The sequence below is a fragment of the Lacerta agilis genome, chromosome 16 (assembly GCF_009819535.1).
Source record: "Lacerta agilis isolate rLacAgi1 chromosome 16, rLacAgi1.pri, whole genome shotgun sequence".
Lineage (NCBI taxonomy): Eukaryota > Metazoa > Chordata > Lepidosauria > Squamata > Lacertidae > Lacerta > Lacerta agilis.
Window position 1 is genome coordinate 28811033 of NC_046327.1, and position 144179 is coordinate 28955211.

Below are 144179 nucleotides of genomic sequence, written 5' to 3' on the forward strand. Positions count from 1 at the left end.
TGAAAGGATGTTCAGATCCGCAGTGAGTAGCACAGAAGCATGACACACTAATTTTATGCTTTCCATCAGTCTGCAAAGAGAACTATTATTAAACAAAACTGAATCTGCTTGTGAAACTTTTGCAGCTTTCCTCTTGATTTCCAGAAGCGCAGTTTGAGGTTGGAAATTTGAGGGATTTATTGTGGAGGAAAAAGTCACTATGGAAATTCAGGAAACTTGCATTTCAAAGCTGTTTTTCACACACAGAGAGACGAGCATTTATAGCCAGGATGGGGAGTGTTTGGTCCTCCAGATGTTGTTGGACTCCAGCATCATCCAAGCAGAGAACACACCTGTCTCCATGGATGTAACCAAAGCCATAAAAATCAGGAATATGTTGCTATCCAGCATAGATCCTTATGGATTCTCATGATATTTATTAGGGATCACCTGCAAAGCCACACTCAGAACACAGGCCACATGTTTCCACAGATGTGATTTGTTATTGTGGTTTGGGGCTGATTCACTGTAAAAATCATAGCGTGATGAACCCAAAACTCAGGTTCATATTTTTGTGACATGAAATGGACCACATTTGTGGCTTTTTATGCTTCACTCAATTGAGACAGGTATGGGCTGTGTTTTGATGATGGTTTGGTGAGGATCTGATGTAAAAATCATGCCAATGTAAGATCCATATGTAGAGATAGTGAGACTGAGTTGGCCAGAATCCCAAATGAACCCCATGTTGGGCAGAGCAATACAAACCATCAGATTTTGCCCACCCTTGGCAGAGAAGGGCCCACACCAATGGAAAATTCCAATTTTCATGGAAACCCATCCCATCTTCCTGTGGGAAGATTTTACGGTGGGTAGATTTGTCTACTGGATATGGAATAACTGTTTGGTTCAAAATTGGGAAAGGAGTACGACAAGGCTGTATATTGTCTCCCTGCTTATTTAACTTATATGCAGAATTCATCATGCGAAAGGCTGGACTGGATGAATCCCAAACCGGAATTAAGATTGCCGGAAAAAATATCAACAACCTCCGATATGCTGATGATACAACCTTGATGGCAGAAAGTGAGGAGGAATTAAAGAACCGTTTAATGAGGGTGAAAGAGGAGAGCGCAAAATATGGTCTGAAGCTCAACATCAAAAAAACTAAGATCATGGCCACTGGTCCCATCACCTCCTGGCAAATAGAAGGGGAAGAAATGGAGGCAGTGAGAGATTTCACTTTCTTGGGCTCCATGATCACTGCAGATGGTGACAGCAGTCATGAAATTAAAAGACGGCTGCTTCTTGGGAGGAAAGCAATGACAAACCTAGACAGCATCTTAAAAAGCAGAGACATCACCTTGCCGACAAAGGTCCGTATAGTTAAAGCTATGGTTTTCCCAGTTGTAATGTACGGAAGTGAGAGCTGGACCATAAAGAAGGCTGATCACCGAAGAATTGATGCTTTTGAATTATGGTGCTGGAGGAGACTCTTGAGAGTTCCATGGACTGCAAGAAGAACAAACCTATCCATTCTTAAAGAAATCAGCCCTGAGTGCTCACTAGAAGGACAGATCCTGAAGTTGAGGCTCCAGTACTTTGGCCACCTCATGAGAAGAGAAGACTCCCTAGAAAAGACCCTGATGTTGGGAAAAATGGAGGTCACAAGGAGAAGGGGACGACAGAGGATGAGATGGTTGGACAGTGTTCCCGAAGCTACTAACATGAGTTTGGCCAAACTGCGAGAGGCAGTGAAGGATAGGGGTGCCTGGCGTGCTCTGGTGCATGGGGTCACGAAGAGTCGGACACGACTGAATGACTGAAGAACAACAACAAGATTTGTCCACCAGCAATAACCCAGATTTTTTTTTAACTTGCATTAGACATTTATGTAGTAATGTAAAATATAAACTCAGGACAAATTTATAGGTTCGAACATTTGCTAGAAAAAATATTTAGCTTATCATACGGTAATATATACGATATCATAATATATATGATAATATACAGGTTATCATAATATATATGATAATATACAGAATGCAATGTACAACCATAAAGCAGGCTTTAAATCTAATAAAACAGAAAATATAAATGTATTAAGATTCCAGCTGACTGAATGAGGTTCAGGATTTTGGCATGTAACTGGGCTAATAGCAACCATTCAAAATACTCTAGGCACATATTGAATAAAGATGTTAGATAAGCTGTGAACACTATGAAGAAGCAGTAGGTTTAATATTAATAATAATAATTTTTATTACATTATTGTTTTATTTGTACCCTTCCCATCTGACTGGGTTTCCTATCAGTGCCAATTTGTTTACTTATTTATATGGGCATAATATAACCTCCCAATCAACTATAATGGTGCAACTGGAAGAAATAGATACACAAGCATCACTTGCTAGGGAAGAAATGGTGTAAATAAAAAACAAAACACCCCTCCCCCAAATAAATTTATTTTACACACTCATAGTGTGCCAGGCGGCACTCACTCCCACAAATAGTAAAAGTAATAATGAATCAAACAAAAAGGCTAGTCGGGGAAGATGGGCCCTGAGTATTGCTACTGTGTTGGTGTGGCCTTTAAGGAAACAGGTCTGAGCATGCTCAGAACAGATGTATTGCCTCCTGGATCCACCATAAAAATAGACTTGGAAATATGACTGGATTGCCATCATGACAACAAAAGAGAGAGGGAAAGTGCACAACTAGGACTAAGAGCCAGTAATTCCATTAATATACTATCACATTTTCTTGCCTGGAGACAGATGGGTGGGACCTCCTGGCCATAGCAAGACCTTTGGGGTGAGATTGGCTGAGTGGTGCTGAGAACTGATTGGCCAGAGAATGGGAGACTGACAGAAATGTCTCCCTGAGTGTCTTTAAATTCAAATAGATAATGTAAGGACGCGTGGGACAGGAAAAAGTTTGGCTTTCAAATTTTGTGGGCAAGTTAAAAAAAACCACCCCAAATTGCTTGACATTTCACTTGGTAGGGCTGAGCCCTGGTTGCTCTAATGCCAGCGTGTCCAAAGTCTGTTTGGGGGGCCTAATCCGGCCCGCTGGTCAGTTTAATCCGGCCCCTATGGCAGTTTATTTCCTGAGGTAAAATCCTAAAAAAACAAACACCTCAACAACTTCAATCCTAAAAGAAGCTCAACAACTTAACAACTTTGGTTGGCCCTTTGGTCGGCCCTTGTGGCCCTTCACTTCATCAAATATGGCCCTCTTTGAAAAAAGTTTAGACACCACTGCTCTAATGGACACGTCTCCGCTGACTTTAATCAGGGAGCTGGAGAAATGGAAGGGTGGAAACAACTGAACAAACTAAAATATTGGACTTCAGCAATTCCACATTTCAAAGGCATCCTCTCAGTTAACCATGTATACATATAAATTGGGGGAGGGGGTTTCAGTCGCACAGCGCTCCAGTTCTGTGCATACTGCACATGCCTTTAAATCTGCACAACCACCTAAGAGTGCACTGAAATGCGCTTCGGAGTTTCCCAAGCAACAGCTGTTGGGTGTACAGTATAATGGGGGCACTTCCAGACTCTTGCTTTTCTCACTTGGGGTTCAGTCACACACGGGCAAATTCAGGTTGCACAACGTAACACCATGCTGCAGGTATTCAAAAACTAACCAAAGCTTTTTTAAAACACACACACACACACTACATGCAAAATAAATTTATCAGAATTATAAATCTGCGTAGGAGATTTCGTTTTTTAAAGGTTTCTTTCTTTTATACTTTTTGTCCTCAAAAGGTACAGCCTAGGGGACTCGGCTCATTTACAATTCAGGCTCCTGCTCCTCATTGCATGGACAGGCGGACAGCACCCCTCCTCCCAACCCCAGGTGACACCTGGATGAATAATGACTCAAGACAACGTGTTATGGGATTAAAATTTTGGCCACAACTTTATTAAAACTTCAGATATAGGGAGACCTTGGGCATTTATCCCTCCCAGTCCCTGGCTGGCGATCTGGGGAACTTCAGGGTTATCCAGAATGTGTGGGGATTGGGCTGGCTCTGGAGAATGTCTGTTCAAGCAGAGAGCCCGCCCCGCATTTCACATCCGTCGCTAGGGAGAGCAATGACAACCAATTGGCATCTGGCCAATGCCTCCCCTCAAAACAACCCCTCTAACAGGGAACCCTGGGATCCTCACCACAGGGGGGGGGCGTGGGTCACTGCTTCACCCCCCCCCCCATTTAGGGAAGATAGGCTAAAGGATTCCGCCCAATGCCTGAAACCAGCAAAGTTGTGACGTGCTACAGGGAAGGCAAAACCTGCCAATGCAGAAAAATTCTTTTCCGGCCCTTCAACAGTGACCACAAAGTAGCAGTGTCCGTGTACCTGTGAAGAAGAGGTTAACCTGCAAAAGAAGGCTTCACTGAGGGAGGGCAGGGTGGGAGAAGGTCTGAAGCTGACTGAGAACTCCCAGGTAAGTTCCACCCACTGCTGTGTGGGCAGGTCGATCCCTCCCCTTACCTGGTCACCTCTCTCCTGGCAACGCCTCCACAACTGGGTTTGGGTAACTGGCAGAAGTAGGTGGCCACCTCCAGGTGTCCAGCCGGGGGGGGGGGGCGGGAATCCAGGCTGTACTGCCAGGAGCCGCATGGGATCGTGGGGGCTGCATGCAACCATTTGATGTGGGGAGCGGTCATTTTCATAGCCACTGTGAGTCATTAGCATAGTGAAGAATCACTAGTGGCCGAGGTAGTTCCTGAAGAACAGAAGGTCTGAGATAAGTGGGCTTATCTTTTGCCCCACTTTTTCCAGGCAGAGGTCCACACTTTTAATACTCTGTGTCTGAGTGTTTTTATTTTTTATTTTGCTCTGAGCTTCCCCACAAAAAGCCACACTTTGAAGCTGAGTCAGAGCAAACATCAGTCTGGGTTTTCTGTGTACAGTCGTACCTCTTGTTACGAATGCTTCAGGATGTGTACAATACGGGTTACGAATGCGCCGATCCCGGAAATAACGGAACACGTTACTTCCGGGTTTGGCGGTTTGCACATGCGCAGACGTGTCAAATGACATCACACGCATGCCCAGAAGTGCCAAATCGTGTTGCGCACATGCGCAGACACGACGCTTCAGGTTACGCATGTCACGGGTTACGAACGGGGCTCCAGAACGGATCCCGTTCGTAACCAGAGGTACCACTGTATTGACATTTGCTCCAATTGAGCTTTAAAGAGTGAGTTTTCACAGGTGAAGCTCTGGAGTCATTAAAAAAAGGGCTTTCAAACACAGTGCTTTAAATTGCCTAGAACCATGCCTGGAAAAGTAAGTGTGGATAAACCCAGTGTAGCGCAGTCCTTTAGCATCCAGCACAGATGGGGAACATCTGGATCTTGCTGGTGCTAGCCAAACAAAACCTCTACGCAGATGCTGATTTGTATACAACACAAATATTCCCTTTCTTATATTTGTGTATTTTGCCCCCTTGCATCACGCTGCTAGTATTTGTTTCCTAATCTGGCACTCTTCTCACAAATGTTTTATGGTTTTAAAAACAGGGCAAATAGACATTTATACTGATTTTCGAAGTGTTACTTCTTTATTTTCCTCAGTTTTCAAGCAAAGTATGTTTGCACCACAATTAATTGATTCTGTTGGCCTTCAGAGCAATGATTTTTAAACTCCCTGCCAAATTCTTATTTGACAGTGCAGAAAGCAGACACTATCACATATACCAGTCCTTTGTTTTCTGTTCCCTGCAATATATATATCTGTGTGTGTGTGTCCAACAAGTTTTTTTGGGAAAACAAAAATAATGTAAAACTAGATTTTTCTTGGGATATACTCTCTCTCCACTGATGTATACTATAATTAATGTAATAAATATCATGTTTATTTAATAGCATTTATTGTCAGCTAACATGGAGGCCTATTGTCAGGAAACAAGGCATTTTCTAAACATTTTAAGTAAGTAAGTAAGTAAGTAAGTAAATAAATAAATTGAAAACTTTCTGTTGATTTCATGTACACCACTAATGTGGTGACTACTAAGAGCGAGATGAAATACGGAAGGAAAAGAGAGATGCTGAAAAGGAAGGAAGGGAAGCAGAAGAAGCAGGAAAGCAGGGGGAGGCACTGGAAAGTTACCAGGAGAGGCAAGGAGGTGGAAGGGAGTGTTGAGTCAGAAGGCAGGTGGCACTGGGATGGGTGGGTGGGGAACACAGTCTTTTTGCAGGAAGAGGAGGAGGTAGGTATGTGTCAGGCGTGAGCTGACAGTAAATCACACTGTGCAAATTGGAGTTAACTCTTTATTCGCAAAAACACAACCTGCTCAGACTTACTGGAGTGTCATGCCTAATGAGCACAGCAATCCACCTCTGGTAGGTCTCGCCCCCCCTAAAGTAGTTGCTGAGACTTAAGGTCCCCACCTCCCCACAACTGCTAAGTCCCCTCCCCTCCAGAGTTTTTCCCCCCAAGCAATCAGAGACTGTGTCTGTGAGCAGTCATTCTCTCCTTCACGGTTTTCATGGCTTTTCTGGTTCTGGCAGACCGGGGGGATGGGGGACGGGGACACCCATGTTGCAGCTGGAGGGGGGGACACCCACGACTCTTCGCCAGCCTGGCTCATCTCTGCCTCTTGGCCTCCATCCTCCAACTCTCCTGCAACAGATTCTTCTAAGCCCTGTTACCTCTTCAGCTTCTGACATCTTCTCTCCCCGGTCTTTTCCCTCTTCTCCCTGTAACCACCCATCATTGTTCCACCACCACTCCCCAGGCTCAGAGCCTTCTTCTCTTGAGGGTTCCACAGCTGGTTCCTTCCACCATCCATCTGCATCCAACCAGTCCATGACAGTATGGGGCGGAGGATGGAAGATGCACATGTAAGGGTAGCGAAAGTGCAGCCAAGACGCTCAAATCATATATTTGACTGACACCCTTCTTTGGAAATTAAACCAATGTTCAGACTTTAACATTAAAAAACTTTACTTGCAGAAACTTACAGTAATAGATGAATTAAAATATAGTATTTACAGTCACATGCTTGTCCAAGCATGGGCCTACAGTCTCTACTAAGAACTTCCAAACAACTGTATTTTCCTCCCTTCCCAGAGCTCAGCACTTAGCCTTCTGTATCTCAATTAAGCCATGCCTTGCAGCTCCTATGAGAGATTTCCATTACCTTTTCCCGCAGCTTTGCTGTCTCTCCCTTTGAAGCAGAGAAGAGTCACTCCAACGCTCTATTCAACTTAGCAGTGTTCACAGTGGAGTCTGAAACACAGTCATCTTGCTTCAAATAAAAATGGAATCTCTCCTTCACTAGACACCTCCCATGTGACCAACATTAGCCAATCGCATGAGAACAACTAGAAAACTCTCTTGAATTCAGTTACCAACCAATCAAATTTAAACACACAGGAATGCATACAAGCATTTACAATTTCAGTGAATTAAACTACAGTGGTACCTCGACTTACGAATTTAATCCGTTCCGAATGCACATTCGTAGGTCGAAAAATTCGTAAGTCGAAAAAGGCGATTTCCCCATAGGAATGCATTGGAAACGAAAAATTCGGAAAAATTCGTAAGCCGAGTAAACCGCATCTAAAATTCGTAAGTCGAGTAAACCCCATCTAAAACCGCCAACGGATGTCCTTCGGATGTCGAAAAATTCGTAGGCGTGCAGGCACTTTTTTCATTTGTAAGTCGAAAAATTCGTATGTCGAGTAATTCGTAAGTCGAGGTACCACTGTATTATACTTGACAGCACAGGCGGGGACTGTATGAAAAGAGGATGATGCATGAAGAAAGGGACAACTTTCAAGTCACCCAAAGGAAGAGGAAGAAAAAGGAGGAAGGCAAGGAAAGCACTGCGTTAAGGAAGAGAAGGAGAAGCAGAGAAAGCCAGGAGAGGGCAGAGGGGGACATCTAGTAGAGAACAGCTTTACAGTCTGAAGGTTGGCACAATCTCCCAAACCTGTATTTGATACAATGTATGTGGAGGGATGATTTCCAGAGCCCATGGGTAAAAACATTACAACTGAAAATCGTGGCAATGGGCATCTCCCCTTTTAAACTACTGGAGCAGGATATAGTTCCTGCTAAAAGAACAGCAACAGGTAGATTAGAGGAGATGGACTTGCAGCAGAAAATGGTGTTGGGCAATGGTACCTGTTCACCTCTAAACCTTGGTTTACTACCCCCCCCTAAAACTCCCAAATTATTTGAATTCCTTAACTTCCTCAGCTCATAGATATGCCTTTATAAAGGCAAGATTTAACACCTTCCCATCCGACGTGTTGGGAAATAGATTCTCCAATGGACAAATATCGCTCTTATGTGACTGTAATTGCAGAGAACCAGAATCGTTGTATCACATAATCTTTGTGCTCTTCACTCATCGTCCAGGAGTAAGTTTCTCGCTCCATATTTAAAGGGAATTGCCTATGACTCGAACGAAGCCAAACTGAGATACCTACTGAATGATGAAGACCCTCCAAGATCACTTACGGTTGCCAGATTTCTGATCACCATCCTATCCCAAAAGAAGAAAAACGGACTTCTGGGCGGATTGGACATTCCTTTTAAATCATGACTCAGGATGTAATTATGTGTTACCTTAATTGATGTTTTTATAATTTTATAAATAGGGGGTGATGTTTTATGTTGTAAATTTATTGCTTAGTCTGTTACTTTAAAGTCCTTTCGAAGTTCTAAGTAGAAAGGCTAAGTATATATATGTTGTTTGAAAAATCGTGCGCCATGGGCCAATGGCCGTAATAATAAATATCTATCCATCTATCTTACAGTCTTAAGGGAGATCGATGGGGCAGCAGGAGGGAGCACATTATTGGAAACCACAGCTGAAGCCTGGTGGGCCATTGCCTCAGAGGCTGATCTAGCAAAGACAGCAGTTGCCGATGAAGAAAGGAGAAAAGGCTGCGAGCCACCCAGAGGAAGCCCAAAAGAGGCCTCATTTTCATGATCAAGATCCCTCTTTTGATTTTTTGCCACAGAGTTTTCTTGGGAAACACGCCTGGGAACCTTGGCCCAAGCATCTGATTATTCTCCAATTTAGACATGCTTTGCGATAAGGACCCAGCCTACTGATGCTTTTTGCAATTCATCATTGTGATATATGGCAAAGCAATTTCTATCCCCCTGCGTATTAAATGCATATTTAAAAGTCCCTGCTATTTGTTAAGGAATGAGATAAATAACCGGCCAGAAGAAGGAAAATGAGTAGGAGTTAGCGTCCAAACTGGATGCCATCTTAATTCATGTTCAAAAGAAACACAGGGAAATAGCCTGCATGTCACTTATGATTGGACAAAACTGGTCTGAATAGGCAGTGATTGACCAGGACCTTGGGGTCATAGAGGTTAGCTCATTGAAGATGTTGACCCAATGTGCGGCAGCTGTGAAAAAGGCAAATTCCCATGTCAGGGATCATTCGGAAAGGAATTGAAAATAAAACTGCTGTTGTCGTAATGTAGTTACATACACAAATTGATGGTGTGACTGCATTTGGAATACTACATACAGTTCTGGTAGTAAAGGTAAAGGTAAAGGGACCCCTGACCATTAGGTCCAATTGTGTCCGACTCTGGGGTTGCGGCGCTCATCTTGCTTTACTGGCCGAGGGAGCTGGTGTACAGCTTCTGGCTCAAGTGGCCAGCATGACTAAGCCACTTCTAGCGAACCAGAGCAGCGCACGGAAACACCGTTTACCTTCCCGCCGGAGCGGTACCTATTTATCTACTTGCACTGTGTGCTTTCGAACTGCCAGGTTGACAGGAGCAGGGACCGAGCAATGGGAGCTCACCCCGTTGTGGGGATTCGAGCCACCAACCTTCTGATCGGCAAGCCCTAGGCTCAGTGGTTTAACCCATAGCGCCACCTGCGTCACCTCTTAAAGGATATCGTGGAACTGGAAAAGGTTCAGAAGAGGGCAACCAAAATGATCAAGCAGATCAAACAAGTACATTATGCAGGTGTGGAGGGTCTGGGACTTTTTAGTATACAAAAGAGGTAAGAGGTGACCTGATATAGTTTTATAAAGTTGTGCATGGCATGGAGAAAGTAGACAAAAAAAAATTCTCTCTCTCTCATAACACTTGAACTTGTAGACGTGCAATGAAACTGCATGTTGTAAGATTCAGGACAGATAAAAGAAAACATTTTGAAGAAATTAAACTATGAAACATGCTCCCCAAGTAGGCAGTGGTTGCCATCAACTTAGATGGCTTTAAAGGGAGATTAGGGATGCAAGTGGCACTGTGGTCTAAACCACTGAGCCTCTTGGGTTTGCCGATCAGAAGGTCAGCCGTTCGAATCCCCGTGACGGGGTGAGCTCCCATTGCTCAGTCCCAGCTCCTGCCAACCTAGCAGTTCGAAAGCATGCCAGTGCAAGTAGATAAATAGGTACCACTGTGGCGGGAAGGTAAACGGTGTTTATGTGCACTCTGGTTTCCGTCACGGTGTCCTGTTGCGCCAGAAGTGGTTTAGTTATGTTGGCCACATGACCCGGAAAGCTCTATGTGGACAAACACTGGCCCCCTCGGCCTGAAAGCAAGATGAGCACCGCAACCCCATAGTCGCCTTTGACTGGACTTAACCGCCCAGGGGTCCTTTACCTTTCCTTTTACATTTAAAGGGAGATTAGACAAATTCATGGAAAAGGTGGCTATTGATGGCTACACACATGGAGGCGGTAACATTTCTGAATACCAGTTGCTGGAAAGCACAGGTCAGCTGGGTGGACCCTGTAAGAACAGGATGAGGAGTGAGTGAGATCTACTAGTGAACACATTGGAGTGAGGTTTGTTGTTGTTAGCATCTGTCCATCTCAAGAGACAATGGAGTGGCCCCCAGATGTGAAGTCAAACCGCTGGAGATTCACAGTGCCTGCTGTGCCTGCAGAAACCGGCAACTTGCAATTGCTGCCTCTCACATTGTTTTTGCTGCCTTCGCTTCCTGAAGGAATTGGCAGCAAACCTGAGCAGTGTATATGGAGGTCCTGAGCTGCCCTGAAGATATGATTCGCCTTCTTGGCAGAGCAATATGTTTGGCACCAGCTTGGCCGCAGGAGTTGCCAGAAGGAGATGTACAAGAAGAAGGAGCAGCAGCAGCATAACGGGGTGTGGGGTGTGGGGTGGGGGTGGGGAGGACACAGGGGACAGTTGCCCAAGTGCAAAATTGTTAGGGGTGCAAAATTTCAACACCCAGTGCTGCCTCAATACAGCTGCGTGCTTCTGTTGTTGGGCTCTGCTGAAAATGACTTCACATGTGCATGAATAGGCCATGTCTGAAGCAGCACAGGAAGACAGGCTTGACACCATTTTGACTCTCAAAACTGACCAAATGTTTACCAAATGGGTCTCTGCAAGGAAGGAGGGGGTGAGTGATTGCCATCTCAAAGGAATGGCCTGGCTACCCAGGAAAACAATCAGATAAGACATTATCATATAAATTGACAAGCAGGAGAAAAACAAACTTCTCAGATTTCTGTTGAAATTTGTTGGAGACTGCCCTTTTGGTGATGTAGGCATAAGGTATCTGGGGGGGTGGTGGTCTTGGGCTACACCCCTTCTGTGATGTATGTGTGAGGTTTCTGGGGGTGGGGCTGGACTACAGGGGGGATTTTTGAAATGTCTTTGTAAGTGGTTGCACGCATGGCTCTCCTGTGTGTGGGGAGGTCAACCCTGTTGCAACAGAAAATAAAGATTAATCTTACTAACTGCTTTGCTTCTAAATATTCTCTGGTTGGCCTCTGTTATTTACTCCTACCGATCGAGAACCTGCAAAGGATTCTACAATGGCTCTTGTGTACCCCATAAGAGAATAAGAGCCAATTTTGTTTATTTCACTAGCAAGATGGTAAGATTTCCAGCAGAGTAGGAAATAAATTTATAAAAGTAGTTACAATAGATGGGGTGAATCAAGGAAACACAGGGGGAAGAGGAGATAAAAGGAACCATGGAAGGAGAGTATAGGAAGTCGGCTAAGGAATGCTTTGTGGGGTTGGTTTTTTTTGTTTTTGTCTATTTTTGGAAATTTTAAATTGCAACCTCTTTTTTATTTCAGAAACAACTTCTCCATGCAAACCAGGAAGTGACCTCTCCAGACAATGGAACAACTCTTCTTTTCTTAAACTTGTGGCTGCAATCTCGTGGGTGACATGGATGCCATTAGGTAGTTAAATGTGCATGTGTACTCTGTCTGTTCCCCTCCCTCATCCCCACCCTCTGTGTGGTCCCGGATGCTGACAACCCATGCTACGTCACTGAGGAGTGAGGTTTGCTGCTCACATACTTTCTCCTTGTATTTGTGAAGGTGATTTCAGTCTAGATCTAGACACTTGGTTAAAATAAGCAGCCAGTTGCAATGGCAATAGCAATAGCGCTGCTCTTGGGAGGATGTGAATGGGCTGAGGCAAAACAACACTGACTTGGGGGAGTGGGTCCTCTGCTATCAACCCGAAGTGCCCCTGTCCTTGATTCTGCCACCTCATCCCAACTCACTCACATTCTGCCAGGAGCTTCTGCCAGGAGAACACCTCTGTCTCCATCTGCCTTCCTGCCCCTGCACACTGCTGGTAGGAACACCACCTGTAATCCCCCCTTGCACAATGAAGGGCCAAGAAATTGTTTCCTTTTGGGGGAGGGGGGCTGCCAGATCTCACCTCAGACAGCAAGGGTCCCACCCAGTCCACCTACTTTGGCTGGGTGGGTTTTTGTAATTCAACACACGATCACCTGCTCATTCCCTTTTAAAACGGAGCATTTCTCCCTATTCTTTCTAGGGAAGCAGTTTGTTTTCAAGGCACTTGAGGAAGCACCTTGAATACAAACTTCTTTCTCTGAAGAGGGCAAAATGCTCTGGTCTTAGGGGCAGGTTCCCCTCTGCAGAGACTTCAAAGGGGCTCTTTGTAAGTGACAATCAGCTGTCTGCAGTTGCTGGGGGCCGGTTTGAAGGTGCAGAGAAGATAACATGGAACCTTTTTGAAGGCTCCACGCTCCCAGCGTCAATTGGAGCATCTTCAGTGGAGGTTACTGTAACCAGTAATCAGCTGATCAGTGGTTACAGCAACCTCCTTTGTACTCTGACAAGTGTCAATCAGCTTCTCCTCTGCCCGTCAAGCTGTGTTCATAGCTCACTTAATCTTTTTTATTGAGATGTCTTAGCCCACAAATAACACTTGTTCTGAAGTTAAAGTATCGGAAGGCAGGTTGGTTTATGTGGAATTTGATAGATTTGCTTGAACAGAACTGAGGATAGCAAATATTCCATTTCCCCCCCAGGAGAGAAATAGAATTATTAATTCCTTCTGCCCTGCGTCTCCTGACGAGGTGTTCATCCACAATGTCACTCCATTCATAATAATTTTGTTGTGCCTGCTGAGCATAAATTCTGTTTGGCTGGACAAACTTTTATTGTGTTTATCTCCTGAGTTGATTAAAAACTGTAGGAGACTTTTATTGTTCTGGGCAAACTTGAAAATTGTCTCCAGATCATCAATTTCCCTAGCCGGGGAATCTAGCCATTTCAATTTATCTTTCTTTTTATGGTGCCAGGGATGCATAATAGGCATTTTCAAATGTCTGTTCACACATAGGATATTGCAAAATACTTATGTGTGCTGCCCACAGCTGCAACAGATTCATGGAAACTGCCTCCTGCGGATCCAGGCCCAGCTGCATTGACTACAGATTGGGTTTCTAGGCTCAACAAACCTGGCTTGGACCAATACCTTGAGGACCACCCCTCCCGATTTAAACTCGATCACACAGCCAATCCCTGTAGAGAATGGGGTTAAGTCACCATCCATCAGCTGGTGTACAACAATAAGATGTAGGGAACCCAAGCACGCAGCCAGTCCCTGCAGAAGGCAGCGTTGTTAGACATATGCTTGGCATTTTGCTGGCAAAGACTACGGTTCCCAAGTGCCTGACAGGTAAGTGGGCCCTGTAAAAGTTGGCCCATGTGGATGGGAATGGCCGCTAGGCCAAAAGATCCACAAATTGGTGGAAGAGAAGTCTCACAATAGCTATCACTGGAACCTACATGTTTAGAAGCACTGTATCTCTGAGGAACAGATGGTGGGCAGAAAGAGAGCAGAACTGTTGCCTTCATGCTCTCTGTGTGGGCTTCTCAGAAGGCTGTGACTGGACAGGGATGATCCAAAATTTTATCTAACCCAGCAAGGTAGGCAATTATTCTCTTATGTGAAGGACATTGACGAGTCATTGATCAACCTTCGATAGGCTTTTGTATCATAAATAAATACAGCATGCATGAATGCTCAATTGGAGCTTTTTGCCGCAGATTGACATATCTGACAGTCTGTTATTCACACAGAATCATAACCCAAGAATTAATGCAAACCATATTTCTCAAAACAAAAAACAAAACAAAAAAAGAACCTGGAAGCAAAAGTCCTTTGCATAGTTTCCCATCCAGCATAAATTATGGAAAGTTATATGACATACCCATCTTTGGTGTTCACAAAAACCGACAGCGTTGGAATAGCCGGGCTGCAATTCTCAGACCGCAGCTTTACCTCAGAGCAGGCCCACTTGAAACAAATGGTTTCTGATGAGAGGAGATGATGTGGGTGTTTCTCCCTTGTGATTATCTTCATGTTACTTAAGGTCGCTTCTGCAGTTGTGTGCCCTTCACCCTCCTTTTGCTATAAGGTTTCCATTGGAGAGCTCAGCCAATCAGCTACTATGTAGTGAACACGCTGACTTCGTGGTTTATAGACAATTTCTTTGCCCTCACTCTCAATCAGCATTTTCCACTTCCCAGTGTGCTTTATCATATTTCCAACACTGTTTGCAACCGTTAGGGGGGATTTTTACCAACCCTGAAAGCCTGGAACTATCTTCCTGAGGCAGGCACACTAAGTAGGGGCCCCAGCCCCCCCCCCCACAATTTTCAATAAAAGGGCCACCCCCCTCAAAGTTTTGTGACCACACGACACGTCAGCAACAAGAGGTGAAGCAATTTAAAAGGGCCAGATGCTCTGGTACCCCCTCCCCTCCTGCCTTTTAGAGATGCCTGGCTCTTTGACTGGTATCATGAAGCAAACTGGTATATGGCTTGAATTGTGGCAGTAGATGACTGAAACCAAAGCCCTTCTTTTCAGACCTTTGAAGTGGTGGCAATGGTGTTGAATAAATCATATTTCTTTGTCCTCTGCACCTGCTGACTTACATCCAGGATGGCTGTTCCAGATGGCCTCCAAATGGGATCAACTGGTTTGGTGAACCACTGCAACACTTTTCGAGGCTAAATGCTGTGTCCCTGAAGGATTCCTGAAGGTTTTTTTTTTTTTTTATAAGAATTTATTAACATTTTTCTTATTACAACACAAACCCATACCCACACCAACATTTATGCACATACAAATCCTGTACACACCCAAAACAAATACAAACACTGCCAAGTTTCTTCTTCTTCTTCATTAAACTTCTCTTCAGAAAAAAAAAGAAATTTCTTGTTCCAACTCTTGACCAGACTTCCCCTGCCTTTTCACCTTTGGTTTATCCCCTTAATCTATTTATTTTAACCACTTCTTTTTTTAAAAAAAAACAAAATTTAAACATGATTTTATATATAACATATAGTAGTCATTTTACTCCGCCTTATCTATGATTCATCTTATATTAGTTTTCTTACTAATACCCCATTATTATTATACAACATCGTAAATCCTCATGGATAATTCTTATCTTATTCCTTACTTATTCTTCTATCCTATAATCTGCTGCTAGTAACATAGAACCTCTGACATCTCCTTTACTTATTTAAAAACGAACAGTCTAAATACGCCACCGGTCTTCACTCCTGATTCGAATTACCGTATCCAACCGTTTTATATTCAACTTAAATGCATCACCCCACTCCCCGTCTATCCATTGTCTTTCTCCTGATGGTGCCAGAGTCCAATTTCCAGTTGCCTTCTTTCCCCGAATAGCCACAGAACCAGGCGCAGTTCCAAACGCTCCTTGCAACGAACTTCAGGGTGTCCAACTCCCCTTTTCCCGGCTGCTCTGTTACTCCAAACCGTGCCATTTCTTCTTGAGAATTTCTTAATTCTTTGTCCCATGCCCTCGAGCTCACACCTCGGGGGCTGGATATAACAAAACTTGTCGCCGTCTTGGGGCTGCCACCCCCAAAAACGAAATCTTTTCTCCAGAGTAGCCCTGTCATTTCTCTCCATCTTCCTGTCAACCCTCTCAGCTCATTGCAGAGGTTTTCTTCCAAAGTGTCAAAATACTCAAAAGCCTCCTCTGTGGGAAATTCATCTTTTTTCAAGCCCCCACACAAGGCTTTCACCTTCCGACAAAGAATCTCCAGCCTCAACTCAAGTAGCCTTTGTTCATCCATCAGAGTGGAGTTCAAAACAAGTTTACAGACAAAGCCCAGCATAGTAAAGGAGGGGGTAGGGGTGAGTGTCATGTTACAGTTCCTATCTCCATGTCCTTCCTTTTGTGAAGGTTGTTTTCCACCTCGGTTGGAACTTTTCGTCGCCATTTTTTGAAGCCAGGACGCAAAGATCGAAACTTTAAAACGGAGATATCTTTCGCTCCTTTACTCCCCAAAGGGGGATTGTAACAGTGTCACTCTTCAAAATTTAAATACTTTGTAATCCATTCATTAGCAACAGTCACTCAAACTGGTTAGCTTCTTCTAACCAAAGGGAGAGAGGCAGGCTGCCTTTCTTCTTCCCCCCGGATCGCTCAAAACGCATATTGTTTAGTCCAATCTGGTACTTACGACCACCGGGTTCTTCGGAGCTATACATCGCAGGTAGAACTCGACGCTCATCTCGGGATTTATCGCCGCAATGTCACCCCGGTTGGGGCATATCCCCTATAGCCCGGCTCCGTGGTCCCTTCACCCCCACTCCCCCTTTACAGGGGGTGCGGGGGAAGGGTTCGGAGCCACAACGGGCTCAGCCGGGGAGCCCAGGGTGCGGGACGCTCTTCCCGCACCCCAACCGGAGCCCCGCTATGCGGTTGCGGGGCTCCTAACCCCCGGGGTGGACCGGGCGCCTCGCAGCCAAAGCAGCCCCGACCACCCGCTATGGCGCCGCCGCCGGAAGTCCCGGATTCCTGAAGGTTAATGATTGAAGGGTGGGGGCTTTAATAGAGTAGCAATGGGTCTCAGTGCCTGCCAAAGTGGACAGAAGTTGCTTGTGAAAAAATGCCCCCCTTGCTGAAGAGAGGAGGTGGGGTCTAGTAACACACCATGATTGTTCATTGGAGGTCTAGGTCTGGGTCTGGTCAATGCCTGGATGTATGACTGCTTGGGAATCTCAGGTATGTCACCTTGGCCTACATGATGTAATAAGAAGGTGGGATATAAATTTAAGGAAACAAGCTCAAACCTCCAGGTTGGATTTGCCCTCTGTTTTGAATATTATTCGGGGCGCGGGTGGTGCTGTGGTCTAAACCACAATGCCTAGGGCTTGCCGATCAGAAGGTTGGTGGTTTGAATCCCCGTGATGGGGTGAGTTCCCATTGCTCGGTCCCTGCTCCTGCCAACCTAGCAGTTTGAAAGCATGTCAAAGTGCAAGTAGATAAATAGGTACCACTCCGGCAGGAAGGTAAACGGCATTTCCATGCGCTGCTCTGGTTCACCAGAAGCGTCTTAGTCATGCTGGCCACATGACCTGGAAGCTGTCTTTGGACAAACGCTGGCTCCCTCGGCCTATAGAGCGAGATGAGTGCCGCAACCTCAGAGTCGTCTGCGGCTGGACTTAACAGTCAGGGGTCCCTTTACCCTTTACCTTTGAATATTATTCAATTATCACCGTTTCCTGAACCATCCGGCTCTTCTTTCCATTACAGACATGGATTACTTTTAATACGTGAGCTAGAGTAACCTGACCAAATCCATGTGACTCAGAAGAGATTGGGCCAGCATGACCAAGGCCTTAAATGCCTGACATTTGGTGAACTTCTTCCATAAAAATGAAACTCGTTAATTTGAACAGGTGAAGAATCTTGTTGGGCATGATTATATGTCAAAATTACCATATTCCCCAGGAAGTTATTTTAGGAATTAAGTAAAACTTGGGGTTAATTAAAGGCAGAATGAAAAGTACAGCTGTTTGGAACGGGCTGTAATCATTCTTCCACTTGAGTACAAAGTTTGTTCTGCAGCTAAGTAAGTCCCAACTTGTCCCAGAAGAGGTGGCATGTGCAGAGCCAACCAGCCAGAAGTTTCAAACTAGTTTATAGCTAGTTTTCTAGGAAGAACCCTGGTTTTCTAAGAAGTGCAGTAGTCCTGCTGTCATGTTCTTCTCCACAAATCAGGTCTTACATGGCGAATTAAAAGCCAGTTTACTCTGCATTAGACTAACCGCCCAAATTAAACTGATTTTTCATCTTGATTTCTTTGGAAGCACCGTTCAGAGGTCCTTCCAAGTAGAACAGTTTCTTTGCAAAAACCAAGGGCTTTGGTGCACACGCAGAGCATTCCCTCACATTAAAGAGATCCGGTTCATTCTGAATGTCATGACCACACTGGAGCAGTGGAAGGTTCTTTGAGCAGGGCTACTGGAGAAGGGCCCTGCCAAAGTCAAGGTCAAGTTTAAAAAACAAAAACAGTCATCAACCCCCCAAATCTCAAAGCCACACAATCTTCTCTGGCCAATTAGCTCTCTGCACCATTCAGCCGATCCCAATCCAAAAGTACTACTATGGCAATTACCGTAGGTTACTCCCATCTGACTCCAGCCATTAAACCATGTGAAATTGTTATTTCGCTGCGTAACCAGCCCCGGTTGTGTAGGTTCCCACTCCCTCCTGTTGTCATGAGGGTAATCCAGGAACGCCCACCACCAGCCTCTAGTATAATCATACGTCTGTTCTGAGCATGTTCAGAACTGTTTCCTTGAAGTCCACATCTATAAAGCTAGGAATATATGGTCTCCATCTTCCTGAATCTAACCATGTCTACTCAGAGGTAAGTCCTACTGAACTCAGTGGGGCTTACACTCAGGTTAGTCTTTGCACATATAGGACTCCGCTAGACAGCTGCAAATAAAACGTTTTAAATGTGTTGTAAAGTGCGATATACAAATGTCACACCAGACGGCGACACTGAGCTATGCCAAATTCAATGTGTTTTTCAAAACGTTTTTTTAAAGAAGCATTTTCACAGCATTCTTTAATATGTGTGTAGATTCCACCATTGTTGCACTATCCAACACAGTAAATAACTGTTGTTTAATTAATGTATATGGCAGGTACACCGTTATAGCACAGTCCTCAACATGTCTATTTGGAGGTTAATCCCATTGAATGAATGGGTCTTGCTCCCAGCTAAGTGGGTTTAGGGCTGCAGCCTTACTCTTTGTATGTTTACTCAAAAGTAAGTCCCAACATCAGGTGTGGTTTGGACAGCACAACAACCCTTCAATGCTTTTGCAGACTTAGTCTATCTATGTACATTTTCTCCTGGTTGTATCCATAATTCTTCCCCGATCCAGAATCAGGGAGGGCAGACTTTTTATCATTATTATTCTTTATTTATCAGTACTGAGTTTATATCCATCCCATCTAGCCTCCAAGGATCTCAAGCTGGTATTCTTGGATATCCCTTTCCCCATATTATCCTCAAAATAACCCTGTGACATAGGTTAGTCAGATAAACAGTGACTAGCTCAATGCGAGCGCCATAGCTGAGTGGTGATTTTAAACATTATTGCCTAGACCCCAGGCCACTTAATATCACTCCACCTGAGAGCTGGTTTAACCTCCAGATGAATGGGGCTTCTACCTAGGGCAGCAACATTTTAAGGGTGGCAAAATTTGAAGGCCAGTAAAATTTGAAAGGCGCTTATAATATTTTGCACCTTTGAGGGCTGCTGCCCCCATCACCACTCCTCTGGGCTGTGTTTTGCTCCTGCCTGATGCACCCGCCCCAGTTTCCCCTTCTCGGGGTCACCCCAATGGCTCGCCGCCTCCCTACTGTCAAGAAAAGAGGAGACAAGCTCAGATGGTGTTGGGAAGCTGCAGCCACTGGGTTGTCCAAGCAGAGGAGGCAGCAACTGAAGAAGAGGGGAGGGCATGGAAAGAGCAGACAGGATCCAAACCCTGCCATTACCCACACCTTTCCCTCCAGGTAAACTGGCCCATTTAAGCCTCCCTTCACCCACTTTCAAAGGGCTGTAGGAAAATGGGGAGTGATGGTGTTATGTGTGGGATGTGACCTAGAGCTGTTGCCTTCTGAGGTGGCATGGACTTCCTTCCACCTTAATCTTGAAGTGGGCCTCAGCTTCCCTGAAGGATGTGGGGCGAGCAGAAAGTGTGGTCCCTCTGCAAATGTGCAGAGTGTTATATGACGAGTGAAGGATCAGAGTTTACTAGGGCGCAGAATACTTTTGTACTGGCACTGTTCCACCTTATTTCACATTCTGGGGGATCATAATCTTTTCCTATAGGTCTGGAAATGTATGGGGGACCTAGTCAACAGTTCTGCTGTGCACCTTTAATACTAACCAGTTTTGGCTGCGATCCTTTACATACTTATTAGGGAGCAACCGCCGTAGAGTTCAGTGGGAATTACTTCAGTTAAGTTGGGTCCAAAGTACTTGTGCAGCTGATCGGCTTTAGAATTGCATAATTGTAGAGTTGGAAGGGACAACCCCCCTGCAATACAGAAATCTAAACAAAAGCATCCTTGACAGATGACCACCCAACCTCTGCTTTAAAATATCCAATGAAGGAGAGTCCACCACCTTCCGAATAGAAAGGTGCAAAGTACTCATGCAACTGAAATGCTTGCATCCACAGTATGTTTGTGAGGGTGGAAGACGGGGAAAGAGCAAGAGCAAATAGCCATGGCTCTTGAACTCATTGGCCATGCCACCAGGATTACCTAGCAACTCTGCCAGGTACCCTGGGCACCAACCACCACTGCGTTGGGGCTCCATGACTTTTGACTCTGAGCAGAGAGCACGGCACACATTATGTCAGGTAGGACAGCATCATGTTCCCTTCGGGATAGGGCTGTCATTGGTTGATTGCAAGAGGACTCAGTCATGGCCACTTGCAAAGATTCCTCGAAACTTGCTTTTGAATTAACGTTGGTATCTGGCATTTTGGGTGGGCTTTAGCAAAATCATCCAGACTTAATTCAGCATTTGGCAGGAGTGCACAAAGGGTTGCAGGAGCCTCGCTCCCCCCCCCATACCTACTGGACCTTGGCTTTACAATGCTTTTATGGACAATACATTAAAGGGGAATAGGAATAAATATATGTCAACGTTTTTCAAATGTTGAGAGAGCCTTTCCCGTACCAAGGAACCCCTTTGTGCCTGCCACAGAATTTCAGAGATTTCTGGAGCACTCAGTTCTTGCAAAGCACTATCTAGGCCTGCTGAGCCTCACCATGTTTCAAGGTATCTGAAGAAGTGTGCATGCACACGAAAGCTCATACCAAGAACAAACTCAGTTGGTCTCTAAGGTGCTACTGGAAAGAATTTTCTATTTTGTTTCGACTATGGCAGACCAACACGGCTACCCACCTGTAACTGAATCAAGGAAGCTTGTTGGTCATTATTGATCTAACTCAATAATTCAGTGGTTGCACAGAGTACTGTTCAAAAATGATTGGCACATGCAATTTTTTCAAGTACGAATGTTTGCTTGCTCGTAAGATATTGACTACAAAAGCCCCACAATTCAGCCAAATTTATTTAATGAATATGTGTTTCAAAACAAAAATATAAAGGCACACGCTGTAATTCTTTTAAACCACACTTTGCAGAATTAAGGCACCTTGATGAAATGTTGTCACTCCCTTTACAAAGATTATTGCATGGTTGACAAGTATGGGAGAAGAAGCAAAGAAACGAGTGATAAAAAACGACAATTTACAAACAACGCCCACATCAATAATGGAAATTGGCAGGGGTTCCTTTATGCAAAGGCTTCCGGACCAAGTACCAGTTGATATGTATCTTCCTGAACAAGAAGAAATTGTTGCATGCATTTCATTGATTGTTTTAGAATTCAACAATTCAAAGCAGGCTTTTTAAAGGCTAATGTTTCACAAACCTTACAATTGTCTCCTGTACTTAAAATGCTACAGTGGAGATATATTCCTTTTAATTTTTTAAATTCATGTGGGTTACTTAGTACAATGGCTCATGAATAGGACCTGTTGAATACACCAGGGATCACTATTTCCACAGGAATACACATTCCACGAAGCAGAGGACTTCAGCAAGAGAGTCAAATTCACAAACCAGACAAGCCAAAGTTCTTAAATATAAATCGTTTAAGTCCCGCTGAAGTCAACAGCATATCTTTTTCCGAATTCAAATCTATCGAATCATCCTACTGCAGGTCAATCTTGCTGCTTCTCATGTTTAGTTTCAACCAGAGGGAAATGGCGTCAACTATAAGCATGCCTAAAAGCTAATTCGGTTAACATCCCTGGAATGAAGGGCCACTTCATATTCTGTACTCAGCTACAGGAAGTACAATATGTAAATGAATGTTGCATCAGTTGGGATACGGGGAACGTACATATAAACAACTATTTTCTTCAGTAAAATACACACAAGGCTGCAATGCTAACCCCACTTGCCTATGAATAAGCTCCATTGAATTCTGTAAATCAGGAAAGGCTCTGCCTCCCATTTCTATACATTTGAACAAAAAATGTGTTGTTGTTTTTTCAAATTCAATCTGCCCTTATCAACGAATGGAAGGTGCATGTATTTTATACTTTGGTATCGGTATGTGAGTACAATATTTAAAACAAAAGAGCATCTCTTGCTTCTAATCAAATCAGCCTGACTCATAAACAGATTCTGCGTGCTGGTTTCGGGCTGGTTCCTATATGTACAAAAAAAAACGATAGTACAAAAGAATATACAAAAGGTAGAACCCACATTCAACATCCCCACATGTACACAGCTGAAAATATGGGGAGTTTAAATTCATACAATGTCCACCACCTTTTGCACCTCTAACAGGTGAACGGTAGCGCCGGTGTTTAAGCATGTTGTCTGCTGCTTAATGCGGGCATCTCTGAACGGAAGCTAATGTGTTGAATGAATGAATTTATTTTTACGGTCATGGACCAAATTACGCTAATGTGTTTACTGTAAGTTTATTTTCATTTGGGACCTTAGATAGCCAGTACGGTAATCGATCCAAGAACACTCCTGAACGCTCGCGTTTTGAGAGAGTCACCTTTGGAGAGTGCAGGAGAGAGAATCTCTCAGCTTCGCTAGCAAATGTTTTACGCAGTGATGAAAGCGAAGATCCTATGTCATTGCTTAAAGTTTATTATGATTTCTAAGGTAACGTCTGTGTCATAATAGTATTTAATAACATGAATCGCATGGTTTTTGCTGATCTAAAGGTGATACATTTACATAGCTTACACTCTTGGATTTTCTCACTTTAAAGCTTATTTACTTGCAGGCGGAATGCATTTAAATTATAGAGTTCGGATTCATGGAAATGGGTACATTTTGAGTTGATCCCTGCTCATTGGGATCGTACCAGCTAATGCATCTTTTAGGAAGTGCTTCCCCCCCCCCCCATATGCACTCCCGTCTGCTTTTATGGGGTAGAGGATGCTATGCCCAATTGTTAATGGGAACAAGTGATTTGGTTAGTTTTCCCTTATGATTTTTTCTTTTTGCTTTTCTTCAGAGCTTCAGTTCTCTTTCTGTACAGTCTGCTTTTTCGCAGGTCTGACGAGCCTTGTTCTTCTCCGTGGTGAGCCTGTGGACCAAAAAAGAGAACAAATGTTATTAAGGTAAACTAATGCCCCATTCCTATACGTTGTTGTTGTTGTAGCTGCTGCTGCAGCTGCTATTTTTAAAATTTGCATGCAGCCCTTCATCTGAAGATCCCAAGGGAGTTCACAACAGGAAAATACAAAAGGAGAACACAAAACACACATTAAAACAAAAGCAAAAACAAACCATCGCAAACCACCCAAAAGACACAATTGATTGCACACAATATAAATGCCTAAAGGATTAAGAAATAAATACTGCAGTGTTATGTTCCTCCTCATACCTTGTGTTCTTCTGGATGTTTGTACTTTTCTAACAGGTGCTTCTAAAAAGAAGAAACAGAAAACAGTGTTGCAATCTTGCATTATTTATTGTAGAGGTTTGAAACAGTGCGGTAAGGTATCTTCCGAAATGTCAAAAATTTAAAGCTGACGAATTCTTTTTCAGTTTAAGACACTGGATGAATAATAAATGCTTTTTACTACACAATATATTTCACATGATCTATAGATTACTTGCTGCTCTGATGGCAGATATTATTGAGTGATCAGAGTACTTTCCAAAACATATTAGCATCTGCACACAGAAAAAAAACCGGCATGTCAGGCAGAAGAGCTCTAGCCTAGTTTTGTCCCTGATATGCTACATTTCTATGTGTAGGGTCCCCCTCCCTCCGCCAAGGAACACTCAGTGATTTTGAGCCCCTCCTTTAATTCAAACGTAGTACCACCCAAACATAGATTTACCACCTCAGTGATATCTAGGCCACTGTGTGCAATTATAGATACAGACTGAGATCCAATAAAAACTACTCTAAACATAGTAAAGCACTCCAACATGTCCAGGTGGATTTTTCACTTTTCAAAAAAATTGAAAACAAAATAGGTCTCTGCCTTCTGGCACGAGGGGCTGCTGAAACACACACACACACACACACACACACACACACACACACCATAGTGCATGGCACTGTTGACCAGAGCTTTGGGTTCTCTATCCACAGTCCTAGAAAGCGGTGATACAGAGCTATGAGCCAAACAACGTTAAACACCTGTAAATCCCTCCGAATGGAAGAGACTGAGGCAATGGCATGAGTCCATAATTTGGAGGAAGAAAATAAGATATAATGAAGTGGAAGCCAGTGCTTTTAAGTTACTGCAGGCAGAAGCGTGAGTACATGCAGGTTCGCACTGTAGCAGCCAAGCACTGTAGGGGCAGGATGCTACAGTTTAACAGGCTGATAATAGAAATAAAAATTTATCAATGGCGATGCTGTCAAAAATACCAACTGCCCACTTGTATTGCTGAGCTCTTTCTTTCTTTCTTTCTTTCTTTCTTTCTCTTTCTTTCTTTGTTTGTTTTCTTTCTTTCTTTTCTCTCTCTTTCTCTCTTTCTCTCTCTTTCCCGTCCTTCCTTCCTTCCTTCCTTCCTTCCTTCCTTCCTTCCTTCCTTCCTTCCCTCCTTCCTTCCTTCCTTCTTTCTTTTAAAAATAACATTACAGTACTGTGAAATTTTCCACATTCCCCCCCCCCCCCACATCCCTTCTGGGTACCAGCTCCAATTTTTCTAGTTGGCTTGGGCTAATGAAACACCTGCATATTTTTGAACAGGCATTCTGCATAAGTTTCAATTAAGACCTGGCTCAAAAAAATAAATAAAATCTTTATTAGCAATTTTGTTGTTGTTCAGTCGTTCAGTCGTGTCCGACTCTTCGTGACCCCATAGACCAGAGCACGCCAGGCACCCCTATCCTCCACTGCCTCCCGCAGTTTGGCCAAACTATTAGCAATTAGTATTCTGTTTAATCATGCAATATGTCTTGAACAAATCCTTGACATGACATATTCAGCGAGCACAACTTAATATACATAGTAGATGACAGGTATATTGTCGTCTTGTTGGAAGATTAAAAGGAACGGAACTATGAGAAACGCTTAACATCCCTTTATGGGGGTTAGAATAATTGAAACAGATTTTGTTTGTTTGTTAATGACTAATAAATTATTCAAGTAAGTTGTAAATATACAGAACACTGCAACTTTAAACTGGTGAACAGAACAAAGTCATTTCATGCCAATAGGCTACGTAAACAACTGGGTTAGAAAGTATAGGGTGGAAATAAACAATTCCGTATTCTCTAGGTCTGGTCCTGATTTCCATGCAAGTAATTCACTCACAACAATTGTTTGGATAAGAGGATGGTTCCATATTGCTGCATAACTAACCTTCCAGATGAATTTTCTTTATTTCTGTCTCGATAATCTGTGGCTCTGTCTCAATTACTTTAGTAACCTTGGTGTACTCAGATCCAGCTACAACAGGCATTAAAAACAATTGCCAGTTAAGAGTGGGTATATTTTTTAAAAAACAAAACAAAACAGGGAAGTGGTCCATATTTGAAATGTTACATCTGAAGAGGCTGTGGATGGGTGCAACATGAGCAAATGAGCAAATTCCGAAATATTTTCTTAGAAGTGACAAATCCTCTGTTCTATTCCAAGCATTGCCTCAACACCTGGCATGTTTCCCCAAATGTGCAACGAGCACGCACTGTTGTTAGTTTACACTGCAATCATCTTAACGGTGTGGTTCACAACTTGCAAAGGGCTTGTTGTGTTTCCGTAGGCAAGGGAAGAATTTTTGTTCCAGTTTGAACTGGGGAGAAACAGCTCCGGTTGATGTCCAGAATGTCTGTGGAGCCATCGCCATCATGATCGCATCATGCAAATCATGTGTTTGTTTATATCTGTGTATGGGAGTGGGGTGGGTGGGGTCTAGGCATGTCTCAAAGAATTATATGGATCTCTCACGGCAGTCAAAGGAAAAGAAGGGCTGGAAGAAACGAAGCAAAGTGAAAAAAATAAAAATAAAAACAAAGACAAATAAACGAATCAAGGATTTGGTTTATAGTAGCCACTTCACAATTGCAAGAAGAACAGGAAAAAAGAATTCAGTGGATCACTTTTTTGATATTTCAGGTTTTACGCCAGAGATTCTAGAAGAAGAAGAAGAATAATTTGGATTTGATATCCCACTTTATCACTACCTGAAGGAGTCTCAAAGTGGCTAACATTCTCCTTTCCCTTCTTCCCCCACAACAAACACTCTGTGAGGTGAGTGGGGCTGAGAGACTTCAAAGAAGTGTGACTAGCTCAAGGTCACCCAGCAGCTGCATGTGGAGGAGTGGAGATGCGAACCCAGTTCACCAGATTATGAGTCTAGCGCTCTTAATCACTACACCACACTGGCTCTTTTTGCATAGTCTGTGGCTCACTACTTGACCATCTGACCCAGGACTCTATTCTCTCAGAGGCTTCCCAGGTCCCAGGCAGGGACCATTTCTCAGCCCTGTTACTGGAGATGGTTTTAAATTGAAATTCTGCAGAGTGTGTCTGAGATCTTCATCATCCATCACATGCACTCTCCCACTGAGCTAATTGTACTCACGATTTATCACTTGGAATATTGGGGGGGGGGGGGAACGGCAAAGAATAGAGATTAGAAACAATGGATTGCACTGTTGTTGTTGTTTTAAAAAAATATAGCATAAGTTTGAATAAGCCATATCAACACCATGAAAACTGGATTATTAGGCAATTCTTATGTTACAATTTGAAGGCTACCGCCTTCAAATGCCTGCTTGCTGTTAGATCCACATCCTGCAACCTACAGCTACTTATCCTTTATAAAAAAAATTTAAAGGGAGGTTCCAGTCTTCCAGATGCTACTCTTCTCAATCGCACAATTGTGAAACCACTGTCTATTGGAGTCACCTTGTGCTTTGTGGAATGCCATAAAAATGGATGCTTTTCAGTATTTCTTTTCTCTACAGTTAGGTCCCTTAGATAAAATAAATATGTCAGCACCTGTTCTTATAGTTTTATTAAACTAAACCTATAACCCTAATCCCACTTCCCTGAGAGTGAGCCCCATTGAATTCAATGGGACTTTCACAGTTGGATTTTTGTGCTGCAAGATGACATTTGCGAAATGCTTTTTCTGAGTTCTTTAGGCAATTTCATGCAGGAAAGGCTTTCCTGATTTACTCCACTATATAAGGATTTCAAACTCTGATCCAATGAAGAGCCAGCTGGACTCTAATTCTGTGAGATAACCATAGCAGAAGCTGATGTGGTCTCACTTTAACTTGAGCAAGAATAAAAATTTATAGTTTGGATTTGGGGGTCAGGGTTACTGTTAACTTTGTCCAAATACTTGAATTCTTTTTTCCCTTCACTTCCTAAATATCCCACAACAAGGAAAACCATTCAATTGATGAATACAGATTAATAACATAAGCATTCGATTTTTTAAAAGTTGCCCGTCAGTTTCTCCTGGTTATTTCTTGGTGATCAGTAGATTATTAAGGAGAATAGAGAGGATCAGAATGTCATTTTTGGCAATACAGTGCACCCGACTAATACTGTATGGCAGTTTTGTTATGCTCAGACGCTATTGGCTAGCTGGCAACCATATGGTGGTGAAATCCTCATCCTACAAATGCACACACCCAGGATTGGGCACAAAACAGCATGCGGTGAGTTGAACATCCATTGAAAGGTGTTACTTGTATCTCTCAAACACATGGGATTGTCACAGCACCAAATTGGTTGCCTCTGTAGTGTAATACACATGTTTTTAGGATGCTACTTCTAGGAATCACTGCCCAGTTCTGCTGCAGTCATTCCTCATTTGAACCAAACCACTGTACCATATAGCCATTTTGCATGACATTTGTATGCCATATCTGGTAATAGTACCTGCTACTTCCACAGTTGCACTGAGAACTGCTTTTTTGGCTAGCATTAAGTTGGCCAATGGTGGCAGTCAAGATGGCGCTGCACATTATTGCATTAGGTGTTCAGACTGTGAATTTTGCACCTTTTTATTATTAACTGAAATGAGTTTGCATCAACATGCTCATCAGTACAAAGAAGAGTGCACTGTACTCTTGAAGATAATTACCAAGCTTTATTGCATAGAACCAAAAGTCATTTCGAAAGAAGGATGCTATACATGCCTTTGACAGTTAAATAGTGAGCAATGAATATTCATTTTAAAATGAGCAATGCAAAAAGATTTGGACTTTTCTCACGTGTTGCACTTACTTTGGAAGAATATCTTAAAATTCAAAAGTCATCACAGAATATTTATAATGCAAATAAATCTTCATTGCTCATTTGGAACTTTTTAAAGACTGAACAGATTCGCACAAATAAAGCTTTGTTGTACTCCAACATGTGTGGAGGTAAGCTGATTGCTCAAAGTTCAAAATTTCATGCATTAGGCTTGGTTTTTCTTCCATAAATTTTGCTTAATTGAACCAGTCTTTAAAAAGTTTAAAAGATCAGTTTGCCAGCTCTTGGCACTCATTACGATGAGGTTAGTTGTCTCACACTCACTAACCTCCCTTGAGGAGTCTTTTGATTTCTTCATCTTCAAGTAAATGACCATCACCTTCAATGAATTTGGTCACCTTGGTCACCTCTGACAGAATACATGTTTATGGCATGATGCGGAACATTGAGAAATTGGTAGTTGCAGCACATTTAACGAGCTTACTTTATAATCACACAATTATCAATTGCAGTGAAAAGTCTCATGCCAAACATCTGATTGTTTTCATTAAAAGAAATAAATGGTTGCAGTGTGGTGTTCCTGGTCTATAATATACAGTATATTGGCTGTTTCACTTGAACAAGAATTAAAATATTAATGTAGTACATATTGAATTCAAGACAGATTACAACTAAGATATGCCTCCCGTTGAAACCAGATAGGAGACTAGAAAGTCAATTTTGAATATTGCCAATTCCAGATGGATTTTGCTAATTTCTAAATGCTTCAGACATTTGCAAATGAATGCTGAAAATCTTGTTTAGGTGACTGTCAACATTAAATGGATGTGTATCTGAGTTTTCAGACATTCGCAAAATTCATTTATTTAGACATTTGAAATCCTGTTAATCATATTTAGAAACTGAAATCCTGTTAATTTTGTGCATACCATTCCCATGATCAAATGTTAAGACCTAGTCATTTCCAGACTCTGCCTTGTATAAGCGCTATTCATGTTGTGGAGCTGCTATAATGAGCATTATTATCCTTAGAAAACAAACCCTTGAGTTTGCCAAGATCACAATCCACACTTCCCTTTTGAAAAAGAATACTAACCTTCTTCCAGCAATTTCTTAAGAGTCTCCTCAGTATCTGCCCCACCTCCTGTAGTGATTCGGGTGTATTTCAGTTCAGGACCTGAAGTGAAAAAGATCCAGTTAGGTCCATGTGAGGGGGGAAAACCCCTCCCAAATTTTCGTTGTTGTGCTGTAGGTAACCATATCTTCCTGTTCAAAGTAATGATCTCAGAAAGTAATAAAAAAAGTCATTGTGGAATAAGGTCTCAATAGAAGCTTAGGTGCGTTCAGCGTAACTTACAGGAGGGTGGCATGTTTGGTGGACGGTTTGACAGACACATAGCTTACAACAAAGAGAGCAGCGCAGCTTTTGAAAGTGCAGGGAAATGTGTTGCAAGAAGCGCTACAATTATCCGACCGATACACACAACCACATTCTTCTCAGAGGCTGATTTTTCACACAGCTTTCCTGAATTTGGTGACGTGGTTTGAGTGTGCCATGCAGAGGGAGCTTGGGGGCAAGGTGCTGTCAGTATGCTGAAGAGAGACTCAGCTCTATTTTTCAATAACATTTGGATCAGGAGAGGCCGTGCAGGCCCTGAACTGATGCCTGGATGCAATGGTAGGATGGATGAGGCCAGGGTCGGATTTAGGTTTGAGCTACTGAAGGTAATGGGGCCCTTTATATGTCCAGCTGTCCTTTGTCAACAACAAATTGTCACTGTTTTTTGTGTTGAATATATGCTATATGGTAATTTATGGACCTAATAGTTTTCTAAAGCCATTTGCACATAACAAAGTATGTATTTTATCAAAGAAATGGTTGAACTTATCTAATATTCTGGAAATGTACATCCAGTTTTTTCCTTTAATTTTTTTTTTGGGAGGGGCCAAGAGAGTGGCGCACTAAGCTATAGCTTGTTTAGCTTATACATAAATCTGGCACTGGATGAGGCTGCTGCTGCCAGGGGTAAGATCCTGTCAGCATATTACACCTTTGCTCAGAGAACTGCACTGATTAGTTGAGTTACTACCATGCCAAGTTCAAAGTGTTACCATCAGTGCTTTTTTTCTGGAGGTACGCAACGGTACTCAGTACAGCGACCTTTTGGGAGGGAAGGAGGCAGGAGCACTTCAGGATCCTGTCAGAGCATCGCACCCAGCAGCTGCATGTGGAGGAGCGGAGACGCGAACCCGGTTCACCAGATTACAAGCCTACCGCTCTTAACCACTACACCACACTGGCTCTCAAGGGAAGCAGAAGGCTGTCTCCATCCCAAAGCCGAGCAGGGCAGGCCTGCTCACCAGGGCGGCAGTGCCCTGGTAGTTGGGTAGGTGGGCAAGGGAGCATCAAGCAGCTAACCCACCCACGCCACCCAGCCTTGGCATTAGGCCATGCCCCCACATGCTGGTCCCTCCCCCTGCTTGTTGGTGAGTGCCGGCACTTTTTGCCTAGAAAAAAAGCACTGGTCCTTAACAGCTTGGGACCAATTTACTTGCAGGATAGCGTTACCCTATACATGCTCATTGGACCTCTTCATTCTGTGGAAATGGCACTGTTAAAGGTGCCACGGAATACTTGTTCTGCAAATAGTACGAAATCAAGCTTTTAGTGAAGCGCTGCCTACAGCCAAGGACTGTCACTGAACACTCTCTGATACCTGCTTTAAACATATATAAGTTGGATGTGCTTGCACCTGTTTTTAGTTTATTGTTGTTTTTAATTACTTTTTGAAAGTTTTTACCGTAAATATCAGTTTTCAACTATCTGTTTTAAAAAACTGTATTTTTTTAAATTTTAAGCTACTTTAAGGTTTTATGACAAACAAGTGGTATATAATTTTTGTTATGCATACAAACAAACAAACAAAAAACAAATATGCAGCAAACAGCTAACAAATAAGAGGAACATGAGATGGCAATGATGGAAGATGGCAATGAATGTTAAGGTGGGAATGGAATTCCTTGACTGAGGGCTGTTTCTTCCTCCTCCTCAGGTCTTTTCTCAAGAACTTAGATTATATTCTATGAAAAGGTTTGTTCTGCTTCTGGTAACCACATCAAATGGCCCAGAATCAGAAGTGGACTCCACCAGGAAACCTTTAAAACTGTGCACATTCTTTTCATTATAAAGCTTTTGTTTTCAAAACTGGGAGTATTTTTGACGCTTCGTTTTTTTTTACCTTGTATGATTCTTTCTTCGGTCACTTCTTTTTCAGTCACTTCCACAGGATAACCATCAATTATTTTCGTGTATTTTTTAATTTTAGGCTCTATAAAGATGTTTTAAAAAGTTAGAGACGGTCAATTCACTGGATTATTTCGATTTCTCCCCATTGTCTCTTGTTATGCAGCCATTGGGGCAAGAGGGTCAATGTTAGAAATGGTTAGATTCAAAGTTCTCACTCGGGGCCTTGCAGAAGAGTGCAAAGAAAGTCATTTACATTCCCAAGCATGCCCATGTCAAATATTCACCATCTCAAGCTACGAACATAATGTATTATTTAAAAATAAAAATAAAAATAGTTGAGCCTTTGGGTAGACTGGCAGGTAGTTTTCAATTTTGTTGTTGTTCACCGCTAGGATGACAAAACACCAAGTTTCTTGAGGCTCAGTCACGATTCTCAGAAACATGCTACTTATGTTAGAATACGAAGGAATCAAAAGAGCTGGCAAAAGAGTTTTTCCACATTTCATCTCATGAGTACAATTCAGAGGGCAGGTGTGCAAAAATAGAAAGAGACAGCAAAAATTCAGCGCACAAAATGAAAGAGAGAGAGAGAGAGAGAGAGAGAGAGAGAGAGAGAGAGAGAGAGAGAGAGAATACATTCCAAGAAGAAGGGAAAGAGAGGCAAAGGGTTTAATAATAAAATCGTATAGTTGCAATACGTCATTATAACACATGCTAAGAACAAATCCAGCAGTTTAAGAGAACTGGGAACTGCCTCTTCGAAACCATTCTGGTTAGTAATGTGCAGTCCATGAGAAAAATTCACCTCCATGAATAACTTTAGTGACTGTCTCGCCTTCCCTGACCAGCTTAAATTCTGGGTCCCCTTCAATCACTTTGGTGAGCCTTGTAATAGTGGGCCCTGAAAAGCATTATTTCAAAACGGGAAGGTGTGTTATAAATACGACATACAAAGCGAACAATGCTTAATGAAAATGCCTCTGACAAAAATAACTCCTAATCGTTTGTGTCAGAGCCAATCCTAAAGCTACTGGGACTAGGATATAATTCTTCAGAATTATATGCCCCTAAACATTTTGTGAATCTAAGTTTGGCCTCATTGAGGGGCAGTCTCAATGAGTATATGAGTAGGAAAATGAGAGTACCCCTAAACATTTTTTAAAAGAAAAAAAAACACCACTGCTTATATCACTTTCACAGTCATAGCTCCCCCCCAAATACTGGGAACTGTAGTTTGTTAAGGGTGCTGAGGGTTGTTGGGAGACCCCTATTCCGCTCACCGTGTTACAATTTCCCCCTTTCCAAGGAACTATGTGAAAATTCTCCAAATAACTCTCAACACCCTTAACTATGTACAGTTTCTACAGTTAACCACCTACACCTTTAACTGTCTAGATTTCTTTAGGGGAAGCCATGACTGGTACATATGAGGCCACTGTTGTAGACTGGGTTGGGATTCCAGAGCATGAATATGTAAAGGTAAAAAAAAAAGTAAAGGACCCCTGAACAGTTAAGTCCAGTTAAAGGCGACTATGGGGTTGCGGCACTCATCTCGCTTTCAGGCCGAGGGAGCTGGCGTTTGTCCACAGACAGCTTTCCGGGTCATGTGGCCAGCATGACTAAACTGCTTCTGGTGCAACGGAACACCGTGACAGAAGCTAGAGTGCACGGAAACGCCATTTACCTTCCCACCACAGCGGTACCTATTTATCTACGTGCACTGGCATGCTTTCGAACTGCTAGGTTGGCAGGAGCTGGGACAGAGCAACGGGAGCTCACCCTGTCACGTGGATTTGAACCGCTGACCTTCTGATTGGCAAGCCCAAGAGGCTCAGTGGTTTAGACCACAGCGCCACCCGCATCCCAAAATATGTAGAATGTTTGATCCTGGTGTAAATTGATCTACATTAAATGCAACTGTGTAATCCAACGTGTCATGGATTAAGTAGGCCTGCAAAAATAGGAATATGTGGGAGATATCTGTTCACAATAGCTGTGCAGGCGGGTTCAAGGTTTTGACATTTCCAATTCCCATCTGCTGCTTTTGTGCCTCTGCTCTTTTGCGGCTATAATATTTTGGCTGCAAACTCAACAGAAGCATATTGGCCACTTGATGATGTCATAGAATCATAGAGTGTACAGCTGGAAGGGACCACAAGGGTCATCTATTCCAACCCCCTGCACTTCAGGAATCATTGCCCACTATGGAGCTCGAACCCACGACTCTGAGGTTTAGAGTCTCGTGCTCTCTTGACTGAGCCATCCCAGAAGTATTACCGTACATTAAAAGTGGCAGCAGCCATTTAAAGAACATTAATAGGAAGTAGGGAATGAAGCATTTTCCTCTTCGAGGTCAAATGAAGTACAAAGGTTCTGTTTTCCAAATTGCTCTTGGAAGCTTTGCTTGGTCCTTGGCTCGCTGGCTGTGTGATTTTTCTGCCCTACAAATATTTTTTTTGGGGGGGGGGAGGCTTGATGCTTTGCTTCATAGCTGGATGTTATGGAAAGTCTATTAGTCGTCCTCTTTCATGATACGTTACCTTCAATCTCTTTTCGAACTGTGGTGCCACCAACTACTTTTATTTCTGTGATAATGATAAGAAACATTTCAAGAGAATCAGATGGTTGCAGTTTTAAAAACACTTTTACGTTCTACTAGGCTTCATAATCTAAACATAAGAAAACATATGACCAACTCCGATAAAAAGCTAAGGGCATAATCTAATCACATTTAAGTACCAGGACCTGTTGAGTTAAACACATGCTCAACTTTTCCAGTGAATTCGGTGATGCTTAAAAGTGCCTAACTTTGCTTGAATCGTATCCACCGTTGGCTTATTTGCTTATTCATGCTAGTTGTAAAATCTCTTCTGTGTTTCCACACATTGTTTCTAAAATACATGTTGAAATACAGAGCCAGAGCAGAACAACAGCTGAAACCAGTTTTGTCCCATTATAACCGCAGCCTTTCCTTTCGGCTGTCAGGAACAAAATAGAAGTAAAGTTGAGGGAAAACATGGCACCCCAGAAACATCACCAACATTCACAGCCATGTAGCATTTCGTATTGGATTGGATTTACTTTCCCTCTTCGAGTTGCCAGTTGGATGAGGAGAACATCATGCACACAACACAAATTAAATGGGAAGGTCGAACAGCAGCACGTACACATTCGACACTGGTGTGGACAAGCCCTGAGTCTTTTCTTTTGAATGAATGATTGGGATATGGCTTCCTGAAACATTTCCCGGCCCAAGTATCTTCTGGTCTCTCCACACATTTGGGAGGCCCTGTGGAGAATGCTTCTGTGTTCTTTTGTGGCTGCCAATGTTGCAATTGTTGGCGTATAAAGAAAAGCTGGAATTGGCTTCTAAAGAGGACTGTTCTTGAGTCATCGGAGGTGGGATTGTGAGCAACGTTGAGAAGCCTGCCCAACACAAATCATACCCTGGGGCGAAGCCAGCGGTAGGATGACGAGTCTGGCAGCCAGCGACAAGTTGGCTGCATAGAAGGCATGATTAGCACTCACTATTTTCTCTGCTTATTTAATCTCCACTCGGGGAGCTGAGTTTCTAACCCATAAGCCTGGCATTACTGAACGTTAGTCATTGGCCTTGGCATAACTCAATGTGAGTCACTGCTTTTGGCTTCCTTCTAGAATCCTGGGATCTGCATTTAAGGGTTGTAACATTCGTGGATCTTTGAGGGGTCTCCTAACAGTTCTCAGCCCCCTTAACTAGCTACAGTTTCCAGCATTCTTGGAGAAAAGCCATGGCTGTTAAAGTGGTATCAGAGTGCTTTAAATACATGGCATGGATGCGAGCATGTGATGAAACAGACTTACGCTTTCAAGCCACAAACACAGTCATTGAAGAACTTAAAGTAGAACGATAATAAAGAACATGCATTTTCGGTTAAGTTATACCTCTATATGACCCAGTCTATGCTTGCGGCAACGTGTTATTAAGCCCACTCTGTATTCCCCTTTTAGAACACAAAATGAGCATGGACTTGGTTGCCTAAGTAACCCTGATCTTATTAAGTTTCCCCTGCATTCTTTCATCGCCAGTCTTTTAAAGTCACACATTGAATTCAAGGTTAGAGCATTTAAAACATTTTTTTTCCAGTGTTCTTCTAAGGTAAAAATTGGAAGTGGATTTGTTGGGAATTGCGGCTTGGGAAGTCCAATCCATTGTCATGATCATTTGTTATTTGTACTGACAAATTTAAAAAAACCCACGCGATCCACTTGCAAAAGGAGCAGCAGGAAGTTCTCCAATAGATACCATCAGGTAAAGGGAGTGTAGCGTTTGTTGCCTCCACCTCAAAAATCAAAACAGATTGTTTTCAAATGGGCAGTGGAAGTTCTTCTGAATTGATCTGTTTTAATTGGCCTCTTTCCGATTTGGATAGGGAAAGGGCCACCCAGCACTATTTTTTTCATTAGATTAACTTTTGGTGGCATCTCTTGCTTTTACCTCACAATTTCAACACGTTGTGGGCTTTTTTCCTTTCAACAAACTCAAAGTTTTTGAGGTGCTCCTCGTGAGTTTTATTTGGCTATATCTGCTATTATTCATATTACTCCATCTAACCAACCACTTTTACCTTTTCGGATGCTGGGTTCAAAGCTGCTCTCAATTACTTTAATCTCGGGGTCAACAACTTTAATAATTCGGGTGGCTGAAAGTAAAAGAGGGCAAAAAACTGGTGGAGTTAGAAACAGCTACCCTTCACAATTCTTTTTATTGGTATTGGGGAACCTACTGGGATTGAATGAGTTTTATGGAAGATCGGCAAAATAGGAATGTGATGCCCTTGAGAGGTGCAGACGGTGCATGCTTTTTGTTCCAGTGAACAAAAAACAATCTTCTTCAGAGTTAAACTAAACATGTGGGGAGGGGAGGGGGACAAGCATGCTATTTCTTCTTCCTGCCACTGTTCTGATCACTCTCCACCCATTGGAGGGAGAATTTCTGAAGCAGGGAGCTTCCTGTACTTGTGGATGTTCCCCGTGAACGAACTCTGAAAAAGAATCTGTGAAGAGAGTTCCTGACACATATACAATGGTACTCCCGTTAACAAGACAACTGACGGCATTAGTAAACCTGTGGCCACCAAAGTCCTTTTTAAATAATAATTTTAAAAGGTGATAGCTCAGTTCTTAGAGCATGAGACTCTTGATCTCAGGGTCGTGGGCTCGAGCCTCACATTCGGCAATTTTTTTCTGCATTGCAGCGGGTTGGACTAGATGAGCCTCATGATCCCTTCCAACTCTAAAATTCTGTGATGAAGCTCTTTGCTAACAGCTACCTCCTTTGGCCACCTCATGAGAAGAGAAGACTCCCTAGAAAAGACCCTGATGTTGGGAAAGATGGAGGGCACAAGGAGAAGGGGATGACAGAGGATGAGATGGTTGGACAGTGTTCTCGAAGCGACTGGCATGAGTTTGGCCAAACTGCGGGAGGCAGTGAAGGATAGGCGTGCCTGGCGTGCTCTGGTCCATGGGGTCACGAAGAGTCGGACACGACTGAACGACTGAACAACAAAAACCTCCTTTCTGACTGAAAGACAACTCCGTTCTCTCTCTCTCTCTCTCTCTCTATATATATATATATACACACACACACATGTCCTTTTTAGACTGAAAGCAATAATCTAAGCTATATTTTCCAGAATTATTTGTGCTTCTTTCACCAGCACAATATCTATATATTTGGGTGATACAAATGCAGGGCATGATCCTGCCAAATTTCAGTACTTCCAAGTCCCATGTATTCTGACTGCCTTTGCTTTTCCATATTTAAAGTCCAGTTGCACCTTTTAGGAAACGATTTTGCTGAAGGAGTGAGAGCACTCTTAGCAACATTCCTTCAGCTGAAATCTCTGGTTTGCATCTCGCAGCAGCAGCAGCAGCAACAACAACAACAACTCTTCTTCAAGTCATGAACATCCATGAATGGACAGTTAACATTAATGGACATTCATGAACAGAGAGTTATCTTCACTATGAACTGAATGGAAAATCTAGGCTTCAAAATGGGTGATCATCTGTTAATGAATGAGTTTTATGGACATTTGTTTTAGTGTCCACTCTGTGCCACACATGCAGTTGTTGTTGTTTAGTTGTTTAGTCGTGTCCGACTCTTCGTGACCCCACGGACCAGAGCACGCCAGGCACTATTGCCCCCCAATTTCCTTACCATTATTTGACAGTTCTAGTTATCCAAAATGGACATTCAAATCCCTCCATCTCATCAAACATTTGCGACTGTTCATGTCACCTTAAAAAAAACTTGACACCAAATCCTACATATATTATGGAAAATAGAAACATCGCCTCCCCACCCCACCCTCCCCCCATCCCACCCACCTCTTTCCCCCTTCCCTCCCTAATGTCTCAACAACCAAAATTGATCTGTAAAAATGTTACATGGAAAAATATGAGAGACGTTGCCCAAGAAAATCTTTAATAATAATAATAAAATTAATAATACTTACTGTAAAATGTCATTGGAATCTCTTTGAATGTGCTGCCTCGGACATACTGTGGGGGGAGGGGAAGAGAAAGATGAGTTAAACCTAGTGGTACCTAAAGGGAAGTGGAAAACAATACTTCGCATTTTACAAGGAAGAAATGACCATCACACCAGCAGCACATGGGGTCATGTTCACATGGCGAGAATGTCATCCGAAGCATGCAACACAGAGGAGCAGAGATCCTTGGAAGTTAATCTAAGACTCCGATTAAAAAAAAAAAATAATCCCATTTTTGGCCAAGAACTAAATGTTCCCAAAAAACACGGTTGCCAAAACTCCCCTCTAGTAAACATCTAGTAAAACTCAGCCTGTAGCCTGAACTCGTCATCAAAACGGAGCCTGCATCCTGATGTTTTCTACCTCCACAGCTGGGGGCAGTATCCCTCTGAACAGCAGCAGCTGCAGGGACTCACAAGTTGGGAGAGAGCAGTTGTGCTCTGGTTCTGCTTGAAGGCTTCCCACACACATCTGGTCTGAGAGCAGGATACTGGCTCAGGATGCCATTGGCCTGATTCAGTAGGGCTGTTCTTACATTCTTACCACATTGTGCATTTTCTTGCAACAGCAGTCGATAAGGTGGAGTAAAGGAGGTGAAACCAGGGGTGAACGAAGGCTAACCAACATGCGTGGCGCCGCTATGTACGACGCTCGCACTGCGTCACCACGTACGATGCATGCACGGCGTCACTATGTAGGGCGCATGTGCAGCGTTGCTACGCATGATGCATGCGCTGTACGTAGTGACGCCACACATGCGCCATACATAGCGGTTGCTGCCAGCGCCGTATGGACGGTGGCTGGATCCTCCACATGCGGCTGTAGCGGCGGTGGAGGAATCCCACCGCCGTCCGTATGGCGCTCAAGTGGCGCCAGTGGCAATCCGCTATATACAGCGCATGTGTAGCGTCGCTATGAACAGTGCATGCGTTGTACATAGCGGTTTGCCACCTGTGCTGCTCGAGCGTTGAATGGATGGTGGCAGGATCCTCTGCTTGCAGCTGCAGCTGCGAACGGAAGATCCTCCATATGTGGCTGCGGTGGTGCAATGGCTGCTTGCACCACCGCGCCCGGGGGCAGCATAGCTGTCAATTTTTCCCTTTTCTTGTGAGGAATCCTATTCGGAATAAGGGAATTTCCCTTTAAAAAAGGGAAAAGTTGACAGCTATGGGGGCGGTGGGGTGAGCACCCCACGGGGTGCCTTCTTGTCACCCCCGCAGACATGGCACCCAGGGCTCACCGCCCCCCCTTGCGACACCACTGAGTGAAACACGCTATTGCAGTGGCACCAGGGCGCAGACTAAGCTCTATGAAATGGGAGGAGGAGACTCTCAATATTGAGCTATTCTTTGCTGCAGCTGCTGCTCTGAGTTTATTGTGACATAAATTTCAACCCACAGCTGTCACTGAAAGCTCCACTTTCCTGAGCATCTTTTACCATGGGTGCCTGGGGCTATGGGTGCCCTGAAGTGTGCATGGCCCTGGCACAGAAATTTGTGGGTGCCTGGTCACTTCTTAGGGAATTTTGTGGGTGCTCGGACACCCAGGGCCCCAGGGAGTTGGCACCTATGGTGCACAACTGTCAGGCGGCAGAGGAACCAACCTCCACGGCAGGTTGCCAGGAATGGATAAGACAAGGAAAAGTCCTTACCACCTGTTTTTTATTCAATATTTACAGAGAGAGGCTTGAGAATGCAGCCCCTTGGAAAAATGGTGTTGTCCCGAGTAAATCTCCATCCCTCTTTTCACCCACTCCCTAATTCGTCAACAGCACCAACCCCTTTACGGTTGTTGCTTAGGGCCACCTGTCTCCAAGCTCTTTGCTCTCCTACTTTTAAGTTGGTCTTAAATGCTTTTTAGTGATAAAGTGTCAGCCAGCTGCTCTGGCTCTGCCTCCTCCTCCTCTACCATTATTTCCCAACTTTTCCCCTCATCTTCCCCCCCCTGGTTTTTCCCCTTTAAAAAAACAGGTGCGTCTTGTGGTCCCGAGCGCCTTATGGACCGAAAAATACGGTATTTTCTGGCCCAATGGACAAAAATCAGTGGAAATAAACCCACCAGTGTGATTCAGATTTGCCTCTATGTGTATCACAAATCACAATCTATGGAACATACCTTGAGCTGGATGTACTTAATCAATTTTTTCAGAATTGTGAGGAGCTGATCATTTCCAACAGGTACATCTACATTTTTGTTTATAAAGAAGAAAATAAAAAAGTATGGTGGGATAATGATAACTTTAACACAGAGAGAAAATCCAAAGCAATACTCTGGTTTGTTCAAAATGGAAAGTCAGCAAAATGTTTCGGCTATGCCCTATATATCAATAACTTGAATTGGAAAACGGGAGAAAAGGATTGTAAAGTTTTCAAATGCACCACATTTCCTCAGAGTAATTATAAACATAAATATTGCGTTTCTCAGAGAGCTAAATGCTTCATTTGTTTCTTTTCTATATCTATATACCGTATATACCGTCTAAATTACAATCTCTGGGTAATTTTTAAGTAAAAATTAAAGCCATAAAATGCAACATGAAACAGAACTCGAAAGCAAAAGAAAGCCAGCTCTGAACAAGAACTAAAATATAATTAGCAGCAGAGAATTATATCAGTACAATAGTGTGAAAACTGCTAAAATATTTAAGAACAGAAAAGCTCTTCGTGTGCTAAAAATACCATAGCATAGGTGACAGCAAAGCTTTTCTGGGGCACCAAACAGAGATAGGAGACGAGTATAATGTTCATTCATCTACCGTCAGGTGAGATTTGTGTGGATGGCTGAATCAACCTACCGAATGGTCAGATGCTACAGAAAACCTGCATGAATGGTCTAAGGAACACGGGTGAATACATTACAATAATCCACAACTCACCTGCAGGATACAGGAGCTTGTCAATGACATGAATCACACCATTGGTCGCCATAAGGTCAGATTCCTTTGCTTTTAAATCATTCACCAGAAGAGTGTCATTCACCTAAGGATTAAATAATAAAGGTAAACAACAAAAAGAGAGAATACATTTCCAAACAGTTGAAATAAATATTATTATAATGTCTAGTATCTTATATAGTGGAATACACATGGTAAGACAATGTTAGAAAATCCTCTTCTGGCAAAATGCTTTAGGGACTGCAAGAGAATCCAAAAGAGTTTTGACAAAATCAGAGAAATTTCTTGGCAGGTTTCGCACATCTCTCGGAATACTGTCTCCGTCCTTCAACTTAAATTACAGGTTTAATAATTCTTATTGAAAGGTTACTCTCAGTACTCACCACTTTCAAGTACAATTTGCCGCCTTGGATAGTTTTCAGGATGTTGGTCACACGAGGTTCAAATCCACTCCCAATGAAAACTCCTCGAGTCAAGTGATAAAGCAGAATATTCCTGAGAGCATTTTGGTCCCCTGTGGAAGAAAATCAGTGATGGACGTAAGTACGGTTGGATCAATGATTCACCAAGCCTTTCCACTGGCAAGTAAAGTTTCCTGCAGGGGAGCTGTTTGTTTTTATTTTATTTTTTGTGCTACAGAGAATCTGTTTACCTTTTAACCCCTTATCCCTGAACAAATGCCCTAAATTCAAGATCTGGTTTCTTTTCACATCCACAAGGAAAATCAGAGAGTTGAGCTGGGATCAAGAACCTCTGACAAGATCAAGGACACTTTCACCCTTGAAAAAGTAAAAATAAAATACACAGTAACAAGGTTGTTGCCTCTAGTAGTGTTCAGAGTTTCATAGAAAGCATAGTAGACTGTGAATAATCCAAGAGATTATCAACTAGGGCTGGATTTTAGTGTATTATTGATTTGTTTATTTCAACAGTTTGTGTATATCTTATTCACAGGCCCCTGAAATTCAACACGGGTATCATTCAGGAGTAGGTATGGTGATGAAGTTCATTGAATGTTCATGCGCAAACCTGGCAGAGGGCCTTCTCGGTAGTGGCACCTGCCCTGTGGAACACCCTCCCATCAGATGTTAGTGTAATTTGACTTTTAGAAGACATCTGAAAGCAGCCCTGATCTTTTACCGTGTTTGTTAATCTTCTGTTGGGAGCCTCCCAGAGAGGCTGCGGAAACCCAGCCAGATGGGCGGGGTATAAATAATAAATTATTATTATTATTATTATTATTATTATTATTATTATTATTATTATTATCATCATCATCATCATCATCATCAACATCATCTCCTGCCATGCATGTGATCACTCACAAGCAGTCTTCAATATGAATCTTTTGATAAACTTTTCACCACCACCCCTTTCTCATCACTGTTCTCGATCTCCAAGCTTAAAGTCGTAAATTTGCCTGCCTCACTGTGATTGTTTTTTTGATTCCCTTCCAATTCAGCATGATTGCATGTGTATTGGAATCGTCTGCTGTGTACTCTGCCTGGTTTTTCAAAATGCAGATTCTGTCTACTCCTGCTGCGACTGTCAGAAGCGTGTATTGCCAAAAGGAGAAAAGGAGAGAAATAATTCCTTTTATTTCACGCGAAGACGTCATTATGCCGTGCATTTGATTCATTTACAACAAAGAACACCCTTTTCTCCCATTACTTCTCAGTTAATCATTTAATCTTATGCGGAATGAAAATGGTTTTGTATTAGTTTGAATGCTTATAATTCTCAGAAAACACCCACTTGTTAATTGAATACATTTTGTTTGTAGGAAGCGGATGTTTTTCAAAGAAAAGTCAAGGATCTTTAAAGGCTTAAATTCTGGTCTATGAACGCAATAAAGATTTGTATTGTATTGTATTGTAAAGGCTTAATAGTATCAAAATGTCCAAACAGGAGCTTTGTTGTTTTATTCTGCAATAGACAACCGCAGCTACTATAGAATTTGGTAGAATAAAGAGGTGTCTTCCCTTTTTCAGTCCTAGAGACTTCAGAAAGCTAAAGTGGCCAAGAGAAATCACACAGCATCTCTCACAACCAGGGTCGGATTTCAGTTTGATGAGGCCCTAAGCTACTGAAGGTAATGAGGCCCTTTATATGTCTAGCTGTCCTTTGTCAACAACAAATTGTTGCTTTTTTGTGTTAAATATATGCTATATGGTAATTTATGGACCTAATAGGTATCTAAAGCCATTTGCACATAACAAAATATGTATTTTATCAAGTAATTGTTGAACTGAAATACAATTAAGAAGAAGTATATTAATAGTGAAATACAACCCAATACATAGAAATGAGCAAACCAGTGATATTTTAGGGAGCAGGCTAGCAGGCAGGGTCCATTATTTACATCATAGGAGCCTACACAACACAAAACACTGTTGCTGTATGTAGGTTTTATTTTATATGTTTTTTATCTTATATTTTGGAAATGTACATCAGTTTTTTTCCTTTAATTTTTTTGGGGTGCCCAAAAGAGTGGGGCCCTAAGCTATAGCTTGTTTAAAGGTAAAGGGACCCCTGACCATTAGGTCCAGTTGTGTCCGACTCTGGGGTTGCAGTGCTCATCTTACGTTACTGGCTTCCAGGTCATGTGGCCAGCATGACTAAGCCGCTTCTTTCGAACCAGAGCAGCACATGGAAACACCGTTTACCTTCCCGCCAGACCGGTACCTATTTATCTACTTGCACTTTGACGTGCTTTCGAACTGCTAGGCGGGCAGGAGCTGGGACCGAGCAATGGGAGCTCACCCCATCGCGGGGATTTGAACCGCCAACCTTCTGATCAGCAAGCCCTAGGCTCTGTGGTTTAACCCATAGCGCCACCCGCGTCCCATAGCTTGTTTAGCTTATACGTAAATCCGGCACTGCTCACAACATCGAAAAGGACTACTGCAGAGAAGCCACCGTCTCTGTGATCTGCTTTTTGTGACCTACTTACTTATCAATGTCTGTTTCTCCTGCTCAGTCAAGCCTTTGAAAGCATCATTAGTTGGGACAAACAAGGTCCAGTCACCAGGTTGAGAAAGAACCTCTTCTAAGTCTGCTGCTTCCACTAGGCTGAGGAATGTGCTGAGGAAGAAAAGAGAGCACAAAACAATTAACAACTGCCCAGTTTCTGCATGAAGACAGGAACATTGTCCTATTGTTTCAGATGAACGTGTTCACAGGCAGAAGAGTGTCCCTAAAGTCAGATTCATATTATGAAGGAGTGAAGGGTGGCAAACTCATCAATCATCATCCTATTCACTATCATGATCTTTTAAAAGCGTTGAAAACTGCAAAAATAACAATAATCTAAAACCAAGTTTAAAATATTTCTAAAACATTTTCAGAACAGTTTAAAACCTATTCACGCAACTCGTGATTTCAGGGGTTGCCAGGAACAGTGCCTTTCAGCCATCAAATGCCTGGATAAACAGGGATATTTCTGAATTCCTCCTGGAAGTCAGTAATGAAGGAAACAAGATGCCCTCCACCAGGAATGGCATTCTACAAATGGGGAATTGCCACAAGAAAGTCCTGTCATGGGTCAACGCCAACTAGGTCATTGCCAGTGGTAGCAGCCCCACCAAGGTCCCACCTGCCAATTGTAGGGTCTGAGATGGTTGGCACTGGGTAAGTTGCTGCTTCAAGTACTCGGGTCCCAAAACATTTAGATCTCAGTAAACGTGGGTGGCGCTGTGGGTTAAACCACAGAGCCTAGGGCTTGCCGATCAGAAGGTCGGCAGTTCAAATCCCCACAATGGGATGAGCTCCCATTGCTCGGTCCCAGCTCCTGCCCACCTAGCAGTTCAAAAGCACATCAAAGTGCAAGTAGATAAATAGGTACCACTCCGGCAGGAAGGTAAATGGCGTTTCCATGCGCTGCTCTGGCCAGTAACGCGAGATGAGCGCCGCAACCCCAGAGTCGGACACGACTGGACCTAATGGTCAGGGGTCCCTTTACCTTTACCTATGCTAATAATAACCCTTTGAATTGGGCTCAGTAGCTAACTGGCAGTCAGTGTAGTACATTCAGGCCTGGTGACTCATTGTCCCTTTGTTCTGCCCCCATTACCAATATAGAAGTCACATTCTGCATTAGCCACCAGCTCCAGTCCATCTTCAAGGGCAGCCACACATACAGCACATTACAGCAGTCCAGATGGGAGATTACCAAGGCAAGGGTAGCCAATATGGTGTCCTCGAGATGTTGTAGGACTCCAACTCCCATCAGGCCCTGCCAGAATGACCAACTTTCAGGGATTCTGGTAGTGGTAGTCCTACGACATCTGGAGGATGCTATATTGGCTACATTTAGGCAATGTATGTGACTGAATTCTACTGGGATGTTTCAGACATAAACAGCAAAGATGCTTCTTTTCCTCTTTTGCTTGAATCAAAAGAAAGAAAAAGCTCCACAAGTATGCTGGGATAGGAGCAACGAGCAATAAGATATGAACAGCAAGGCGGTGAAAATATAGACCTCTCTTTTTTCTGATATACCATCCAACAATTTCTGGCTGGAAAATGTGGAAAGCCATAAATGATTCATTCTCCTAGTCAGACTTTTTTCTGGAGAACATTATAGTTTGTTTTTTAATATATATATATTGCAGTCTTGCCTCCAGCTTTTTAGACTTGATCATGATAATAGTTGACATTCACATGCATACGCAATATATCTGCCAAAGTACATTTAGAGGTAGTATATATTTAGAGCTCCAAAATGCAAGTACCGAGACAGTTCCTGTATCTTTGAGTTACTCATAAGGAAAATTGGCACAAATGCCGCTTCTTCTATCAATACAGCATTATAATCGGAATTCTCCCTTCCAACTGTGGTCTGAACTTTATTGTATTTGATTCCTTTGCTACGGCATGCGGCTGAGGCAAATAAAGATTCTATCTATCTATCATCTATATATCTCCATCTCTATCTATCTATCTATCTATCTATCTATCTATCTATCTATCTACCTATCTATCTATCATCTGTCTGTCTGTCTGTCTGTCTGTCTGTCTGTCTGTCTGTCTGAAAAGTTTGGAGGTTTTCCTGGGATCCAGCTCTTCTTTTAAAATTTCAGTGAGGACTTATGAGCCACTGTTTGCTTCTTAAATTACAGTGGTGCCCCGCTAGACGAAAATAATTCGTTCTACGAATTTTTTCGTCTAGCGAAGCAGCAATGACAGCCGTGCTCCGCTAAACGGAAAAAAAGACGAAAATTTTTCGTCTTGCGAAGCAGCCCCATTGACTTTTTCGTCTTGCGGGGCAGCTTCCGCTAGACGAATGCCGTTCGTCTAGCGAGTTTTTCGTCTAGCGAGGCATTCGTCTAGCAGGGCACCACTGTACTAAGTATTAAAATAATCATTTCACTTTATGATCCCCCAAACCTCTAATTACAGATGACAGGCTATTCACTAAAACTGGCAACAAGAGTCATTCACTCACGACACTTTGTGGATTTTATTGTGCTTTTAGATCATTTTCACTCCAAGCCTAAAACAACAACAGTTAAACTTAGGGTGGGGTTTGTTTGTTTTTTGAATGATTCTCAACATCACTCAGTCTCAGCGTGTATAACTGAGATGTCATCTTTCTGTTTAGTTTGCCCGGGCGAGGGGGGGGGGAGTTTTGATACGGTTAAAAATCATGGTGTACCTGAATCGTTTATCCGATCTCAATACTTCATGTAGAGTTTTCTCTGCTGGATCAATTAATTCCCTGAAAAGGTGGATAAATCCATTTCTTCCCTCTTTGCTTCCTCGAATCATGCATGAATTCTCAACACATACAGCCTAGTAATGAAAAAATAAACAGAAGTATCCCAAAACACAGCCTTGTGAGGAAACATATTAAACAAGCTCTGGATTATGCAACTTCTCCAAACTTTTGTGCTATATTATTATTATTATTATTATTATTATTATTATTATTATTATTATTATTATTATTATTTGTACCCCGCCCATCTGGCCGGGTCCCCCCAGCCACTCTGGGCGGCTTCCAACAAATATTAAATACATTAAAATGTCACAGATTAAAAACTTCCCTAAACAGGGCTGCCTTCAGGTATTTTCTGAATGTCAAGTAGTTGCTTATCTCTTTGACCTCTGATGGGAGGGCGTTCCACAGGGCAGGTGCCACTACCGAGAAGGCCCTCTGCCTGGTTCCCTGTAGCTTTGCTTCTCGCAGTGAGGGAACCGCCAGAAGGCCCTCAGCGTTGGATCTCAGTGTATGGGCTGAATGATGGGTGTGGAGATGCTCCTTCAGGTATACAGGACCGAGGCCGTTTCGGGCTTTAAAGGTCAGCACCAACACTTTTAATTGTGCTTGGAAAGGTTCTGGAAGCCAATGTAGATCTCTCAGGATCGGTGTTATGTGGTCCCGGCGGCCACTCCCAGTCACTAGTCTACCTGCCGCATTCTGGATTAATTGCAGTTTCCGGGTCACCTTCAAAGGTAGCCCCACATAGAGCGCATTGCAGTAGTCCAAGCGGGAGATAACTAGAGCATGCGCCACTCTGGCGAGACAGTCTGCAGGCAGGTAGGGTCTCAACCTGTGTACCAGATGGAGCTGGTAGACAGCCGCCCTGGATACAGAATTAATCTGTGCCTCCATGGACAGCTGTGAGTCCAGAATGACTCCCAGGCTGCACACCTGGTCCTTCAGGGGCACAGTTACCCCATTCAGGACTAGGGAGTCCTCCACACCTGCCTGCCTCCTGTCCCCCAAAAACAGTACTTCTGTCTTGTCAGGATTCAACCTCAATCTGTTAACCACCATCCATCCTCCAACTATATAAAATGTAGTTCACCAAGTTCTCTTGCAGATGTTTTATTTCTGCTCTTTTCAGGAACCAATGTTCTCTGTTGGCTGTACAAAATGTGCAGTATAGCAACGAATGGGACAGCCTTTTTTTCTAAATGGATGGAGAGAGAATCTCTTACTGATCATGTTTGCATAGGACCAAGAAGTTTGCTTTGGTCCACAAAAACTTGGAGCTGTTGTAGGACATTTCAAGGGAGTAAGCAGAGGAAATGTGAAGGAACCTTTTCCTACTGTGACTATGGAGAAACCACAGAAATGTTTTAATTTATTTTTTCTTAAAGCCAGTCGTTTGTTTGTATTTGAAATATACGGTTGTCCCCAAATGTGTTTACAAGCTAAGCTGGATGGACATGAGGAAATCTAAGTCAGGAACAGAAAACAGTTTTAAAAGTATCTAAATGGTCTTCAAACACTCTCAGAACCCAAATTTTGCACACTTGCTCAGATTATTTCCAGGGTTGCGATATCCTGAAAGGTCTCCTTACCTTTCAAGGCTCACTTTCTCCCCAGGTAGTCTTTCCCATCAAACACTTGGATTGGTGGGAGAAACTGAATCTGGAAAGATTTCTCTTTCGGTACAGTTTTTTAAAGTACAACCAGCCAGGAACAGCCCTCATGGTTCACGCTAGGCAACTAGGTAAAGGTAAAGGTACCCCTGACCGTTACGTCCAGTCGTGGATGACTCGGGGGTTGTGGCGCTCATCTTGCTCTATAGGCCGAGGGAGCCGGCGTTGTGAAGTAACTTAATAGTGTAGATTTTCTTGATTACGTTGGAGAACCCTATCCCTTTTCCAGCAGTTCCAACATGTTGCAATCTTTTGCTATCATAAATGTTTCCCAAGTTTTAAAATTTACTTACTGTACGATACACAAACACTCTGAGCTTCTTTCCTCCCAGTGTCTCCAAGAACTGTCCATTGTAGAGGTCATTCAGGCCAACTTTCATTCTCAAAATGTGATTCTGCAGAATCAATCTGAGGACCCTCTGGTCCGTAGATAAGACGTCATCTAACAGTTTGGATAGAACATAATGCCTAAATTAGGTTTCGTTCATGTAGTTTTTACATATAACCTCAGATATAATGGGAAATGTTATCCACTGCCATTCACCTTTGGCCTCATTCTTTCACATCTGTTATTTACCCAAAAACCAAAAATTGCCTCTTTTTAAAACATGCAATAACTTGCATGATGCATGTTCCTCCACAAGATTCAGATGCATGAAGAACTATTTGAGTGGTCGAATAAATGCATAGGTGCAGAGAAAGACTGTGTGTGGAGGGAGGCCCTTTAACTACAGGTATGTCTCTGGCATAGTGATGGCAGTAGCAGATTGGGATGCAGTGACAATCATTTATCTTGGTCAAGATGAGCCTCATTCAGGGGCGTAGCAAGGGGAGGCATGGGGCGGTCCATAATGGAGGGGGTAACAAATTATCAAGGAACAATTACTGCCCTACTAGGGCGGTTCATAAAAACACTTTAAAAAAAAATGCCTGCTCCAAAGGTCTTAATTTACTATACTAGGGATTATATAGCTATATATAAAATTTCACGCATATCGGTTAATATCTTGACCTTCCTCCACCAAAATAGGTGTTTACTTGGCTGTTTTCCTATGTCATGAAGGCTGAACTTTCAGTTCAGTGGAGCACTTACTGTTCCCAACTCTAACCCTGAATTAGACTTTAATTTGATTTTGAGATGTTTTTAGGAGGTAATTTAATTATTGTTTGATTTTATACAATGTTATGTATCTGACGTTAGCCACCCTGAGCCCAACTTCGGCCGGGGAGGGCGGGGTATAAATAAAAGTTTATATTATTATTATTATTATTATTATTATTATTATTATTATTATTATTATTTGTTATTATTCCTTTGTAAGAAAATATGAAATAACGTAAAACCATTTTTCAGGGGGGGAATCAATGGGGGGGTGACAAGAAATTTTCCGCACCGGGTACCACCTGACCTTCCTACGCCTCTGGCGTCATATTTGTACCCACCTGGAGTCTCTCCAAGCTCCAAGCTTGGATGTGGATGTGGTTCAGTCATAGTCATAATTGGGAATTTGGGGGAGGGGACATTCTCTCTCTTGCTCTTACTCTTTTTAAAGCAAATCCAGACGCTTCCATACCAGGAATCTGAGTTAACTGTTACTGTCCTCACAGGCTGTAGTGATGACAACTCAGTCAGGCCACTCTTGGTGCATATATGTGTGTGTGTGTGCATCAGGGAACAGAGGAACGACTCTCCTCCTCCAGCATTTGTGCTTTCACCGCCAGCAGCTGATAAGACTGGCTCCTCAGGAATGCCTCTCCATTTGAAGCCATGAAAGGTAAAGGTAAAGGACCCCTGGACGGATAAGTCCAGTCAAAGGCGACTATGGGGTTGTGGTGCTCATCTCGCTTTCAGGCTGAGGGAGCCGGCATTTGTCCACAGAGAGCTTTCCGGGTCATGTGACCAGCATGACTAAGCCGCTTCTGGTGCAACAGAACACTGTGATGGAAACCAGAGTGCATGGAAATGCCATTTACCTTCCCGCCACAGCAGTACCTATTTATCTACTTGCACTGATGTGCTTTCGAACTGCTAGGTTGGCAGGAGCTGGGACCGAGCAACGGGAGCTCACCCTGTCGTGGGGATTCGAACCGCCGACCTTCAGATCGGCAAACCCAAATGGCTCAGTGGTTTAGACCACAGCGCCACCCACGTTGCATGATAGTGAAGCAACCATAGCTGGAACTACCAAGCACTCACTCCTAGCCATGGAGGCCCCGTGGACTTCCAGCAAGAGGTCTCACAGAGCTATCTTCTTCTATTGATCAACACTTATTTGTAGAGTCTGAGCATCCTAAATCAATCAAGGGGATTTCTGTTTCAGTGATTGTAAGCAGTTTCAACTCTCTCGTGTTGGACTTCTTCACAAAGTTATTGAAGAAGATATTTCAGATATCTCCTAAGAGTTATTTCTAGTGCCACCAGGTCTGTCGGTCTACCTACCGGAGAAAGCCCCATTCATTGGAGCTAGCAAGGTATATTCTTCCTCTGGCTTTAAAGATGCAGCCAAGCCAACCTGAGACACCAGGTCTTTGAAGGTGGTTTGTTGAGGACCAGCAAGCTCTATAACTTGCTTAGCTGAAATTGAGGAAGAAATGGGTGGACAAGCGTTAGGTTTCGCTCCAAAACTCTCGCCAAACAGACAAATATTTTTTAAAGGATACACAAATCCATAGAGTTCATAAATGGGTTACTTCTTCAAAAGAGACAATTAGTTGAGACTACCTGGCCATCTAGTCCAGTGGTCAGTTAGTACTAGAGAAAGTGCAAAGGATTTGAAGTAGCCTGTGTGTCACTCTCAAGGGAAATCTAGAAAAAATGTAGTATAAACACAGACAACTGGGAAACACTGGCCTGCAAGCACTCCAACTGGAGAACAGCCTTTACCAAAGGTGTCATGGGCTTTGAAGACACTCGAACTCAGGACGCAAGGGAGAAACGTGCTAAGAGGAAGGCACGCTTGGCAAATCCACACCGTGATCAACTCCTGCTCGGAAACCAATTTCCCCACTGTGGAAGGACGTGTAGATCCAGAATTGGCCTCCACAGTCACTTACGGACTCATTGTTAAAACCGTGTTTATGGAAGACAATCTTACTTGGCTACGAGTGATCACCAGAGAAGAAGAAGAAGACTCACCGGAGTCAGGAATAAGCACTTGGTCTACTAGATGAATGACACCATTGCTTGTCACAATGTCTTTTCGCTTCACCATTTTGACTCCATTGATTGTCAAGCTGTCGCCATCACAGCCAACTTCAACAGTGTTGCCTTCCAAGGTCTCGTAGACACCTCCACTCATGATGGCTTCAGAACACTGGAGAGTATTCAGAATGTGGAACTTCATCAGCGCTAAACAGGGGAGAGAACAGAAAGTACTCAAATGAAACCTGAGGCGATGCTGCAACCATCTAAAACTGGTACGTTTTAGAAAATACAATGCAAATATAAATACAAAATAAAATAAATACAAAATAAAGAGTTAATGTAATGAGTTTTCTGTTTGTTTTGTAAATAATGGCATGCATTTCCACTAGAATTGGAACATAACAGCGTTCTTAAGTATTTAGGGAGAAAGAGAGATTCCCACACACTTTTAGTAGTACCCATATTGAAACATTTGCTATGTGCTTGTTCCAACTAGAAAAGTGAGTATGGACTGAACTTGAACAAGACCTTTACAAGCATTATATGCCTTTGGACCGGGGCTTAGCCCTTCAAATGTACATTTCATTGTGAATTTCATTTTGTACCTTGCAACTTATTACACTTACATTAGAATCAAAATGATGAGCAGAAAAATAGCGAAACCATTAAATAGCACATATAGTTAGGGGTATTTAGAAAACATATTTAAACTGTTTCATTAAAAAAAAAACCTGTACATTATCTCTCTGGTGGCAATATGTGACATGAATCAGTAACTTGCTGTTTGTAGGAGGGGCGGGGGCAGAGGGAGAGGTAAAAGTTGCCAGTGCTGCTTATTTCAGACAGTTGTTTCACTTCATACTGAGCTGCCAGAATGGTGCTGGTTTCACATTTCAATCTCTTAGCCATTCCTGCTTTGCAGGGGGTTGGACTAGATGACCCTTGGGGGTCTCTTCCAGCTCTACAGTTCTATGATTCTGTGATTCTACTATGTTATGCATGAATCTCAAACCAAATCGCATTTGGCCGATAACCCTACACGTTCACACCGCAGGTTTCCCAAGTAGCAATGCAGTTCTCCTAATGAGCTGTGTCACAACCCAAACATACTATGATGAACTCAGCATATGAATTCAAAATCAGAAGCCACAGGAGAAAGCAATACACAGCAACTGCACCAGCCCCTGTGTGGCATAACAAGTCTTCATCCAGTTTCTGGAACACTGTGAGGGAGCCAGTCTAATGAGGTTCTTTGGACAGGGAGACCTATAGTAAGGAATTTTAAACTTGGTTGTTTCTCAGCACGGCTGTTGATACTATTCTAACCGTTGTTGCCACTATCATAACATAATAATAGCTCTGGATAATAATAATAATAATAGGTTATTGCATCTATCATGACTGCGAAACTCATGAGCCCTTAATCAAATAACATGATCCCTATATTTAAAATGTGAATTGCCTGGAGACCAATATTTGACCCGACCCCTTTATTTACGGTGCACTTAAAAGACAGTGATGATCTAAGATATTTTGGTACTTGAGGAAGGAAGTCCAAATCTCCCCTACAATAGTAAAAATGTAATAATAATAATAATAATAATAATAATAATAATAATAAGAAGAAGAAGAAGAAGAAGAAGAAGAAGAAGAAGAAGAAGTTTGGATTTGATATCCCGCTTTATCACTACCCAAAGGAGTCTCAAAGCGGCTAACATTCTCCTTTCCCTTCCTCCCTCACAACAAACACTCTGTGAGGTGAGTGGGGCTGAGAGACTTCAAAGAAGTGTGACTAGCCCAAGGTCACCCAGCAGCTGCATGTGGAGGAGCGGAGACGCGAACCCGGTTCACCAGATTACGAGTCTACCACTCTTAACCACTACACCACACTAATTGACACCCAGCCCTGCCTCACAATAGAGGCAGCCCTCAAAAACAACAAAAACAACAACAACAACAACAACAACCAAAAAGTGGTCACATTTCTCTTCTGGCTCCCCAACTTAATTCCTTTTCGATGGCCAAAATAGGTCAGTCAGTCGGTACCCATAGAATCAATTTTGTCCCCCAACCACAGCTACCTATTTTATTGTGAAGCTACTCCCTCTTTTTTCCCTTTAAAATATCCGTGTGCTTCTGGTGCATTGTGATAACATGGAAAAGAAAGCTTCACTCCCCCCCTTTTTATGCAGCCTTTTCTATGGTGCCAAGTGGGGTAATTGATCTAACAGGCCAGTTGGGAATTCCCTCCTGGTAAGACGGTTCTCAGCTGGCATGCGGCAAAGGTGTTACTAGAGAAGTGGTAAGGCTAAAGGCATTTCCAGCCTTTTCCTGCCAATCTTTAACAGGCGCATGGTCCCACTGAGATAAAAAAACCCAACTAGAGTGAGTTATAAAATCGACAGCCAGACCAACAACTAGACCTGACGCCTAGGTAAACTGCCAAGGCACTTCTCTAACTTAAACATCTGACTTTGTATTTCCCCTTCTTTACCAGAAATTTCCTTTTTATCAGGGACAGTGGTGAAAAAAACCCTCAATTTGAGTTGGAAATGGCTCTGCTAGAGAATTCTCATGGGAGAGGTTGGTTTCTCCTCAGAGAGTTCTAAACTGATGTCTTACTTGAAATACCACGTTTCTCGAAAGACCACTTTCTTCCAAATGTACCTTCGTGAAGCTTAAGAAATCCTGCTCCTGGTGAAGTCAGGAAGGTAATTATGAGGGATACAAACTTTCTGGTAACGGCACCCCAGGTATGGAATCGTCTTCTCAGAAAAGTTTGCCTGCCACCATATTTTTGGTCAGGCAAAACTTTCTGTTTACCCAGGCCTTCAAAGCAACTTAGGTAACCTGGATCTCTGGGTTTATAATTTTGGCACAGTTGTGCTCTTTTTGTTGTTGAATTTATTTGGTTTTGATTTTAATGCTGCTACGGTTTATTATTGTTTATTAAATATGAATTAACACACTTCATCCACAGATCTCAGGGCGCTTCACAACATAAAATCGCAATATAAAACCCACAAAATTTGTAGTAAAAATAACAACAGCATCAGCAAACCAATAATTCTCCGTCCCACAACACATTTAAAAGGGCATCGGATGTCAATCAACCAAAGGCCTGGTTGAAGAGGAACGTTTTCACCAGGCTCCTAAAGGAGTTTAATGAAGGCGCCCGGCGAGCCTCCCTGGGGAGAGCATTCCACAAATGGGGAGCCACTGCAGAAAAGGCTTGTTCTTGTGTTGCCACCTTGGGACCTCTCATGGAGGAGGCACACAAAGAAGGGTCTCAGAGGATGATCTCAAGGTATGGGCTAGTTCATATGGAGAGAGACAGTCCTTGAGGTATTGCGGTCCTGAGTTGCTTATTTTTTAGTTTCAGGGTTTTATTATTATTACAGTGGCACCTTGGTTCTCAAACGCTTTGGTTCTCAAACTCCAAAAACCCAGAAGTAAGTGTTCCAGTTTTCAAACCTTTTTTCGGAAGCCGAACATTCAATGAGGTTGTCGGCTGTTGTTTCTGGGGCACCTGCACCAATCAGAAGCTGTGCCCTGGTTTTCGAACATTTTGGAAGTCAAATGGACTTCCAGAACAGATTAAGATTGACGCTTTTCTTTTTATTTATTTTGCTTTTTTGTTTTTAAGGCTTTTTCGATTAATTAGTTTTTGTGATTGCGTGGAACCCAGTTCATATTTATTGATTGTGTGACTGTGGAAATGGATAAAAGCCCCCCCATCCAAACAATGACTATCATCAGTGCAGGTAAGATTTTTTTTAAATTTTATCATCTACAATATTGTCTTATTTATTTTATAGTACAGTACATTGATTATTGCTTTCATTTTATGGATCAACGGTCTCGTTAGATAGTCAAGTTACAGGTGGGTAGCCGTGTTGGTCTGCCATGGTCGAAACAAAATAGAAAATTCTTTCCAGTAGCACCTTAGAGACCAACTGAGTTTGTTCTTGGTATGAGCTTTCGTGTGCATGCACACGAAAGCTCATACCAAGAACAAACTCAGTTGGTCTCTAAGGTGCTACTGGAAAGAATTTTCTATTTTGTTAGATAGTCAAATTCATGTTAAATTGCTGTATTGGGGGTTGTTTTTGAAAAGTCTGGAACGGATTAATTCGTTTTGCATTACTTTCTATGGGGAAGCGCGCCTTGGTTTTGGAACGGGCTTCCGGAACGGATTAAGTTGGAGAACCAAGGTACCACTGTATTATTATAAACTGCGCAGAGAACTTTGTGTTATGGGGCAACATGCAACTGCACCAAATAAACAAAGAAATTACACATACGTAGTTAGACGCCAGGGGAAGGTTATGACATGATGAAAACAATTGGAGCAGAAATGTTATTTTCAATCAAATGAGATTGTGGCAAGCTTATAGGAGGAAGATAGCATTTGAGAGATGGTTTCTAGTGAGCACTTCCAGATATTCTGTTGCTAAAGCTGAGCACGACTCCCTTGAGAACCTCCCTTTCTTTTTCCTTTGACATATGAAGCAAGGAAAATGCTTACTCCCACACTGTCTATGTATCAACTGCCCTTTCTTAATGAGAAGAACAGATGCAAGCTGTAACTTGCAGCAACCATTAGCTGTAAGGATCCTAATGGGACTTCCCTTTTTCTTTTATAGAACGTAAATGTTTATGGGATACAAAAGTATACCATTTGAGTAGTTCTGAGCACATTTCAAATGCAGGAAAGTTTCATTTACTAGAGCTTAGTTGGTTAGGTTTCGTATCCTCCTCAGCTGTCGCACCAATTACACTAAAAAAAGGTGCTGTTACAGCTTTCTCAGCATCTTCTGCTCAAAGCATAATAGAACATAAGGCATATTCAAGAGCTGGAGCTGTTGTGAACATTAATGTCTCATTGCTGCTATTATTTTCCTTAAAAGGACATGTATGAAAGGTTTTCGTTCTAAGTAAGCTGAAGCTGACCACATGTGCTCTAGGTACAGTCTTCCAGATACCCATAATCATAGCTGTCAACTTTTCCCTTTTCTTGCAAGGAATCCTATTTGGAATAAGGGAATTTCCCTTAAAAAAAAGGGCAAAGTTGACAGCTATGCCCATAATGTTGGGTAGAAAAGGTGTGGGAAGACAAGGAGAAGCCCCGCTTCCTATCATCATTTACCTAGTAACTTACTTCAAACTCCTTACACCAGGCACCCCCAAACTTGGCCCTTCAGATGTTTTGGGACTACAACTCCCATCATCCCTAGCTAACAGGACCAGTGGTCAGGGATGATGGGAATTGTAGTCCCAAAGGCTGAGTTTGGGGGTGCCTGCCTTACACATTATGCAGATGAGAGTGTTGGAGATATGTGCAGATGTGTATGGTAAATCCGGTCTTTGGGTGTTTGATTTTCGTTGTTGTGTATACTGTGTATATACGGACAATGACAATAAATAAATCTATCTATCTATCAATGGGCTAATGGAAATACATTTATGCGATGAGCTACAGATGTAAGACACTGGTGACACAGATAGCTTGGGAACAACTTGCAGAAAGATAGTGAAAGGAGGATAAGTAGCAGAAATCCCCTGCCTGTATCTATTGGGGGGGGTCCTCCTCCTCAATGGCTTCATCCACACTTTAACTTGACCCCTACTTTGATTGTATTGTATACCAACAAAATCCCCCCCCCCCAGTTCTGAGAGCTGTTTCTCATTTTTTTCCACAGCTGTGCCGTGCGAAAATCCGATCTCACCCACTGAATTGAAGCTTGGCTGAGCAAAATCTCCTTTCGGATTTTTTTGCACATCCGATAAGGTTCATTTCAGCAGGTAAAATTGGATTTTCGCAAGGCACAGCTGCGGAACAGCGAAAAAAGCTCTCAGACCCTGGGGAATTCATGGGTACACAATACAACCAAAATACTAGACAAGCAAAAGTGGGAATGAGCCCAGAGTTTTGAAGAGGAACAATCTGAAAAAATGGCGTTGGGATGTGCTGCTGCAAATGGGAGGGCAATACTCCAGGCTCCCCTACAAACATGGCAGACTCAACAGCTATTTATTACTGATCTAGAGTTGTCATATTTCAAACAGCGAAAATCCAGACAGAAACGTTGTTGAGCTTTTTGGGCAAAATCGCAACATATGGCAACTGTAACTTATCTCACTTATTAGAGGCAGTTGTCATGCCTCCTGGAACAGAGCTGGGTTCAAAATAATTGCACATGGACAATTTTGTCATAGCTATTTACAGCAAATGGTCTAACATGGTGGGAGACATAATCATGTTCTTAACTATTGCTTTTGTTATAAGAATTTACAATTCTTTTATATATATATTATAATTGTTATTAATTTTCCAAGCAAACAGGCCACATGTCTGAAGCAGACAGGTCTCACACCATTTTGACTCTCAGAATGACCAAATGTTTGCCAGGTGGGTCTCTGCAAGGAAGGAGGCTTGAGGGATTTAATTGTTCCAGGAATTAAAGAAGATTACCATCCTCAGCAGTGGCCAGAGGATTGGAGAAGATCAGTCTACATCCCAATCCCAAAGAAGGGCAGTGCCAAAGAATGCTCCAACTACCGCACAATTGCACTCATTTCACACGCTAGCAAGGTTATGCTTAAAATTCTACAAGGCAGGCTTAAGCAGTATGTGGACCGAGAACTCCCAGAAGTGCAAGCTGGATTTCGAAGGGGCAGAGGAACCAGAGACCAAATTGCAAACATGCGCTGGATTGTGGAGAAAGCTAGAGAGTTCCAGAAAAACATCTACTTCTGCTTCATTGACTATGCCAAAGCATTTGACTGTGTCGACCACAGCAAACTATGGCAAGTTCTTAAAGAAATGGGAGTGCCGGATCACCTCATTTGTCTCCTGAGAAATCTCTATGTGGGACAAGAAGCTACAGTTAGAACTGGATATGGAACAACTGATTGGTTCAAAATTGGGAAAGGAGTACGACAAGGCTGTATATTGTCTCCCTGCTTATTTAACTTATATGCAGAATTCATCATGCGAAAGGCTGGACTGGATGAATCCCAAACAGGAATTAAGATTGCCGGAAAAAATATCAACAACCTCAGATACGCTGATGATACTACCTTGATGGCAGAAATGAGGAGGAATTAAAGAACCTTTTAATGAGGGTGAAAGAGGAGAGCGCAAAATATGGTTTGAAGCTCAACATCAAAAAAACTAAGATCATGGCCACTGGTCCCATCACCTCCTGGCAAATAGAAGGGGAAGAAATGGAGGCAGTGAGAGATTTCACTTTCTTGGGTTCCATGATCACTGCAGATGGTGACAGCAGTCACGAAATTAGAAGACACCTGCTTCTTGGGAGAAAAGCAATGACAAACCTAGACAGCATCTTAAAAAGCAAAGACATCACCTTGCCGACAAAGGTCCGTATAGTTAAAGCTATGGTTTTCCCAGTAGTAATGTACGGAAGTGAGAGCTGGACCATCAAGAAGGCTGATCGCCGAAGAATTGATGCTTTTGAATTATGGTGCTGGAGGAGACTCTTGAGAGTCCCATGGACTGCAAGAAGATCAAACCTATCCATTCTCAAAGAAATCAGCCCTGAGTGCTCACTAGAAGGACAGATCCTGAAGCTGAGGCTCCAGTACTTTGGCCACCTCATGAGAAGAGAAGACTCCCTAGAAAAGACCCTGATGCTGGGAAAGATGGAGGGCACAAGGAGAAGGGGACGACAGAGGATGAGATGGTTGGACAGTGTTCTCGAAGCGACTGGCATGAGTTTGGCCAAACTGCGGGAGGCAGTGGAGGATAGGCGTGCCTGGCGTGCTCTGGTCCATGGGGTCACGAAGAGTCGGACACGACTGAACGACTGAACAACAACAACCATCTCAAAGGAATGGCCAGGCTACTGAGAAGAGGCATCAGATAACGTCTTTTTGTGTGGTGTAGGTGTGATGCATCTGGGTGATGAGCTTGGGTTACACCTCTTCCGTGATTGATGTTTCTGGGGGTGGGCTAGACTCCAGGAGGGATTTTGAAATGTCTTTATAAGAGCATGCTGGCTTTGTTCTGGGTCTTCCCCCCCCTGAAATTCACCGCTGTTGCAACAGCTTCAATAAAGATCAAGCTTACTAGCTGCTTTGCTTCTCAGTTTTCTCTGGTTGGCCTCTGTTTTCTACTCCTACCAATGGAGAACCTGCAAAGGACTTTGCAAGGGCTCTTGTGTACCCCATAAGGGAATAAGGGCAGATTTTCTCTTACAACACTTTCCAAAGCTGTGAAATGGATCGTCTCTTTTTCTTGTATCAACTTTACAAGAAATACCTTTAGCAGCCACCTTGTCGTTCATAATCCTGTTTAAGACTCCACGTGGAAGTTTCTCAAAAGCTTCGTTGGTAGGAGCAAAGAGCGTGTATTGCCCAGGCTTCCCAAGAGTTTCCATCACATCTGATGCCATGGCAGCAGTCTTGGAAAGAAAGAGATGCCGTTATTAAGCGCATTGATATTTTAGGTACAGAAAAGCAATAATTTAAATCAGCCGAGTGCGTTAATACTCTTCCCATGGCCACTTAAGACCAGTATTTTTTCATAGTCATTGGATTGGGCAACTCATAATAATTCCTAGATGTATACTCACAAAAGTAGGGACACGTACATGCCTGCATTGCAAGGAAGCTCTCCCCCCCCCCCATGTGCTCATCTGGTTACTCAACAATTAGCTAGAAATACATATATTTACACGTAGTTGTTTATTTTTTGTGCAGAGCCAGGCAGAGGCCCGGGCCAGGTAGATAATGTGCCCCCCCTTTTTTATTTACCCTGGGGATCTCCGAAGTCTTATAAATAAGTAAGTATATAAATAATTTTCACAAAAGTTATGCTGACAAATAATTTCAAGGCTTGAACCGTTTCTGCATATAAAGACAACATGGAAAATATAGATATACAATAGTGCTTTTTTAAAAATACATAGGGAAAATGATTATTTTAAGTATTTACATTTTAATAATGGTGAGCGACTGTGAATATGCTGACCGAGGCCCCCTTTGGAATCGGAGGCCCAGGCCAAATGGCCCATATGTTGCCCCCCTCTGTTTGGGCCTGTGTGTGTGTGTGCGTGTGTGTGCGTGTGCGTGTGCGTGTAGGTAAGGTAAAAAGATAAAGGACCCCTGGACAGTTAAATCCAGTCAAAGGCGACTATGGGGTTGCAGCACTCATCTCGCTTTCAGGCCGAGGGAGCCGGTGTTTGTCCCCAGACAGCTTTCCGGGTCATGTGGCCAGCATGACTAAACCGCTTCTGGCGCAACCGTGATGGAAAGCAGAGCGCACGGAAATGCCGTTTACCTTCCTGCCACAGCAGTACCTATTTATCTACTTGCACTGGCGTGCTTTTGAACTGCTAGTTTGAAAGGAGCTGGGACAGATCAATGGGAACTCACTCCGTTGTGGGGATTAAGGCTGCCAAAGCACAGCTCTCATTGGAGTATTTGTAGTGGCTCCAGGATTTGCACAGCAACCGTGGCCATGGAATGGGAGCCAGAAGGGAAGGACACTGAGAGCAGAAAATCAGGATGCAGAAACTCGAAGCTAAAGGACGTTCATAATTACAAAGGAAAGCTTACTCTGAGAGATGAAAGATCGTCTTCCACGTCAAGGAAGTCTTGAATGGTATTTCCAACAGGGGTCAGCACACGGTCAATGACATGCACAACACCATTTGTAGCAATTTGGTTACCATGGATGATTCTAGCGCAGTTCACTGTAACAACCTGCATTTGAAGAATGATACCAGAGAATATTAAACACAGAACCTGCTGGCAACCAGAAGATTATCGAGAAAGCGTTACACATTTTATTCTTCTAGCGCCTTTATGGAATGTGTGATGTCTGCTTTAAAACATTCTGGAAAGAATCTAGCTAGAACACATATTGCGATAAAACTTGTGCCGGATCCATTTCATTTCCTATATCTGGTAGCAATAATGTTTTTAAAAACTTTAAGGTGAACATACAGAGCGAAATTTAACACTGTGTTAGTAGCCATTGTTTTTAACATGCTGATTGTTTGGTACATCCTTGGATTTTGTAAACTGCCTTGAAATCATTGATTAAAAAATGACATATAACTTTTGGAATAAATAAATAGCCATGTCTGACTTGATTGCAGCAGGATCTTAGGTCAACTAACGGAAGCTGTGATCCTTTACCACTTCCGGGTAGCAGTAAGTCCACTGGGACTTACTTCTGAGTAAACATGCATAGAAACGTGCTGCATATCTGGATCCCTCCAAACACCTATAAAAATGAAATTCTATCTAGAAAGTTGAAGTTTACAGCTCTTTCCAAGTTTAGAGCCACATTTATAACATAAATATCACATGCAACATTACAATGTCCTCTTCTCTATTCCAGGGACTAAAGTTCGTGGTACTATATAAGAAAAAGAATAATTAAACAGACTTACACCATTGGGGTAGTGATTTATATGCAGTTTTTGGTTGTCGTACATAGACAACAGATCCATGCCATTCCTGAGGTCCTTTGTCAACATGCGCTTGTTCACCATATGGTTATGGAGGGCATTGTACAGTTCAATGTTTACATTTTCAATCAGGCCTTCGTGGATTTCCTAGGGGAAGAGATCCAGTTAGAGACTTTCCATGGCCAATCATCCCAGTCAGCCTGATATACACCAGATTACTCTGCTACAAGTGAAATAATCCATGCTAATGTTTTTTCATGTTAATATTCTCTTTGGCAAGCGGCAGTACTTCATTTAGCATCCAGCTGCTAAGCTTCTAAGTTTTTTTCATTTGAAAGTACCGCTGCTCCATGAATTATAACATTCATTTATCCGTGAAGTCTTGGACATCTTGCCTTCTTTCCCATCCCCCTATGCTTCTTCTTACATGTTACCCACTATTCCACAAACATTCTTCCACACTATTTGTGCAGCCAGCATACAGTATTCTGCTCCACAAACCCGACTAAATTTGCAGAGCCTTTCTGGGATTAAAAGGCCATTTTCAGCACTGCTTGCCATTTTTCAACCCAGCCAACGTTCTTACATTCTGTCAAGCCCTATCCTATCTTTGACCTCCTGCTCTTAGCCTGTGGTCAGGTTCTTATGCATACAGTCGTACCTCAGAAGTCGAACGCCTTGAGAGTTGAATGCTTTGGCTCCCAAATGCCGCAAACCCGGAAGTGAGTGTTTTGGTTTGTGAACGTTCTTTGGAACCCTAACACCCGTCGCAGCTTCCGCGGCTTCTGATTGGCTTCAGGAGCTTCCTGCATCCAATCGGAAGCCATGCCTTGGTTCTAGAATGTTTCGGAAGTCGAACAGACTTCCGGAACGGATTCCGTTCGACTTCCGAGGTACGACTGTATTACTCTGGTGGCCTGGGAGCCAAAGTGGTGTTTCTGCTGCTTCCTCTGCCACTGGGCAATGTGAGACCACACGGGAGGTATTCAACATCGTGCTAAGGCAACTGGTCTATCAGAACAAGCAGTTTGGCTTCCAGACAGAACAATTCCCCATCTCCTCCCCGCACACTCTGTTCCTGACACCTGCCCCCCGTGAGCCAACTTGAGGAGACGGGGGAAGTGGAAATCTCTGTTGCATAAGCAGAAGTCCTTGCACAGGACTTAGGTTTAATAATGTCAAGGGGCAGCACCTCTCAGTGTTTTCATTCCACGTCTTCCTTTTCTCATTGCCCAGCAGCACTCAGAGCAGCAGTGGGAGAAGACCTAGAGCTTTCTAACACCAATTGTTGTGTGGCCCATATAAAAGGATTGTTTGTTGTGAAAACGTCTGTACATTTTTAATTACGATATTAAAACAAACTGCCTCTGAGGATTTGCAGGATTCCCCCCACACACACACACACATTCTCCCTATACATTTGTAAACCTGGCAATATTTTCTACCCTTTAAATCAGGGCTAGAAAACTTGCAGGCTGCAAAATTCCCCAATACATTTTTAGAGGCCCTCCAACCAAATTTGTCATTTTATAAAAATATTATTTTTTAAATAAATGTTTTGATTGCTTCTATGGGACTCCTGAGCAATGCCAAAGGGTTTTTTGTGACCCCCCCAGATTTGTCATCACACACACACACACACACACAGTAAGAAATGATTTTTTTTTTACTGACCACTCCAACCTATAAGTCCCCTCCTGTGATTTGGTGATACCGAAAAGGTGTTTTGACCCACAGCCTTGCAAGACCCACACAAAGGTGTTCTTTGATTTTGAAAAAAAATGGCCATGCCCACATTCACACATAGTCCCCTGAGGGTTGATCATAGGTTGATGTGGCCCCTCCTTTAGCCTAAAGGCATTCAGTTCTTTCAGGCTTGTCTGATATGTCCTTCATTCTGAACTCAAAATGTGCCTTCTGTATGCATTTGCAGGGAAAAATAAATGCATACAGGGCCCCACCACAGTCATATGCCTGAAATATTATGGTAATCCTCCCTGTTTTTTTTCCCTTGTAGCAAGGATTACAGAAATCATACATATAGATTTCTCTGTACATATTGAGTAGGAGATGCGACAGGTTCAGATGAGCATCCATGATCCAAGTTTTCAGTGTAGGTAACATCTCATGGAGGGAGGATACTATAAAAAACCCAAAGTTCTGCCCCAGACACCTGGTACACTTAAATTGGGTAGTTTCCCCCCCCCCTTAAATTTATGTTCAGCAGCTGAGTGTTACTATTTCCCCCACCAATAATTTATTTGTGTAATTTGGATTTATATATCCATAAAGACCCTCCAAAATCACTTACGGTTGCCAGATTTCTGATCACTGTCCTATCCCAAAAGAAGAAAAACGGACTTCTGGGCGGATTGGACATTCCTTTTAAATCATGACTCAGGATGTAATTATGTGTTACCGTAATTGATGTTTTTATAATTTTATAAATAGGGGGTGATGTTTTATGTTGTAATTTTACTGCTTAGTCTGTTACTTTAAAGTCCTTTCAAAGTTCTAGGTAGAAAGGCTAAGTATACATATGTTGTTTGAAAAATCGTGCGTGATGGGCCAATGGCCGTAATAATAAATATCTATCTATCTATCCATGAATCCAAAAGCACTCAAAACGTTTTTTAAAAATCCGTTCTGAAATACGTACACGATCCAGAGCATCCCAGGCTTCATTGCTTGGTGCAAACATTGTATACGAGCCAGGTCCTTCAATCTCTTCTCTCAGTTTTGAAATGTCAGAGTAGCGTTGAGTGGATGTTGCTCCCACAATGCCCAAAGTGCCATAGACATGATCGATGGGGGCAACTGAAAATGACAAGAAACAAGCACACTGTACGTTCTGTTTACAAAGCGGTGTCCTCCTCTCTTCAGCCCAGTTAGTGCCACATCATCTGGCGGAAATCATTCATGAGATTTGCTGAATTAAATACTGCTTGCTTCAGGGGCCCCAATTTAGCTCATGGTTTGACTTAGGATCCAGCAGTACACAAACCACATAGCGAAGCAGATGTTCAAAGGAAGGCAATCCACCATTTCAGGTTGCTTAGAACTTGCGCACTTTCTCCAAGGGCACTACTGAAAATAGCGTAGTTAAGTGATCCACACACAAATGGGTATGAAAAATGTAGTTACCATACTTGGGGAGCAGCCAGCTTATGTCAGGGACTGGGCAGAGGAGGAATGGTGGAGACCACCTCCCCATCCTGACCCTCCCAGGGAGGAGGAAGAGGAAGACAGTATAGATTTACAACAGGGGTTTGAGGGAGGTCGCAGCTCCGAGGCAGATGAGAGGGAAAGCTGGGAAATCGTGGGAGAGCTAGAACAACACCCGGCTGACATATTGTCATTAGAAAGAATTCCAGAACCTCCATCTCCCAGAACCCGGCGAGCCTTAAAAGTAGGAGAGCAAAGAGCTCAAAGGCAGAGGGCATGTAGCAGCACCCATAGAATGATGAATGAGGGTGGAGGCTCACTCGGGACAAGGCCATTATCCAAGAGGCTGGGTTCTATAGCCTCTCTCTGTAAATATTGAAATAAAAAAGGACGGTAAGAAACTTTCCCTTGTCTTTATATATTTCTGGGCAACCAGCCGGGAACTGCTGACAGCATCCTGACAGCTTGTCCCAAGTGAACTTTAATTACTGGTTAAGTCATAAATCACAATAACTTATATCTCCAGGCGGCAGGCCGGAGTGAAGACTTCTCCACTCCGGTCTGCCGCCCAGACTACGCCCCCCCAAAGTGCCCATGATCGGGCCGTTTAAATTTGAGGATGGCGGGCCAGGGAAATTCCCCAACGGCTGAACGCCACGAGAGAGCGTTTCGCCCCAAGGAGCTGGGGGGTGGGTGATGGCAACAGGTTGCAACTGCCACCCACCCCGGGACCAGGTGAGCGACCATTTTGCACAATATTCCTTCAGTTCCTCATTTACGTATTATGCCACTCTCATGAACAGATCCCTCTCGTGTCCTTAAAAAATGAGGCCTAGTTTTAACGTGTGACTCTTCCTTAAAGCAATGCTTCATAATATAACAATGATCTCCCACAAGCTACTTCATATCCCCACCTGCCCCCTTCTTTTGGGAGAAAAAGTAAGCAAAATATAAGCTTCTTATGTTACCTGCAGGGCATCCTCGTTCGCCTTCCATCTTCATATAACCAGGGCAGCATTCATACAAGACAGTTCTACAATATATCAACATAATATATCAATATATCAACATTTTATTTTCACAGCTGTTGACTTGTTAACAACTGGCTTCATCATTATGATTTCTCCTTTCTACTGGAAAAAAACAGTTACTTATAATTTTTTTAAAAAAATTTTTTGCAATGAAATAAAATACACAATACAAAATAATCGCTGGAGATTCGCCCACTGTGTTTGACCTGGTGTTTTTTTGCTGAATGCCAGATCAGTTCACAATAAAACCATGCTTGGGTGGGGTTTTTTGGTGTTTTTTTTTTTTTTTAAAAAAAAAACCATCTATGGGATTTTTTGTGGGGGTTTTTGAGAACAGGAACCACAGATAAAGGATAGTGTTACCTATACAAACATTTAGGTTCATCTACTAGTCATAACATGTTAGGAACAAAAACCAAGAAGCCCCAAATAGGCAACGACCCTCCACTGGCCCCCTCTCTGCCCCGTGACCACTTGGTGTACATAGCTTGAGAAATGAAAGCTTCCTTGCTACAACAGATCCACTGACTACTGGTCTATTTCCTGGCACAATTCGAAGTGCTGGTTATGGCCTATAAAGCCCTGCATGGCTATCTGAAAGACCGTATTCCCTCATATGAACCTGCCTGGGTTCTGAGGTCTTCATAGGAGGCCCTTCTCTCTTTCCCACTGCCCTCACAGACACAAACAGTAGTGATGAAGGACAGGGCCTTCTCGCTGCTGGCTCCTCCCAGGCAACTATGGAACACACTCCCTTGAGAAGCTTGTCTGGCCCTCTCCTTGTTGTCTTGCCAGCAGGTGAAGGCTGTTTTATCCCGACTGGCTTTGGGGAACTGACTGCTTTTAACGAAAGGGCCATGTTGTTTTTATTGTAATTTTTACTGTAATGATCTGTATAGTAGTTTTAATTATACTAATGTTTCACGATCCCCCCCCCAATGTTTTTAGCTGTTCTTTTTTATTGTTTGTTAACCGCCTTGAGTCCTTGTCAAGGGGGAAAGGTGGGGTATAGGGTTAAGACAACTCTGGTTGCGATGACCATATTAAACAACTTCAAGAGGAAAATGTTCAGGCTACAGCTGTACCCTTTCTGTATGAAGATAAGTCTATGCAATAGGCTACATATATTTGATTGAGCATGAAATACTCGTTTATGACTTATTAGGAGATACAGTACATTAAAACTAGTTTACTATTGGTGGCCCAGTCTTAGCTTAACCTCTCTTGGGTGACTTTGCACTCAAAGGGGGACATACACAACTGAAACCATCCCTGGAAACAACTGTCAGTTGCACAGATTAGGAAAAGAACAAGTCAGCCGAGGGTACCAATTCCTAGGCTGAAAGGGCACCTCAGAACACACCACAAAGGCCCTTTTGGACCAGGTATGTTGAGCCTGGTCAACTTGACAGCACCTTAGCCACAGCGGAAGCAAAATGCAGGTATCTAATTCACCTATAAGACAGGCCACTTTGGGCTCTAGGTCTTTTCAAAGGGCTCATGGATGCAACAGAAAGGTATTTTAAACTTCCTTACTAAACTTATGTTGTTGTTGTTGTTCAGTCGTTCAGTCGTGTCCGACTCTTCGTGACCCCATGTACCAAACTTACGGTATGTACCAAATACTTATAGAACAAAATGGCAGTTTTCATGATGGATGAGACAATTGGTATGCATTTTCCAATTCAATGCCTTAACAAAATTTGCCTTGGGGGCTACAGGAGAGTGGCCAAACTCCTGCAGCTTTGGTTTTCCTTTCATAAAAGAAAAGAAAAGAGAGTGGCAGAAATGTAAGCCACCCCCTGCAGTGTTCTACAACAGATCCAGTAAAATAAGGGGGGGGGGAGAGAATTAGGTTAACACAAATTTGATACAGATGCGCCATAAATTTTGCCAAACTGTAATGGCTGCAAGTAAAACGTTATACGAGTGTATTTTCGATTATCATGTTCCTTTAAACACATAGCACACTTCCTCTGGGAAGCTCAAGGGATTCATGTCTAGCCAGCAATTGCCTTTGAATATGCAAAGCCATATGTTCCCTCATGGTTCAGTGCATCTAGAAAACCGATGCCTCACATGTCTGAGAAGTGCAGGGAAAGAAAGAGTTCCAGGAGATAGATGGAACCTCAGTCTTTGCCAACGTCCTTGCGGGGAGGAAAAATATGTTTTTCTGTTTGATTCAGTTTGCGGCACCTAGTAAGCACACAAACATGAGCTCTAAACCAAACACATTCAAGCCTGTTTGAACATGGGGGAAGGCTCTGAAGCCAAGCAGCATTCATCAATCTCCTCCTTTCGAAAGAAGAAGGGCGTTTGGGAGGGCTTAAAGCTTAACCCTGTTTGGTCCTGACTAAGCAAGCTAGGAATTCCTTCTAGTCTCATCCTGTTCTCCCATACAAGTAGACAGGCACTGGAGAAGAGAAAGTGGGGTATTGTGTTCTTAATGTGTTTGCTTTTGTAATCTGAATGTATTTTATTTTACTCCTGTTGTGGGCTTATAGCCGAATAAAGATATCTTCTCTTGGGTATTGTGTTCACTGCAAACCCCACCCTGTGAATGGGAGAGGGGTTTGGATCACACAGCTTAGAACTCTCCTGCACACTTTCCCCTTGCGTCACCTCTTCAAAGTTCACATCACAGAGACGCCTATGGTTTTCTGGTTCGATATTTCCCTCCCTTACACACATGACAAATTTGGCAGCCACATTAAAAACCTATCACTAGTTGCCTTTCCTCAAGTACAGACAGTGCTCTGTTGCATCATAGCCATACTTCCACTGAGTGGCGATTGTCTTTCCCCCTGGGATTGAAGGGCGAATGCTATCGCTGATGAAATAGCAGCAAGAAATATGCTAGAAATAACCATTAAGAGGTCCATTCGGCAATTGCTTCTGCGACCTCTATAAAAACGGCAAACGAAATGCATTTGTGTGCTTCTCTTCAGTAAGCCTGTGATTTATTAAGTCTAGCGCACACTGCGTTGCATATGTGAACCCTTCCTGCCTTCGTATAGTTTTTCCTCCACCCTACTGAGCCAGGGAACTGTACCAGAGTCTGGATTCTAGGCACATGATTTCTTGCTCCTGCTCCCGGTGTTGCCACATGTCCTTGTTGCCTGAGAAGCTTATGTCACAGGTTTGGTCACCCAGGTTTAATAGTCATGAAAGGCATGGGACTTACGCTTTCTTGCCACAGATGGCTCCCTGGTACCAATTCCTGCACGTGCTGAAGTATTTCTTGTTGGTGCCCACAACTTGTTGGAGAGCACAGACGTTTGGGCTGGGAGAGAGAAAGAAGCAAACATTAAGAAGTCCTAATGGTTCCCCACACGTTTTGGTACTGGTGGTCTATGTTCACTCCAGAAAGATCCTTCCAGTGTCTATTTACAATATTTCTAGTTGCTGCGAGTAAGTGACTGCTAGAGAAGTTCACCAACCAATTCAAACGGGGACAACCAAAGGAGGACATCTTAACTAGGGTTGCCATACATTTCCCAGACATATCTGGAATCAGTCAAAAGCAATGTCTGGACAGAAATTGCTAGAAATGTCTCGGGGAAATCCGGATGTATGGCAACCCATGTTGGCAGTGTCGTTTTTGGTGATTTCCCTTAAAAATAGCTCAAAAACTTCATTTTTTTCTGTTTGAAATATGGCAACCCTACCTTCGCCACAATATGGTTTCCCTTTATCACATGGATAACATGACAATGACCTATTTCCCCGCAATAGCATACAAATCGATATGGCTAACTGACCCAGGAACCTAACACCCCCCCCCCCACACACACATACAAACAAACAAACAAACAAACCACACTGAACACAACCAACCAAGCTTAGGACACACTAATCTCTCACATTATCAATAAAAATAAATAAATACATAAATACATAAACAATGGACCTACCCACATGATGCTGACACAAATCCGTACCCTAATAATAGGCAATAGAACAAATGGACAATACCCCCATCTCTCTCTCCCCTGTCTCTTTCCCCCCAACTGCAAGATGTCCATGACAAAAATTGTCTTTCACTATATGTAAACGAACAGTGAAAAAGACGATGAATTGAAAGTGGAGACAATAGATGTACCGGGTACATTTCCCTGTTTATCTGTTTGTTTTGAAACACACACACAACTTTAATGAAATTATCTCAGGTAAGAAGTCTTAATGGTGCCTAATGCGTTCATCTTAAAAAGCAAAAATTGGCTGGAGTCTCTTTCCGATATGGTAGCTTGATTAAAGTTCATGAGAGTTCACGCAAGTGAAATATTGGGTGGAATTCAACGCTGGGCTGTGGTGAACGTCCGGCCAGCACAAACATCGCAGCTTGCCAGATGGAACGATCTCTTCTCTATTTCCACGGCACGCTGTTCTCTGGAGGTTCTCCCACCTGCCCCCCCCCCAAGTCAATTTCAGGGGACTCGTTTGATAAATCCCTCCCAAAGTGTGTAAAAGCTTACTTGCACAGACTCAGAGTTCGAATCAAACCACGTTTGACAGCTTCACTTGCAAATGTCCACTGGCTTGGTGTCTCTCTCCCCCCCCCAAAGAGTTTGTTCACATTACACTTGAGCAGAAATTTTAGTCTCTACCTTGTTTGGAATTCCTCCTACTTTCCAATGGTTTCCCTGTTTCATTTCTATCCCCCCCAACACTTGAATGGTCAAGGCTAGAGATGGACAATAGGATTTCCCATCCACAAGTAGGCACAGTAGGAATTTTATGGCGGGGGTGCTTCTAGACCAGGTATCTCCCACCTTCTCAGACCGAGGACCCAATTTTAACCAAAACATGCAATTGGGGACTCGTTTCTGAATCTTTCAACATGGCGGTAGTGTTCTTCTTAAGACCCAACTTGGATCAGGCCACTAGTAGTTCCCGACCCACCAGTTGGAAGACCAGTGATCTAGAACAGGCATGTCAAACAGGTAGATCGTGATCTACCAGTAGATCACTGGACACCTGTGGTAGATCACTGGTAGATCAGTGGCTCCCCCAAAGAAGCTAAATAACTTTGTCTCCCCTAAAAAAAAACTCAACATCTTTGCCCTGCACCCCTAAAATGACCTGAACCACCAAAAACAGGGCTTTCCTTCCTAGAAAAAGCTCACTGTCGCTTTCCTCCTCCCTAAAGAAACTCAAGAAATGTGATCTGAACCCCCCAAAAGGGGGTAGATCACTGCCGGTTTTTAACTGTGTGAGTAGATCACAGTCTTTTAGAAGTTGGCCACCCCTGATCTAGAACATGCTGGGCCATACAGCAAATGATATTTCAAACAGCTGCCTCTGAATTTCAATTCAGGAAATTCAATGTTGTTGTTTTTTACAGCCAAATCTTATCCGTTCCCAAGAGATTTATTTATTTTTTTCAGAGAGAGGAAGGTAATCTGATAGAGCTGTTGTTCTCTTTCACTGGCAAGTTCATCACACTTCCCTCCTGTGTCATCTTGTGCACAGCTGCAAAGCTTAATTTGCATTGTGGGGCAGGGGGCGATAATGGAGTAAGGCAAACATTTTTTTTCCTCTGCTGACCCAAGGGAAACTCTCATCTTCCACCGTACAATCGTTTATTTTGGTTGCCACTGTTTGGAATAGCACAAGAGCAGCTAAATAAATAATCCCCTTACCAAATGAGAAAGGGGGGGGGGGTGAAACAACCCACCCTTTTGAATATTAATAATGAATCCTTTTGATTTGAAAAAGGAAATAACTTCAGAAGCTCCTCTCAAGTGAAGTGAAGGGATAGCTGTGCAAGATCAGGCACCATTCATTCCTATGGGGTTTGCTTGTGCATTCTGCTGTGCGAAACTTCCACCTTCTAACTTCATGTGGAAGCTAACTATGGAACGGCAGTGCTTTATTTTAGATTAGGTTGCATTTAATTTTTTTTAAAGTATTACAAGCATTTCCACCCTTAACATTTCCATCTACATAAACAATTGCTGTTTGTCCATAATGAACTGGATTTTTTAAAAATACCATTTTAATTAGGCAGAATATCTCATAAACATTCAATCATGTTTATCACATTCCGAGGTTAAAGGTGAATCAAGAAACTGCTTGTTTGGGGTGGGTGGGAACCCATATCATACTATTGCAATTAATTGGCAACAGTTACCTAGTCTGGGCTACACCAGAAAGGGTGACTGGCGGAGTAAATCTGAAATGGAGTTCTTCATGTCTCAAAAAGAGGTGCCAGGGCTCACATTTTTGTGCCCTCTGACCTGACAGTCTTTCTCTGCAATCCCTGATGAATGTGGGTTCTTGATTACTTAGGGAAATGTTCTCTGAATCTGCTTGGGGGGCAGAGGCATAATCTATTCCAGAGTTGAGCCCTTGGAAAACAGATGTCTAAACTGAGCTCTGATGAGCTCTGGCACAGTTTAACCCTCCTGAAATGTCCTGTTTTATGTACATGTTTTATATTGTACATAAACTTGATGGTTTTTTTTCCTTTTTCTTTTCAACAGCCAGCTAATTTATTTGGTTAGCAACCTTCAACCTTCCAGTGTATATATTATTTCTTGCAAATATTACTTGGCCAAATTTTATCCTTAAAACGCACCCCTTTTTTTGGATCCCTCTGCTTTTGGCTGGACAATAACTTTGCGACCCCCCCGTGATGAATTTTAGGAAGACGAAATGCAGACTTACCCTTGATCACGTGCCCTGATTCGACTGTGGGTTAAAATCTTGTCATAATAAGCAGTGGAAGATTCTGCTGTATGGAAAACGGACAGAAAGCAAACGGTGACTGTGGCAACCCAGAGGAGCTCCATCCTTTTGTCTCTCTGTTGCTCCTGACTAGTCTGAGAAGAGAACTGGCAAGAGGCTCCAGAGAGCTCAACGTTTATATACATGCTACAGCACAGTGGGAGGGGAAATATATCAACCTGAGACTTGGAACCACCCTCCAAGAAACAGGGACATCTGACGAGCCCAGTATGAAAGTGGAACCTAAAAGACACTTGATATCAGCGCTTGTCCGCCCCTCCCTTCCCTTGGCTGTCTGTACTGTAAGAGTTTAGGTATATAATGCATAGTTTATCACAGACTTGTTCCCCAACCCCCTTTGGTGAATATTTAAAGCAGTCAGATAAACTGTATTAAAGTATCCATGTGTTGTAGATGTAAGATTATTATTTATGAAAACACCCTTAGGATTTAATTGGAATTTGTTGAGTTAGTCCAGTTCTTCACTCAAAAAGGCCCTGGGCCAAGTTGTCCTCAACAGCAGATAAAAGGTAAAACTCCCCCTGCTTAGGGATTTCACATGAGGGAACGTACACGCACAAAAAAATGGTCTGCACTCTGAAAACTTGATACCAGGGAAAGGGTTTTCCCCCCCCCCTTGCCGAGCTTCTTCTTCTGGACTTGCTTCGTATGAGCACAACTGTTTTTGCAGACCTCCACCCGCAGTCTGAAGAAATAGAATCATAGCGTGATTGAACAGTAGAGCTGGAATGGACACCGAGGGTCATCTAGTCCAACTCCCTGCAATGCAGGAATCTCAACTAGAACATACATGACAGTACCTTCGGGAAAACGTCTGCCCCCTTACCAGCTGTTTATGAGAAGAACTGTGCCCCCATCTCTGCCCCCAGCAAGGCATACATACTACCCTGGTTTGTAAGGACTCAGTTTTTGTTTTCCCCAATTAATGTGCTGCCTGCATCCTCAGGGAAATTGCTACTAAACACTCAACAGAAGCAATACAGTTTATGCGGGTGTGTAACACTTCAGACAGCAGGAAGGGAATCATATATTTCGGCTCACAGGAAATCAGCACGGAGAAGATTCAAACTAGCCTTCTCCCTGACATGTTAACAAGTAGGTGTCAATAGAGTGTCTTCTGTATAGGAAAGCCAATACAGTGGTACCTCGGGTTACAAATGCTTCGGGTTACAAATGCTTCAGGTTACAGACTCCGCTAAACCAGAAGTAGTACCTCGGGTTAAGAACTTTACTTCAGGATGAGAACAGGAATTACGCGGCGGCCGCATGGCGGCAGCGGGAGGCCCCTTTAGCTAAAGTGGTACCTCAGGTTAAGAACAGTTTCAGGTTAAGAACGGACCTCCAGAACGAATTAAGTTCTTAATCCGAGGTACCACTGTACACTAATGCCTCCTCGAGTGTAGCAGCTTTGCACAAATAGGGATGACCTGCCTATCCAGACAATTGCACGCAAACACACAGCGAAGAAGAAGAAGAAGAAGAAGAAGAAGAAGAAGAAGAAGAAGAAGAAGAAGAAGAAGAAGAAGAAGAAGAAGACCAGACTAGTAGCTAAAGGCATGACCCTGTTCCGGTCCATATATTAATATGCCCTACTTATGAGTAACCTGTGCATAGAGCTGTCGTGTGAACTTGAATATTCTGTGGTCTTCCTCACAGAGCAGAGAGGTTTCCAGGCCACACGGACATTTCTTTCATCTTGTGTATGAGACTCATCTTAAGGCAGGTGAGAAACGGCTGCAGCAAAAGGAAGCAGAAGTTGCTTCAGCCTCTTTCCGAGGGCCTACTAGCCAAGGTCAGTTGCTGGTAGCGCTATTTGTGTGTTAAAGCGAATATATGTAGGGTTGAAATGTATCGTATATTTGGTATAGCATGCCAACGAGATAATCTTACCCCACATATGCCCATTTGACCATTTCAATTGGCGGAATTGGCACGATTACAGGTGCCACATCCCACCCGTTCCACATTTGTAAGGACTTGATCATTGAGTGTGGCCCTTTGGAACTCCCTGCCTATTGAGTTCAGGCAGGCACTTCTGTTTTCAATTTTAATCCAATAATAGCCTCATTATAACAATACCAATTTATAATACAATTACTAATACCAATTGTTCAAATACCAAATTATATAATTTATATATGGTTTGGTGATTTTCTTTATATCTGATTTCCAAAATCTTAATTGATTTCAATTACATTCCGGTCATAATAACAAACCCTTATACAACAGCTGCAATATTAATAACTTCTATTCGTGTTGACACATTAAATGATATATAAAACTACAGTCTGAGGTCATTTCGATCCATTTTCATATTTTAACTTTTAATATGCTTTGAAGCAGGGTTGCAATCCCCCCCCCTGATTTTACCGTCTTGCCTTCGAAAGCCGCGTTGAAGTTTCTTACAATCGAACGTTGTATACGTGTTATGAAATTAATAATAATAATAATAATAATAATAATAATAATAAACAACTAAGGTAGGGTACACAGGCAAGCAATGCCCCTAGTGTCCCCACACATGCCAATTCCACTTCCAGTCTTCACACTCTGCGACTGAGACCCCTTTTCCATTTGCGCTCAACAAGCAAAGGTCAGGAGTGAAGCTGGAACATGCAGGGACACAGGGGCAGGGCTTGTTTGCCACCACTTAAAGCCTGCACACTTTCAGATGAGCTCATAAACAAGGCTAGCTACTTCTCAGCAGGAAAATAATTGTTTGATTTATTTCACTTAATCTATTATTTTTTTAAAAACGGTTTATAGCAGGCATAGGCAAACTCCAGCCCTCCAGATATTTTGGGACTACAACTCCCATCATCCCTAGCTGACAGGACCAGTGGTCAGGGATGATGGGAGTTGTAGTCCTAAAACATCTGGAGGGCAGAGTTTGCCTATGCCTGGTTTATAGTCTTGGAGGATAAGGTTGTCAATGGCTGCTGGCCATTAACAGCAAGCTCTGCCTCTACAGGCAGAGGCAGCAATGCCAGTGGCTGGAAGCCACAGGAGGAGAGAGTGCGCTTGGATCCTGCTTGCTGGTCGGCCACTGTCAGAGCAGGATGCTGGACTGGATAGTCCATTGGCGTGATCCAGCATTATTTTCTTCTGCCTCTCGCTCATCCATTGCTTTCAAAGTGACTGCTAGTAGGGGGCATTTTTCTTTCGCACGTGGTTAGCCTTCCTGATCTTCAAGATGGAGCAAATTCTCTCCAGGAAACTGGAGGTATATTCAATTTGGTTAACATTCACACATTTTGTTTTTGTACCTTCACACTTTACAAACTGTCCCGAGAAGTTCCTGAACAGTCTGCATCTGTGACAATGTTTGGCTTGTCTAAAATTATTCGTATCTCAAAGTATTTCTATCTTGAGAAAAACGTTTAATGCACAGATAAAAGCCAAAATACACATGGAAAGCGGGTGCTGTGTGTCATTTGTTGCCAAGCATTTCAATGGGTATGCCAGCAACAAGGGCAGGGGAGAGAACTTTATCACTATCCCCCCCCCCCATGCCTCCAACAACCATGGCCCCTGGAAGTTTTAAGGCCTGGGAGCCATTAGTACCAACTGGAACAGCAATGGCAGGAATAATGGCAGCAGGGACTTGATGGACCTGGATGAAGATGCTGAAGAACATCTGCCATGCAGTAGCTCTTTCACTACCACTGTATTTGAAGGGAACCAGATTCTGGAGCCCAGGTTTGTTTGATACCATGAAAAGCACGTAGTCTTGTGAAGACACAGAGCTCAACGAGGTAGCTCGTTCCTCTCATCTTGGGAATGTCCTCAGACCAGCAGGAAACCACTATTAGGAATGTAGCTTCTGGATACGAGAAGGTACTTCACAGGATCTGTCATTGTGAGGGCAATATCACCCACCGATAAACCTGACTCAGTTATTGTGAATGGCTTCAATCGTTATGGTATATAAAAGTTAGGTATTGGACTCAAGAGGGCGAGATGGATGAGGAAAGGTGGAGATCACCCACTTCTCATGATGCTGCAGATGAGGAATGCAGCATTGATTTACAGCAGGGGTTTGAGGAAGGTCACAGCTCAGAGATAGACGAACAAAAGAGTAGGGAAGTTTTAGAAAAAGGGAGAGGGGAATTACGACAGGGTAGCCAGCTGACACATTGTCACTGAAGAGTATTTCTGATCCCCCTTCTCCCAGAAGACGGCGTACATTAAAGGTGCAAGAACAACGGAATCAGAGACATTTGGCCACAAGCAGCCACCGTAAAGGGAGGTGCTGTTGCTAGGAAGGATGGAAGAGGAGCCCAGTGTGGAGCAACGCCATTGTTAAGGCTTGTTGCGTTCTTTTGTCTCTCGCTATTAGGATTGAATAAAACGCATTAAAAAGGATTCTGCCTTGTTTTCTCTGCTCTTGCTGCAACCAGGGGAGGGATAGCTTTCCTGAAGCCTTGGCAATAAATTTCTGCACAATAAATCAAAAATGAATCCTCACCATGACCAACCCAGCCTGTTGCTCTCCTTTCACCATAAAGCCTTCTCGTGATACTTTCGGCAGTCGTACTGATCGATCCACACCACTAATTCTCAGTTTGTGTGATGCACGCGACAATACACCTGCCAAAAGAAATCAGTTCTAAGATGCTACAAGCTTCAGCGCTTGCCCACAATGGATGGCACCTATTACATGTCTGAAGGAAGCTCTGTTCCGGCCTTCTTTCTTCCCGCGCAGCCTCTGCCCTGGGCATGTGATTCTGCCTCATTTTCTACATCTGGAAACACTGGGTCGTTTTTTAAAACAGCAGAACTATCTGCCCTCAGAAAAGGTTGCCTGCCTTCTTTGTTCATAAGACCACTGCTCCAGACTTGTTTCGTGGCTGATGCTTTTGTTTTTGTAAGAGTAACATCTGGGTGTAAGCAAATGGTTTACCTTCCATTGTAATTCCGGGGTGTGGGTGTGTGTGGTGCCTCAGCTATCAGAAACTGGAGACATGCGCGTAGCAGGAGGCGCCCTTAGTGAAAGTGCGCCTCAGGATAAGAACAGTTTCAGCTTAAGAACGGACCTCCGGAACGAATTAAGTTCGTAACCAGAGGTACCACTCTCTCTCTCTCTCTCTCTCTCTCTCTCTCTCTCTCTCTCTCTCTAGTTGTTGTTCAGTCGTTCAGTCGTGTCCGACTCTTCGTGACCCCACGATATATATATATATATCTCGTGGTATTCACATAACCTAAAAAGCAAAGTTGCTCAAAATATGTGGCTATCTGTGGGCTAGAGGTCATTAATAGGCAATAAAGATAGAGTTTATTGAAGAGCCTCTACAGTCGTACCTTGGAAGTCAACCGGAATCTGTTCCGGAAGTCCGTTCGACTTCCAAAACGTTCGGAAACCAAAGCATGGCTTTTGATTGGCTGTAGGAAGCTCCTGCAGCCAATCGGAAGCCATGGAAGCCCTGTCGGACGTTCAGCTTCCAAAAAGAGTTCGCAAACCAGAACACTCACTTCTGGGTTTGCGTTATTCGGGAGCCAAAACATTTGAGAACTAAGCTGTTCGAAAACCAAGGTATGATTGTATTTTGTACACAGTGCTAGAGTCTGTGTTAGTCCAAGCTAACGTTACCTGGATTGGGGCCCTTATGGGCTTACTACATGATTTCAACAGCCTCAGTTTACCTTACTGTGATACACAAATATTGATGAGTTCAATGAATTATCTGTGAATCATATAATTGTAGAGTTGTAAGGGACTATCATCTAGATGAGATGGTTGGACAGTGTTCTTGAAGCGACTGGCATGAGTTTGGCCAAACTGCGGGAGGCAGTGGAGGATAGGGGTGCCTGGCGTGCTCTGGTCCATGGGGTCATGAAGAGTTGGACACGACTGAACGACTGAACAACAACAACAACCATCTAGTCCAACCCAATATGCAGCTGGCCCATATGGAGGTTGAACTTGCAACCTTGGCATTATCAGCACCATGTTCTAATCTAACCAACAGAACTATCCAAGCTAAAGATTGCAAAGCCCTTCGCTGCAGTTTTGTCAGTCCTTCAGCATAGCAGAGGGGTACACATGGCACTCTTCACACAGGTGTGAGGGAATTGTGGGGTTTTATTTGGTAGGTTCCCCTCCTCCCGTGCAATGACACATGTGCTAGGCCCTGCCGTTGGCAGGAGTATGAAGGGGTCCTTCACGCAACTACCACACGCCCATTGATTGGAAGATAGCCCCAACCCCTGCCAAGCATATGGTTGGTCATGAGAGCAGCCGATGAGCACATTGCCATATGGGCAGTCCTATGACCTGCCATACATGCTTTTCAAAGTGCAAGAGAGTTTCCTCTAGAAATGCCCCTGCATGCATCAACTTTAGCATTGGCAGAACATTGTGGTACCCAGTACATAACTGCTGGTTTTTAAGCCTCCACTAACCTATTTTGCAATGGTAATTTCAGATATACGTACATATACATGGAACAGTGACATTGCAAGCTTATCTATTTTAAACCTTTGCCTTAGGAACCTTTAAACTTGTCCTATTTTGAAGTTAATCATTTATGAATTTAATTTAACTAGACTTAAGATCTTGCTTAGAAAACTTCAGTGCCCTTTCTAAATATATTGCAAACCTAATTCTAAAGCAGGTTGTTTTCCTATCATACATTCATATTATTTTCAAAATTTTCAAAGAAACTTCCATCTGGAGCATGGCTGGGGGAAAGAATGATGGAGAATTTTGAAAAAAAGTGGGAATTGCTCCAGTTCCTGTGTTTGCATCTGGTGATGAACAGAAATCAGTCAAGCCAATATGATTGATAGTTGTTGTTCACATCTCTGCAAATGATACATAATTTTCTTTTGGGTTTTTGTTTTTTTACATTGTTTTGACATTTGCTTTACAGCCATTGGATTAAATTTATGTTAGCTAAATAGTTACATAGTGAGCAATGAGAGGAATAATGTAGTATCTGGCAGAAACTGAACCGCAGCAAAGTGGAAAGAGCACCGATTGTGATGAATACAGGTCAGAATGGAAATCTCTGCCTTTTTAACATCCCTGGCTGGGGATTCCACATTTTCATCCTATGAGAGGAGGGAAACCAAGGGAAATCAACTGCATTCATCCATTCCTTACCATTTAGATTCCCCCCCCCCACCTGTCTTCCAACAAATGTCAAGCTTAGAGCTGGGCTCAGTGGGCTACTCCAGGTTTACTACCCTGTTTTTCAGGTGGTGAATATGGGTAACCATTTCTGGAGCTTTCTTCAGAGAAGAGGTTGGGCATCTATTTTTGTGGAAGGGGTTTATGGGGAGCAATGGTAGTGGCTTTTTCTTTTTTTACTTTAATTTCAAATAATTAAAGAAAAGGACCCTAGTTGTTTGCTAAGCACCGCGACAGCGAGGAAAATCCATGTCAGTCAACAGCAGACAAGTGACTGTAGGAGTTTTGAACTTCTCATTTTATTTTCTGCCATCTATTGTAAAGGCCTTTGAATATAAATGATAAAAAATGACTTGACATAGGAGTGTCTTCACTGCTATTTGCAATGCCTGCTAAGAAACCAAGGTTTTTATAACCTATTAGAAAGTTTTTGGTTTTTTTTAAAGGAAAAGTTGCTACCTTCTCTCAAAAAATTGTAACCTCCTCCCGCAATTGGCTAGTAATTTTCAAGCCCCCTTTCCACTGCCCCCCCCCGTCTCCTTTAAAAGCTTATGGGAGGGGGGGAATCAGATCAGCACTAGTTTGGATAAAAAGTACTGCATCTTCTTTTGCATTTCTCTGGAGACCTCTAGTGGGGAAAATCTTGTAAACATTTTTGTTCACCTTTCTAAAAAGGTTTGCATCTATTGCAGTAAAAAGCCTGCTTACTTGAGTTTCTTTACGTTGAGTTTCAAATTAAAAAAATAGAATATAGTAGGAATTTTCTTTATATGGAATGGATCAGGGCAATAATTTGTAGAGAACTTTATGAAAACACACAGCCTGAATCTTGTGCTTCTGGAGGTGAATGTATGAGATGAAAGGAGCAATTTATGTCCGGGGTTGGGGCAAAAGGTTTAGCATTTTTCTTCGAAATTGATTCTTACCACATGTGTGCGTTACTAGCAAGGAATGGAAGTACATGTGGTCCTGTTCCTTCTCCACTGGTGGCAGCCTGCTGTCCTAGGTAATTAGCGTTGCCATTTGTGTGCAACACAGTAGCATTTTCAGCACAGAGACCTCCAGCCCCAGGTTTCTTTCCCCAGCATGCCTCAGCATTAGGGGGAAAAATACCTGCTTTTAGGGAACTGCAAGGTGAGGAAAATGAGAAAATATTCTCGCTTTTATTGACAAGTTAAGTATTCTGCACTTAGATATGTTCAGAATCTGGATCATACAGCGTTCGAGCTCCTGCGGAGTTAATTGGGCTATTTCATTTGGATACGTTAAAAACAGCAGAAGGCAACTAAAATAAGTCCACTTTCTTTTTAGCATTACAAATGGCAATCATGCAGCGCAACTATTCAGAAGTCAATATTAAGAAGGTGTCATTGCAATTACTTTGCAACAGGGGCTGCTGGGGAGTTTTCTTCAACAAGGAAGGACTGAAATCTCTCACACAAAAGTATATTTTAAAAAATGAAACAGAATAATCTGAACATTTACTTTCTCCTCATATATCGTGCATTGCCTGGACAGAGATACTGTGACCTGTGCACTGGCAACCTCACAACTGGACTGCTGAAATCTCCTCAGTGTGGGGCTGCCCTTAAAGTTGGGTTGGAAACTGCAGTTGGTGTATAATCCAGCTGCTATACTGAAATAAGTTGCACCAGCTGCTAATAAACAGGGTTAAGGTTTTTGTATTGACCTACAAAGCCCTGAACAAATTTGGACCATAATACCAAAGGCAGCCCTGTATAGGGAAGCATTTTAAGGTTTAATGTTTTACTATGTTTTTTATGTATGCTGGAAGCTGCTCAGAGTGGCTGGGGCAACCCAGTCAGGTGGGCAGGGTACAAATTATTGTTGTTGTTGTTGTTACCTGAATGCACCTGTCTAGAAGTGTGTGTTCATGTGTGCTAAGCACCTGACAGGCAAAACAAACGCGACAAACTTCAGAAGTTACTATTCTCTGTATGTGTAAGACATACATCACATGCAGATTATGTTTGTAACGTAGCTAAAAGCACAGTTGTGAAACATTCCTGAGACTGGTCACATTATTATTTTTTGTCATGTACTCTGCATTATGCGCTCCCACAGTTGAACTGATCAGGTTTTCTGTGGTTTCTTACTGTAGATCATGACATAGGGAGGGAAAGTAACATAACCTAATATAGCAAGAGATCCCCCCATCCCAAACTTTGGTGACACTGGTACCAGTCAGATCCCAGCTTCATCTCCTGAAAGGCATTCAGGAAATTCTGAGGTCCTCACATTTTGCATAAAAGTCAGCACATGCAAATTTAGTTTCCAAGTGGAGTCTATTCACTCCCTGAATGGAGACCATCAAGATAATGTTAGATGATTTGAAGGCAGAGAGCAGAGAAGATATAACCAGTTCAGTCACAGCCCACTAGGATGCTAGTTTTTCAAATGCTTAATTTGCAAGATAGGCGAGGTGAGAAATGGGCAGGAACTCTGGGGGAAGACAACAGAACCTATAGGAACTGGTCATCTCAAAGCCCCCCACCTAAAATTTGTAGCCAATGGCTCTCTCAGTTCCAACAAGGACCTTTGTTCAGCTCAGCATCACAAGGAATGAACACACAATGCTTAAGGACAGGTATACTCTTCCTGCCTTGCCTTCCATTTCTTGTTGTTGTTTAGTTGTTTAGTTGTGTCCGACTCTTCGTGACCCCATGGACCAGAGCACGCCAGGCACCCCTATCCTCCACTGCCTCCCGCAGTTTGGCCAAACTCATGCTAGTCGCTTTGAGAACACTGTCCAACCATCTCATCTCATGATTGTTACTTGTTGTTGTTGTTGTTGTTCAGTCGTTCAGTCGTGTCCGACTCTTCGTGACCCCATGGACCAGAGCACGCCAGGCACTCCTGTCTTCCACTGCCTCCCACAGTTTGGTCAGACTCATGTTGGTAGCTTCGAGAACACTGTCCAACCATCTCGTCCTCTGTCGTCCCCTTCTCCTTGTGCCCTCCATCTTTCCCAACATCAGGGTCTTTTCTAGGGAGTCTTCTCTTCTCATGAGGTGGCCAAAGTATTGGAGCCTCAGCTTCAGGATCCAACTTGTGATCAGATCCAACTTGTTTGATAGATGCATCAGGCACAGCCCAGGGAAATTGCAGCCTTTGTCCTTTGAATACCTAGTTGGAATGAAGTGGGATTCATCTAGGACAGGCGGCAATTCATGGAAGTGGGCATATAGGGCATCATCAGAGTGGCCGATTCTGGCATTTAGATCACCGGCCACTATTACCGAGGCCGCAGGAAATTGGGTCATCAGTTTGTCGATATATAGTTCCAAGCATGCCCAGGTGTTTTTGATCATCTGTTTTCCTTTTTGAGGGGGGAGGTATACATTTATCAATAATAAACTGGAGGATCTACATCTCATCAGCAGAGCCAGAGCCAGGTGGTTCAATGGCTCCAGCTTTGTTAAGGTGACCCTCAACCTGGTTGAAACTAGGATACCGAGGCCACCTTTAATTCTCCCACCTTTGCTGCTTGGTGTTCCTGGAAGGGAAAACGAGGAGAAACCATTGGCAGCTATTTCACTAGAACTCCAAGTTTCCTGTAGGAGAACAATATCGTAGCCTTGTATAAATTTTACAAAAGATGGATCACATGTCTTTTTGGGCCAGCCTGCAATGTTCCATGTTACAAAGGAGAGCTTCTCCAACGTGGTGAGTTCAGGTGGAGTGGGTGAAGTATGGTAAGGAGAAGAAACATCACCTGAAGGAAGGACTGGATTGAGGTGCCTACTTTGTCCATCACAACCTCCACCCATTGAGTCTGTCCATCAGACTTCCTCTTGGATAGCCTCTAGGGTGCCGAATTTGTCTACAAAAATTGCGCCATTTCCAGACATTGGAAGTGCAATTTCAGCTTTATGCGTTATCAGTTTAGGTGTTAACGGGGGTGCTGGCGGGCCCATTTCTTCTGGTGTCATTTCTTCTGGTGGATGTGAGGGCGATCTGGCTGCGACATCTGTCACCCCATTGATCGCCAGGGTTGATTCAGCTTCAGGATCAGTCCTTCCAGTGAGCACTCAGGGCTGATTTCCTTCAGAATGGATAGGTTTGATCTACTTGCATTCCATGGGACTCTCAAGAGTCTCCTCCAGCTTCAGGATGAGAACAGAAATTGTACAGCAGTGGCAGCGGGAGGCCCCATTAGCTAAAGTGGTACCTCAGGTTAAGAACAGTTTCAGGTTAAGAACGGACCTCCAGAACGAATTAAGTTCTTAACCCGATGTACCACTGTACAGACCTTTGTCGACAAGGTGATGTCTCTGCTTTCTTAGCTTACTATTATTGTGAGTCCTGCTGGCAAAACTGCCACACTCACTTCTTCTTCTTCTTCTTCTTCTTCTTCTTCTTCTTCTTCTTCTTCTTCTTCTTCTTCTTCTTCTTCTGGCAAGATAGGGATTCTTTCTCTCTTTAGATCAATGGTAGAATTTGCTGCTTGCTTAAATGGTAATTTCACTGTCTAAAACAGCATTTATGTCTTCTGCCATGTTCATTTCATATAATAAACCAAGCTTCCTTTGTTCACGTGTCTCTTGAGAATCTAATAGTAAAATTATTTATTTGCCTTTAAACATTACTGGGTTGCCCAGCTGATAGTTAACAGGGTGTTAGGATCACCCAGCCAGGACAAAAAATAATAATCAGGTGTCAGGAGTTTTACTTAGGCAGGAATAGAAGGAAACATATATTCCTAAACAGACACAAGTTACAACTCTAGCAAAAGATCCCCAACCTCCTGATAGTGTGTGCATGGCTACACGTGAGTTTTGGACACATATGTGAGTTCAGGCATGTACTGTGACAAATGACATCCATTTGTTTATTTAAAACATTTTAATACTGCCCTTAAGACGACTGATTCCACAGCTTACAGGAGGAAAAAGAGAATACCTAAAATCAAACAAGAGCTAGCAGATCAAAGATCATCAAGTCAATATGTTTGGATCGTTGCACTCAAATAGAACACGCTCTATTGATGTGGAGATCACTATGGTCCTGTGCCATCCCTTTTTAATCAGCATCAGTTTGCCATGTTCTCTGCAAGAATGCTGCAAGGTGAGAGTGATTCCTATGAAAATCAATTGGAGCTGCTTCCCCAGGTACCAGCAGAACTCTTATTAAGAGTAGGCTAGGCTCTTAAAAGCTTAAAATAAAGAACAGAGTCCTCTGACAATGATCTGATTTGCAAGATTGGGTGCATCATCTTTTTTTGTGAACCTTTCCAGACCCCTAATAATGAAGGAGGCCTGTTAAAAATTGTTTTCATTTTAACTACATTACTAAACATGTGGTGTTGCCAGATTTAGTTTTGTGCTATCATAACTGTCAAGGGTAGATGTTGGTTTTTCTATGTGCTATAAACAAACAAAACAATATATAGTCAAGTCTCCTGGATCAGGCATATTGCATTGAAAAGCAGGATGATTCCTGTTGTTTGGGTGAGATTATCTTAATGATGAGACGTTAAGGTCTTCCTGGAAATTGAAACGCACAGAGCTGTTATACCGTGAAAGCTCCATCTGTTTCTGCATCAAACCCAGAACACTTCAGTGCACCTTGAATGCAGTGCTAAACTGTTCTGGTAAATGTGCTAGAAATAGAGCAAAAAGGTTACTGGAAATGTGAGACAAAACTTGTAATGTGATACTGAAGTCTGTGAAGTGATAAGGTCTTCATTCAAGGAAAAGCTTTTGGTTCAACACACTTCTGGCCACCTAGAGACAGTCCAACCCCCAACCCCGTTTATAAGTTTTAGGGTGAATGACATGTGGCTGGGCCAAAATGACAAGGACCATTTCTCAGTTGTTTCACCCCTTGGTTACCAGCTGTTTTGGAGACAAAATCCCTCTGAGAACGAATAGAATCAGAGTGACTACTCTCCCCTGCTCTCCAAAATCCCCGTTTGAATGCTGGGAAATTCAAAATGGCTGTCGCCATCAAAAATGGCCGCTCAGTGATGTCTGCCATTAGACTGGACATCAGTTGAATATATACTGGGGGGCGAGAAACCACACCACACTTTTACAGTGTGGGCAGATCATTCCTCTAGCAGCTCATTTTATTTGAAGCAGGCTAGTTCACATAACGTCACAGTGTGCCATTCCATGCAACCCATTTATTTAGTTTTTATTAGGTTTAAAAAAAAATACAAAGAAATAACGCCAATCAAGTTCCACAGTCCATCCATCCACACACACATTCATCTACACAAACATAATTACCGCTCCCCATCCCTCCCCACCCCCTCAGTAGTGGAGCAGAGGGAAAGGAAGACTTTTGAGCAACAGCCTTTCTGTCTCCTGTTTAGATCAGTTATCAAACAGCTCCATGAATATGGATCAAATAGTTAGATATTCCTCTTGTCAACAGCACTTCTTTTGCAGCCAAGCCCAAGAGATGTTCTGCATGGTGTCATCAGGCGCTTTAAGCTCTGTAAGAATCCACTTTACAGGGCAGTTGGCATCTGCCCACTGTGGCTGTAGAGACCGATACAAGAGAGAATATTTTGTTGCAGCTGGGGCAGATGAAGATGTCCAGTTTCACTGGTGCAGGTGGAGCATGTCGTTTATTTTCTCTGCACTCCTCCCAGTGGTCATTCCTCCTCTGGTCACTGCTATTGATACATGACCCAGCTGTCCATCTCCAGGAACTGCGGTCATCTGCAAGGGATTCCCAAATGGCAGGGTTGATGTTACAAGCCTTTTGAATGGCAACGCCCATCAACTTGGTTTTTTTGGGGGGGAACCCCTCAATTATTTTATTGGGGGGCCCAAAGGGATCTTGGGCCCCTAGGAGTTGGCTCCTATGGACGATAGTACGTTGGTAAGAGGTCTTTTGCTTTTAGAGTAAATTGTTTCATGAAGCGAAGGCCACAAAGAGAATGCATAACAAAACCAGCTTTGTTACAAAATGGTTTACGGAGTGGAAAAAGCATGCAGTAGGCCTAGTAATGCAGAACAGAAACTAAAAACACAGTGCTGGAAAACTGACTCAGGGAGCTCCTGCGATGGCAAGCTAGGAGAGCTATTCAAGGACAGGTATTTGGGGTGGGAGAGTTGGGCAACACCCTGGGGGCCTGAGCTGAGCGGGACACCAAGCCTCTCATCTCCGGCCATATGACGTGGCCGTTTGCTGTCAGGGGCTGGACTGAGGAGGAATGGTGGGAGCTGCCCCCCCTTCTACTGAACCTTCCCATGGGCAGGACAGTGCAGTGGTACCTTGGTTCTCCAACACCGAAAACCCAGAAGTAAGTCAAAAAAAATAAAAAATAAAAAAACTAAGCTCATACCAAGAACGAACTTAGTTGGTCTCTAAGATGCTACTGGAAGGAATTTTTTATTTTTTATTTTGTTATGGCAGACCAACACAGCTACCTACCTGTAACCAGAAGTAAGTGTTCTAGTTTTTGAACTGTTTTTCGGAAGCTGAACATCCAATGCGGCTGTCGGTTATTATTTCCAGGGCGCCTGCACTTATCAGAAGCTGCGCCTTGGTTTTTGAACATTTCGGAAGTCAAACGGACTTCCGGAACAGATTAAGATTGGCGCTTTTGTTTTTGCTATTTATTTTGCATTTTTGTTTTTAAGGCTTTTTCGGTTAATTTGTTTTTGTGACTGTGTGGAACCCAGTTCAGCTACTGATTGATTGATTGATTGTGTGACTGCGGAAATGGATAAAAGCAATGACTACCATCAGGACAGGTAAGAAAAAAAATCAATTTTAATTTTTATCAATTAACTATTTGTTTTATAGTACAGTACATTGTTTATTGATTTCATTTTATGGATCAATGGTCTCATTAGATAGTCAAATTCATGTTAAATTGCTGTTTTAGGGGTTGTTTTTAAAAGTCTGGAATGGATTAATCTGTTTTGTATTACTTTCTATGGGAAAGTGTGCCTTGGTTTTGGAACGGACTTCCGGAATGGATTAAGTTTGAGAACCAAGGTACCACTGTATTGATTTAGAAGAGTGGTTTGCAGAGGGGCACAGCCCAGATGGGAAAAGCTGGGAAATACTGGGTGAGGAACAGCTAGAAAACACCAGGAGAGAGACAGCTGGCAGATTCAGTATCCTTGGACAGCATTCCTGACCCCCAACCCTTCTCCTAAGACTAGACGGGCTTTGAGAGTGATAGAACAGAGAGCGCAACAGCAACAAGTTCAGATTACCCAACACAGATGTGACATAGATTAATGGGGATGGAGGGGGTGAACCTTAACTGGGAGCAAAACCATTTCTAGAGAGATATGCATTTCTTTGTCTCTCGCTATGATTATTAAAGAAACTAACAGGTAAGAACGCTCCTTTCATTTGATCTGCTCATTTACTGCCACCGGGGGAGGGATCCAGTTTCCCGAAGCCTGACACTTGCAGAGGGTGCAAGAGGAGGGAGGAGAGAAAGAGAGAAACCCTTGGTAGAGTTCAGTGCTGCGTTTCTATAACACCCCCTAACTTGTAGCCTTTTCAAAATATGGAAGAAACACCAACAGGAATGAGCTCTGCATTTAAATAATAGGTGCTGATTTGTTTTTGTTTTTTTGTTCCAAGTATGAGCCATTCTGTACACTGGAAGCTCCCCAAAGGACAAGCCTGCTGAGCCACATTGCAAGGTGTGTTGGTCAAGATCTGCAGCACCACAGGTAACCGGGTGAGTCAGTGTAGTGGGAGGATGCAAAAGAACATGGCTCTTTCTCTTCCACCTCCAGTGAAATGGGCCTGTTTCATTCATTCACCGCCTCAGAGCTACATGAATATTATTCCATTTTTGTTCACACTGTGAAAAATATTAAGTGAGAGAGAGAAAGAGAGAGGGAGAGAGAAACAACTACAATGTCCTTTCAATACAAAGCACAGTCGCAACTGATACAGCTGAAAAGCACTTTTTCCATTACAGGAACTGTAATTGTTACTTCATGTGGTTTTTGGATTTGAAAAAAAAAAAACTGTATCACTACCACGGGAATGTAAAATTAGTCTTTTAGAAATGCATTGTAAAAACATATTTCATTAGCGTGGATTCACACGGAACCTTTGAGGATACAGTAATGATCCCAGGAGGGAGCACTAGACTTGCATACACTTCAACTTTTTCTAACCAAAACCCCACCAGGCTGCTGCTGCCTGCCCACTGCCACCCACCCACTTGCTGCCAGAGCCCAGGGCAGCTTTCCCCAAAATGGGGCTGTTCCACTTAAAATGGGGTGCTTGGTAGGTACAGGTGTTGGGGGAAGAAAACTAGACTTCAGATGATGCCCATAATGAGCTCCCAATCAAAACCACACTCATTGACTTTAAATGTTTGCTGAGGTTAAAGCAAAGCATTTCTCTGCGAGTGTAATACTCCGGCAGCTAGACTGGTGACTGGGAGTGGCCGCCGAGATCATATAACCTAGACCTACATTGGCTCCCACTACGTTTCTGAGCACAATTCAAAGTGTTGGTGCTGACCTTTAAAGCCCTAAATGTCCTTGGCCCAGTATACCTGAAGGAGCATTTCTACCCCCATCATTCAGCCAGGACACTGAGGTCCAGCGCCGAGGGCCTTCTGGCGGTTCCCTCACTGCGAGAGGTGAGGTTACAGAGAACCAGGCAGAGGGCCTTCTTGGTAGTGGAACGCCCTCCCATCAGATGTCAAGGAAAAAAACAACGACCTGACTTTTAGAAGACACCTGAAAGCAGCCCCGCTTAGGGAAGTTTTTAATGTTTGATGTTTTATTGTGTTTTTAATATTCTGTTGGGAGCTGCCCAGAGTGGCTGGGGAAACCCAGCCAGATAGGTGGGGTATGTATAAATAAATGTATAAATAAATAAATAAATAAATATTATTATTATTAGGCTTTGTTCTGAACAATTATCCACATAACACACACCCCTCCCTGGGATGTTCGCCACTGAAGAGACACAATATCCTATTTGGGCATATCAGAGGCTGGCAAGTGACACAGATTGGGAATCTTCTTGTTCAAGAGAGATCAGAACTATGGAGAGATAAACCTCAGTGCTCCCAGTCTAAAAACAATTTAGATTATATGGGATTGTATTTCCGTATGTCTGGTGGAAGAGAAGTGTCTCCTCAATATTTCTGAGCCGAGACCTGATGCCCTGTTACCAACCACCAACATGAGTAAATCAGATCACTGTGTGTTGCTATGGCAATGGCAATCCCAGGCACAGAAAACATAGTCATTCGCAATGCTGCCAATGAGGAAGACCTTCCTTCCTCTAAGAGAGGGAGTCTGCAACAACAGCACAGAGCATCGTGCTTAATGTGGTGTGGGCCTGGTAGCAGGTTAATCATAACATTCAGCATAGAAGAGGGGTTGTCAGATCAGGAGCCTAAACCTGAATCCTAGGGGCAATTTACTAGAACAGATGTTCAGATGTAGTGTATATTAGTCTTTTTATAACATAAAACACCAGTCGTTTATGAGAAAGAAACAGACTGTTTAATTTCAAAAATTATTTTGGCTGACAGTAAAACACTTGTTTATGAAAATACTCTCAGATTAATAATATTGTACATTTAAAAGCCAATGGGTGGTATTCAACTTTGTTTTAGTCAAGAGTATACCTACTGAAATTAATGGGGCTAACACAGTCATGTTCATTAATTCCAATATGTCTGCTCTAAGTAAAACTTAGTTGAATACCAGCCATCATATTTATTGTGCAAAGAGTCAGAAAGGAGGCCACCAACATCTCGGAAAGGAGACTGATCCTGTTCAGATTTGTCTTTAGAAGATTTTGAATGATTGTCATAATTTGATAGCACATCAATTAGATTATTCTGAAGCACTCTTGTGTTGCTAGTGAAATACACTGGGAATATTAATGCAGAATTGAAAAGAGACTTCTTGAAAGAGTACGACTCACAGATTAATCCAGGCATAGGCAAACTCCGGCCCTCCAGATGTTTGGGACTACAATTCCCATCATCCCTGACCACTGGTCCTGTTAGCTAGGGATGGTGGGGATTGTAGTTCCAAACATCTGGAGGGCTGGAGTTTGCCCTTGCCTGGATTACTCCAAACTTGAGTGTGTGTGGAGAGTCAGAAATGCTTCCAGGTTATCATTCAGAGACATTTTATAAAATATATAAAATATGCTCTCCCCTTCCCCCAGACCATTGAGGGGTATGTGTGTGGCTTGGAGAGGCTAAGGATGGATTAACCAATTTTCCAGCAAAATGCATGTGCAAAGTTGCTTTGACATCTTCCACTAAAGAAGTCTGAATATTTTATTTTGCTGCAGAGTTATATCTGAAGTTTTCAAATTTAAAAATTCGGTTGCAACATTTTTTAGGTAAGGAAATGGTGATCACTAATAGGGCATACATAAATAACAAACTTACGCTATTTTACATAAATAGCAAAATGATTACTAGTAAATTATAGGCACTAACAATTTCAATAAATTATTTCACTGTTTAAAATTTTATTTATAAATAAGATTTCTAACTAGTTAAATAATTTTGGGTATAGCCAGCTAAATCATATTCAGAGCAGACCCACCAAAATCGATTTATTTAAGTTGTCCATTGCTCTCAATGGGTCAGAGTAGATATCCAACATTAATCTTAGAGTAATATTGGCTATCACCCTTTGACAGAAAGCAATGACGATTCTCTCTCGTCCATTTTTAGGAATACTTAAAAAAGGTTCATAAAGGCTCGCACCTTTGTTAAGCTACATTTATTTGCATAGAAAAATATTTACCATAGGCAATTAACTATCACAGGAGAGAAATGGCATTTATTTCAAATTGAAAAAGATAGCTAAAAAGTATCTGTGGGTTATTGCAACAGTACAAGAATACAAGATGCTCCCATTTAATAAAAAAATGTAAAAGAAGCTGTGAAAGCTAAAGCAGGCTACAAAACAGAAGGCCCCTCCATTTCCTCTTCTTCACTGAGCTATGTTACAGCTGTGTTGCCTCTGAATGCTTTGATTCTTTATTTTCTGATTTAAGCATCACCACCGCCAAGTGTGTTTCTATAGGCTTCTGCCTCCGCTCATCACAATCTTGTCGTCAGGTAATTGTCCTGAACAACTGTTTCTTGTTTCACAACAGAGTCACTACTACTGAAGTCCTGCTCATTGTCCGGAGAATCCTTTGGTGTGGGCAAATTAGCCTTCTTCATTTCAGAAGCAGCAATTTTCTCATCCACCTTTGAGTCCAGTGCCTCATTTCTGGCCTGATTATGAGTGCCTGCTGTACAGCTTTCACTGAGATCCCGAATGTTGAGTTCACAGTTCACAACCAACGCTTTCACTCCCATTTCAGGAGCTTTCTCACATTCTTCTGCTTGTTGGCGCGAAACTTCTTCAGAAATCGAGTAAATACTCGTCCTTTGCTCAGCACTTTTGGATTGTCTGTGAAAGAACCCAAACTTCTTTACATCACTCACCAAATTCACTTTCCTCTGCTTTTCCTTGGAGGAAACTCTTGTCATCATGGCTGACCCATTGCTGTGGCTGTGTGCCTCAGAGGCTCTTGCCACTGCTTTGGGGTGAATCATTGAAGTTATGTCAAAAAGGCTAAGGTTTCTCTTCTTATTTTTCTCGTCTCCTCCATTTTCATTTCCTTCATCAGATTCCGGCAAAGAGGACTCTTCTCTGCTGACTTTCGAGGACTGTAAATTAGACAGCTTGTTTCCTTTTAACAAACCCAGGACTTCAAAGCGGAAACTGGAAATATCTTGCTTTAACTCCTAAAACATTAGAAGAAAAATGCTATGCTTAACATGAAAGGAAATGTAAATAAATAAATAGCCACCCTTCACCTGAAGATCTCAGGGCAGTTCACAAGATAAATGCTGGAATATCATAAAATTGCTATTTTAATAAGTATCTTGCTATTTACAAGTAGCAGAAAGGTTTTCAGCTGTTGAGAATTGAAATTTGGGTTTGGGGATGCAGTGTGGGTTTTGGAGGGGAAAGAGGGAAATCAATAAAAGTTCAGTTGAGGCCATTTTATAGTATTCCAAAACTTAGTCAATTGTTTCATGCAAGGTGAATAGAGTCTGCCTATGGAAAAGTGCAAGAGACGTCATAAAGTTTAGTTCTCGTGGTTTTTCCACAAACCCTTCCCTGCTATGTTATGAGATCATTAAATGACTGCGTGTGGATTCCTGTCATGTTTTCCTCACAAGGCATCCAGATTTCATGGGCTGGCTATGCTTCTCGGTCTTGGTTCATTTCTACATCCAGTAAACCCTACAGACCATCTGTGTTTCTATTTTTAATGTTTCATATTTGATATTAGACACTGTATGTGAAAATTGTTGCATTACAATGTATTTCATGTATGTTTTTGTGTGTAAATGCGTTCAACTTTCAGTGGCAAATATCTTAGATTATTCCCCCCCACCACGTGAAGCTCTTTAATGTTTTGATTCATTGTTATTAAGGTGTCCAACATAAGAGTAGTCACCTTAAAATTCTCTTCGGTCAACCCCTCTTCAGTTTTAGCATCTCTTATCATTGCAGCCACGTATCTCTTAACCAGATTTCTCATCACCTCCTGAAAGATAAGAACAGTCCAATTTTGACAGCACTTCTAACTGTGCTGCTTGACATTTGATGAACCAGAAATTTCAACACCTATTGCTTTAAATTATGCCATTACCAAAAAAAAAAAAAAGGATTTAAAAAATCATTGTATGTAGAGTAATTGCCAGCTGGTCACTTTTCTGGGAAACAGATTCTGCCACACAGGAGTTGTGAGGATCCAGGGGAACCTATCTTCATTTTGACCCTTGTTTATAGAAAAAATTAAATTTGTGCAGGTGCCATGTTTTGAACTGAGCTGAACGGCCACAACAGCCCTTAGCTTTGGCCCCTGACTTGCTCTAGCACAAGTTGAGACATAGGCAAAAAATTCATTAATTCTCAGAGTGAATGGCACTGCTCACTCCCATTTACTTGTGATCTGACAAGTGCCATAGCTGAGATGCATAATGGAGGCAATGTTACATAGAGACAGTTGATCGTCACACTTTACTTGTGTTAACAGTTGGGAGAAAGCAATTGAAGTAAATACATTTGAAAGTAGCTTGAATTAGCCCAAAGGTGGATGCTGTCCATTACTTTCAATGAGATGATCATCTGCTTGTACAACCAGGTATTCAAGCAAGTGGGGATGCCTTCCTGGCTTTCAATGAGATGTGCACCTGCATATACAGTGGTACCTTGGTTCTCAAACTTAATCCATTCTGGGAGTCCGTTCGATTCCCAAAACAGTTCGAAAACCAAGTTGCAGCTTCCGATTGGCTGCAGGAGCTTCCTGCACTCAATCGGAAGCCGTATCGGATGTTCAGCTTCCAAAAAACGTTCGCAAACTGGAACACTTACTTCTGGGTTTGCGGCATTCGGGAGCCAAGCCGTTTGATTACCAAGGTACCGCTGTATATTCATTTGCAAATTCCCCAGGCACTAACGTTTGCACCTGCAACTGGAAGCATTTATTCTTGGACAGCTTTGGGTAGAAGATAAGCTAGAATAATTGTATCTGTCAGAGGACTGCCCTACACTTACTTCTGGGTTTGCGGCATTTGGGAGCCAAGCCGTTTGATTACCAAGATACCGCTGTATATTCATTTGCAAATTCCCCCGGCACTAACGTTTGCACCTGCAACTGGAAGCATTTATTCTTGGACAGCTTTGGGTAGAAGATAAGCTAGAATAATTGTATCTGTCAGAGAACTGCCCTCGCCGGAAGGCAAGGAGTTGCCAGGGCTTTATCGGTATCGCGAGCCCCCGTCCCAGATGCTGAGCAATTCATCTTCATCCAGTGGGGGAAGCACTGATCCCTCAAAGTGGGGAGGGGGTGATGGAAGCAGGAAATAGGAGTCAGGGCTCTGACAGGGGAAGAGAGCCCTCGCACCAGGCAGAGGCTGGAGGAGAAGCACCCCTTCCGTCTCCCCATTTGCGCAGGGGGGAAAGACGCAGAGGGGGTAGGCGGGGGTTCCGCATCCCACGCCTTTTATGCTGGGCAAAGAACCTGAAGGGGTCATTCCCGGACTCTGCCGAAGGATGAGCTGGACGTCTTTTTCTTAGCTGCACTGCATATAATTGCACAATAAAGAAACTTAGTTTCAGAAGTTTCTGCGTCAGCCTGGTTACTCATGAGCAGCCACTGAAAACCTTACAGCATCCAACAATGGAACGACAATATCTATGTTGGGAACTAAATCGGTATCCTATCCTGAGTGACATGCTGAGCAAAATGCTCAATTCCTTCCAGTAAAAAAAGTACCGGTAAAAGATGAGATTAGTTACCTGATACTGATTATGCCTTCTCAAATTATCAGCTGCACGCCTCTGGTAATAAAGAACGTAAATTAGCTTGAATGATATTTGAAAAGCAATTATGTCTGAATAGCATAAATATCCACCATGGCCAAAATCACCCACAAAAGGTCTGCCTCAAAATTGGGCTTAATTTGATGCAAACCTTTTGTCAAAAACATAATATCCAAGGAAGAATATGAACAGTGTTACATCTTAATGTGAAGTCCATGTCAATTTTACAGGAAAGACCCATTCACAAGAGCTCCCAAATTAAACCTTTTACTTCAAGGAAAGTAATACTTGGCTATGAGTGATCACCAAAGAAGAAGAGAAGTAGTAGAAGGAGATTGATTGCTTAAGACAGCTGCAAAATGATGTGTTGAAGTGAATATGGATCAACTTCAGTGCCCAGGAAAGGCATTGGGATTTTGAAAACAGAGGCCACCTTCAGACAATTTCTTGGAACTAGCCCTGGCTCACGGAAATTGGACAGTGTAGGCAGAGCAGTGCTGATGTGGCAGAGCAGACATGAGGCAGTCAATAAAGAGAAACTATGACTGAAAATTTAACGTGTGTGTGTGTGTGTGTGTGTGTGTGTGTGTGTGTTAGGGGTGACATAAGACCTTATGGAGAATGTGCATATAATCCGCCCATGAAGAAGGAATTGTGTTCATTTCCTGGTCAATATACATAAACCGACAGGCCTTGGTGAATATGCATGTATCAACTGCATTTTGTACATTCTCCATTCAGTATGCACAGCCTCCAAGAAACGTGCTCGTCTTTTTTAACCTATCTCTTGTTCAGAAGTGTGAAATCTGTGCCCCCCCCCCATGCTTCTGGCCCACTGCCTAATCTTACATGGTTTACAACATGCCTTCCCTATGATCAGCCAAGCATTGGAAAGAAGGGGTAGGTCTGCAGATAAATATTTATTTATTTATTCTGTTAGGGATTGTGCAGAATGGCCAAAGAGTGCACAAAATGCAGTTGGAGAGATTTAGTCAATTTTCCCAAAGGCCTGTTGGGGTGGGTGTTGCATTTAATGACCAGGAAAGGTGCACAATTCCCTCTTCAGGGGCAGATTCTTCAGGAGGTCTAGTGAATGAGCACAATGGCCAGTTTTTATGCATATTAACTGCTAATCTTACATTACACCTAACATACACATTTAGGAAAAATATCCTTTGTAATGAGGAAAAGAAAGTAGCAAAATAGTGACTGGGAGACGCATGACTATAGCCGTGCTGTGTGTGTGTGTGTGTGCGTGCAATTCCACATTTTATATGGCAATTAACTCAGGCTGACATTAAATGTTCAATCCTGATTCCCTGGTGTGTGTATTAATATGATACACATGCACAAACATTACTCATTCAGCAGTCTTTTTACATGATAGTAAGTCAGGACTTCTGATCCATAGCTTTTTGGTAATTAAAACCATCATTGGGGGTTGTTTGGGGAATGTTAAGATGTCAAAGTTATGTCTTTCCAAATTTGTAACACCTGACTCATTATTTTGGTGGCGATAGGCAATACCAATCAGTTCTGGTTTCCCTTAACCAGAAAAGGGAAGTGGTGGATATTTTCATTTTGTGTTTGTCTCCCAACAATAGTATGAGATAGATGGAAAATAGTAGTGCCCAGGCTGGCTTTTGCCCAACATGCTGGTGTCAAATATCTATGATAACACCTAAACATAAAGAAAGGCAGGTGGTGAGGAAAATGGCAATTTTTGCTTACCCCAATTGTTCCAAAACTTTCAGGTTTCTTTCTGATTTTTTTCCTGAACACTTGTCTCCACAGCCATCTGATCAGGTACCAGAGAGATTTTGGACTTGGTATGACATTAAACGGAGTAGGCAGAGTCCCTCCTTCTTCGAAGTAACTCATCCAAAGTTTTGTGCGAGCAAATTTCCATTCAATGTCTGCATGATCCTGAATACAGGAAATATGGAAACTTATTTTCATTTCGTATTAGAGAAATCTGGAATTCTCCCTCTCTACCTGTTTTTATACAGGTGCTGAAAACCTTTTTAGTCCATCAGGTATGTTACAGATAACGATTTTACGTTGTCTCCTTTGCTTTTAAAGCAAAAGTTTGAGTTATTTTTATTCTAGAAACTGGACCTAATTTGGATCACGGCTGTGTTACAATGGGAAAGGAACCCCCTCAAGTTGTAGCTCTATACCAAATTAGAATCCCCTGCAGTTTTTTTTACGGAAAGCACAATTATGTGGGGAGATGAAATCATGGATTTTCCAAATAACTTTTACTTTGGTTCTAGGAAAGGGGAAAATAGATATAGATCTTGAAGGCAGAGAATATCTTTTTCAAAACATGATCTGTAAAGCTACTTGAGGAGCCTTTTCTGCTGAAGAGGAGGATGGGAAATAATAAATAAACAAGGACACAGCAGTTAAAAGTAAAGAGAGAAGTAGGACAAAAGTAGGTGTGTTCAATGTACGATAAGTAAAGCAAACTGATTGTATGGAGAAGATTGCAGGGGAAAAGGAAAGAACAAATGAAGGAAAACAGAAATGAGAATAACGGGAAGAAGACAGAGAGACCCAGATAGATTTGGTCTTCTCAGTACAAGGAAAAATAAAAGTATGAATGTAAGTTGATGAAAATTGATTCTCTAGAAGAGAATCAAATGTATATAAGAGAATTTAGGTCTAATAAGATGGCTGGCTAGGAACAGCAAGTCAGTAGCACTTTGGCACAATCTCAGCTTTCTTGCTTAGAAAAGTAGGTTCTTTATATGTCCGCCAATGTTGAATACTGATTAAATTATGAGATGCTGGGTGCTGAATACCAAATGGTATGCAAAGCCAGATTTATTTAATTTTGCACCTGGTGAAAAATTATTCCTGCTGGAATGCTCAGGTAGTTGATTTCTGCTTCTTTGGAGGCTAAAGCACATTCAAGGGAACCTAATTTTGTAAGCATACATAAGCACACAGGGCTTATTGTTCTCAAACAGCTGGAATTTTGGTCAACTGACAGATATGGCTTTCAAAGTGAACAAGAATCAAACCAAGGAACTGACAGCAATGAGCTGATAGGAATTGTTCATCATAGCTATCAACATGTTGAGAAGGACGACCAGAGAGATGACATTGTAGGTCCCAAACATGGTGGCCCCAACAAACTCAGTGAATTCATGTCGTGCGTCTACATTGGTCACATATAGGTTGATGAGCCCAAACACGGACCAAAACAGTGACTGGAGGGTTTCAAATAAACTGCAAAAAAGAAAAAAAGGAAAGGAAAAGTCTCAAGGAAAACAGAAGCATCTTATTTGTTTTAAACACTATATCCCCCCCAAACTTTAATTAAAACCTTTAAACTTAAAACAACAAATTAGACATTTAAATGTAATTAAGTTATAGCCCAAGTTCTAGGCTTGCGCTCACTGGGATTCAAGCATTGATTAGCACATGGGGAAATCAGGTCCTCTTTCTTGCAAAGCCTCAATGGATCATAAAGGGATTTTGGATAACAGGGAAGTAGCAAAGAGGGAGGGGGCAGGCTATCTATCGTCCCTGGCATAGCATCCTAAAGGCACATTGGCACCAGTGGAAACAGTGCAGTTATACAGGACTGGGTGGCTTTTACACGGCACTAGATTAGGTACTGAAATGCACGTTGGGGCTTGCAGTTCAGTACTGCAATTAAGGTGAAACTAGAAGTTACAAATAAACACTGAGCTGCCACTGAAAAACATCACCCCCAACTGAAGTTCTCCCCCCTCCGTAGCTATATATGTGCTGACATCATCATGCTTTTTATCTCCCTAGCTCCTGCAGCCAATTATGCTGCCTACATGCAGGAAAACGCACAGGATGAGAATGTATCTGAACACGATGTAAGTTTTGCTGCATGTTACAGAGGAATAACTTGAAACAATGCTGTCACTTTGGGTGGCAGCTCCATTTCATCATAACGTCTAGATCTTCTATTACATTTCCTCTGTCAAATTTTTAGTACTGTAGGTGGAATATTGATTCTTCCACATCTGTTTTTTTTTAGCAGCATTAAAGATATGATTCATAAGAATATAAGCAAAGCCTGCTATATCAAGCCAATGGTCTACAGCAGGGGTGTCCAACGTCCAAGAGACTGCGATCTACTCCCACTATAAAAAAACTGGCAGTGATCTACGAATGAGCCAAAGTTGTTGAGCTGTTGGGCACCCCTGGTCTACAGAATCCTGCTCTCACAGTGGTCAACCACATGCCTATGAGGAGCCCACAGGAAGGATTTGAGGACAAGAACCCTCTCCCCTCATGTGGTATCCAGAAACTGGTATTCAGAAGCATTACTGCCTCTGGTCATGGAGGACAGCATAAACCAACATGACTAGTAGTCATCAATAGCCTTCTCCTCCAGGAATTTGGCTAATCTTCGTTTAAAGGTAAAGGTAAAGGACCCCTAACAGTTAAGTCCAGTCGCAAACGACTCTGGGGATGCAGCACTCATCTCACTTTACTGGCCAAGGGAGCCAACATTTGTCCACAGAGAGTTTTTCTTTTAATGGCAGCAGCAGCAATATCCCTTCCTGTGGCTGTCATTCCCACCCATCCCAATAAAACCTGCTGCACACTATGTCATGACCTAGCATCACATCAAGGAAATTTATGGGGCAGGCTTTGCTTTTCTGGGGCAACTACCATTTTTTCTTCCAGAAGCCCCCATCCACAGTGTGACGTGGCATCATACAACAGTGTCCTGGCAGCAAAACTGTGGCCACATATTCCGAAACTTTTGTTTAGGAATATCTCTTACCCTCAAGTTACTGATCACTGAATTGGCAGTAATTAATCAAAACGAAAGGCAATCGTTATTGATTAATGCTTCCAGGGGTAAATTCCATCCCTTCCAGGCATAAATTCTTCCCAGTCCCTGAAATTTGCAGAAGTCCCTTTTGGTTCTAGAAAGTGTACTTATGGCCTCTTCTCTTTTCCACCAATGAAATGAATAGTGGTTAAGCAGCAGCAATTATAGGAATGGAAAACGTGTTCTGTTTCCTCTGCAACCTCATTGTGTCCAAAACTAGCATAACATTTTAAAACATCCTTCCCCAACTCTGTGCTCTCCAGGTGTTTCCCACTACAACCCCCATCATCCCTGACCATTAATCATACTGGTCTCTCCAGCAGAGAATTAGCATTCAGACAGTTTTGACGTAGACCAGCTCACATTATTATTGTTGTCAAATCATTGTTATGACCAAACCTTTAAGTATCAGTTTGTTGCCTTGTATGTTGTACATTTAAATTCCTTCCTTAAAATGAAATCAGTTTGCCTAGACAACTCTCTAGCAACAAATCAATACGGAGCACTGTGCAATACAAAAAGAATACTATGAATCGTTTAAGTAGGAAATGCTAACTTACGTTGAAAATGCATTGTTTTGATTTTCACACCGAATCCCTTTACAGCGATTGGCATCATTTGTTTCATAATAGAAATATAGCTGGTTAAGTCCATTTGCAAAAGCTAGCAGCACAAGACAGTAGATGAAAAGAAACTTTAAAATGTCCAGTAACATTCTTCCAAGAGAGATCTGCAATGGTCCCAGATGAGAATTTGCAGTGAATAATGAGATCAGGCGCAGAGAACTAAAGATGTTTGCAATAGCAAACAGTGCCTCAGCCACCAGTGTTGGGTGCCACATATCCCAGCTCTGTCTTGGGAGCAGCCCACTGTACTGAAAACAATAGAGTTATGCAAAATTAGCAAGGTCTTTCCCCAACAATACAAAAACCATTATGTTCTGCAATCGCTTTTCATTTCAGCAAGACCATACTCTTCCAAGACAGGCCCACAATGAGTAATTGTTAGATATGACTCCATACATTTGCTGCTTCACAATCCTTTTGAGAATACAGTGGTACCTTGGTTCTCAAATGCCTTGATACTCAAACAACTTGGATCCCAAACACTGCAAACCCGGAAGTAAGTGTTCCGGTTTGTGACCTTTTTTCAGAAGCCGAACTTGCTCCATTTGGAGTGTTACGCTTCTGATTTGAGTGCCACACTTCTGTTTTGAGTGTTACACTGAGGTCTGTCAGCTTTTGCTATTTATTTTGCATTTTTGTTTCTGCAGCTTTTTTGTTGTTTTTGTGACTGTGTGGAACCCAGTTCAGCTACTGATTGATTGATTGTGTGACTGCAGTACATTGTTTATTGCTTTCATTTTATGGATCAATGGTCTCGTTAGATAGTCAAATTCATGTTAAATTGCTGTTTTAGGGGTTGTTTTTAAAAGTCTGGAAGGAATTAATCCATTTTGCTTTACTTTCTATGGGAAAGCGTGCCTTGGTTTTGGAACGCTTTGGTTTTGGAATGGACTTCCGGAACAGGTTAAGTTTGAGAACCAAGATACCACTGTAACAACAACAACAACAACATATTTGTACCCTGCCCATCTGACTGGGTTGCCCCAGCCACTGTAGGTGGCTTCCAACACATATTAAAACAGTATTTTGTGAGGTACCCTATATTCTGAACAGATGAACAGTCCTTCCTCTGTAACTGTGACCAGACCATTCCCCTGGAAATTCCCCACAGATAGTTATTCTGTTTTTTGTTTCTGAATATACACCTTCCAGAATATACACCTTCTTCACAAAAGCTAACTGGCCAGAACTGGGTAGATCTTTTGACATGTCACACTCTACAGTCATTGAGAAAGAGAGCAGTCTCTAAATAAATTTCTAAAACGTCACCTAGACTATGCTGCAATATCGATGTTAAAACATCACAAATCTCTTGCAATGATGGCAGTCCTGTATTTGGCACACTCATTATCTGTGCTATCCAACAAAGTCAGTATAGTCCATGTTCCAAAGTTCAATTGTCTTTTACGACCGCTGGGTGGTGACCCCACTGGGTGCAATAATCCAGCCACGGGAAAAGGGTGGCAGACTATGTTTAGGGCACCTTTTGTAGCCCCTCCCCCTTTTCGAGGTGAGCAGAATGGATCCTAAATAGGACTGCTCAGTCATGGATACAGCTGCCGAGCTACTCAACTGCCTCATTCCTTGCGTCGGAACAACTGAATCTGTATTCACTGCCCATGTGCCGGTTCATGACAAGGGGCTTCCAGATTTCACAGTCCTGCCCTCGTTACCATTTGCCAATTGCCATGGGACTTTTTTGGGTTTGGGATGGGTTTTTGGAAGACACCTGTGTGTGAATTTGTTTTATGTTGCAGTATTCACAGTAAGGCTTTATTCCGATGGCATGAGTATCACAACAAGTAGGTTCTTATCTGCTGCAGCCTTCATCTGCCTTCACAGCCATTGTAACATGCCACTTGTTATCTTCTGCCTGTTCTGCCATTGAGGAACTCTTGGATCATTCTTTGTCTCCCTTTGACCTTACTGCCTTGGGTGACCCTGCTGGGAGTACGAGACTCCCGACAGCTTCGTTCACAAGGGTCATAGGAATGTGCAAGCCCACTCACCACAACAAGGTGATGATCCAGCGAGTGAGACACCAGGAATGGAACTTCATCTCCACAAGCAGGCTGGATTTTACTGGTCTCAGCTACCTATAAAGTTTAAACTGAAATTGAATCCAGTCAAGATGTGCCTTGCAGGCCCTTGAGTTTGGGAAATGAGTAGATTTCTTGTTCTTGTTGGGATTGCTCTCCCCTGGAGAGTTCAGGTATGTTGTTTGGGAGATACTCCCTGATCAGATTTCATTTCACTAATCAACAGAAATTATTCAGGAAATTGTGACATTTGAATTCCTTAACAGTGACTTTCCATTTTGCTTTTGTCCTATTTGTTCACTCCAAAAATTCTAATTCAGAATGGGCATTTTCTACAATGAGCCAAAACTTTTGTTTAGGATTATCTCTTATCCCCAAGTTACTGATTACTGAATTGGCAGTTATTAATCAACAATGAAAGGAACAGATCTTGAAACAGGGAAAACAACTGCAACAATAAAATCACATTCAAAGTATATAGCATATTAACAATATGAATAGATGCCTTGATTACCTTTGAAAATGCAACAATTTTTAAAGATATTGTTGCCAGGTACAATGAGTTCATTACAAAATCCATCAGGTTCCACCAGTCATGAATATAATCCTGAAGGCCACCATCCCACATTTGTTTAATTTCACCCCAGATAAACCCTGCAAATATAGAAAGCAGTGATATAAGTTAGTTGTATGATTTGCTTAAGCTGTTGTCTTTATTTGCTTAAAATGAAATAAAACCACAAGACATTTTAAGCATGCTCAAATACAACCATAATAACCATTACAATCTATTAGTCACATATATTGTTATTTTTCATTTGTGATTCACATTTCCAATATAGCATAAACAACAGGAAATTTTCCAGTGCAGTCCCACTGAAGAGAACAGGAGCTGCAGCAACAATGGTTACTATTCTGCTCACCATGTACTTTGGTTCCACTGATTGCAGCCTAAAGGCAATGGGGAGAAGAATTACTCTGAACTTGGCAGGCTGTGAATTCAGGTTCAAATTTATAACTGCTTTTCAAACTTTGATTTTTGACCTTTAAACAACACTTCCTGAAATTTAGCACCAGTGGGACCTCTTTTTTCCCTTAAGTGTGCTGGTCACCTGCTGTTTGAATGGCACTTCAGAGGAACTGCATGTGATGAAGAACTCAGTCACCTCAAGTGAAATTTATTGTTGGGAAATAATTGTTTTATTACTACTATTCACAGCAACGAACAACACCTTTTTGTTTTCCATAACACTCATAACTGATTTAAGACACTCATTCTGGGAAACAACTAATAGGAAACACTTATCAGATGTTATGCATACAGCTTTGCTTGAACAAATTAGGATATATTTCAAGCAGCTAAGAAATTTCAGTGTGGCTGATATACCTTGGAAAATAATAGTTCTAGGGAGAGAATGTAAAGAGCCTTTTAGGGTGTAATCCAGTACTGAACATCCTTCATCTGAGGGACTAAAGGATTTGGTGGCAACCATGGTAGATGCACTCCAAAAATACAGGTGAAATGGCCAAAATGTGGCAGACATGGGTGAGATGTGGGTGGCACAGGAGAGTAAAATACTTGGATCAAATCCTATACCCTTAGAATCTTACAACAGCCACAGACCAGCTGCAAAGAACTTTTCTCCTATTGCATTTTTATTTTAAAGAATAGGCAACTTCCTGTGCCATCACAAGAGTGTAGGATGTGAACTCAGCATCCAGTTATAGCATACTGCTGCCATATATAATTCCCCAAGAGATACCATAACTTAAGATGACGGGGTGCAAACAACATGGGATTTGGTTACCGGTATATCTTTTTGTGCACATTTAGGAGCTCTCAAGGAGGAGACATTAAATTCCAGCTTTTTCTCCATCACATTCACACATTCCCAAAACACTGCTAATGGTATTTTTTATCGTCATGAATAGCAGTAACTGGAATCATTGCAGCCAGGGCCAAAATAATAATGCCAAAGGTATTCAGCAAAAGGACTTAGAAGTTAAGCTCTTCTGTTGATTGAAATCAGTGGGTGAAAAAGAACATATGAGATGGTAAGTAGCTTGGAGATTTTGATCAGAAAAAGGCCAGGAGTAAAGAGGTCAGCACTTCCTTCCATGTAACTACTTTGTTGAAAACTGCAACCAACTGGGGCCGATTTTAGTTGTTGTTTTTTATTTGTAAAGAGAAACTTGCCAGGACCTTATTAATGTGCCCTTGCATGAAAACACAGAGTTTGACAGTCTATCTTTTGCTCTGCTTGTAATCCTCTTTCTCCCCTTCATCTCTGGTAATCTAGCAAAACTAATAAACATTCACCTATATTGTCTCAATACTAAGGTCAGTGACACAAACAAATATTTTAGGGAAATGACCCAAGATGTTTAGTGGTATTTACAAAGAAGAATGGTAGCATCTTTACTGGAAACAAACATTTTGAAACTGCTTTTAGAATAAAAGTCAAACTGTTCAAGATCTGACAAGATCTGACAAGAATCTCAGGAGCATAATGTCAGGAATGATTAACATAATATATTAGGGGCTGCATTCCTGCTCGCTCCAATCACAGGTTTCTTCACATAAACCAACTAGAGCTTCTGCTTCCTTCCCCAGGCAACTGTAAGCTCACTTTTCAGCTTACCAACTCCATTTCTGCAACCACTTCTCCAACTGCCCTACAGCCCTGCTCTGCACCTGTTTTCCACCTTTGCCCCCATGCCTGTGACTCTCCTTGCATCTTCCTCCTACCTTGCAACTACTAAACATCCTTATCATCTTCCACCCAGCTAAGAAGTCACCATCACCTCCCATATTTCATGTTCCTGCTTTCATCTTTAACCCCATTCCCATGCCTTCTACTCCCTCGGTTTGTGCAACCCCCTTTGCATCCCACATTTTCACCTCCACTCACTTTCCCCCTCTACCTTCCTCATTCTTCTTAAATCACCCCCATTTCCTCTCTCCTATTGCACAGCCCAATTTGCACACATACACCATGCTGATATATGTTCGTTGCTTTCAGATGACTATAATCCTAACAGCAAGCATGGCAGCTTGTTCTGTTAAGAGAATACTAAGCTCAGTTGATTGATGTTTATTTATGGGTGTTTTGTTTGTTAATAAATGCATGATTGTGGGAAGCTAAGATGGAATATTTGATGGCTTCACATACTTTGCAGTGCCAGTTCTAGGAGTGATGTAGCTGAGCGGCCGAGAATCAGCCCCCTTGGGGGGATCTCCAGTGCCTTGCCTTGCCTTGAAATGCCCTGCTTTGGGGCTCTCCACTTGCTTCTGCTGGTAGCTTAGTGAGATAGGGCCCCCGTTCCACATTGGTGGCACTCCTATCCATCATCAAAGGCCGGCAGAGAGGGGCCTATACTGTAGTCTACCTTTCTACTGATCAACATCAGGTGTTAGAGGATTGCAGCCTTAGTGTTCATTACATGTACCCTGATATGTATGTGCACTAGGCACAAAATGCAACTGACTAAGGAAAAAAATAGAGGGAACATAGAGATGTATCAAAACAGGGGCAATTAGATGTCCCAGAAAGCTGCCTGAAAACAGGGACTGCCCTTAATAAATTAGAGCATATGCGGTAACAGTCTCAAGAAACTAGCCCAAAATGCAATGTCAAAAAAATCAGACTTTGCTACAAATCAGTCAGTTATTGGCTCTTCAGTGGACAGATATGAGTTATGGGTGCAGATTCTTATTTATATGGATTGTTTTCTATTAAGATTGAAGAACTTCCATTAAAATGGTGGAAGAAGCCCAGACCTTTGTTATGCAATTTACTGCTGGCAATAAAGCATAATGATCTATTTTGTGTTTTCCCTACTGGAATGGTGGAACTTTGTTTCTGATTCCCCCTCTCGCCGTATGGTTTTTTTTTAAAGCCACATCATTTCCCATTTTTAAAATCTAGAACAAAAATGCTAGTTTAGCCTGTTTGTCCAAGTGGAGAAAACCATCTGCATTTGACTGCCCACCATTCTACATATTAATTTTAAAGTAATTTTAATTCTGAAATTAAATTAAAGCTGAAATTCCTTTCCTTAAAAATTACTTAATCTTAAATGGAATTTTCTGCTATTGACCTAGGTGGGTAGCGGATGGATTGCTGAACTAGTTTATAATAGAATCATAGAATAAATTATTATGCCCTGCTGTATATGCTAGGCAATGCTAGACAATTATGGAAGAGTTATGCAAGTCAACTGAATTTTCTTTACTAATACATTTACCCAGGACCCACGGTAATATCATCCATTCGACGATGGTTGGTGGAGGTCCCTGCATGTTCAGATCTGACCTGTCAATGTGCTGAGAGGCAAGCAGCAGAAGGAACAAGAAAGTCAAGTAGGATGCAGTATGGCAGATAAATTTGATGAATGGCTTCCTGATGAACAGACCCAGTGGGCTCTTGGGAGCTATCAGGTAGCAGATAGAGAAGACGGGGAAAAGAAATCCAATGATGACGCAAGTCAACATCTTCACAGCCCAGTGGCGCCTCCTCCAGCCAGGGAACTCATCATACCAGCGAGAGGCAAGTAGTTGTTGGCAGTTTGGCTGGGCAACAAACTAAAGCAAAAGAAAAAGAACAGTCAAATCTGTCCCACCTACTACATCATTACCTGTACATTGTACTATGGCGAAGGAATTTCAGCAGGTACCGAGCTGTTTTGCCTACCTGCCTGCCTAATGGAAATTCTCTGTATGACAATCTGCAATGGGCTCCATTTATGACCAAATATTAAAGTTACAAGAATCTTGTCATCCATTGCAACCAGTCATATTAATGCATTTTCTTCTGCTTATCTCAGTGGTACAGCCATGGAAAAACCCACCTGGAGGAAATGTTCTCTTCAGTGCAACTTTTACTGAAACCCTCTCAAGGACTGGACTTAGCAACACTGCTCAGCTGTCATTAGATCAGCTTTCAAATTCAAATAAAAATTAAAAGAACACAAAAGTCCCAGTTGCTATGCAATTCATATTGGGACTTAGAACACCAAATGTTCTGAACCTGCTGTGTGCTTCCATCTTTAGGGCCCTGGAACTGAACCCAAAGTGGCTTAATTTGTGCAGATTTGGTTTTAGTTCAGAAATGGATACATGGACCTTTTAAGAACAAACGTTCTGTAACGGTATTGGGTTTGCCACTGTTTTATCAACACTCACTGCATCCAATGCACAGAAATTAGGCAGGTGGAATTTACCCTTTACGTCAAACCAGCAAATGTTTCATCTTTATCATTTTTAGCTGCTAGTAAAGACACAACAGCAGCAACTCAAAATGGAATATGCACTCACTGCACAAATACCTGCAATTTCCTCTGCAACATACACTAAAGGATAATTTAGTATGTCTGTGGCACCTTTTGGGGCTGATCGTTTTAGTGTGGTGGGTTGGATCTGTCGCAGTAGCACGTTATTTTTATTCTTACTTTTTAAGTCACTTTGAGACACTCTAGTGAAGAAGTGCCAAATAACTGTAATAAATAAATAAATGGCAGCTCTAGTCATTGCACACAGTCAAAGCATGGCCAACAGAAGTAAACCATTAGCGTAATACTTAAGGCACTTTTCAGACTATTAAAACATGATGGATGGTTGAATTTAATTTAATCTACTGGATACTAATGTATTTTTAGAAACTCAATTATCTCTCCTAATTAAACATGTCAGTTGGTAGTTATTTAAATCCTACCAATTTATAATGTATGCTTCAATGTGCTAGAATATAAAATAGAAAGCACAGAGTAGGTTCCAGAATGCTATTACCTTACCCCTAAGAGTTTTATCAGCATGGAATTATCATCCATACAATTGTTATTGGGTAACTATATAAATGTCGGAAATAAAATAAGTAAATAAACTAGTTTTTTGTGCAAATCTGAAACCCCTACCTTATGCTTGAGGGGCTTATTTTCTTTTCATGCTGATAGGAATGAGAGAAACTGAGACTCCAAAGTGTTGCAAGACAGTAGCAGACGTTGTGATGGTGCTTATCTGAACACATGGTTTAAATATCTATTTGGGCATATGGATTGCTTATATTAATCTGTATGCAGTATTTAAATAAGAATTGATGGATTATTATTATTGTGGCTGGGGAAACCCACCCAGATGGGCGGTATAAATAATAAATTATTATTTAAAAAAATATGTCAGCTGAAAAGGATGTTATCTCCCCTACCTTTTTTCTTTTTGTATTTGCAACTAAACATATCTATTTAAAAAGAAGTAAAAATAATGATTTATGCAAAGTACTGTTTTCACTGCCCTGGAGCGTGGAGGGATGGAAATTCTGGTTTTGTGTGTCTTGTCTTTACATGTGTTTATTTGTGAGAATGCATGTTTGAGAATGTGTGTGAGAGAGGCAGTATGTGCCTGCATGCCTGATGACTCTGTGCATTGTATGTGTGGTGAATATGCATATATGTGGTGTGTGTGTGTGTGTGTGTGAGAGAGAGAGAGAGAGAGAGAGAGAGAGAGAGAGAGTTCACACACACACATACAAAATTAGCCATTCCCAGTGCTGGCATGTGGCCCTTAAGGAGGTGGGCTGACCATCAATATGACCCTCAAACCAAAAAATGTTTAGCCACTCCTGCTCTACAGTATGAACTTGGCTGATTTTGGAGAGGCCTTCTGGCTATCCTGCTGATAACTGAGGCTTGATTTGTGGGAACATGTGATAGCACCTTCTCTCTTGGTGTACTTAGGCTTGGAATGCCATAAATCAAGGAGATCCAATTCCCTCTCTTCTTGATGTACTTCTTTTTATTTACGAACATTGTTTTTTTCACTTACAAACTTTATTGAAACATTTAAAAATAAATTACCAAACACAAAGTGTTGTCTTCCAAGACAGATACATGTACAGATACAGTGGTACCTTGGTTTAAGGTATCTGAAGAAGTGTACATGCACACGAAAGCTCATACCAAAAACAAACTTAGTTGGTCTCTAAGGAGCTACTGGAAGGATTTTTAATTTTTAATTTTGTTTTGAGCTTAGTTTATGAACAACTTGGATTAAGAATGCTGCAAACTCGGAAGTAGCTATTTTGGTTTGTGAACTTTGCCTTGGAAGCAGAACGTGTTCCGCTTCCTGTTGAATGTGTTCCATTTGTAAATTGAGTCCGCCGCTGCTATGGAAAAGCATGCCTTGGTTTAAGAATGCTTTGTTTTAAGAACAGACTTCCGGAACGGATTAAGTTTGTAAACCAAGGTACCACTGTATTAAGTCTTGTATGCCGTCATCCACATGACATCTAAACAAACTTGTAAAATCTTGTAAATTAGAGTATACTTCAATCTAAAGCATTAAGATAATTTATCTACTGGCTGCTGCGACTGAGACCAAAGGGAGGTTACTGTACTGTAAATAAACAAAACAAAATCGAAAATTCTTTCTAGTAGCACCTTAGAGACCAACTGAGTTTGTTCCTGTTCAGTTGGTCTCTAAGGTGCTACTAGAAAGAATTTTCGATTTTGTTTTGACTATGGCAGACCAACACGGCTACCCACCTGTAACTGTAAATAAACAATAATTCATTGAAACCAACTTCTTATCACTCTCCATATATCGGATTCAAGTTTCTGTGGTGGGAGGGGGTGTTTATTACAATTGGAAGCAAATAAGGTATTTGCCTCTTTAACATTTGGGTTGATATCATTTCCCATTGACAGCAGAGCTAACATGGGATCAGGTACAAGATGTTGCCCTATAATGGTGGATGACTGTGAAAAAAACTGGGTGCAGAAATCTTTAAGAGACACTCCCCCCCACATGAGGAGGAATGTGCCTTTAATCTTATATCCTCTCCAGCATAAGGGTGAGGGAATAGTTAACTCATAAAAAGCATAGGGGCATCCAGTGGCATCTTATCATGACCATTAAAGAGACCTCCTACAGTTTAGCCAAAATGGTATGCAGTGGGGGTTTAGATCATATAGAGCCCCACTTGTGTTCATCAATTTGTTGGCCTAAGTCTCCTTTCCTTTCCTTTCTGCCCATTGCCCATTTGTAGGTTGCATAGTGTCTTATAAAGTAGAGAATATTACTCTTTAAGCTCCATATTAGATCAAATTCCCAAAGCTTCAAACATTGCTTTATTTATTATTATCTCATGCATATCTATGACTAATTATTTTTTCTTGTATTTTTGGATGTTTCAGTTCCTTTACTGAATATTGTTAATTGTGGTGTCATCCTGTTGTAAAGGATCCGGAGCTCCTGACATTGAGGCAGAAAAGTAAAACAGAAGTCCTTTAGATTTAATAAATAGTACATGAAGATGCTGAGGAATGTTGTACTTGGATTTTGAGTTTGATGTCACCAAGATACTGATAATTCTAGCTCTCATTTCCATAGTATTCCAGGGAGACTGATGAGATTAGAGCTGTATCAAAAGAGCCCATTTTCTTTAACTACTGTTCATAAAACATATGAAAAGAAATTGTATTCAAAAAACATCAGAGGGAAGATAGTTTGGGTTTTTTGTTACATATCATTATTTTATTACTGATAGAACAATATTATACATGCTTCACAAATCAAGATACATAACCCACTTTTAAAATGATCAAATTGGGACTTTCCAGAGGACCTTAAGAAATCCACTACAACTATATTCCTTAACTTAGAACCAGCAGCCACATATGTAAGTAACTGAACAGCTTGATTTTCACAAACAAATGTAAATCCATAACTAATATCAGGTGCAAAACTTTATCTAATACAATGCTGAATAAAGACTTTCCATCTATATAAAAAGCTGTAACAGAATCACAAAATTGTAAGTTGGAAGGGACCCAGAGGATCATTTCCAATCCCCTGCAATGCCCACAGCCATTCCTGGGTGGGCTTTAACCACACTTTTGTCTTTATCCTCTGATACAGTGCAAACAGGGCTTTTTCCCAGTCGGAACTCACCAGAACTCAGTTCCAGCACCTTTCAGGTGACTGCCATTGCCATTATAAGAGAAGAAGGGAGGCGTTCATGGTGAGTTCCAGCACTACTTCTAAAAAAACAGAGCTGAGAACACCACACATGGTTATTTATATTTTCAGTTCAAGAAGCATGGGCAACCAGGGAGAAATGTTTACTGGATATAAAAGTGAACACAACCTTTGGTCATCTTGCTCAACCTAGAGAAATTAAGTGCCCCGTGAATGAGGCATAAGAAGAAAAGTCTGCTTCTCAGGGGAATAACAGTTAAGAGAAATTGGAGGACAGGTTTCCATACAGCACTATTTGAAGTGCTTGTGGTCAGAAATGACTGGGTAGGGGCAAACAAATTGGAGCTCTGTACAGAATGGGCAGATGTTTAAGACTACGCATTTGCCTCAGATAATGTGGCCAAGATGAGAATCCTTGCCTTGGAGATATTCTGAATATCTCAGAATGTAGGGTGGCTGTGATCCAAGGAAATCCAAGAAACAGGCCAAGGCTTCAGAATTGCTTGTGTTGTTGTCTAGTTTGATACATTTTTGTAATCTCCCCCCAAGTCTCCATAAATGGAAACCATCAGTCAGTCAGGAGGGGAAAAGCAGAGGATGTGAGTGTAGGTCTGAGATTAATAGCTCTAGTTTCCAATCAGGGAATGACTTTACTTGGGGGTCTCATTTAATTTCCAGTCACATTGCTAGTTCTGCTTTGCCTCACAAGCTATGCCCACATCCACCTCTGTCCTAATTAGATCTGCACTATGTCATTAATGTGAATGAGGGGTGTGTGTGTGTGTGTGTGTGTGTGTGTATCCCCTTTTGTACATGATCCAGAACTGCATTTACAAATATAAACAACAAAATCAAAAATAAGCTGAGGAGGTCAATCTGAAAGGCCTGGTTTAAGAATCACAATTCATTCTTAAACCATCTCATGCTGAAATTAATTTAGGTACTGAATCAGGCCAAAGGAGGGGGAATGAGGCTGACCAGTTAACTTGCCCCAATGTTTTCTGCTTGTATATGATGAAATACATACGGTACTTAAAGATTCTACTTCTGATGTTCAAGCAAAATTAAGACCCTGTTTGAACAAATTAACACACAACCTTTATGTAATATTTTTTTAAAACTCCAACTTGTCATCATGCTCTGCAGTCATCATGCTCTGCAGGGGGCCACACCAACTGCAGCATTAGGTACAGTCGGCTGGCCCAGGTGAGCTGTTTAATGGAGGGGAGGTACTGTGAAGCCCTACCCCCTCCATTAAACGTGGCTACAGTAGGGTTTAATGGAGGGGAAGGCATGGCACACAGCAGTTTAGCAAGCCACTTTGTGAAGCACCTCCCCATTCTTTGATGGGGGGGTAGGGTGGGAGGGGTGGGAACTCAAGAGGGAAAGGGAAGGGATTGGAGCAAACTGTGGGGGGATAGGGGGTGGCTGGAGGAAGGGGTGGGGGAAGGGTAAAGGAGTAGGTGAGGGTGGCAAGCAGAGCAGCAGCACCTAGTTATTAATATTTTGTCAAATAATTTCCACATCTAATCACATTTTTAGCTTGGCTTAGTGTCAAATTCTGAGTAACTCAGCCATGCATAGGCTTCTGGCAAACGATAAAGAATGTGCTAATGCAGTCCTTGAGGTTAGATATTTACAAGTGTGCCCTGCTTTGCTGAATCCATTTCTCTTGTAATTAAATATTATATCTCCTACACAACATTATTTTCTCATTAGGGTTTTGTTGAATAAAAAGAACATTGATCCACATTTCTGGTAAGTCAGCATTAATTTCACTGCTGTTAGCAGTGGGACGGCCATTTAGACTCCGCTCAAGTTGCACAGATGCATGCTTGCTCTAGAAAGATGTGGATGGCAAGTGGCTATTTCTTATGCACCTTTGCCCATGTGTTTTCCCAGTTCCTTTGGGTAGAGTCTCAATAATTGAGAAGCAGCTTGGCATGGGCAAGGCATTTTCAAAACCACAATGCAGCCAGCCTTCTAAAAAAAAGGGGGGAGTTTAAAATGGAGAGGGGTAGGCAGGCAGCATTTGTGCTTATTTTATGCATTTTATACCTCACTAATTTTTTTCTCTAAGCCATGAACAATAAAATTGCATGAAATAACAAAAAGTTCAGCAATCAAATAAACTAATAATGAAAAAGCTGGCCACAATCCTGGGAAAAGGTGGCAAACAAAACAACAAAAGCAACACTGATGTATTACATTGAGGAAAATTTGAGTTTATTTACCCTACGTATTCAAATACGAAAGTACAGTATGAACTGTTTTGCATAGTTTAAGTATAGTAAGACTGTTGTAATAGATAAAAGAACGAATGCTTGAAGCAATTATTAACGAAGAAGTTCCTCTTTTTTGGTGTCTGTGCTGAAATTTGTAACTTGTATAGCTATGAAATGATACAACAAAAAGTAATTTGTGCACAATATAAAGTAAAAGGTAAGATAAAAGACCCATGGACGGTTAATTCCATGTAGGTGAACATGCATGCAGACTGCAACTGATCCTTCTTATCAGGGCTCCCAGAAGAAGTCTTCCAGTTGCTCAGGGTCTGAGACCTTTGCATTTATGGGGGTGCTGGATAATCTACATCAATTACACTCTAGGATGAAAACTCAGCCCTTTGCTGTAAATGCAATATAAAATCTCTGGATTTTTATTAGCAATATGCTGTTTCCATGTCGACAGTCACTTTGAAAATTCATTGAAGACACTTCTCTATATTTATTGGAATATGAACCATCCTTACAATTTTTTTCCTAACTTGCCAACTTTTAACTCCTTCTTAATTGTCACATACGGTGAAACTGTTGGCTCTGACTCATTTGTGGCTGCTTTTTATCTACCGGTATGTTGATTTTTCTTCCAATAGGTGTTGTTAAAATCCTAATTCTCTTTGTGCAGACACCATGTTGGAGACAAGGAGCGCAAATCAATCCTACGTCAAGTTATTGCATCTTGCCAGTATCCCACGAAAACAATGGGGCTGGAAACAGAAAGGCATACAGCAAAAAGCCAAAAATGTGAAATAATTGGCACGAAGGAGGTAAACCCTGTTCCACCATACCCTGGGACAGACTCATAGACTTAGGGCACTTTCAGATTAGCTATTTTCTGGTGGGATTCCATCACATACTCTTATATCTAGCCCTGACCTGGTACCAGACATTAGGTCCTTGATACCCCACAGGTCAAGAACTTTGAGGAGCAAGCAGGGTCCAGTGAAACCAATGCCGAGTATCCCCTTGAGGGGTCCTCCAGGTTGGGACCTGCTGGAGAACCCCTGGAGCTAGCAGAGGAAGAGGTAGCACCACCCATCAGTTCTCAAGAACACTGGTGCTAGAATATTTGGGTCAAGGCTAAATATAACATTACAGTACGCATCTATGGACCCAAAGTCAGTGGTCTACACATGAGTAAGCAACTAACATCAACTGTGGTCAGGCTGTGGTCCAGGAGGCCAGAGTACATAATGTCTCCTTCCTGAGTCTTTCATTTGCTGGAAACAACACAACCTTGTTTCTAAGTCTAGTTCCCACGGCTTGATGAACTTATGATACTGATCTTGGACTGTTTCCTAGACTGATTCCCTGTGCTTGACCTTGGTTTGTTTGGACTGTGCTGCATCACCAACCCTGCCTATTCTGTTGACTAATTTGGTGAGAGGCTTATGCCTCCTGGGATCGGGACCTTAGCCCCTGAGGACACTCACTGTTTTTACTGATGTCATTGTTACTGAGGATTTGTCCTCTTAATGGTGTTCCATTAGTCACAAGTGCTCCCACATTAAAGTTGATTTGTACTTTTTAAAACTGATGGGATGGTCACATGGCATAAGTAGCAATTTGTGCGTGATCCATAACTTTTGGCACATATCATTCAACTTTTCATACCAGAAATGTTCCCTTTTTCCTTTTTTAACGACTGATGTGCTATGGTACTATGGCAATGTGCCGAATTGAAGTTGCTTCTTTGTGAAATAGCTACTCCCACACGCTTCCTGTTGATGCTGTTTTTGTGGAACCGAGTGAAGGTTTAGCACAGTAATCACAGCCTGAATATTAAAGCTGTAAAAGTGGAAGTATGGTGCTGGCATGGTGCCATTCTGCAAATAACTTGTACTTAAAAGGGGGAGGGGGGAGATAAAATTGCTGCCCACCTGCTCTTTTATGCTGTTTGCTGGCAGCTATGGTGGCTCCACTAGTGTTGGGGGGGGGGTGTCAAAGGGAAACTTTGTGACTGGCTCAAGCTCTTAAGGTTTTGTTTTGCTCAGATATGAGTGTATGCTTAAACGCAGAACAAGGTGATGGCTGTGTGTGTTGAGAGCAAGAGAGAAACTAGTGTGGTGTTTGTGTGCCAGTGCAACACAGAGGCAACTGACGATGTATGCCTTTTCCTCCTTCTTTCCCAGCTCCCTTCCTTCTAGATGTCACATCTTTGCCCAGCTAGAGGGCACAGGGAGGGAAGAAGAGGATATTAGACTTCTTGCTGCAGACTGAGAGAAAAGAACAGCTGTGCTACTGCTGGTGCTGGAAAAAGCACAGTGATATGACAGCATGGTATCATACAGCACAAGTAACTTCTACTATTGTAGAGGGGGAGGGTCAATAGGGCGGATGGTGAGGGTGCAAAAAATGGCCTTGGAATTGCTGAAGGATGCCAGTGCAGAGTTAACAATGCAGGAGTATTAGATAACATTAATGTAGCAGGAGGAGGATCAGAAAAAATACATGATAAATCCACATTGAAAGCGTATATTGCTTATTGCTGCATCAACCTGGTATAAGACATCTGTCTGGAGTTGCTCAGACTGGCAAATTCAGGTTGTGCAACTCAAGCTGTTTGGGAGGTTGCATGCAATAAGTCTGCTTCCTCCAAAATTCAAGAATACTGAAAAAATGTACCTGTGCTGCTGATACACGTAGTAATCCAGTATAATATATGCAACACGTTGGCGGCGCACAATAATCTCCAAGTCAATTATACATTCTTTATCATATATTAGTCATCAAAGTTCTGAGAAGAATATATAAAGTCTTATACAAAAGCCACAAGGACATATAACCTGACAAATCTGAAAACAGACTGTTGATATCTGTCAGGTTCTCGGTAGTTGCCCATGAGTAACCAGTCGGACTCCGCTGTTTCTTTTAGTTTTTCTTTATTGTGCAAGTATATACAGTGCAGAGCATCAAAGTTCACGTCTGTCTCATCCTTCTTCAGAATCCGGGAATGACTCTTTCCGGTTCTTTGCCCAGCATAAAAGCCGCGGGATGCGGAACCCCCTCCTACCATCCCTGCGCCTGGCCCCTCTGCGCAAGTGGGGAGACGGAAGAGGTGCGTCTCCCCCTGTGCCTGAGTAGTGCGAGTGCTGTCCCACCTTCCCAGAGCCCTGGTCCGCACCTCCCTGGGCAGTCTCCCCTTCCGCACTAGATGGACCGCTGCTTTCCCCACTGGACGAAGAGGAATTGCTGACAAGGTGTTGTGGGGGCTCTCTATACCCTGAAAGCCCTTTGCACCACTCTACGCTGAGGCAAGGACAGTTCCCTGACAATATCTAATTACAATGTGTGTTTTTTTCAAATGTTTTATACCATCTAAATATTTAATTCTAGTATGTCTTCCAGATGTTAAACTCAGTCTTTAGATTCCTTAAAATAAATTCCTGAAGATATCAACAAAGGTAAGTTCACTGTGGTTTCCAAAAGCGTGAGGTGATGATATTACAAACAGACGTTAATAAAGATGTGCATAAAGATGAAGAGACAGGCATTCCTGTAGTTTAGGAGGCCGTTATTCGCCCCCAACGGGACCCTTTGATTGGGGCTTGCAGATAGCACACCCCCACGAAAGATTACGGGCTTCTTCAGTGGTTCTCAAGACTTGGATACATATACAAATTCATGAAGAATTTTTTTTTCTTGGCTTAAGCTGAAGAACTAGGTTTGCTTAGCCAACCCAAAAATTCAGACTTCTGGCAAAAAGAAAAAATAATGCAAAGTTGCACTGGAAAGCAATGGGATGGCACTTGCTTTGACACAACACCATTAAACCTCCCCGCAAGTCAATTGGAATGAATACTCATTAAATGGCCAATATCATCTACTCTTCCTGCAAACAAATCAGGATATATGTTCAATAAACTGATTTACACTCCCTCCACACATACTTTTGAACTGCGGAGTCTCTTCCCACTACGGGTTGATCACAGACTGCTGTGAGAATATGCCTCAGTTTTAAAGGGATTTTATTGCTTGGGATGATGGAGCAGCATTAGAAAAGTAAAATTCTAAAAGCCCACTTGGGGCTGCAGAATTGGTAGTCACGTGGTTCTTGGAATCTTAGCCATAATTAGTTTCATCCTCCCTACAGTCTGATTACAGGTAACAGCTAATTAAAAGGCAAAGGATGCCATCTGTTAAAATGGAGCATGAGGAAATTGCTCAGCTTCGACGAAGTATCAGAGACCAAATGATATCACATTTGTTATGATGACTTTCTAACTTGGTTATACTTTTGTTATAAAGCATAAAATGTTAAGGTGGCACAACCAAATAAGCAATGCACACACATAACTAAATATCATCTTAAGACTGTTTCTTTAAATGAACTCTGCTTTAAAAATATTTGTATTTATATTCTCATGTTACACAATAAAGTATCTGAGTAGAACCATGTGCTATAAGGCAAACAGGATCCCCTAACCCTGTGTTTACATTGTAATGCTGAAGTTCCATGATTTGCAAACAGTATCTTCCTGCACCTATCTTCACATGACTTTCCAGTTATAAAGAAATATTTTTACTTAGTTATTATAAAATATATACCACTTGATTGTAAAAAAACAAACAGACCTCAAAGTGGTTACAAAAAAACAGCAACTATTATCCGTTAAAAACAACTATTAAAAGCATTCAAAAATAATTAAAATCAATGCTAAAAGGTGTGATTAAAATATCAACATGTGGAAATTCATCGATTATGATAAAAAATAACTTTGAATCAAACAAAACAGGCTATCATCTCAAGCATCATGTGATTAGCATGGTGATCCAAATCCTTTTATAGACTAATTGGTTGGAGTTAGTCTCACTCACTCAGTGGCTGAAGCAGAAATATCAGAACTTTCTGAATGAGTCTAAAACGTGATAAAGGAGGTATTGCTCCCCTTGAGAAGGCAGCCCTGTTTAGGGAGGCTTTTAATGTTTAATAGATTATTGCATTTTAAATGTTCTGTTGGAAGCCGCCCAGAGTGGCTGGGGAAACCCAGCCAGATGGGCGGAATATAAATAATAAAGTATTATTATTATTATTATTATTATTAAGAACTGCATTACTACATTCCTAATAATAGTTTTATATATTTCTTCTTTATGCTTTTCAGCTTCAGTAGGTAAATTGTTTGGTGCAGCCGAGTCCTATGCCTATTTATTCAAAAATAGGTTCCATTTACCTCGGTGGGACTTATTCCTACTAAATGTGCATAGAATTTTCTAAGGCATACTTGCAACTACAGTTGTACCTTGGTTTTTGAACTGAATGTGTTCTGGAAATCTGTTCGACTTGCGAAACGTTCCGAAACCAAGGCACTGCTTTCAATTGGCTGCAGGAGTGTCTTGCAGCCAATTGGAAGCCGCACTGTATGTTCGGCTTCCGGGGCAAAGTTCACAAGCTGGAACACCTACTTCCGGGTTTGCAAAATTTGAGTTCCAAGTTGTTCATGAACTAAGCTGTTTGAAAATCAAGGTACGACTGTATCTGACTTTTAAAAGACATCTGAAGGCAGCCCTGTTTAGGGAAGTTTTTAATGTTTGATGTTTCATTGTGTTTTTAATATTCTGTTGGAAGCCACCCAGAGTGGCTGGGGAGCCTGGCCAGATGGGTGGGGCATTTATTATTATTATTATTATTATTATTATTATTATTATTATTATTATTATTATTATTATTTCAAAGTCGTTTTGTTCTCATTGAATTACTGGACCATTGTGGCTCAACCAAGAGGAACGTAACCCTTCTAAGTAGTTGTTCATAATCAGCACCTGATGTAAAGGCTGGAGTCAGAGTGGTAGCTGAAGCAGAGGCTGAGCCAGGAACCTCTAGGGCTGAGCCAGGGAGTTCCAGAACAGGACAGAGGGAGCTGGAAGAACGTTAATGAGCTCAAAAGGGAGCTGTTAACCTAACGAAGGTTCAGAGGAGACCAAAAGAATTGCATAGTCACCACCAGCTCCTCCTCTAACAGGTTCTTTGCTGGGTCATTTCTTGAAGCTGGATTCTCACCCAAGGAGATCTTGGCAATAAAGCACTCTTCCTGCGACTCTGGGCTTCCCGTTTGGTTCTGCTGCCATCTTCACTCATGAGAGCTGGAGGGGGAGAATCAGAGACCGAGGCAGAGCTTGGCATGGGGTCCTTGGGTAGCCTAAGTTAGACATCTCTGAGGTAGGGTACTTCAGTCTGTCTCTGGATTACCTAGAAGTCTTCAGTTAGAAGAGAGTTTGTAGGGGTCCAAGACTTCCTCTGAAGGGATCTCACAAGTGTCTGGGTCAAATAGGTTCCTACCAGTAGCCTCCATTTTCCCACCCAACACTGCCATCTGTCTGATTTCTGTACCTTACAGGAAGCAACTATTTGCTGGTTGTGGAGAAATTCTAGGCTGCAAAATGAACCAGAAAATACTTCTGTCTTTCCACACGAGCTTAACATCAGGCAGATCTATTAACAAGATCTTTTTTCAGGAGAAAACACAAGCAACAGTACTTCTGGATTTCTTATATGCTGCAATATTTCAGTTTCTTGTATTACAAGAGCCTAATAACCGAATGTGCCCATTGTTTTTTTTAAATGAGACAATATGGAGAACAAAAGACCTTGACAGCAATTTGTCTCATTTGATGGGTATATCATCTATCTCATACATTATTTTAATTAAATCAGAAAAATATTCTTCTATACACTTACCTCTTTTTGACGGTACTTAATTGCCAGTTTGAGTCTTGCAAGTTCATTACCATTCTGCTCTTCTATTAGACTGTTATCATCTCTGTAGTTAAGAATAATTTCAAGTTCCCTGGAACTCCGTGTCTGATCCAAGAGGTCTTTTGCAAATTGCTTGCATTGCTGTGATAGTTCTTCATATTCAGATTTAAACTCATTTTCCACTTTGCTCAGTTCCTGAAGTTCCCAACTTAATTGGAAAGCTGTAAGAAAAGGATCCTCACTTGACAGGGAAATCAAAGATGGACTTGAAAGAGCTCTGTAGATGTTGAGCCTGGATCGGGAATGGCGAAGGCTGTCCACATCTGAGCTAGAGACACACTCCACACAGTTACAGCGGACTTCATGCGGTCTGGGAACAGAAACACCTTTCTGTACTAAAAGTTTTACGATCTCATAATTGTTCGTATGGGCAGCCAGGATAATGGGTGTGATGTCTGGTGTAAACTCTGAAAATTGTTTATCCAGAAGAATGGGTGGTACCTGTGGGAAAGAAAGTGAATACAATTATATTGGATAGGTGTTATCTGTAGCTCAAGGTACAAGATATCAAGGTACAATCATATGAGGACTTATCCTTTTGGGTAGTACAAACCCATCCAGAACACAACTGAACTGGATAGATTACCTACCTGCCAACAACATCTCCATCTTATCTGACCTACACTTTATTTGTTGCCCTCCAGTCCAGTGACTCAGCCACTGATTCAGCACCTCCAATGTACTGCCTGAATCAGATGAAAATGAGAAATAGAGCTGGGTGCTATCCACATGCAAATGATACATAATCTACTCCAAACCTTCCGCAATCTGGTTTCTTGATCACATGGAAGCCTATGTGCACACATCTCTATGTAAGGAGGCTTCCTCTTTGCAGACATCTTCAGTCAAATGTGTGGCTAGGTCTATGGCCCTGAAGTCGGGATGTCCTGCTCCCCCTCTTCGTATCTAAAAGGCCTGCTTTGGCTGGCGAGAATCTATCCCAGTCTTAAATGAAACAAGAGGGCAGGGGGAAACACGCTAGGCTGGCTGCTCTTTTATTCCTCAATTTCAATATTTTTGCATTCCCTGTTTGTTCACCTTCTTAGTGTCTCTGTAATTATTTCTGAGATATCATTACCTTTCTCCCCCAAAAAGACAAATGGTTGTTTTGTGCTTCTTATTTAGCTACTGTAATATATAGTCTGGAAACAAGTATTGTCTCCTGGTAATGCTCCTACCATTTCTATAAGGAAGAACAGAACCTGGCTTTGCCTTTTTACAGTAATTGCTCCCAACAAGTGATGAGAGAAATAAAACAGTGTGAGGAGGGTTTTTGTTTTGTTAGTAAATACAGAACAGAGGAGATTTGATACATTTCAGAAGCAGCTATTTATAGTGTACAGGTGCTATTTTTAAATCACTTACTGATGGTGTGAATATTAAATGATTCCCACAGATACAATCCTGCATTTCTCTCACTATTTCTTTGACTGGACCTCTGCCCAGTCATGACAGAATTCCTTTCACTCCTTTTCCATGCCTGAAAATCCCCCAACCACCCACAATTAAACTTAGGCTGGTTCTTAGCTAAATTCACTTAAAATTCAGCTATTTCACCATATTTGTAAGTATTTACTTCCATCCAGGACCTTCAGACTTTATTCCACTTAATAGTTTCTTCTTGTCTCACTACTGTTACTAATGGTTCAAGAAATACTATCAATGAACTAGGGAGGGAATAGCTTTGCCCTGTTCCTCCTTCTGTCTTAGAAATTTTACTTTTATTAGGAACATTGGTGCTGGCATGGTGTATATCATACCCACCCATTTATGTAGGATAAATCTTTTAAATCTGACTTAAGCTTTCTTGGTATCTAAAAGAAAATGCAGGCAGCTGCCATATATTTTCAGTTGCATAAAAGATGAATAACTGTTCATATCTGTTTGCCTTTTTTAAAAGCTTGTTTTGTCTTTTTGAATATATTTTTAATACTTTAAGCATCTTGTTAATACTGACATTAGTGTTTTATAGTCAAAATGGAAAGTGTTAAGGGTGTTTGAACCTCTAACATTGTTTTTATTTTTCCCCTTTGTGAAGAGAGGGAGGCGCAGTGGCTTCCTCAGAGCCCAGGTGGGCAAATGGGGCATCTAGATGTGTAGATGAGTATTCTGGAAGTGGGTGGACTAAGAAGGAAAGCAAGCAAGCAAGTGAGGACAAGGGTTGGAGACAAAGACAAAGAAGAGGTATGCTGGGGTTCTGAAGGCACTTGGCACCCTCAAGCTTTGGGGAAGCAAGAGAAAATGCCTCACACCCTTTTTGCATGAATGAATTGTCCACTCTGTGGCATAACACCCACCCATCTAGATCGTTAGTTAATGGTTCTCCTATTCCTTCTACAAAGCTCTTAGAGTGTTCAGTTATTAATCCATCTGGGTCTGGTGCTTTGGTTACTTTTAATTCTTTGTCTGCACAAATTGTTGGCATCCATCAGTCTCAAAAGACAAGAGTGCACCTCCAGGGATGAAGTCAAACTGTTGTATTAGCAGCACCCAAGTGACCTCCCCAAGGCATAAGCCTGGGCGGTGAGGATGGAGGTCCTGGGCTGCCCAGACAACAAGACTCCCCTCTTGGCCTTGCTGATGTGGTCCAAAGGAAAGTAGAATAATACGTTTGGCACCAGCTTGGTGGCAGGAGTTGCTGGAAGGAGGCATACAAGGCACCATCTAACCATCTTAGGGACTACACTCTGGATTGGTGTAGGGTTTACTCCTTAGCCTTTTCTACGCCCAAAGATGTCCAACAAGGCAGCAGAGATTTAGGATCAGAGTTTTGCTTCTTCTAGAAGGGCTACCTACCCAGGTTGACAAGTCCCACCTGCCCCTCATTTCCTCTACAGCTCGTGTAGAAACTACCTTCTTGACCATTGCACCCACTATTGGTCTTGTCCACTCAATCCACCAAAGCCTGTCTTCGCATGCAGAGGAAGTCCTTAACTCACCAAGGTTTTAAGACTCATCGGCTCCCCTAACACCCTCCCATTTCCTGGGGTGTGGCTGCTGTCACATGCTGACAGCCTCTAGGAGCCAGTGCTGAGAGCTGAGTGCAGAGTGGAGACCAAAGGTGGGCAAACTACCCCAAAAGGAGCACAATGTTCCCTCCACCAGAAGTACTACCCCTCCTCTAACATCCCATGCACCCCATTGCCTGTACTGTACAGGCATGTTTTATTAGGATAAATTTGAACTAAGATGCTGATAATCTTTCATGGGGACTTCTTTTAAAATGCAAACTGATGAGGGCATGTGGAGAACTATGTTTAAGATTAGGAAAAAATGAGAAAGTGAAAGAAACCAGCATTGACATATTCTCTTATTCTTACATTCTAAGATTCTGACCTCTTATCATTGAACTCAAACTTCTCCTGCTGGTTTATCTTGTGCAAAAGAGTATCCAATACAACCAAGGTTACTTTGAGGGCTATACAAAACAGTCTTAACATTATGTAGGTTGGGCAGAGCTTTATAGGTCTGAGATAACAGATTTTGAAATTAGCAGCTGTCCTACAGTTTGTTACATTTACCCTCCATACAGGTTCAAAAGCTTTGAAAAGAAATAATGGAGCTAAATAAAAATAGGTTTTCCATTTCTGTTATCACTTCTTGCACCATAACATAGGGTCGATGTGGGAATTATAGTTTAGCCAGGCGTTGGCATACCACGCCGCTCTTCTCTAGATAGAATAATTAGAATAATTAATATACAGTGTTGGCATACCACACTAAATTAGGTAAGCTACAGAGCTTCATTTGGCATACCATTTGGCTCTGTGGGCACCAAGTTGGGAAACACATGTTTAGGCAGAGCAGGAGAACAAAGGAATAGGTGGAAAAGTACTGGGGATCATGAGGTGTTTAGAGGAGGGGGTGAGTGATAGAGCTGTAAGCATGCATCAGGTCACGTACTCGATGAAGGGAGGAAAAGGGTGTGGTATTAGGAGGGGCTTTCCATATTTGGTATCAGAAGGCACACCTTTCCTTATTTGGTCTTTGGAGTTCTCTGTGTATGTTAATGGTTAACTTAGCTGTGAGTTTTCAATAAAAGGAGCCCCCTAGAATGCTCTGGGCGGCCTTCCCTTCACATCATCCTGTTCATCGCGTCAGTTAATTTCCTACAAGCAACAATATCTAATATTGGTTTTAATATCTAATATTCCATAACAACATCTGGTGACCCCGACGTGATAAGCTGAACACTCACTCAAAGGCAGGGTAAAGCCTTTTGGATCCACAGCTCAAGAGCTCCCGGTGAGTATGCAGACATTAGGAATTCAGGTATAGAAGCATGCAGAAAGTTTAGTCATTAAGATTTTTAGTCAGGCAGGAATTCAGGAAATGATTCTCATAGCTAAATCTTTTGTTATGGGATGTTTTCATGCAGGGATGTTATTGAGAAGATGGGTCATTCATTCAGTAGATTTCAAGGCACCCCCATCAGATTTCTCACTCCCAGAAAAAGGGGTCTCTCCCCCTTCGCTCTCAAAACTGCAGTTAGAGCCTCAGAGAGATTTTTTGCTCACAGGAGATAGGAAACCTACCCCTCCTCCTGTGCCATTAGTCTCCGAGGCAACAGTTTTGCCAGCTAATTCTCCAGGAGAAATTAGAATGGGTTTTAGGACAGAGCAATTGATAGGGACGCTTACTGCTATGGAACTTGTTTCATGGGTTGTAGATGCCCAGGGGCAAATTCCGTATCAGTGGGCTCCTGTATCTTATCAGGTTTTGAGAGAGCAGAGGACTAGCTTCCTGGAAACAGGCTTGCTTTCTTCATTTACACAGGGAGATTCTCTGCTCCCAACAGAAGGGGATGTTAACCCTTCGCTCTCAGATTTGCATGTAATAGCATTTCAGAGAGCTAAGTCATCAGTTTCTTCTCTAAAGGAGTCAATGAGAGCTGAGGCACTGAGATTCAGGAAAGGGTTAAAAGCAGAGCTTCAGTCTTTCCGTGCTATGCAGGTAGGAGTGTCTTGAAAAGGCAAGGAGGAAGCAGGGCAAGCAGACAGCTGGCAGGAATTGTTTAAGGGAATTCTGTTTGTTGGTTTTGATATTATTGCTTTTGTTATTGTTGCTGCTGCCAGAAGCACATGGTAGCCAATCCCCCTTTCTACCTCTGTTTTGTAATACCTGGCCTTTTAAGAAAGTTATTTTGAAAGTCTCTGCTTCAGGTAAGCTTAAAGTAGCTTGGAGTTCTTTTTATGCAGAAAGTTTAAACTGGATGCAAGAGAGAGAGGCTGGGTGCCACGTGGGCTCCCCATAAAGGAATTTTATAGGATCATTGAGACAGGAGGAGAACAGGTAATTAGGAAAAAAATAGTCCATCTCAGATTTAGGAAAGGTTTTTGTTGGGCAATGCAAACAAGGGTGGCTGAGAAACAAAGGCAGCTTCCCCCTCCCCTTGTGCTCAGCGAGTGTGAGTGTGGGGGGGAGGGCTAGTTTTGAAATGGCATGGTTTGGCTTTTCCCACGTGTTTGAATCTCTTTGTTTGAATTTCTCTTAAATTTCTTTTAGACTTCAAGGTTTTTTGATTGTTGCTATTAACTGAAAGGCACAATCAGAGAAATTTTCATTTTAGGGGACCCTGGGGCAAGGCAGAGTAAGGTTTGGGAAACCTTCCTTTAAAGAGATTGCAGGATAGGTGAGAAGGAGCTTATAGGAATGGTAGTGTAGGAATAGAATTAATTAGGAAGATAGATTTTCCATGGGGTTGTTATTCTTATGCCATCTCTATTAAAGGGACTCTTGCCAAAACATATTTATTAAATGGCAGGTCTTTTTGAGGTATGCTAATCTCTGCCAAGCAGTGGCCCCCAGATTGGCCCATTAAAGACTCAACTTCAGTCTGGGGTATGTGATGGACTCAAAAGGCACATTGCAGTCCTTCCCATTCATGTTAACTTGTGGGGAAGGGACTTAATGAAGCAGTTCAATGAAAAGTTAGTAATAAGTTAATTGTAGATGACTAGAGTTTAGTAAAAAGTTATTTATAGATAATTAGAGAACAATCATAGGTCTTTCTATGCTCACTGCCTACCTATAGTGTGATGTTTTACAGACCCTATTTGAGAAAAACAGTTGCAATTTACTCATGAGAAGTAATTAATTCTTAAAGCATTGGTAATTAATGATATTTAGCCTTTCACTAATTTTTTGTAAATATCAGGCAAGTAAAGATTGTTACAATGTGATTTTTCCTAATCCTGATTTGATTACAGGCAAGTTTCCAGGTAATTTTGAGGATTGTTTTTTCACCGTTCCATTGTGTAAAAAAGTTTTACCACTAGGCATGATATGGCACAGGCTTTGAAGCTATTTAGGAAACGCCATCTAGAGGTTTATCTGGCGCATTACAAGAGTTTTGTACCTGGATGGCTGGTATAAATTTTGGACAATTTGGCTTAATTTTAGATTGCAAATTACTCCTGAAAAAGTTCAGCTGCAGAAGTCATTCTTATAGTTGGACTATAAACATATTCTCATTCACAGATACTTCAAATTAAGGTGGCAGATTCTCTTTTCTTATTTTCAGTTATTCTTTTCTTTTGTTTGAAGCTTTGAGATTTACAAGGAATCCAGCAGAACTGGTTAACATCAGTAAAACAGGCAGTATTTCAAAGGGTTAATGCCAGGATGGCACAGCATTGTCTTTAATCCTCATCTCCATAGCTGGCCAACAACAGGACATTCAGAAGCACAGGCAGCAAAAGAGAAAAGTTTTTTGCTAATTTAGAATAGATTTCTTTAGTGCATACACTAAGTTTTATTGTTAATATTGTAGTATATTTAAAATTAGAGAGAGAAGTAAAGTTTTGATATTTAGATTTAGTTGATATAGTGATCCCTCTGCCACTGAGGGAATAGGAGAGAATGGTTTATTCAGTTGCAAACAGCTTTTAACAGACTATGTGGAAAAAGATTTCTTATCATATTCTATCAGATCCTCATCTGTTTGCTTTTGATCTAATTAAGTTTATTCTATAATTGCACAGCAACCTTTACAAGATGCTCTTATAATTTTTTATTGATCGAGGTCCAAGAATTAGCTGTAGTAACTTTAGCACTTCAAGAATTCCTAATGCAGAATATTAATATTATTTTAGATAGTATATTTGTCAGGTTATTTGCTTTTCTTTCAGGATCTATATCACACCAAGCATAGCTGAAAATCTTTTAAGTTTGTTTCTAACATGGCAACAATTATTACAAGCATGCAGTTGCCAGCTTTATATTGCTCATATTAGATCGCACCATGGGCATGATCACCAACATGCAAAAGAGTTGGAAAAAGTTTCAGCTTCTTTAGAACATGCAACAGCTATCTTACAGCAGTGTCTTCAATGTTCTCAGATTGCACCATCACCTTCTACTGGTGTAAATCCCAGAGGGTTTACAAGCAAATGTAATTTGGCAACACAATATTTTCCCTTTGTTTTCGTTTTTTGGACGCATTCTCATTATATTTGGACAACTCCTCAAGAAGGGAGAAGCCACAAGGCAAGTTCTCAAAACCTGCTTACTATAGTCATAATTTTGCAGAGTTTTGTCAAAAATTGGAAATTTATTATTGATTTGGAATGATTATTAAGAGATTTCACAGCACCTTAAAGGCTGCTTTTCTCAAAATTAAAAGGAAAAAAGTGGAAATGGTTTCCCCGCAAATCAGGAATGGTAGCTAAAGTTTCTAAGTTCTAAATTTAAACATCACAAATTTATTTAAACATTACAAATTTATTAATTCAAATTTATTAGCTCCAATTGAAAATCATTTTGGCCAATCCCAACCACAGGGGAAATGGGCGGGGCTACGTTTTGTGCTTACTTTTTCAGATTTAGTTTGGTTCCAGCTCACTGCATAAACAGCTCGCTGCGTGAAACCATGGAAAGATGGATTGGTGTCAGGATCCAATGTTCCACCTGACGCCCAACCTAGCATCACTGCAGATCCAGGATCCAAGACTCGCACTCAAACCCGATGCTCAACCTGGCTGCACTACAAATCCATGACCCCCAGAGGGACCAGAATCGCGTGTTGCTATAGTGTTCCAGATTCAAGACCCACAGAGAGGCACTACAGCATCATCATGTCACTTGGGGACAAATCAAGGCTCTCTCATCACATCATGGCAGCTTTTACTTGTCTACCACTAACTCGTTGCAGACACATGAACATAACAACATTAATGTGTCAACAACATGTTTATAGAAGACACCACCCCTCCGTTGAGGAACAAGTTTATTTTGTTGAACATTTGACACAGACATTAAGCTATTGAGCCCTCACTTTCTGAGAGACTAAAAAGTATTCTTATTGCTAATTGTTTCATTGTTTGATGCAAAGTTTACATAGGGTTTTATATAAAGTTTATGTTTGTATAATGTTTCATATGAAAAGGTTTACAAGGTTAATGCAATTGTTGCACAAGTTTTGCCTCATGACATACACATTATGCCCATAAAAGCGGCATTCCTTACCCTCTCACAGAAGTGACTTTCCACGCTTGACACAGATATGCTGACACCCTTGCTCATCTAACTGATTTGGCCTTTTGCATTTAATAAATTAAAAAGGGGGAGATGTGGGAATTATAGTTTAGCCAGGCGTTGGCATACCACGCCGCTCTTCTCTAGATAGAATAATTAGAATAATTAATATACAGTGTTGGCATACCACACTAAATTAGGTAAGCTACAGAGCTTCATTTGGCATACCATTTGGCTCTGTGGGCACCAAGTTGGGAAACACATGTTTAGGCAGAGCAGGAGAACAAAGGAATAGGTGGAAAAGTACTGGGGATCATGAGGTGTTTAGAGGAGGGGGTGAGTGATAGAGCTGTAAGCATGCATCAGGTCACGTACTCGATGAAGGGAGGAAAAGGGTGTGGTATTAGGAGGGGCTTTCCATATTTGGTATCAGAAGGCACACCTTTCCTTATTTGGTCTTTGGAGTTCTCTGTGTATGTTAATGGTTAACTTAGCTGTGAGTTTTCAATAAAAGGAGCCCCCTAGAATGCTCTGGGCGGCCTTCCCTTCACATCATCCTGTTCATCGCGTCAGTTAATTTCCTACAAGCAACAATATCTAATATTGGTTTTAATATCTAATATTCCATAACAACAGGTCCTATTTTCTTAAAATCATAGAATTGTAGAGTTGGAAGGGACCCGAAGGATCATATATTCCAACCCCCTACAATGCAAGAATATGCAGCTGTCCTTTTTGGGGATCAAATCTGCAAACTTGGTGTTATCAACACCACACTCTAACGAACTAATCTATGTTCTTGCCAAGAAAATATCTCTGAAGTTGTGGATCATTTTACATCCTTTCCCTGGCCTGAATTTTGGTTGCCCCTGATTTCCTTGACGTCTCTATAGTCTTGCAAAGAGTTAAGTCTTCCATCAGGTGCATATCACTGTATACTGTGTCCCCATGAGAAGCTCCTTGAAAAAAATAAAGGTCTCTTATGAACAGCTCAACAGTTTCTCTAGACTTCTGAGCTCTTTGATAAAAGCAGGCCCTCTCAAAGAAGACTGTTGGGTCATAGTCAGCAAAAGTAAATTTTTATAATTTATAAATGTTGCTGGCTTTTTGCCCGTAACATAAAGAAATGAACTTAGGTTCAAAATTCCTTTGCTGTGAGGCTAAAAGAAGCATTTTCCCCCCTGTTCATGGCATACTGAGCCGAAAGTGTCTGACACACTGGATGTGATTTGGCTTGTTTTTCAAAGCTCTACTAGTCTGAAACTTAACTTCTCTGGCACCATACCACTGAAGGTCATAGAACATCAATCAGCCATGTTCTTCACTGTCTCAAAGGAACAGGGACAAAAAAACAAAAGGAAATTCTCATCTCAGTCAAAACTTCACCTTGACCAAGCCATAGAATGGTAATTTCTCCTCTCAGTTAACAATGCATGTCTTTCTCCTCATTATATTTGCCTTTGAAACAATGCAGATTAGAGAAATGTTTTTGGGAAACTGTGAGTGAGGACTGTGTCAACTCTCATGCTCTGTAAGTTGTCAGAAAGTTGTTGTGGCATTTCAGAAATCATGGTAAAAAGAACCAATGTGTTCAACCTAAATGTAAAGCTGTAGGGAAAAGAACACACTCCCCCAAGTGGTGGAAAGCTGTAGGGAAAGAGCAAAAGGTACAGAGCAAAGTAGCATCTGAACCCAGCATGCCACACTTATTTGAATGGATAGAGTTGCACTCTATGTTTTAACGTAACTACTAGAATAACTTGTTGTTAATTTATATACTGCCCTTCATCCAAAGATCTCAGGGAAGTTCACAACATAAAAATACAGGATAAAAGCACAAAATAAATAGTTAAACATAAATATATATACCCCAAGACAAGGACCACTTGGAACAATGCTGAGGCCCAGTAGTGGACCATAGCCCATGGTTTGAGAAACACTATTCTTGGGGTTTTGTGATAGTGGCATAAGCAGTAAGGGTGACAGTGAAGCCTACATATTGGAGGGTTTGGGGAGCCAGAAATGCCATGGGTTGTCATTGGCTCAGCTGCTCTATTTCTAGAGAAGATCAGGGCAGGCAGAAAATCCATAAGCAAAGAGGAGGAGTAGAAGAGGCAGAAGCCTAGAAAATAACAAATGAAAGGGGAAGGATGCATAAGCATGAGTGGGAAGAGAAACTGGGAGAAAAAACAAGCTGAGGAGGGATGCACAAGGCTGGATACCACAGAGTTCAGCACATTGCTTCACAGATTTGAAGTATTAGGCTGCAATACTTCTAGTCAGGTTGTAACATGTTTGGCAACAGCATATGATGGGATTTTTCTCCCTCTTGCTTTTGCTTCTTAGGACAGATGTTTCCACTTGTAATGTTTAGGGTCAATTAATGTTTTAGATCCAATATAGGAGCAGAAATGAACCCTGAGACTAGTTTGGAATAACATTCTAAGTTGGGAACCAAAACATTCCACGTTGGTTTACAAGTTTAGAACTCACCATCTGATATTTGTGTGGTGCCTTAGTTGAAAATTTAAGACCTTAGGATTGTAAAAGTACAGACTTCCAGCATATTATGCCTGCTGTAACTTTGCAAATCATAATACTGACAAGGGATTGAATCACTCAGCATTTGCACAGCAAACCATTATAGGCAGTATATAAACCTTGATAAACTACTGTAAATGCCATTGTCAATTGTATGCCTAATTATTTTCTTCTTTATCTTGCTCCATTTCAGTGTATTGTTATTTCATACCAGTATGAACATAAAATATTCCTTTCTCCCTTCTGGTCGTAAGAACATATTAAATTACAGACCAGTCAGCACACTGCAATGTGTGTTGGTATACTGTGGTTGCCGTGAGTGTAAGCAAGAAGGTCCTGGGTTCAAACGACAGACGATGTAGTAGAAGAAGAAAAGTCTCCAACCTTTTTTCTATGGGCACATTTAGAAATCTAAGGAACTGTTGTAGGCACACCACAAAATAGTAGCCTCAATAGAAGAAAAGCTGGTGATGTTTAGAATCCACCCCCCTCCGTAGGCAAAAAACCCGCACACAAAACAAATCTAACGCAAATACAGCAGGCAAATGTCATCTGCCTCTCCTAAAAAGCCCTGGGCACCACACAAGGACAAAATTCCAGATTTTTTAAAAAATGAAAGGGTCACCATAGTCACTATATCGGGGATTCCAGAATTATAAACTCACTAGTGAACTGCCATGAGATCTTATGATGAAGGGCGGTAATAACAATAACAACAGCAGCAGCAGCAGCCTTGGAAAAGACACTAGTTCTCAGCCCCCACTCCCACTTCTACTTCCATCTTTAGTATTGAGTTAATATAGGCCAACTTAAAGGTTTTTTCTAAAGTTAATTTTTAATATATATTTAATGTGTACATTCTCCTAAGAGCTCACAGCAGCATTCATGTCTTACTCTCTTTTATCTTAACAATATCCTTGTGTGCTAGATTTATGCTGAGATGATGCTGCTGGCCAAAGATCACTCAGTATTTTTGTTTCACATTTAGCCTGAGGATCGTTTTGTGCAAATTAGTTTCCCTCACTGTGGTGTTTAGTTGGTTCTAATAAATCATAGGTATTGTGTGAGTTCTGCTTTCAGGATATGCAGATCATCAGGCAGATTATGACAGTAGAGAACAAAGTGGACCCACATGAAACAAGCAAAGGCAACATTGGGACAAGCAATCTGGTTAGTACAACCAATCCAATTTATTCAAAGAAGTGAATCACACCACGCTAGCAGAAAAACTAGCCAACAGCAAGAACCAGAGTTTTTAACTAACATCTGCATGATGAACTGGTGCAATGGGGAAAAGAAAAAAATTATCCCCTTTGACAATCCATCTTTAGTCACAAAGTGATACCTGGGTTCTCGAACCATTAATTGAAGTAGACGAGAAACACAGGCACAGTTTAGCCCTAAATTAGTTTGAGGTGCTCAGTTTGTTGAATTGTTTGCACAGATATCTTAGGAAGTAATTCTGGCAGACAACTGACTACACTGAGAACTAGAGTATTAATCTGATTGGCTTCAGATTTCTGCATGTTTTTTTTCCCATATAGAGGAACTCGTTAGTTTTAGCAATTCTTGCAAGTCCCTCGACTCGCAAAATTGACATAGGCCCTGGAGCTCTCATTATCTTGGAAATTTCAGGAAAGCAGCTACAGGCAGCTAAAGGTACCGGTATATTTGAGTGCAGAATGAAGACTGAAAACAGTTTCCCTTCTCCCTGTCTGTGTAATGTTGCTAAAGAGTTTGACATCTCTGCCTTTGTCACTTGCAGCAGAGTAATTCCACAAGCAAGGGAAATAAAAGTTCTGAACCATGTGCTTTAATTCTGTGCATAGTAGACATTTAAATAATTCAAGCTTCAAGAGGTCATATTTCTAGAGAAGCAGTACTGTAGAAATGTAGAGTCATGTTTTGCCCAGGAGATTGTGATGCACTATACCGTGTATAGCATATAGACTGTTCCCAAAGTCTTGTAGGAGGAGCATAGTGAAAGAAGGCAAATACATTGTCATTATTTATGTGTCCATGTTCATACATCTGCTGAATTTAAATGGGTCTGTATATCTTGATCTGACTCACAGTCTCCTCAATTATGATTGTTTCCCTGGCATAACATCATAAATAAAGACCTATCTGTCTTAGTGTGAAGAGGGAACGTTATTGACATTCCAGAGAGCATTCTCAGATTTGTCAGAATGAAGTGTTCTTGTTTTGCATACAATATTTGCAGTCACATTCTTCCAAAAAGGAATGCTGAATTGAAAGACAGAGTGGAGCAGCAAATAAACCCTGTTTGGTATTCCATGATAAGGGAGATCAAGGGCAGAGAGTTATGCCTCAGTCCCTCTGGTGCATCCCTTTTGCCCTGTTTACAGCCCTCCATGAGTTGGAGGGCAAACCTCTAAAGCAGGGGTTATAAGCTGTGCAGGGAACCTCTAAGAATATAGGAGGTGCCCCATTTCACAATTCTGCCCTCAAGCACATGGAGGGCTGGAAACAAGAACATGTAAGGCTTTATTCTTTCACCCCAAGGTGTCAGTGGCTGTCTGCAATTTTTCTAGCAATGTCCAAGATGGTTGTGGAAACTGATTTGAGGGTAATCCCAGAGGGAGCCTGTGTGGGCATCTGTATTATGTGTGGATCAGGTAACATGCTCAGCAGCAATTTCTCATGGTGGTTAGGAAAAATCCATTAAGATTAAAGCATTCATTGCTGACCACATGCATAATTGCCTAGTCCACATCTGCAATTATTCAGTTTCAACTATATACTGCAGCTGATTCATGTAGCCAAAAATATATTGTGAAAATCAGCCTTTAATTGATTAGCAAATGCAGGGCTCTTTTGGAAGAAAATTCTCTTTGTTTACTGTGGCTATACAATAATAATAATCTTAAATTTCTTCATTTCTATTTCCACCCCCCAAAAAAAAAAATATTTTTTTTTTCCTCTGGTAATCATCCTCAAAAGTAGCAGCAGAGGTATGCTGTTTCTGAGCATATTGATTCATTTAGATTCTCTGGCTAGTAGCCACTAACTGTCCTCCACCTGCTTTTTAAATTATTATTGTGGTTATGTTTTTGGACATCACTTTAAAAAAAGGCTAAGGCAAGATAAATTTGCAGAAGGTTGGCAGATATCTAATGAATATAGCAAGGCTTTAGGTTTAATTCATAAACCTGACAGTTCAGAAGTCAGGTTTGGATGGGCAAATTATTATTTAATACTAGGGGTCGCACCCCTGTCAACTCCACTTGCCAATCCTCTTGCCATTTCCCATCACATTAAACCCCTAGGGCTTGCCCTTCTCACCCCATGCAACTGTGCTGCTTGTTTTTCACCTTAAGGCCATTTCTGAAGCCACATCTGTTTTATTGCCCCACTTTTCACCCACCCATGCCTCCTTCTTCCTCACCTTTTGTGCAACACCCCCACCCCCTTGTACACAAGCCACCTTTATGGTGACCTCCTGCATCTTCCTCTTCTTGCACATTGCAATGAATACTAACCAACCTTTTATCCTTCTGCCCAATTATGAAGTCACCATCCCCTCCTATTCTGCAGACCCTTTCATGCCCCTGATTTCATCTCCACCCCCATTCTTGTGTCTTCTACTCCCTCTTTTTCCAACCTTCTTTGCACCCCCATTTTCACTCCTTTCCCTTCTCCCCCTTCTACTAGCTTTTCTCAACTCTTCCTTGCACATAGATCATCCCTGTTTCTATGCCTTCTCTCTCCTGTTCTGCAACCCCTTTGCTCATGTACAGCATGATATATGTTACTATATCTGTAAGATTAATATAATCTTAAAAGCAAGGCTGTTTGTTAGCTTGTTCAGCTAGAGAAGGTTAAGTTCAATTGATGGATGTTGTACATCAGAGGCACCGAGTTCCATCTGACATTGGGGGCCTTGTCATGTGCATGTGACATAAGGGCAGACTTTGGTAATATGAGGTCCTGAGCAAGGACAAAATCTTGCACACTCACCCCCAAATATTTCTTATTTTCACAATAATTCCTTTGGAAGAGTTGCTTTTTATGGATCTTCTCAGTAGGTCCCCATATAAATATAGGCAAAATTGTTATTGCTACTTTGTGCCCCCTCAGCTCGGTGCCCTGTACGAGGGAATTGCCAGAACTGTCCTAAGTCCACTGCTGGGAGGAGCACCCATTTCATGTATATTACCTGGTACTAGGGAATTATCCTTGTTATTAGACAGCAACAGCATCTGTGTGCGTGCATGCGCTCATGGGTTTGTGGGTGAAATCCATATTGTGTGATCTCCCCAATCAGGACCAGCAGAACACAGCTAGCTTTCTACAGTAAACGTTAGGCTGTCTGTAGGTTAGTGAAGCAGCAGCAGTAAGTGTACTCTAATTTTATGTTACATCACATTCCCATGACAGCCGTTTTGTGTTATGCCATGCCCGACAGCCACTTGGTGACTTACAACATTTTGACAAAATTCACTGTCCTATGGCTGTAATAAAGATTCTTCTTGTTGTCAAAATTCCTAATGTGCCCTTTTGCCCAGTCCAAGTAATGTGGGCATGACTTTCGACAGCAGTCTGCATTTTCTTCAGCTTTTTCAGATTCTTCGCATGCACTCATCTCTTCTTTTACATGTGAATATACACATCCCTCATTTTCTCTTAAAAAATAAAAATAAATAAACCCTGCTACTGCAGACATGTTGGTATATGCCCTAAGTTTGCTGTTTTTGCAACATGAAACCGAGTCTGTCAAGGGAAAAATAATGTGTGATCAGCTGGGCAATATTTGACATGCAAAGTAGCTAATTTCTTACATTATCACAACTCCATTTGCCAGCAGGATGTGCGAAAAGCATAACAAAGAGAAGATAATTGAATTCCAAAAATAATACATATTCATCAAGAGGCCAACTAGTGGATAATCTTCATCATAGCTGTGCTTTTCACCACTACAGAAACCATTGTTTTGTTGCCCTTGAATAAGGAGTCTGCTTAATTTGTAATGAGGACTGGCTGCAAAGTTGCTAATTTTTTATTTAATGTTGTTCGCCCATCTTCAAAAATAAGAACAGTAGGTCAAGGGATTTTGCAGGATTTTACAAATGGATGTAACATTATCTTCCTGCTGAATGGATTTGTATTTTACTGGGTTTTTGGTGTTATTGTGATGCGTTTGTGGATGCTTTGACTCCCCGAATTGCCTGGGTCTAATAGCTGCTGGGTCTAATGGGTGTTGGGATTTTAAACAATGATTGGAGTATTGAAATGGGCTGCCAGGTGCTGGATTTAGCAAAGAGCTAAAATACAGGCCAAACTAGCTTTCCGATTCAGGAAATCACCTGGGAGAAGAACAATCAAGGAGAACAAAGGGAAGGTGAAGAGCCATTAGGAAAACATAGGCTGTGCCAGACACATTGGGGTGGAGCCCCTCATTCCATGGAGTGATAGTTAGCAGAGTTGAGTTCAGGATTGCAGGGGTGATTATGTGACCTGGGGGAAAGCGGTTGCAGTCTGTTAAATGCGGCAACCTGAAGGGGGGGGCGGTCAGAGCACAATATGAACTGACAGTTTGAATCCAAGGCTACTGCAATGGGAGACACAGGACCCTCTTAAAGTGTAATGCTGGAAGCCCCCTTCCCAACCCACACCATAGCCTCAGGTTGTATATATGTATAAACCATATATATGTATAAACCATATATATGTATAAACCATATATATGTATAAACCATATATATATATATATACACCGTATATCAAAAGGACACCACAAAGTCTCTGCTGTGTCTCATTTCCAAAGGAAACACAGACCCTGGAATCTTGCACCACTCAGAGATTGGGGTAGTGTAGAACATTATGTGGATATTTATTGTGAGATGCTTGGAGGGCCTTAGTGGTGGGGGGAAAGAGAGGTAGATTTAAAAGTAAAGTAATAAAGAAGGCAGTTAGGAACACTTCAGTAAAGTAATTGACAACTGGAAAAATATAGGCATCTGAATACAATATTCTGAACCAGCTTGTTTGAACCTTGTCTTCTGTGTCAATCCAGAACTGACTCCAACCATGCCTGCAGGACATGGATCAACAATTTTTATGGCACAGTGTGATTCTAAGGGTCTATAACTCAATAACTGAGCACAAACTTTGAATGCTAATGGCCCCAGGTTGATGTCCTGCTATTTCTGCCTAAATGGATCTTGGCTAGCAGACATGTGGGGGCAAGCTACACATTTTAACACAATGAAGTGTGGCCAAGATGGGATTAAAATTTTGAACCACTTGGGCATTGCCCAAATTGCTGTACTCTCACCTACCAAAGAGGGCTAACAAGTCATTGCTAGTGGCAGTTTTGTGTAGCAAAGTGTTACAATACTGCAGGTGTTAATGTAGTGTTGCAGCTTGGGCAACATATGAAGTGATAATTTAACAGAATAGATGCAGGAGTCATCTGTGTTGTGATAACATAAACTAGATTACAGTATGGAAATCCATCAAGGGCCTTCAGAATAGAACTTCTAATGCTGGTGCAGAAAAAAGAGGGCTCTGTCATACTAAAAACTTAATAGAGATTTAAAATAATAAAACCAGGTCATATGGCAAAGTTCTTATCACAAGTAGTGGCTTATTGGCTAAAAAAAGGTAATTAATGCTACAAGGGCAAAATAATCCCAATCATAAACTGTAAAATAGGTCATAATTGAAATAGCTGCAAAATACATTATAAAGATTGGCCTTAAGTGACTTGGATTTAAATTGTACAAAGATCTTTTAAAAAATGAAATGCCCCATTTAAACACTAGATGGCATTTAAACTATAGTAAAATCAATACAAAGTTAGATTGTTTGCTGAAAATACACTAATTCATAGCTAGATCTTCTAGCACCTTATAACTTTTTCATTTTGTTCGACAATAAAACAGTCCAGAAAGTAAAAACAATCAGAGATGCAAACAATAAAAGAGCCTTTCCTTCTACCTCTCTCTCTGTGGCTTTTTCCATGAACATTAATAATGAGTTAAGAGGCTAATCATGTCAGCTTTTTCAACTTCTTTACAGTTGATGTAAGGCAGAGGTGGTTTTAGGGCAGCGCCACTGGTTCTCAGTAAAGGTCTTAGAGTCCCTCCTGCTTCCTTTCCCAACGCTGAGCAAGTGCTTACTGAGCTTTGAGAAGGAAGTGAGAGGGCTCTAGGACCCTGTCAAGAGTCTTACATCTGCTTCCCAAAGCCTGTCACAGAACTTCAGCTCAGGTTCTGTGTCAGGGCCTCAGGCTGGGTTCAGCATCTTCACTGCTTGTATATAACTGGTCTTCTTGAGCCAGCTCCTTCCTCCTCCTTTGTGCCAGGGTTCTGGCTGTTGTTCAGGTTCAGGGTCGTGAAATCCAGGATCATGTGCACTAAATATAAATAATAAATCTGGGCTTGAGCAATCTGGGAAGGTTTGGACAGTGTTTCCATGAAAGATGAGTGCCTTTGAAATTCTCCATAGAAATAACACTCCGTAGAGGCAAGTGACTGGAAAACATCCCCGGAACAGTTGATCCATTACAGCAGCACAGCCAAAGATGGAACAGTCCATGGGAGTATAGACCACTGCAAAGTAGTGCAGCACCTTAATCACTGCAAATGCTTCTGAGTTTTGTTTGTTCTCTCTCCATCTTGCACCCACCCAGGGGAATAAATAGTAGCTATTATTAGAACAAGAGAGGGGGCTGCTTTTGCCCATTTTGAAGGAAGCATAATTCATGTCTATAAAGTCTGTGGAGTCTATCAGAGCAAAGCTGCAGGTCAGAGCTGGTACAAAACGTTGAATGTCTGCCTGAGGCAGGTAGCATTGAAGCCATCACCCGGATTATTCACACACACGCTGGAATGTTTAGTGCTTTGCTGTGGCTAATGTGACATTTGTGCTGGCTGTACCTTGGCCCCAAGCTCCCTCTTCCCTCTGTCTCACTGAGAAAGGGCCAGGAGTCCTTCAGAGCAAGGAATTTTGGGCAAGGTGACCCAGAAGATTGCCTGTGTGGTGGCTAGAAAATATTTTTTAAAATGGTTAAAAGTTTTCAATAATAAAATACAAAACAGTATTGCACTCTCCAGTGTGTATTTACCCATTGTGGCATTACCCTGTTTTATTTAATCCCTGATTGGTAGTGGTCCTTCGTGTGAGCAATATAGGAAAGTGAATGAAGCAGCCAAGGAGTAAAATGGTACCAAAGCAGCAACAGCAACAAGGGAGAAACTGCAGCGCTAAAAGAGAGTTAATTATTCTGTCCCCCTTCCAATGCACTCCTGTTCATAATTTTCTCCTCCCCACATTGCAACTTAGAGTGAGGTAGTAGATAATAATGGCTATAAAGGCAATGTTATTTGAAAAGAGCAATGCAATCATAGAATTATAGAGTTGTAAGGGAGCCTAAGGGTCATCTAGTCCAACCCCCTGCAATGCAGGAATATGCAGGTGGTCCATATGGGGATCAAATCCATGACCTTGGTATTATCAGCACTATGCTCAAATGGAAGGGTTAAAGTGCAAAAGTTGATTTCTAGAAGGGAGCTATAAGTCACTGAGAAGGAAATGATTAGAGCAATGTTATGGGCCAAGAAAACAGTGCAATCGTTTGTCTACATCTGAATAAATTTTGCATCTATTTTGGAGCTGTTAAGCAGATGGTCCATCAAAAGTGAATGGGAAAAGTGTGGCTATTCTACTCCAAATATTTTTTTGAGATGGTGTTTTTGTTTTGGCAGAAATTGAAACTTACTAACATTCAGCCCAGCTCTCTATAGAGTGCAAGGTTTTGTTTTGTTTTGTTTTGTTTACCTGCAGATATCCATAACGTACCCAGAACCAAATATTCACTGAAAAGGGAGCTAACCTCTTCAACACTTTACTTACTTGTGCATGTTCAGAGCCCAATTCACTACCGTTTCCTAGGGTTTGCAACAAATCAAATGATTTTGTTCAGTGTAAGCAGCAGGGAACCTTTTTGGCTTGAAGGGCCTGATCCTTATCAGTTTCAGCCTTGCAGGTCAAAGTGGACAGGTAGGTGGAGCTGCCCACCTGTCAAAATCCCTTGTATGGGGTTTGCACTTGGGAACCACACAACAAAGGACAACTGAGCATATGGAGAACAAAGTGGTTGTTTCTCCCTCACCCACCATTGATAAGGATGGGACAAACAAGGCTGAAATTTGCAAGTGACAGCAACAAGTAGGACTTCTAGGCTTTGTTGCTTTTGCTTGCAAAAGGCAACTAGATTGGGAAGAGAGAAGCTTAACACTGGGTTCAGGAGTACCAGAAACTCAAACCCAACTTCAGGCACTCAAACCCAACACTTAAAAGTATATATGATATATTGAAGTATGTAGCTCACGTCATAGTTGGGATTTGCTGCAGTATTTTGATGTAGCCTGATATCCTCTTTTTTTTTTTTTGCTTTGATTTACATAGCTTCCCTCACTCATTTAGTTGTGCTAGCCAGCAATCAACTCTGAACATAAATAAGGATATGTGTAATAAATTAGACATTCTTGTACACATCAAAATGTTATGTGTATATATATCACATTTGAACAAATTTTTAGCTTTCTGAGTAACTCTAAACTTGTTTGCACTCAGATAGGTAAGCTGTTGTAAAGATCAAGTGTCTCAGCTCTGCAAAGCCTTGTTCTGTGTTGTTTATACTGTATGCTGTGATTTGATATATTGCTACTATTTGCATGTCATTCTTTGTGCTGGAACTCTGAGTTATTCTTGCTTGTGAAGGGAAGTATTTTTACTTATTTTGGTCTTGGATGTTTGTTCCCGAGTTCATTTCTATGTGCACTTGATATGAATCAGTTCTCATTTTTCTAGAGCGGCATTTGTTACAACTTTAGCATGCTACTTTAATTATCTAGCTACATACCAGAGACATTATAGAATCAAACTCTGAACAAAGCATTATTTGCCCATATAGAAAACTAACTGAGATGGTCCATTGATGCAAGTACCGGTATATCTATTTAACATTGACCAATGAAGTTTAGAGGAGATGACACACATATCCTGTGAGGGGAGTTGCTGATATGAATTAGGTGTGTAGGAGTCATGTTACTCTCAGGTAGAAGGAAAGTGTGTTGAGGGGGTATTCAGGGTCATGTGCTTAGCCCCATGCTCAAACTCATACTGCTTTTTCCTGCTCCCATGATTGCTGCCATTGCATTCAACATAATGCCTGAAATGGGGAGCCTTCTCTATGCATAGAGGAGAAGCTGCATGACTTAAGAGTTTGAGACTAAATCAGAACTGGATTATAATGGTGCAACTACAGCAGCTGCTCCAGGATCCATGCCACAAGGAACCTCAGACTCTCTCATGCACACTCACTACTCACATACAGACCACAGACATATCCATGCCACACTTAGTCATACACTTCACTCATAAATCTCTCCCTTTCTCCCTGCCCAAGTGTATCTCTCACACAGACCACACATACACATAGCTAACATATTCATATTTCTTTTGTACACACACACCTCTCACAGACCACAGATACAAACACTTCCCCCTTTTCACTCACACATTCACATAAGTAGGACTTATGCATCCAAAACATGCCATATTCAGGCAAGATTAAGATTGGTTGAAACCTTGGAGCTGTACTAATTTTCGGGGATGAAAATATATAGAGAGAGTGGCCGGTCCTTTATAAGGATTGTGGATGTATTTCATATGAGAGAAGTTTCATAGTTTCCATCCTATTAAAAAAATGGGCATAATCAAGACAAATACAAGCATTTATATGTCAGATGTCAATGGAAGACATGTAAGCACACATTAATGCATCAACTGGAAGGATTTAAATGTGCTTAACTGTGGCTGAGTTGCGCTATGTGCTCTGTAAAGTTTAATTATCTGCTGTTTCTGTGCACCGAGAAGTATGTAACTCAGTATTTTTTTAAAAATAACTTTCTGCAAACCAAACTGTGCCCCAAGGAAAGTTGGATTTTATATTATGTATTAAATAAGCAAATTAATATTTTTGTATATTTTATCTTATGCATAATGTATTCTGCAATATTTGCTGTTTTTACATAATTCAAGCCCCTCTTCCATCTACTGGAATTATTATTCAGTTTGGTCCTTCCTCCTGGCTTCTGAGATTTCAGAAAGAAATTACTGTATACGTTCAATGTCATGTTCTGAGCTCTTCCTGCACTCCTGTGGAATTGTGGCATATACAGAGCCCTAGTCATAACTCCAGAACAAAGTAAAAGACAGCAACAGCAACAGCAGCAACAACAACAACAACAACAGTAAGGTTCATTCTGGGTTCTTTCTTAGGGAGAGGTTTTACTTATGTAGAATTATTACTGGAGTTTTGAGTCACAGAAGAATATACGAGGTCTGAAATTACAGGATACAAAACAAGCAATGTAGTATTCTGTATGAATAATATTTAGAAGAGGACACGAGAAATTTCTCCTGTTCTCTCTTCCAAAAAATGGAAAGATAATAAGGGGGGGATTCCAAAGGGGAATTGATTATTCCCTCCCATTCAGACTGCATAACATTGCAGCAGTGCAAAAACAGTGATGATACATTGAATGCTTTCACAATACAACAATGAGCTCTCATTATGCTATTGAAGAAATGAATTATACGTTTTACTCCTCTTTCACTACTGAATCCACAATGAGAACAAGATAGTGTAATTAAATGATACCTTATGCATTGTGAAATGCCCCCAGATATTTCAATACGCTGTTCATTTCAATATTTTAACAGTGCCCTG

At 41.9% G+C, this 144179-nt stretch overlaps 2 protein-coding genes across 19 annotated transcripts in view; both read right to left on the minus strand.

Annotated features, from left to right (window-relative positions):
- Window positions 1–21654: 21654 nt before the first annotated feature.
- POSTN (periostin) lies at window positions 21655–73560 on the minus strand. 12 transcript variants are annotated; one of them, XM_033173110.1, is made up of 25 exons: window positions 73340–73560; window positions 69855–69953; window positions 66608–66672; window positions 65134–65291; window positions 62457–62621; window positions 61615–61761; window positions 60317–60458; window positions 52021–52233; window positions 51325–51459; window positions 49178–49326; window positions 47149–47285; window positions 44446–44576; window positions 41876–42006; window positions 41475–41577; window positions 40715–40782; window positions 38564–38609; window positions 36671–36745; window positions 34604–34648; window positions 32869–32964; window positions 32056–32145; window positions 29913–29993; window positions 29145–29225; window positions 25964–26050; window positions 24022–24063; window positions 21655–23721 (listed from the first exon to the last, which is right to left on the minus strand). In XM_033173110.1, the coding sequence occupies exons 1-25, from the start codon at window positions 73543–73545 to the stop codon at window positions 23654–23656; spliced, it is 2760 nt and encodes a 919-aa protein (XP_033029001.1). In that variant the 5' UTR covers window positions 73546–73560; the 3' UTR covers window positions 21655–23653. The 12 variants fall into 12 exon arrangements, with proteins under 12 accessions (XP_033029001.1, XP_033029002.1, XP_033029006.1 ...); XM_033173111.1 differs by lacking the exon at window positions 36671–36745; XM_033173115.1 differs by lacking the exon at window positions 32056–32145.
- Window positions 73561–92263: 18703 nt separating this feature from the next.
- The window catches only part of TRPC4 (transient receptor potential cation channel subfamily C member 4), a 68094-nt gene continuing 16178 nt past the window's right edge, over window positions 92264–144179 (minus strand). Inside the window, exons 3-11 of one of the 7 annotated variants that reach the window (XM_033173060.1) lie at window positions 121322–121840; window positions 107803–107971; window positions 103901–104040; window positions 101282–101595; window positions 98932–99127; window positions 97622–97816; window positions 95867–95908; window positions 94020–94109; window positions 92264–93297 (exon numbers count right to left, since the gene is read on the minus strand). In XM_033173060.1, coding sequence (XP_033028951.1) covers window positions 92602–93297; window positions 94020–94109; window positions 95867–95908; window positions 97622–97816; window positions 98932–99127; window positions 101282–101595; window positions 103901–104040; window positions 107803–107971; window positions 121322–121840 — 2361 coding nt within the window. In that variant the 3' untranslated portion in view covers window positions 92264–92601. Of the gene's footprint in view, window positions 93298–94019; window positions 94110–95866; window positions 95909–97621; window positions 97817–98931; window positions 99128–101281; window positions 101596–103900; window positions 104041–104309; window positions 104461–105589; window positions 105863–107634; window positions 107972–121321; window positions 121841–144179 lie in introns of those variants that run through there. The other 6 variants (XM_033173059.1, XM_033173058.1, XM_033173062.1 and 3 more) reach the window with 6 other exon arrangements.

Coding starts and splice junctions, on each gene's coding strand:
- POSTN (XM_033173110.1), bottom strand. CDS start 73,545: ATGTATATAAACGTTGAGCTCTCTGGAGCCTCTTGCCAGTTCTCTTCT. Junction 49,327..51,324: donor AATGAATGGGGCTTTCTCCG/GTAGGTAGACCG, acceptor CCAAACTGTTAG/ATGACGTCTTATCTACGGAC. Junction 36,746..38,563: donor GATTCCAATGACATTTTACA/GTAAGTATTATT, acceptor TTTTACTTTCAG/CCACCCGAATTATTAAAGTT.